Here is a 144,179-nt window from a genome sequence, read left to right as displayed (position 1 = left end):
GACTGTTAGCCAATTAAGATAATGTGTTCAGCCATGACTGATTACAGACTTCTAATGATTTCAATACTTTGATGACGAATATATTGCATTACGCATTTTAAGTTAATAGATTCTCAATCCAAGGAACTGAGAGAAAAAAATAGAGTTATGAATATCATACATGTATGAATCTCGGGGCGTTGTTTTATTTGAAGTATTGTCTGATATTTTACGTTCTATCTCTAATAGTCAATAAAAAGCTATATATGAATCACTACAAGTTACTTCAGTGTGTCTGATGGTGCATGTGTACAAGTGTAAGCCTAAGTCGTCTGTGTGGAGAGAATCCTTCAAGAGGATGTCATTAGATTTTGTGTGTGGAGTGATCGTCGAATTTTATCTTTAAAAAAAGAAAGGTTCATTATGTATTATGATCGTTTGATCTCAAAAGGAGCTGACTCCATTCTTGTCAATTTGAGATGTTTGCCTTTAATCCTGCTTTCAAACAGAAAATAAGAAAATATAGGGCACTTTCAATCATAATTTTAAGAACATTCCTCGTTACGTAACAAATGAGGTACATGTACATGTATCATTGGAAAGACCTTAGTTTGTTCTAGATGGTGCGCTCTAAAGTGCTTAAAAAGCGGTGCTGAATCCGTTTTGCAGTTAAAGTCTTCACATTATAGTACACACACACACACACGCACACACACACACACACATATATGATAATAATAGTAGTAGTAATGATAATAATGATAATAATAACGATAATAATGATAATAATAATAATAATACATGTAATAATAATAATAACAATAATATGTGTAATAATAATGCTGTGCAAATCCTATGTAGCCTATCTGTGGCCTCGGTGACTGGAGGTCTTAAATTTGTGGTGTGGGTTCCTGATACATCTGTATTCAAAATATCGATTGTTTTAGACGAAATTCATAAGTCCCAAGAAGCTCGTACAACTGTAATATCGATGTTCAAACTAGAGCTGCAAAGAGTGTCTCGATTACGAATACAGTAGGTTAAAAAGCTTTATCATCAAACGTAGCAGGAAGCATCCTTACAGGCAAGAGTTGATATTAACTTTTTCTTGGGGGATGGTGGCCCGTTTGGGGCTTTGAAATCATTAAATTTGATTACATGACATTAATAACAATATATTAATATAAAGTGCTAGTGGATCATTCCCTCGTTTATTTAAAGGTCCTTTTTACCTTCGGGAGCAGTGATTTAGAAAATGTTCAAGATATCACTTTTGATGCATATGTGTAGGTCAGTTGTATCACAAAACAATCTACCACAAAATTTTTGCAGTAAGGCCTAAGATATAAGGAGATATCACTATTTTTCTCATAAAACCATAACTGCAGATGGTTTAGTCTGGAAACATTTTTATCATAACTATTGTTCACATTTTTTTCATGTATCGATTTCGAAAAAGCAGTTATAATTCACTCTCTGCATTTGCTAAGCTTCTTTCACACCTATAACCGCTGATAATGAAGAATCGGTTTTTGGACCCAGACAGTCAACCATAATGTGCTTAATGGATATCTGTGACCTTTTTGTCTGAGGGTGTGGACAAAGGTACTGTGGTTGGGCAGTCTGTTTGCGTACTCCTATATGCCATACCCCATCATGTCCATGGTCTGCTTTTGTTGAAATTGTCACACTTCGATCGGCATTAACGACAATTTACGTAGTATAACGTACACAGTAACAGGGAGAGAGCATTGCGTGTCTTACAAAGGCAAGAGATCTGAATTTCTCCCCGTTCAATCAGATACCCCGCAAGGTTCAGTACTATATAGGGCCTCTGCTTTTTTGTATGTTTATCAATGATTTAGTTTATTTACTATTTATTTATCAAGTCTTCTTTAAAAGCAGGATAGTCCCAAGCTGAACCACAAAGGCCTGCTTTACCCGGGAGCCCTGCGTCGATATACATACATTACCATTGCCATATGCACACAATAAAAAACGAGAACAAAACAAACAAAAATATTATGGTACACTTTAAGAACAACGAGGTCGTAATAAGAGCATAAGACACATGGGAAAGAACATAAATCGAGCGGAGAAAACAGAAACCAATGATACCATGGTATCTACATGTAAATAATGCATAGCTAGTGCAAAGGGTTCGTATCAACTGAGAGATAGAGAGGATGTTGGCATACACGATTCTGAAACAATGTTTGCAATGAAGAGGCTGTTTGAATTAAGATGGGTAACGCAGTAAATGATTTGTTTGCAGCATATGAGGAGCATTTCATATAATTCAGTTCTAGGTTTGGGTATGTAATTGACAAGAAAGGAAATATCGAGTGGTATAAGTAGCAGGGCGTTTGGTCACAAGTTTGACTATGTACGGTGGGGCTAAATTGTGCAACAATTTGTACATCGGCACACAGTAATGGTATTATGAATTCTTTGTTCAATTGACCGTGCCATTTGAGAGCATGAGTAAGAGTGTGTGCTGACATGTAATAACACCAATTTAATACTAAACGAGCATACTTATTTTGAACGTTGCAATAATCTTTGTTAAAGACCCCCATACAGCACAACAGTAATCAATATGTGGAAGTATGAGAGAAAAATACAACCGATTCCTGATTTCACGTGTCAAACACGATTTGATTCTTCGTACACATGCACAATAGAACGAAAATTTTCATGACTACTTCATCAACATGAGGAGACCAGTCGAGAGAATGCTCAAAGATTACCCCAAGGTGTTTCAGTCTCGAGACAGTTTCCAAAGGCCTGCCATTCATACAAATTTGAAAAGGATGTTTCTGTTTTCCACGACGAGGTCTGAATAACATAAATTTCGGGGGGGGGGGGGGTTCTGAATTTACAATTATACAATTATCGGAAAACCATTGGAGTAGAGTGTCTGCTTGGAGTTGTTCCTGTACTTTGTAAGCATCACGTCCTGGGTAAAATATCGCCGTGCATGCGTCGTCTGCATTAAGTTTAGTCTAAGGAATATAGGAACTAGGGACGGATCAAGGAATTCCGTAAAGGGGAGGCACCATTACAAAATTAAAGGGGCGCACGAGCCCCCCTCCCCCCTCACTTTTTCTTCTCATTTCTTTTGTTTTAACAAAAAATGAAGAGGGGCACGCGCCCGGTGAGCCCCCCTCTGGATCCGCCACTGGGAACATCATCGATGAACATACAAAAGAGCAGTATTTAACCTTGTGTGACTCCTGATTGAGAAATTCTGATCACTTGCCTATAAAAGAAACGCATTGCTCTTTCCCTATCAAACGTAAGATTCAACCCACGTTTGTTCCGCTTTGTTGATGCCGAAGTACGTCAATTTCAGCAAAAGCAGATCATGGGGTATGACATCGAAGGCCTTTTTCAAGTCTAAAAAGACTGCACAAAAAAAAAAACCACAAATCTCTGTTAACCCTTCGCATGCCAGATCAATGTCCTGTCCATAGGTATGTGTGTGAAATATGAGCACATTTGACTCTTTGGCATAATAGTTCCGAAGGGTTAAACACGTTGTGCCCGAGTGACTTGCTGTAGAACCCGATTGGCCTTCCGTCAACAGATCGCCTTCATACAAGTAACTATAAAAAGTTGCGAGTGGAGTGCTTTTTCGAAAAATTGTGCTACAGCGGATAAAAATGAGGTAGGACGATAATTCCGTATATCACTCACGAACTTATTTTCAAGTACAAGTATAACGTTAGCGCTTAAATGAGCGGGGGAACAATCCCGTTTTTAACGATTGATTAAAAATATGCGCTAAGGGTGAGGATATCCGGTGAGCGTTCATTTTCAAAAGTTGTGATGATGTTTATCCAACCCAACATATTTTGTACCAGCTTTTGTAATTCTCTTTGAACAAAATCTGTACTTGTTTCATCAAAAGAAAAGGAAGATTGTTCACGGTTGACATAATCCAAACACTTTTGGCGTTGCTGACTTTTATCATTCTTGTCATTATTACTGCAACATATAATTTGCTAACATTACTGGACATAATATTGAATTCTGTTGCAATTCTATGGAAATCATCAGTATTGGTTCACCGTCAATACACACATTTGACTCATGTTCGTTATCATTTGGCAATAAATCTTTAAGCACCTTCCATCTTTCCCTCATTACCACTGTCTGATACTTCATATAATATACCCTTTTAAACATTTTATTCAAATTATTTACTTTATTTCTGTAATATTCATATTTTCCGGATCTTTGAGTGCCATTTCATTTCATAATTTCACTGTGTTTTCTTTTGTTAAAATTATGTTCCCTAGGTTATAATTATTGATCATTGCTCCCTTTTGATTTTTGACGAACTGTAACATAAGGTGCATGTTTATTGCACGTGTTTGAAAAATACTGCATGGAATTTACACCATTTCCGATCAACATCTGCATTTTGTCGCCACAATCTATTTCAGTTAATAACAGCCAAATCACTAAGAAAGGCATCTTGATAAAAAGATCGAAAAGAACGAAAAGAATGAAATGACGTGGTCTTAGGTTTCGATTGTTGTGTCTTTGACTTTATCGGGAGTGGTCACTTTATTCGAGAGATTGTACACAACAATGCAGTTCCCCTAAAGACTGCGATAAAAAAAGTCTATCAAGTCTATAAGCTGACCTAAGTGTACGTACTGTTGTTGAGAGTAACCCTTGTGGAAATTCCACCAACCCACTCAACCTTACTCTTCCAGCTTTTTTTGAGAGTGGATTTACTGTTGACATGTTACTTATAACGTCTCCCAAAAGGATGATTCTATCATCTCTCCGAGATTGAATACATACAGTCAAAACTTTCATCTAACAGATCAGAGAGTCTTCTTCTTCTTCTTCTTCTTCTTCTTCTTCTTCTTCTTCTTCTCCTCCTCCTCCTCCTCCTCCTCCTCCTTCTTCTCCTCCTTCTTCTTTTCTTCTTCTTTTTTTCTTTTTCTTCTTCTTCGTTTCCTCCATCTTTTTCTTCTTCTTGGTTTACTTTTACCAAAACAGTGTTTGTTTGCTTTCAGAAAAGTAATCTAGCATGAAGTTACAATGTAAGCTGGTACTTCACTGACAATCATATATAAGCAAGAGTGTGCATTTAATGCTTACACGGAAGAGCTCCCTTGGGTAAATTAGAGCGAAATGTTGTCATCTATTATGACTGTATCATTCTATTCAGTGGCGGATCCACCGGGCGCGCGCCCCCTCTTTATTTTTTGTTAAAACAAAAGAAATAAAAATACACGTCCCCCCCCCCCCCGATTTAATTTTGTAAAGGCGCCTCCCCTACAGAATTCCTGGATCCACCCCTGCTATTGATGTATTTTGGTCGATCGATTATGCTTTGAACTTGAACCATAATTAAACCTTGATTGTCAATGAGTGCTCTCCCAAAAGCGAAGACGTTGTTCATGGAGAGGGCTGTGCTGTGCAGAGTGCTGTTTGCAGGACTGGTGTCTGTGTGGTGATGTGAGTTCATGACTGAGTCTATGCAGGTGCAGGTGCTCGGTGCAGGTGTGCCTCTTATTACAGCATCTTGAGGGTATGGCACGGGCGGTGCATTCATTCCGTCTCATGACAGGTGGGGCTGCATTCCTAAAGGTACTCGATCACATGTTTTATTTTAATGTAATAATTTCGTTTTATAGGCCTCTGTTTGTTGTTTGTTGTCCATATTTCGCCTAGGCCAGAAAAGGGTTGACTAATGGACCGTTACATCACAGGACAGAGCAACGTCGGCGATCAATATTGTTACTTCCTTGAAATAAGCTTTCGCCAAGATCAGTGCATTAAAGCCTGCATCTTGTACAATGAGCGTCTCCTTTGAGACTCGCTACAAATTCGCGCTTGGGCGAACAACAAGCAAAGAGTCTACTGTCAATGGTGTATAGCAGAGAGATGTCTACGAACGTACCGGAGTATGCACGTATCAAATGCATATCACTTGTATACTTTCGGATTCGTATCCAGGCGGAGGAACATTAACATCAACGTTCATCCTGGGATTTAGTTCTCATGACAGTGGTAAGTTAGTATGATCTATGTCTTAAATGCACAAAAGAATTGAATTAAAGCCTATAGCGCTTCTCTATGCTTATTTTATATCCTGTTTGCCTGTCGAGAGCTCTTTTAGTGTTGGGTTCTCTTATCTCAGGATGGCTTTCCACAAATGAAGACAGGCTTATGCATAGTCATATATTTTACTGTGTTCAGAGATATATTTCTCTATGACGGCGAGAAGGGGAGTTGTTAAATCTCATCTTTTCTGACCCTGAAAGTTAGAGAAGGCGATGAATTATTTCTTCCTCTCGGTAGTATTAAAACGCTTAGCGAGGCGTCAGCCAAGATTGGAGGCCTTTTTGAAAATTGATTCACCTCATGTAATAATAATATAATGCACCACTCATGTTCAGTTTAGTAATATACCAGCGACGGACCAGCATCGAGTTGGATATTGCCACTGTGCGCCGGTCCGACGGAGTGTTTCTGAGCTCCCGGTTTCTTGAGACTATTTCCTGATTTTTACTGATATTTATCTCGGAAAACGTGTCTTCTTGACAAGAAATACCATCGTGAGCTATTTGTATCAACTTTGTCTGGATTGTGTGCTCTGATCTCAGATAGTTTGACTGATGGAATACTGATTTGTTCATTATTCGGACTCACGCACTTCATATCGCTGTTGCTTCAACGTGACGTACATTGCCGTAAGTACCACTAAACTACTACGAGTGCTACACGTCTGTGCAGTCATTGTTTGAATCCTATGTGTTTCGTCACAGTGTTTTCGAGAGAACAAGCCATGGAGCTATAATCTCGTATATAGTATACAACTCAGTTTGAGGATGCATCTAAGTCAACATTTTGGAACTTAAAAGATCAGGCACCTGTCATTATGAGAATCTGCACCAATCGCCATTTTCGATAGATCTGATGAATGAGATTCGAGTTTTATGACAGATTTGACCCTGAGATATCTCCACAATAATGATCGAACATTTACACCGTTACTGATACATGATATTGATATATTACGTTCCATCGTGATATAACTCATCAGGTCTTTGCTGACTGATTTTCCATGCACTTCATATAATACAACTTCGCCCGCCATCATGGTTGCATTGACCCAAGATAGAGTCCTAGCCATTATTGACGAGGCATTGCAGTCTTTTGTTGAAAGCGATTCCTTCCTTCAACTAATCCGCAAAGCTGTGCGTGAATCAGTGAAGGCCGAGATGTCCATCGCCACGGAGCGGATCGAAAAGAATGAAGCGAGGATATAACGGATCTGGAGAAACAAATTGAAAACCAATCATCCGAGATCGCTAAACTCACGAAAGCAGTTGAACGTGAACAAGAAGTTGTAAAGAGCCTGCAAAGGAACGCCAACGCACAAGAACAATATTCAAGACGCAATTGTCTACGTTTCTATGGCGTCGAGGAGTCCAACGGAGAGAACACTGACGATCATGTGTGTCGAATAGTGAGCGGGTTCTCAAAATTCCGATCACCAAAAACGACATAGAGAGATCGCATCGCGTCGGTTCTGTGAACAAGGCGGAGCAAAGATCTCGAAATACTCGCGCATCACGGAACACCAAAGAAAAGTCTCGTCCGACCATTGTGAAGTTTGTGTCATACCGAATGAGGAAGCTTGTCATCTCCAAGCGACGAGCGCTGAAGGGATCCAACATGGGAATTGACGAGGACCTCACAAAGCAGAATGCAGCGCTGCTACAAAAAACAAAAGCGTGTCGTAAAGTTCTCTCATCCTGGACATCGGATGGAAGAATAATCGCTCTTCTTCCTGCTACTGGAGGAAAGACAATCAAGCGGGTCATCAACTCAGAAAGTGACTTAGACTTGATATGATCGTAACTTTCCCTACAGTGCTGACGCCTATTCAACCAATGCAAGAAATGAAAATCCTATTTTTGGTCAAATCTTCATATAACTACAGTGATATCAGTGTGTATGGTTATAAAGATGCATTCTCTTTATATTGAATTGGTACATTTTCATAAGAAGTTTTGTTTTTTGTTCTGTGTTTTTTTTCTTTTCCGTTGGTAATTTCTATTTGACACGGGTAATTTGATTTTTTTCCTTATTGCACTGATTCATTTAAAAAGTTGTTTGATATTCTCATGACTCTAAGATACCCCTGTGTATCATGTTGCAAAGCAGTAAAAAACAATCAGAGGGGACTACAATGTACTTCATGTTCTGTCTGGATGCACATTACTTGTGCGGGAATAAATAAGGAACAATATGATGACATTCATTACTCATTTATCAATTGGAGATGCACAAAATGCATTTTCCAGTACTTACCTTTTCATTCGTCCTCACCTACTGAACCCACGAAGGAATGTATGGATTGGAGTGGATTAGTTGATCAAAAAACGCCGATGAAAAAATCCACAGGCAATTTTGTGAATTCTCCCAATATAGGCCTAGATGGTAATGATTATCAAGTTGAACATGAAATAGATAAGATCTTTAATCCCATCCCAACTAAATATTTTTTGACTTCTGAACTGAATAATGCCATACAAAATTGCTCAGTGACAAAAAACTTCAGCATGATTCATTTCAATGCAAGGAGCATGTGCCAAAATTTTGAAAGAATGCATACTTACCTTTCATGCATTGAATTTAAGTTTTCAGTGATAGCTATATCTGAAACGTGGATAAACTCAGCTATATATGTTCCTTTTGCACTTGACGGTTACAAATTTATTCATGTGAACCGACCAACTGGTCGTGGGGGTGGAGTTGGCCTCTTCATCCCAGAAGAGCTAAGCTTTACACATTATGAGTCTAAGGAGCAATGTGAAGGAGTTGATCAGTTATTCATTAAAATTAATTGTAAATCATTTCGAAATATCATAGTCGGAGTGATATATCGCCAACCAAAATATTCCATTTCTACATTCACTCCTTTCTTTGAAAAACTGATCAGTGAATTCAATATAAAACAAAATAAGAACCTATTTTGTATATTTGATGGGAGATTATAACATCGATTTGACTAAAAAAGACATAAGTCCATCAATACTGGAGTTTGTAAATGTAACTGCTTCTTCCGGATTTCACCCCTTGGTAGATAGACCAACTCGGGTCAGCGCAACGTCAGCCACAACTATCGACAATATATTTACAAATGATAACACCATCTCCACTCTGTCAGGCATCCTGATGACAGATATTTCTGATCACCTACCAATATTTCATATATCATTACATCCAGAGGAGAGACGTAACAGTAAGAAGCCAAAAATATTCAGGAAGATTACTAAAGAAAATCTCGCTACCCTTTGTGCTGACCTAGCAGACACTGATTGGTCAAGAGTGTATGAACAAACTGATCCCGAGGGTGCGTATAATGTGTTTTACGAAATATTCATTGATCTGTATGATGTGCATTTACCTAAGAGAGAAATCAAGAATAAGGAAAAAACAAGAAATCAGAAAACCGTGGGTTACAAGTGAACTTTTAAAACTTATCAAAAATAAAAATAAATGTTACAAGAAATATATTAAATCTTCCCTTGAATCACATTATGAAAGGTATAAGAAAATTCGTAATAAAGTTACTCTTTGCTTACGCAGAGCAAAGAAGGGTTTTTATTCGAACAAGTTTGATCTAATCAAAAACAATTCAAAAGAGACATGGAAATTCATTAATGCAATTTTAGGGAAAGAAAAGATTATTACCAAACTTTTTCGCACAATGGAACTGATATTCATGATACCGCTGATATTGCTGAACATTTTAATGAATATTTCGTTAATATTGGATCAAACATATCCACTAATAATGTGGTGCATAATAAAGATTTTTCTGTTGATATGAATAAATCTGTTTTTGATACTTTGTTTTTTAAACCAGCCACAGTAGATGAAATTTTAGATATTGAAAAGGCATTAAAGTCTGGGAAAAGCAGTGGTTTTGACGATATTGATCCAACTGTGGTTAAATATGTTTTACCTTATATTGTTGAACCTTTTTTGCCTGTATGTAATCTTTCGTTAAGTACTGGTATCGTACCATCCAAAATGAAAGTTTCAAAAGTTATTCCAGTTCTTAAAAAAAAATGACCCCAGAATATTCACAAATTACCGTCCAATATCTATTTTGCCTTGTTTTTCAAAAATATTAGAAAAAATAGCTTTTACTCGTTTTTATAATTTCCTGCTTCAGTATGATTTATTATACGATAGTCAGTATGGATTCCCGCAAAATCTGTCTACAGACATGGCAGTTATAGAAATACAAGACAGAATAATTCAAGAAATGAATGATGGTAAAGAAGTTTTGGCAATATTCATGGATCTTTCTAAAGCATTTGATTGTCTTTCTAATGAAATCTTACTTCAAAAATTGCAATATTATGGTGTTCGTGGTGTCTGTCTTAAGTGGTTTAGATCTTATTTATGTGGGCGGAAAGAATTCACTGTTTATGATTCTTTTCATTCGTCTTTTAGAAATGTCAATACGGGTGTGCCTCGGGGATCCATTCTTGGACCTTTACTGTTTTTGATTTATATAAACGATATTGCCAATTCTTGCCATAAATCTCATTTTATTTTATATGCAGACGACACCTCACTTCTTGCCTCTCATAATGATATCAATGTGTTGAATGAACTTTTAAACAAAAATCTTTATCAGGTACATAATTGGTTTAAGTGCAATATGCTCACTTTGAATATAAGTAAAACACAATGTGTACTTTTTAAACGCGGAGCTGTGCAATATAATACTGATGATATGATTTTAAAAATTGGTGATATACGTTTGAAATTTTATGAATCTGTAAATTTTTTAGGTGTTGTATTAAACAGTAAGTTGAGTTGGAGCGATCATATTGACTTTGTTTGTACAAAAATTTCTCGTTTTATTGGAATATTGAATCGACTGAAATATGATTTGCCAAGTTACATTTTGTTCGTTCTTTATAATGCTTACATTTTATCTGTTTTATCTTATTGCATTTCTATCTGGGGAAACACGTATTCTTGCCATACTCAAAGACTTTTTGTACTACAAAAGAAAGCAATTCGAATTTGTACAAAGTCAGATTATAGAGCGTCAACATCTAAACTTTTTAAATCATTACAGACTCTTAAATTGCAAGATTCGAATAAAATGCAAATATGTTCCTTTATGCAACGTTTCCATGCTAAAACTCTTTCACCTTATTTACAAAATATGTTTTCTGTGAACTCTGATGTACATAATCATTATACAAGATCGTCAAATCATTTTCATCGATGGCGTTTTTTAACCGATAAATCTAAATATTCGTTACGTCATACATGGTCCCGTTTTATGGAATACGTTAGAACTGAGCAAATTCAATACACAGTTTAATAATATGTTCAAAAGGCAGTACAAGAAGTTATTGATTAGTAAGTATTGATTGGATTATTATGTATGGATGTATTGGTCTTTCTTCTATTTGTATTATGGTGTTTAATGTTTTTCTTTTTTTTTTGTTATGATTAATTTGATTTTTTTAAAGTAATTTTCAAATGATTATAACGCGGGGTATGTGCAACATAACAAGCCTATTCTGGCTTTCTACGCGCATACCATTTTCCGGTCAACCAAACACATAATGTTAATGAGTTTCTGTTCTTTATGTACCTGTGATATCTGTTTTTCCGATGTGGTTTTTTTAATCTTTCGTCTATATCATAATCTCGCCTTGTTTTGTTGTCGTTTCCATTGTTTTTAAACTCACTTTTTGTACAATTTATCTGGTATATTATATACTGAATCGGAAATAAAGATTGAATTGAATTGAATTGAATTGAATTGAAAATCAAAAGATTGTCTCCGAACGGTCCATAATTTTATACGAGAACACAGAGCAAGGTATAGTATCCTGTTTCATACAAACAGGGGGGTGTTTCATCAAGTTAGTCAGCGCTGACAATTACAAGTTGTCAGTCTCTGACAATTACAAGTTGTCAGTCTCTGACAATATACATGTATAGCCATAGTAACAGTCAGTGACCAGAGCATCTCAGCCAATCAAAACCAAGGATTTTGCTGAAATTGTCAGAGACTGACAACTTGTCAGCGCTGACTAAATTGATGGAACACCCCCAGATATTTAGATTGTGTAGCCACGATAACGTTAATGGTCATGTGGTCCCGATGAAATGCTTTCTTCATGATACCACATAGACAACGTCCTGTCAATTGCACACGTCATTGTATAACATGTCTGTTGTTATCTTTCTATATCCGTTCAGAAGACGCTTGTGTGTTAATCGTGAGAATTGAGTAAAGATTCTATTATCACAACGACTGCGCGTTGTGTAGTAATAGTTCTGTATTAAAGCTCTGCGTAACAAATGCAGGTCCTGATTTGCCTCACCATTTTGATGGGGAAAATCTAGGAGATAACAACGTTACGAAATCTAAATCAAGCACCCAAAAGGTCCTTTGGCTCACAGTGCTTGACCTCACCGCGCAACTAGACTAGAACGCGGTGTGACATCCAAAATAAATCCAATTTATTTTATTTTTTCGGTCAGTCTTATTTCTCTCTATATCAAAATCTTTTTTCAGTCACCTATCTACTATACAATAGGCTGACTTAATTTACGCTGATCCTTGAATATGATGCCAGACTGATTGGGTTCGAGTTTATTATAAGAAACAGGTACCCATTTATACGCACCTGGGTTGAGAGGGACAAAGTGGGTAAAAACATTTTGTCCAACCACGCAAGTACTGGGCAGGAACCGAACTCCGGTCTTTCGTTAGGGAGTCGGAAATCCTATCTTTATGCCACAGAGCCCCCACTGATACTAACCACACTTGCTAACGATGCATTGAAGAACCAGGGAGGTGGAAAGAGCTTCCACCTCCCTGGAAGAACCCACTGTAAAGGGCTCATACAGACTAAGCTACATTTCAGAAGTTAACAACAGCATTACGCGGATCTTTTAGAGGTTCTTTCAAGGTCCTAATGAGGTATAGCGACATTTCTTGACAGATTACCTGCTGCTGTCTCACTCCAGTGCACCGATGAACGGCATAACAATGTCATGTATGTAGACGAGCAGTTGTTTCGGGCTTTCGAAATCATCTCTTTCAACAGCCCGTTGATCGGCGCTGTTCCATTTTGCGCCGCGCGACGTTTTTGAGAGCACCTACGAGTCAACGTAGCGTCAAATGCGTTAAGTTTAGAAGAACGTTTTACAACTTTGTTTTACTTTGGTTTTTTTTTTATGTCTCAGCCATTAAAAACCGATTTTTCATCTCCACCAATACTATACCAGCCTTTTAAATCAATTTTCTGATTTTCGTCAAACCTTCCCTGATATGTTCTTCTAAGTATTGCTGCTTTCACTCAATCCACTTTTTTCGAGATTTTTTTTTTCAATCCACTTTTACTGTTATGCTCTTTCAATATGTATATACTCAGTACACAGAGAAGACGCAAATTCTGAACAAGAGGTGACAGATACAATATTTAGCTACTTACACTGTCCGTGATTGGTGATCATTTTCTGTTTGGTTGAAAAGAAAGAAAGAAAGAAAAAAACATGTTCTATATAATGGTATTGCACCAACATTGTGCACCAATCGTTGAGTTTCAATGCAAAAAAAAAAAATGCAAAAGCTCCCTCGTGTGGAAGGGGGATACCGTCCTCCTTCCACATCCCCTCCCTTAATTTGTTCCACCGCCATACATTTTACCGACGTGAAAAAATTGAGGAACAAGAGGTGATGGATACCACAACTTAACTTTAACCATTTTTATTGTCTGATTGTAGATTTTCTTACTTTGTAATTGAAAATTATTCAAAATTTTGCAGATATTCCACCACAAGATCCGCATCAGATCATTGAATTTCAATTAAAAAAAAAACTCTCTCTCGTTGGAGGGGATGTACCCTGTCCCACCGGAAAAAAAAAATCAAACAGGCCTACCAAAACATTCCTGCATACGACCATGCTTTTAGGTTAACCTAAGTTTGGATTATCAAATAAAATGTCACGTGTAAATGAAGTCAGTTTTTGTCCTCGACATAAAGTGTAATCAGATTCTCTATCATATAACTTTAGACTTCTGTATCGGTTACATCACAGGTGTATATCATTCGTTACACGCAGACGCAAACGCTCTTTTTTTCTTCTTGTTTTTTTTTGTCTTGTTTTTCACAGACCGTATAGTCAAAATCCACAGGATCGTACGTATGACGTAACAATGAGATCGTCGCTTCGCTGGTGTTTCTCCATGATACTCGTATCGTCCATTCTGTATGCAGCCCTTAAAGTGACCGGACTGTCTGAGCTAGAGACGTCACTGACTCCTCAGAAACCTCAGAAAGGTAACTGTATGTAACATAATATTGTGTGACTCTTCAAGAACACTCCTGTGAAAGAATCGTACAGCTGTGCTAAATGAAAGTTGTGGTAGAACAGCCACTTGTGTGGATATTGTGATTTACTAGCAGGTGTTTGACGTTTGTGCGTTTCTGACTGTATATTACAGATATACATTAAATTTACGCAGTATACAAATGAGTATATGAATATAAGAACAACCCAAGTCCATGGAAGACCATTTCGAGTAAACTAAAAAAAAACCTTCATATCTTTTTTATTTGTCCAATAATATTCTATTTAACTGTGATGGGAAGGCAACATTGTATATACAAATTAGAACAGATATTATTATGACAATTAACATTTACATTAATTGTGGAGAGGCCATTTTGTGTGGTGGACTGGGGTCGTTCTTTGATTCATATGGACTTGGGTCGTTCGTTGATTCATATAGGTACATGATATTCTGCTATAGAGATGAGAGAAGGATGAGAGAGGGCGCTATTATATGAATGTAAGAATGACCCAAGTCCTTCATTCTTAAATTAATATGAGATTTAACTCATTCATTTCAGGCACTTCCGGGGGTAATTAGGATTTATCATTTATACACAAGATGAGTCCATGCATAAGCTACAATTTCCCATGTCAAACTGAATTTGGCCAAAAATTGGACTTGGGTCGTTCTTATATTCAGGTCTTCAAATATAAGCGATATTATTCACGTTTGCCAACTTTAACGCTATTGTTTTATCTATTGTTTATTTCTATCTTTAGAATTATTCACACACACATATCTTTATATATATATATATATATATATATATATATATATATATAATATGTATGTATATAAATGGTATACAGTGGTATATAAGTGTATTTATTACCCATAAAATACATATTTTGCAAGATAAAAGTTTCACTAAAACCAAGGCAAAGGTTTTTTTTGTAAAGGCAGTAATTACTGTTTGGAGATGAAACAAAAACACAGCTTTAGTGCTTCAAAAGAAGTTTAAAATGTTAGTTATGGATAGAAGCAACCAAGGTAAAAATTTCATCCAGTATAATCACTGTTAAGTATTGTTAAATAATGAAATGTGAACAATAGTTGAAAAAAAATGGTTTCTAAATTTAACCGTCTACAGTTATGGCTTATTGAGAAAATAGTCACATCTCCCTATATGTTATGCTTTATTGAAAAATTCTAATTGGTACAAATGTAGTATATAGGATGTTTTGTGATACAACTGACATACACATTATTATGAATCGGATGTGATAACTCGAACATTTATTTTTTAATAATACTGCTCTTAATGATACACAATACCTGTGTTTGCTAATAAAAGAGGTACAGATACTCAATGAAAATACTTAGAATTACTTAAATGTATGGTGCATGGCGATGTCCAAAAAAAGAGAACGTAACAAGAGTTAAAGTTTGATCATTCTTCATAATTGAAGACTGAGTGCTGATAGCAAAGTGCGTGCCTTAATTGTGCTTTCTGAAACATTTTCTTTATCAATAAATGTCAGCCTTGGATATCTATAGATGCTGTATCTTTCCGTGTCAGTGCGACCATAGAGAGTTTCTTTGACAAAAAAAAAACAACAACAAATCAAATCTGTCCATATATACACACGAAAAGCTAGGCAACACAAACTGTAGTGCATATGTTACTTTGTATGAATTTGTTATATATTGCTATAAAAAAAAATGTTAGGTTTTAATGTTAAATAATATAATTTTGTTCACGATTTAGGACCAACAGTTGATGACAATGACTACAGGTGGAATGGTCTACAGCAATCAGATTTCTTGGTAAGCAGATCCGATGATAACGATATCTTGTATCAAATCAAAGGTGGATGGTAAAAAGACTTTCATATGCACATGCACAAATATGACATAAAATAGATGTGTAATTATTCAATTTATCTTGTCTGTTAACGCAGCCTTGATGAAGGTCCACTAAAGGACCGAAAGCTCGGCCATTAAACCTGCTGAAATCCAGCTACGCTTACCACTCCTTCCTACTTCAACGTTATATATATATATATATATATATATATATATATATATAATATTATATATATAATGTCACAATAGAGGAATGCATTAAATGCCAATTGCCTTGATTTTAATTCAAAATCCGAATTTTGGGGGACCTCCCCTTCGTCAGGGATGACAGTGCTAATGAATTTTCACTGTGAAAATTCATTAGCACTGTCATCCCTGACGAAGGGGAGGCCCCCGAAAATTCGGATTTTGAATTAAAATCAAGGCAATTGGCATTTAATGCATTCCTCTATTGTGACATTATATATATAATATTATATATATATATATATATATATATAATAGTAAGAAGTGATACTTCAGTATGATTTTCATCGCAAATGAGAAATAATGCAACTGATAAAGACATTGTATTTTAAAGGTCTGATAATGCGAACAGATCTAACGGAAGGGGTTTCGAGTATAATACCTGAACAGTTGGGGTGGCGTGTACTCTTTATAAGCAAGGTATCTATCGGTGTTACGTTCTCTCCCTTATCCACATCATAGGGGGTCTTGCTCACCTGATGTTAAGAAGACTATTCAGAACACATGCTGTATATGCACACATTCTGCTCCACAGGTTCATCAAAGCTCTATGCAACATGATATAGACACAGTTTCTGCCTACTGCGGATTGTGATTACTGAATCCTATACTATAATACTCGAAGTTGTTGTTGTTGTCGCGGCCTTATGTATTTCCTGTTTTATTTCGGCGTTGCTGGTTTCTCTATCTCCTCCCGAGCCGTCGGCTCCGGGCAGTTGCGACCGGTGCCGTCGGCCGCAGGAGAGTATCCTACATCGAATGGCGCGGGTTTCGTCCCCTCTCCGCCTCCGTGTCGACGTCGAGGACGAAAAAGAAAAATTAATTAGCTATATGCATAATGCATTTTTGTGCGTGACGAAAGAGCCGAGCGTTTCAATATTCACGGAACCTGCGCTGGCCTCCTGCTTTCTCGATCTTCCATCTTTTAGCTTGCAGAGACACTGGGGGATACTAAAGATGATGGTGCAGCGAAATCTCTGACATCTTCCGGCGGACGCGCACGCACACACACAATGTACCTCGCAGAACTCTATACACACTCTACACTGTGTGTATATAGTTCTGTGATGTACCTTTGCCTCCGCCTGTTACGTGTACTGAATGTATTGACGATGGTTACACGAATCTGTGTGTGCGTGATATGGACTACAAGGGCATTTACGTACAGTTCGCCATTATTGGCGTCCCCAAATGAAAACAACGAACGTTGGTTATGTAATTGTATTTTACACAACTGCAGAATACTATATGCAGCTCAGGTACGTCATTTAGTTTGCTCGCCGTTTGCTCTCAAGTCCGGTGTCATTGTACGCAGACTGTTTAGGACGCGGCTAAATATATTTGCCGATCGTACCCTTACATATCAGATTACATGCGCAGCTGTGTCCATTCGTTTACTGCAGAGCTGCTGTAATCATACATATTCATAAGATGAGCGGACGTAGAGGAAAACCTCGCTTTGCTGACCGCCTATTTTTAAAATTGCAAGTGGAAATAGAATGTGTGGTTCTATGGTCTATCAAACCAAGTTTTGGTGACAAAAAAAAAAAGAGGGAGCAAATGAAGACGAATGCAGTGATGTATATATTCTTCTTTCTTCCATAACATGGGAAAAATATTAAAGAAAAAAAATACGAGGTCGTGAGAACCTACTCACACGGGTGCCTATTAAACCTGATGACTATGATCTCCCCCTCCCCAAATAATAACAATGATGATGATAATAATAATAATAATAATAATAATAATGATAATGATAAGGATAATAATAATAATGATATAATAATAACAATAATAGGAGCAATAATTGTAGGCCTAATATTAATTATGATAATGTACAATCTGAAGCAGATGTAGTTCTATATTAATATGATATATCAAGCCAAGTTTTGGTGATTAAAAACAAAAAGGAGGGAGCAAAATTATGAAGACGAAAATATCTTATTTTTCTCTCATAACGTGGGGAAAAGAAACATGAAAAAAAAAAACACAAAACAAACCGAAGCCTTGAGACCAGCCGTGGATTCCCGCGGGTGCCCGCGTGGATGCAAGAGCAGGGGGTAATCAAAGTCATAGTGTTAATATCTTCCCGTTTCGACGGGAACAACCTGTGGGCAGAACTTTCGGGGAATCTCATTTGCGTTTTTGGTAATTTTTCCCTGAATGTTTTTGTTTTTTGCCCTGCGGAGGTGGAAATGTGTGTGTGCGTGAGGGGGGGGGAGGGGTGAGGGGCAACAAGACAACTGTTGGACTTCAACGGGTGCAAATAACCCCTCGAAACTCAAGTTCTATAATAAAAGCAAGTAGTGGCGGGAATGATCCCTACCAATGGACCGGATCGCCTGGCATATACTACAAAAATGTATTATAAAATTTCTGGGAAGGGTGATGGTCATTTAGAAGACAGTACAATTAACGAAAGAATGAGAAGACTTTTCTTTTTATTTCTTCAATAAAAATGTGCAAAATCGTATTATGAGAAAAAAAAATTAAGCCCCTCAGACCCGTGGATTTCCACGGGTGCTGCTAGTCCTATACTATAATACTCGAAGTTGTTGTTGTTGTCGCGGCCTAATGTATTTCCTGTTTTATTCCGGCGTTGCTGGATTGTCTATCTCCTCCCGAGCCGTCGGCTCCGGGCAGCTGCGACCGGTGCCGTCGGCCGCAGGAGAGTATCCTGCATCGAATGGCGCGGGTTTCGTCCCCTCTCCGCCTCCGTGTCGACGTCGAGGACGAAAAAGAAAAATTAATTAGCTACATGCATAATGCATTTTTGTGCGTGACGAAAGAGCCGAGCGTTTTAATATTCACCAATCCTGCGCTGGACTCCTACTTTCTCGATAGTGTATCATTTATCTGGCAGAGACAGTGGGATACTAAAGATGATGGGTGCAGCGAAATCTTTGACATCTTCCGGCGGACACGCAGGCACGCACACAATGTACTCTCGGGTGGGCACGGTACGCCAGTGTGTGACCTGCGCCTGTGTGTATGTATTGACGATGGTTACATGAAACACTATCTGCTTTCGCGTGATGGACTCTCATATCGTATAATACACGGCGCGCGCGGTCATACAAGGGCATTTACGTACAGTGACGTTCGCCATTGGCATTGGCGTGCCCTAATGAAAACAACGAATGCTGTTATTTTATTGTATTTTACACAACTGCAGGATACTATACATATGCAGCTCAGGTACGTCATTTAGTTTACTCTCAAGCGGGTATCATTGTACTCAGACTGTTTAGGACGGCTAAATATCCACTTAAATTTTGTCCTTGCCGATCGTATCCTTCCATATCAGATTACACGCGCCGCTGTCCATTCATATACTGTAGGGCTGCTGTAAACATGAATATTCATAAGATGAGCGGACGTAGAGGAAACCCTCGCTTTTTTTTTTTTTTTGAATTTCCAAGTGGAAATAAAATGGGTAATTCTATGGTCCATCACACCAAGTTTTGTTGATAAAAATAAAAAAGAGGGAGCAAATGAAGACAAAAATATTCTTCTTTCTCCCATAACGAGGGAAAAGAGTTAAAGAAAAAATACGAGGCCCTGAGATGCATGGATTCCAACAGGTGCCTACTTATTAAACCCAATGACTATAATATGATCCCCCCCTCCACAAATAATAGTGGAGATTATAGTGGTAATATAATAACGATAATAATAATAATATTAATAATAATAATAATAATAATAACAATAATGATAATAATGATGATAAAATGTACCTGTGTCTAATGCAGATAAACGGGTGGTTCTATGATCTATCAAACCAAGGTTTGGTGATAAAAACTAAAAGAAGAGAGCAGTATAGTGAAGACGAAAATATTGTATTTCTCTCAGCACAATAGCAACAAAAACACAACTGGGGTAGTCCTGCTCAGCACAAGATTGAGTATGTTAGTGCAGTGAAGCAGTTTTGGACAGTTTGCGCAGGACTGTCTTCAGAAAAGCTTTTTATCAAGAGCAGAAAAATGGGGGAAAGAGATTTTTACAATTCTTAACAAATTAACATTTCTGCCTCCCTATGTTGATCATCCCTATATTATGACTCTACTCTCTCCTCTCCCCTAATGATGCCTCGCTCGGGTGACTACATTTGACTACATTTGTTTGACCAATATTGCAATTTTATGTAGCATTAAATCCTTTAGTTTTTACCTTGAAAATTATAAACTATTTTGTTCATTCCGTAGATTTTATTATAATCTCGACATACTGAATTTCGCATGTGTTTCGTCATCTTTCGTAATTAGCATGTTGCACTAAACGCTTACATTATTTCTTTGGAACCTACATCCTACAAGCATTGCTTTTTAGTAGGTTCCTCATACACATCATTGTATTACATGTCCTTATACATTTGTGAAATTATGTCTAAAATTGACTGTTGTGTTAAACATATTTTACTTCAAAATCAAATGGAATATGTAACCTGAATATGAAATGTGAAATTTGGAACATGATTAAAAAAATAATAATAATTATAACAATGTTAGTAATAATAAAAATGATAATAACAATAACAATATTACACTGTAATAATGATAATAAGAGAATAGGCCAATACAAATTAATGGGGAGGGGTGCTATAATCCATAACTAAGAGTGGGCAGAGGAGACACAAACAGGTACTGGATTGTTTTAATGTTTAAAAATGAATATCAATGATAACGAAGCTATTTGAAATAAGTAACCTTGAGAGTAACCTTGACATGACGGACAAAAAGATTCACTATCCTTGACCGATAAACTTTTTTTTTCTGAATTCCCTTGAGTCATCCTAATGTCAATGAATTATATAAAATAGCAATGAAACCGAATGACTATGATCTCCCCTCCCTGAAAATAATAATAATGGTAATAATCATAATCATAATCATAATCAATGATTATAATGATAGTAAAAACAATAAACAGTATCAATGAGATAAACAGGCGGTTCTAGATCCATCAACCCAAGTTTTGATTATGAAAACAGAAATGAGGGAGCAAATGAAGACAAAAATAATCTTTGTGTATTTCTTCTGTCATAACGTGGTTGAAGAAATATTAAAGAAAGAATACGAAGCCCTGAGACCCGTAGATTTCCACGGGTTTCTTATACTTATAAAGCCTAATGACTATATGATCACAATAATAATATAACAGTAGGAGCATAATAATGATAACAATATGATAATAATAATGATGATGTTTAGTCTGAAGTATATAAACGGATGGTTCTCTGATACATCGAACCAAGTTTTGGTGATTAAAAACAAAAAGGAGGGAGCGATTGAAGACGAAAATATTATATTTTTCTCTCATAACGTGGGAAAAGAAATAGGAATGAAAAAAAAAAAAAATGCGATGCCTTGAGACCAGCCGCGGATTCGCTCGGGTGCCTGCATGGATGCAAGAACAGGGGGTATAATTAATATCAAAGTCATACAGTGTATAGCATCTCCCCGTTCAGACGGGAAGAATCTGTGGGCAGAACTTTCGGAGAATCTCATCAAGCGTTTTTTTGGTGATTTTTCCCTGAATGTTTGTTTGTTTGTTTGTTCTGCGAGGGTGAAAATGTGTGTGAGGGGATGGTGGTCATGAGTAGAAGAGAGCACAAGTAACTGTTCTTTTTATTTCATCAATAAAAATGTGTAAAATCGTATATATGAGAGGGGAAAAAAGAGTAAAACCCCTCAGACCCGTGGATTTCCACGGGTGCTGCTAGTACAATACAAGAATACTAGTAACTACGTCCATGCCCACGTATCATTACCGTTGATAAAAGTGAGGTTTGCAACCGCAAAGTGGCATTTATTAATTTCTCCAATTATGTGAGTCTAAAGTGTAACACAACATGGTCAGCTGATCAGGATAATTATGTATGTATAGAAATGGTTATTTTACGTTACATTCTTCATTTATCTCATTCTTCTTGGAGCAGCTAAGTCTAATCTTGCTGATCCGATGAGAGTTTATTAATCAAAACACATTCCACCATTCCTTTTACTCTTTCTCTCTCTCTCTCTCTCTCTCTTTTAATGCTCTCCAAACATCACGCAGACATCGCGGCCTGCGCACCCTGACGACTTCGTTCGTCTGCGGAACGAAAAGCGACTCCGTGCAATCGACGCTTACTGCAATGACCATCCCGAGCTTCGGCGAGTGAACGTCAGCCGTACAACTCTCGATCAGCTCCTTGTCAGTGATAAACAAAAACTTGTCTACTGTTTTATCCCAAAGGTCGGCTGTACAAACTGGAAAAGTGTTATGCTCGTGTTGGACGGCGCCAACCAATCACTGAGCGATCTTCAGCTGAAGGAAATACACTACGAAGGCAAAGGAACCCATTTGCGCGATCTCACTCAGTACTCCAGAGCTGATCGAACGCGCATACTCACCACCTACCAAAAATTCATGTATGTACGGCACCCGTTTGTTCGTTTGCTATCTGCGTATAAGAACAAATTCGAAGACGTGATGAAGTACCCCGTGGATAGAGACCTCAGCAAAGTGGCAAACAAGATTATTAAGCTGTGCAGGGACAATGTGACACGTGAAGACCTTAGTGCCAAAGACAAGCATGTTAGCTGGAGAGAATTCACGTTTTTCCTCACAAGTCCAGGAGGACCGTCTTCCAACGAACATTTTAACTTCATGCATCGCCTGTGTGATCCCTGCACGGTAAAGTACGACTTCATCGGGAAGCTGGAAACAGTGGCTGAGGACGCACCGTACATGCTCCGCCAGCTTGGAGTAGAATCCAATGTGACATACCCGTCACGGGATAACTTCCATGAGACCAATAGCAGTGCAGTTTTCAACGAAGCCCTGAGGAAACTGTCTAACGATACAATATCTAAGTTGCTCCAAGTGTACGCTCATGACTTTGGAATGTTTGGATATGAAGCTCGTCTGAACTAAAATTCACAACAAAACTTAGAAATAAATCATTAACCACCTTGCCCTCCATACATCAGTCACAATCACATTCCACATGCATAACTTACGCAAAAAGTGAGCAAACATTACATTAAGAAAAAAAAAGATGAAATTTTCTCTCTATCTGCGGCTCATAGAAGCACATGCTTTCACAGAGTCTGTGGTGTACCTTTAAAAAAGTTTGCAGCTCAAGTTTGCAGCTCTACTTTGCGCATGAGCAGAAGAGGGATCATTTGGTGTACCAATCAGGCATGTCGGTTATTAAGTTCACTGAGATAAGTATCTGTGATGTAATGATTATTCATATAATTACGGCACGTCCACCAGCCTCCCAGCAACAGAGTGTCTATTAAAGCCTAGAATTCAGAAAAAAGAAATAGAGATGTGATACATTTGATGCAAGGGAATGAAATGGATGCTTGGCCGAATGTTAATTATTTGACCATTTGGTTGCCTGGTCATGCAAGTTTATTCTTTTGAACAAGAATTTCATAAAACTAGGGTAAGCTTATGCCATAAACAAGTGAAGTGCTCAACCAACTAAAAAAAAAACCGCAACAACTAGGAAAGGTCATTCTTGGAAAAAAAAAAGTTAAATGAGCTAATAACGAACTGGCTTATTGAAGCTGGAGAGGGTATAGTAACTCTGTAAGTAATCTATACTCATCACTATCCTCTCTAGACTCCTATCCAGTTTAGTTTGGGGTTGTTGAGGTGCTATCTATTTCTTCATTTTGTTGGAACATGTATCACTTTGCATGTATTCATACCATATTTTAAACTTTTATCGCACATTTTTAAAGTGTTATTTGAAATAATATACAAAGGAAATCACCAAACAATTGAAAGAATGAACCAAACATGACATCTATATGTTTTTTAAGTAAATTGTTCTATTAAACTTTCCCAATGAAGAATAAGTACATTTACACTTTTGTTATTTCCAATCAAGTGGATTTTGAATTCAATCAAAATCATCGCCGCCGTTTAATGGGCTCATGGCTCATACAGCGATTTCTAGTGTTATTAATGTAGCTTTTAGAAGGTACTTATAGACCAACTGCCCCCTAAAAAGAAGACATATTTCGCTAAATTCTAATATGACTGATACACTATTATACAGTGACCAATACTAAGGAGTGCATATTACCTGAATCGAAAAATATACAAATTATCAAATGCAGTGACCTGATTTTCTATGGATGGAGTTCAGTTGAGACGATAACACAAACAAACTAAAAACTGGATTAAACAGAGCAATATAATGACTCTTTTGAGGGCGACAACAGACTTGGAGACATATACTGTAATTGAAGAAAAATCATTATAAACAAATGTAATATAATCAAAAACATAAATGAAGAAATTGATCATTATAATACTATGGTATTCTTTGTCCAGGATAACCTCTTCAGTGTTGACCGTTGCTCTATACCAAATGGTCCTGCCATTCTTGTTACCTAGCGTTGTCAAGTTACCCATTTATACAATACTTTTGTATGTACATTACCATGTCGTGAGTAAAAGCTTCTTGTCCAGGGATGTAGGTATACTTGACTGGATTTGAACTCGGGACCTCTGACTTAAAGTTGAGAGTCTATTCCATACTATGCCACTGTGTGTGTGTGTGTGTGTGTGTGTGTGTGTGTGTGTGTGTGTGTGTGTTTGAATGTGTGTGCTCTGCGTTAGTTTTCATGAAGATGAAGGGATGCCAGTCCATCCCAGACTATCTAGACGAGATCCGTAGACTTATTAATTTTTCACTTGCTATGATCTGCCCATACCTGTATTAAAATCGGTTTGTCAGACCTATCAAAGTACTACTCTTTATTATGGATCCGCTTCCCATTTCGTTCTTTTCTCACTTTTCCCTCAAGAGAGAGAGAGGGAGGGAGAGAGAGAGAGAGGGTGAGAAATTGCCCTGTATATAGTCCAAAATTATCAAAACTGGAAACACAAAGTTGAAGAAACGTAGCATAGTTTACAGTGTTTATTAGTCATCTCGTTTATTGAGCATGCAAACTGGAGAAATCCCCTCCAACACTGGTGAAACATAGCAGGCCAACAAACAGAACAAAGTTCTTTTATATAGGCCGATGTGCTCTTTTTTTTAGACAGGCGAAAACAAAAGAGATTTGGTATAATTTCGAGAACAATGACTTGCTTGATAGCATGCAAATTTGACATTTCCATTGGTTGCTACATAAACTCCATCGTAAAATTTTTAATAATATTTGCCAATAATTTGGAACAATAACCTCCTTCCCTTCACAAAGTGGCCAGTATCATGCACTTGCAATTTAGAATGATTCTAGAACAGTATGATATGCAGGATGCAATTACTAATTTTCTTTCTCTTGCATTGTTCAGCAATTTCAGTCTGCAAGAATCTTCAGTCTATTGAAGGAGGCAGACTTAATCAGAAGAAGAAGAAGAATCTAATTTTAACAACGAACGACTGTGCTCAACATCATCCCTGCGGAGAAAGCATGTGAAAAGTCAGATTTTTTTTGTTGTTTAAGTTTGTGATTAGACATTCACTGTTGCGTTTGTTTTGTTACTCGATCAAACTGAACTTAATCATGAAATGGAGTTCTACTATTCAAGAGTTCGGAAGCTTGCAATATGATTATAAACGAAAATTATACACAAAATTGTAGTTGGTAGGTCCGAACTTTGTATGGGAAGATAAAATGTATATAAGATAACTCAAACTGACACTGCATATAATTGTCTTGTCTAAAGGCGTGATCAAGTGCACCTCGTATAAGTGAATACAATTTTTGAATGTTTAATCGCATCAAGCAGACGTAGGAGAATGTTGACGTCATACTAATAAAAATGTACATACTTATAAAAACAAGTTTTTCATTATTCTAATTAAACACATGCACAAATTCAATAGAAATTAATTTTTTTTTTCAATTTTTTCAATATTTTCATAAGACAAACAGTAGTATCACACAAGTTCACTTCGCAGAACAGTGTAAAGACAACCTTCTAGAATTATGAAATTACTTTGAATAAGTCCAGATTTTTTTCCCTTCTCCGTAGTTATCATCGTTCTCATCTTTCCAATAACCATCAAGTATGATGGCAAGAAAGATATAAGCATCATCTACAAGGTATCTACATTGCCGAGAAAGTTAACTCGAACGTAAGGATGGATTATGCAAAATGCGCGTTGACTCTCTGGATAAACTTTTAGTAATAAATCATTCCAGAATTTAATCTCACAGGTGATACGGCCCATGAGTCATACAGCCCATGAGTCATACAGCCCATGAGGTAGATGCGTAAAACAGGCCCAAGAGCTCTCTTCATACCTCTCTTTGTGTCTCTTAATTTCTCATTATCTGTTCATAGAATAAAATGTAATAACATTATGTCGCCATTTGCTTGCTGTGATACCAAGTAAGATATCAAGTAAAACATGCCCACGAGATAGACAAAACGTAAAACAGGCCTACGAGCTGGACACTAGACACATGACAGGCAAGTAACTCCCACGAGTTCGACACTATATAGGCAAATAAGGTCGCCGAGATCGACACTTGTAGGAAAACAAGGAAAAGTAGAAATTACGCGGTGCGTAATATATGTCCCCGCCGGAAGTAGCATTTAGTAGCAAAATGTACAATATAGGTAAAAAGATCAAGGTCAAAGGTCAAAGAAGTCAAAGGTCAAAATTCTGTGTAGAAGTTTTGAAGCCCTCACATAGTGCCATCACATAAAGCAAACGGAATCGAAATCGGGTTAGAAATGGCGAAGGAGTAGCAGTTTGTAGCCAATGTACAATATAGGTCAAAAATCAAGGTCAAAGGTCAAAGAAGTCAAAGGTCAAAATTCTGTGTAGAAGTTTTGAAGCTCTCACCTAGTGCCATCACATAAAGCAAATGGAATCGAAATCGGGTTAGAAATGGTGAAGGAGTAGCATTTTGTAGAAAATTGTACAATACAGGTCAAATATCAAGGTCAGAGGTCAAAGAAATCAAAGGTCAAAATTCTGTGTAGAAGTTTTGAAGCCCTCACCTAGTGCCATCACTTAAAGCAAACGGAATTGAAATCGGGTTAGAAATGGCGAAGGAGTAGCATTTTGAAGCAAAATGTACAATATAGGTCAAAGGTCAAGGTCAAAGGTCACAACTGAAATTCTGTGTAGAAGTTTCAAAGCTCCCATGTAGTGCTATCATATAAAGCAAACAATCGAAATCGGGTTAGAAATGGCGAAGGAGTAGCATTTTGAAGCAAAATGTACAATATAGGTCAAAGGTCAATGTCAAAGGTCACAACTGAAATTCTGTGTAGCAGTTTCAAAGCTCCCATGTAGTGCTATCATATAACGCAAACAGAATCAAAATTGGCTCATAAATGACAGAGAAGTAACAAACTGAACATTTTGATCACACACGGACGCACAGACGGACGGACGGACGGACGGACACACAGACACACACACGTACGGAGCCCGTTTCATAGTCCCCTGCTCGAACTCGTTCGGCGGGGACAAAAATGGTATCTACCTCGGGGGTTGTATTACAATAGCTCATGGGTCTATCTTACTTCATGTCAAGCTTAGTGTCTATCTCGGTGGCTATGACTCGTGAGTGTATAACTCGTAAGTTGCATGACTCGTGAGCGTATAACTCGTGGGTTGCATGACTCGTGAATGTATAACTCGTGGGTTGCATGACTCGTGAATGTATAACTCGTGGGCTGCATGACTCGTGGTTGTCGAGCTCGTGACGGGCATTGAATCTGCACACTTCCTTTGTCTCCAACCCTCTGTCACGTGTCGTTATTTCTGCTTCTGGCTCTCTTTCTTTGATTCCCTATCGAATTATTAATGTCTCTCTATACCTCACTTTGTAACTCTTTATCCCTCTCTCTCTCTGTTCTTAGAATAAATTGTAATAATATTATTTCGCCATTTGTTTGCTCTGTTAGATTTTACCTCTTGAATATCTTCAGTTATAAGAGAGTATTACGATATGGAAAATATTCTGTTATTTGTAGTGCTTATATGTTTTTAGACTGACTAAGTCCGCATAGTCATCGCAAAGAAGTGATCTAGGTTGCGTTTTTACAAGCATCATTAATTGAGAATCTAAATAATTGAAGATAATACAACACATTTAATTACGCGATTAATACGGATGTAATGACGTCTTTGTGTCCATGTCGTGTAATGACTTTTTAACGAAGAAATATGACAAGCGTAATGTATCAAATTTCTTGATATGCATTTTCTTGTGCATGTAGGTCTTCTAAAGACTCCATCAAAATGAAGAAAATATATTACTGCAGAGTTTTATCCCAGATGAAGCTCTCTGGCTTAAGCTACTTTAGTAGGATGCGGATGATTGGTCAATCTTGGGAATCTAAACACAAAATGGAGGGGGGTGGGTCAATGTGAAAAATCGGACAATCGATGCAAGTTATGAATTTTTAAAGTCCGATTTTCCTCAAACTTTCACTGATGTGTTCTAAATAATGTTGCTGCCTTCACTCAATCCATATTGCTCTTTGGGGTTTGTTTCCTTTAAATATTAGGCCGACAAACTGCGCGTCCGATCACTGTTCCAGAACACGAGGGAACCCTTCTGAAAACGAGGCTCTGATTGACTCCCTGAACTGTCATGCAGCCGCTACCATCCATGGCATTATTCCATTCTGTAAAACAAAACAAAAAAGAGAGTTCATTGACAAAAAAAAGGAGAGATCATTGACCCCATTGACCCCCCTCAAAACAACAACAACAATGAAAAGTAGAAATTACGCGGTGCGTAACATATGTCCCCGCCGGAAGTAGCATTTTGTAACAAAATGTGCAATATAGGTAAAAAATCAAGGTCAAAGGTCAAAGAAGTCAAAGGTCAAAATTCTGTGTAGAAGTTTTGAAGCCCTCACCTAGTGCCATCACATAAAGCAAATGGAATCGAAATTGGGTTAGAAATGGCGAAGGAGTAGCATTTTGTAGCCAATGTACAATATAGGTCAAAAATCAAGGTCAAAGGTCAACGAAGACAAAGGTCAAAATTCTGTGTAGAAGTTTTGAAGCCCTCACCTAGTGCTATCACATAAAGCAAACGGAATCGAAATCGGGTTAGAAATGGCGCAGGAGTAGCATTTTGTAGCAAAATGCACAATATAGGTCAAAAATCAAGGTCAAAGGTCAAAAAGTCAAAGGTCAAAATTCTGTGTAGAAGTTTTGAAGCCCTCACCTAGTGCCATCATATAAAGCAAACGGAATCGAAATCGGGTTAAAAATGGCGAAGGAGTAGCATTTCGTAGCAAAATGTACAATATAGGTCAAAAATCAAGGTCAAAGGTCAAAGAAGTCAAAGGTCAAAATTCTGTGTAGAAGTTTTGAAGCCCTCACCTAGTGCCATCACATAAAGCAAACGGAATCGAAATCGGGTTAGAAATGGCGAAGGAGTAGCATTTTGTAGCAAAATGTACAATATAGGTCAAAAAATCAAGGTCAAAGGTCAAAGAAGTCAAAGGTCAAAATTCTGTGTACAAGTTTTGAAGCCCTCACCTAGTGCCATCACATAAAGCAAACGGAATCGAAATCGGGTTAGAAATGGCCAAGGAGTAGCATTTTGTAGCAAAATGTACAATATAGGTCAAAGGTCAAGGTCAAAGGTCACGACTGAAATTCTGTGTAGAAGTTTCAAAGCTCCCATGTAGTGCTATCATATAAAGCAAACAGAATCAAAATTGGCTCATAAATGACAGAGAAGTAGCAAATTGAAGATTTTGATCACACACGGACGCACACACGGACACACGGACGGACACACGGACGGACGGACACACGGACGGACGGACACACGGACACACACACGTACGGAGCCCGTTTCATAGTCCCCTGCTCGAACTCGTTCGGCGGGGACAACAACTAAAACGAAAACATAGCTTACAAGGTTCAACAAATTATATGAATCAATTGCAAACTAGTGAGAAATGAATACTGACAATTTTTAAGATTCTTTTTATTGACAAACATCATCAAAGTAAGGGCATATTCGCTTTGAACCCCCCCCCCATAAAGATAAACAAACAAACAAACAAACAAAACACCCACTGGTTACAGGAGCGGGATCAAGAATTCCATATGAAAAGGGAGGCGCCTTTTTCAAAATTCTCTAAAAGGGGGCGCACGCCCCCCCTTTTTTTTTTTCGTTTGTTTGAAAACATATCTGGATCCGCCACTGGATTATTTTAGTAACGACAACCCCTACAATGCTTTCTAACACTTTGTTTTATATCATTGTCCTTTTAAAGGGGATGGCTAGTAACTGATCAGTGGGAATCAGTGGAAATGCTGGGGATACGTTCCAATCCTTGTGGGATTCATTAAAGAGTACATTGTATATATATATATATATATATATATATATATATATATATATATATATATTTATTTATATGTATCTTGTTGTGTGACAATTATTTGCTTAGAATGGTCTCATGTTTAAGTAATGTGCAGTTCAATGTTAACGGGCCGTTAACGATCACCCCGTGTACAGGCATGCTAACCTGGAAACATTGAACTGCACATTACTTGAATAGCAGACCATTCTAAAACAAATAATTTTCTCACAATAATAGATATATATTGTACTCTTAAATGTATTCCACAAGGATTGGAACATTCATCCCCAGAATTCCCACTGATTCCCGCTGATCAGTAACTAGCCATCCCCTTTAAGATATTGGTCAGAAATGTTTATCCTCAATCTTCTCAGGAAGACTTAATGTAGACATAACTTCAATACAAATTAACATTTCATTTCATTTGAATTAATTCATTTTCCATATCCAAATAATGTATTAAATTTTGCAAAATGATAATAAATGTATATGACAAAATGCAAATATGTTTGTAAACAAAAGTATATCAATAATATAAAGCACACTTGCACATACATGTACCGATGGATACACGTGTATAAAAATATGAAGAGTTTGCAAAAACCGATAAGTCCATTTTTGAAGATTTTGAAGTACGGTCTCTGTCATAAAGTACAAAATAATACCTTTTAAATGATATATTGGTCACTACATATAAAGGCACATTTTTGAAGTTATGGTCAAAAGAAGCAAATTTTTCTTTTTATTCTCTGTATTTTTCTTGACCTTTAATCGCAAATATCTCAATTTGATAAATATGGACTTATCGGTTTTTGCAAACAAACTCTTCATATGTTGATCTTTGAGTTTGGATACATGTGATGAATGCGATAGTTGATAACCTTTGGTGCGGTTTTTTTTTTATAGTTTTTCTATATATCGTGTCAAATTTGCAGGCACTGTTTAGGTAATATAGATTTTTAGAATTGTAATCTTTTCTACAACAGCCTGTACCATCTTACAAGTATTGAAAGTCAATACATTGTCGAAACTAACACCGCGCAGGCCTAACTGTTAAAAAGGTTAACCTCTACTTTAAGTGATTAATAATCAACCAATCGAAAGTTGTGAAAGACATTTGCGCTGTAGTCATACTTATGCCTGATCATTAAAGAAGTGTCCAAGAATGATCATTTTTTTTAATGTGCCACCACTTGAAGAATTTTAAAAGGAATATCAAATGGATGGTATAGTATTTATTAACTGAGGTGATGATTCAGCTTTGCGACATATTAGGAAACAACAACTCTATGAAGTGTACAAGAGCATGCAATTCTACGGGGAATTAAAAAATCCTAATGAATTTCTTGGTCGGTCATATTTTATTTGGATCGCTTTTATATATATATGAAGAGTTTGTTCGCAAAAACCGATAAGTCCATTTTTGAAGATTTTGAAGTAAGGTCTCTGTCATGAAGTAGAAAATAATACCTTTTAAATTATAAATTGGTCACTACATATAAGGTACACTTTTGAAGTTATGGTCAAAAGAAGCAAAAATTTTCTTATTATTCTCTTTATTTTTCTTGACCTTTAATCGCAAATATCTCCATTTGGCAAATATGGACTTATCGGTTTTTGCGAACAAACTCTTCATGTATTTCAGCCATTTCTAGGCCAATTTCCATCAAATAACTGTGAATTCCTCTAAAGTTCGTTTATTTTCATGAGAGGTTTCTCGTCATCTCACAAGCACACACAAACACAGACACGAAGTTGGAAACCAGAAGCTCCATCTTAACTAAAACTGCATCAACCCTTTAAGATAATATGAGATTTCACTCACACAGGATGTAGGTCCTCGATAAACGCGTAAAAAAAATCCACGCTTAAAGAAAACAATATCTATGAGAGCGGGGGTATTCAGGTCCCATGGAGCTACAGGTTTGATGTATCAGACAATTATGGATTAGCTATCCAGCCGTTTATGATCAACACAACCAAAATATCATATTTATTGCAATGGTCGCGACTGGCGTAATGCTGTGCAGCTTTTGCAACATTACACAAAGAGATATTTTCTACAGTGACTCTGAAATAGGCTACACTCTGAGAAAAATAGGCTCAACTTGCATCTGTACCACAGAGAGTACCTTCTAACTTTGCACCTTTAAGACCAGTTCGCACATTTTGATTAAGATGCAACTGTTCCCAGTGATACTGACAAGAGCGCCCACGGTGCAACAAAAGTAGCATAATTGAATCTAAATCTTTCTTAGCATCCTGCTTTATAGATTGTGGTGAAAACGGTGCGCGTCACGAGACCGACATCCACGAGTCATACAGCCTACGAGTCATACAGCCCACGAGTCATACAGCCCATGAATTCGACACTAAGCAAACAAGGCCCATGAGACCCGTGTTGTATCTGTCGAACTCGTAGGCTGTTTTTACCAGTGTCAATCTCATGGGCTTTATATGCCTGATGTCGAACTCGTGGGCTGTAGGACTCGTGGGTTGTATGACTCATGGGTGTCGGTCTTGTGGGATGACCCCGATTTAAAAAAAAAAATACATATATATATATATATATATATATATACCTCTGTCACTAACCTTGTATATCAGTGTCATTTATCATACTGAGAGGAAAACTATCACCGTCCGGAGGGTGCCTACATTGCCAGCTGCCGTCCGGCCAAGAGGTCGACATCCATTGCGACGTCGAATTGAAAGACCAGCAGCAACTGCAGTCCAGCCATATCGGTAAGTCTGTCCAACATCGCGAACGGATATCGTGTGCGAGGCCCAGGAGGTAGGACTGATTGTAAGGCAGCGGGAGAGATCGGCCCTTCTGGGACTGACAGATGAGGCGAGCTGTCTTGTAAGTCGTTTTGGCGCACCCAAGGGGAGTGACGGAATTTTGCTGGACAGTAGAAACGTCTGGAATCCAATTTCATAATATTAAATCTGAGTGTCGGACGGGGACCGCTTTAATTGCAATGAACGTTGTCAGTGCAACTGACTTATTTCATACCATTAATACGTTCTGGGTCAAGATGCTATATACATGTCAGGGTTTGCGAATACGCACCCAGCTTGCACCTGTCGTAATTTGGGTGGTGTGGAAGAAGTGTGATAAGCTTTTCTCCGTCACTTATAGCAATGACGCTGTTTTCCTGGTATCATCATCATTCTTATTATCATTAATTGCTATCAACGCATTTATTTGTCTTTACTGCATTCCTGATTCTCATTGAAATACCCTGTCCTAACTTTACCAGACAGTACACCCTGCTGGAAAGAAAGTAGTGTCCCACAGTATGTATGTTTACAATGTGTTCACAAAGTCGACTATGTGAAACGCTGGACATAAAGAATAGTATCATAATATATATATATATATGCGGGAGAATAATGTTGGCCCGGATCTCTGGTCTTTGTGTTAGGGGTTTCCTGATGTGAATTACCTCCCTTATTCATCTTGATGGGCGGTGATCTTCTCTGGCAAGAATACAGCCCCTTTTTCGTTGGATGGAATGGTTATTAATAGCAACATGATCCCCAATGACTGATTTGTGAATGATGTAAAGTTGTCAGCTAACTGTTTTCTAGATCGAGTGAAAGCTTTTAGAGATTAGATGTTTCTAACTTCATCCTTGGCTCGTCTCTTCTTATGCCAAATTGTCTACCTGTCTCCCCAATGTATTTAGCTGAACAACCATTGCATTGAATCTCATAAGGACACAACTGCAGCTATGCCGTCTACTTTCCGTTTGTCTTTTGGGTGGACCAGTAGGCTTCTGATGGTTTTATGTGGCTTGATAGGAGTGGAGACTCCAAACTCCTTGAAGACTCGTTGATTACATGAGCTTCAGTAGTTCCTCCGATGATGTAGGGAAGAACTACAAGACCCCTTGTTGCGACACGGATTGTCGCCCCTACACGGATTGTCGCCTCCTGCTCGGGGCGACAATCCGTGACGGGCGCTGGCGACACGGATTGTCGGCCCCGTCACGGATTGTCGCCTGGCGACAATCCGTGACGCTTGTGCAGTTCCCAGTTTTTGACCTCGAAGGCGACAATCCGTGTTGGCAAAAAATTTGTTGCGACACGGATTGTCGCCCCGTCACGGATTGTCGCCCCGGGCTCGGGGTGGTCTAATTATTCTTTGTGGCGTTATAGACCAACCCTACTAATAATTTCTTCACGAGAAAGTTTTGACATGTAGGGCCCTACCAAACCTATACTCCTTGAATGTATTGGTTTGGATCATGTAACACCTTCTCACTTACAAGGGCATATACATTAAAAAAAAACACAAATACATTACATAAATCTAGAATGAAATCAGTCATCAAAAAACCCGACCATCCCCTCCCCTCCCCAACCGAAACAAATCTAGGGCCTACATCTATCCTAAATATTAAATCCTACCAACATCTGTCATACCATTTATAACTATCCTTCTTCAAATCCAATCCCCAACCCACCAACCCCTGATTAAACAAAACCTAAATCATCCCACACCCACATTCACCAACCCAAATACATACATACACACACTCACACACACACACAAACACGAAGGTTCGTTATTCCGAAGTTTCGTTTTTTCCGAGGCTTCATTTATCCGAAACACACAATTCCCTATACCTAGAGGTTCCTTGATCCAAAAATGAAATTCGGAATAACGAACCTTCGGAATAATGAGCCTTCGGACGAATGAGCCTTCGGACGAATGAGCCTTCGGACGAATGAGCCTTCGGACGAATGAGCCTTCAGAATAACAAACTTTTGCAATAACGAAATGTAACCCCCTTCCCACATGCCGACGCACACCCGAACCGATACCACATTCCTTCCTGATGAAACGATTTCCCAATGTTGATAAATAAGACATAATGGACCGTATGCAGAAAAGCAGCATCCGCCCGCACGCAAGCTCCGCTCCGAATTCATATACAAATCTGCCAAACAAACTCATCAAATTCAAAGCTGCTGATAAAATCAATTTCAACGTTTATGCCAGCAACAGGACTAGGCATCCCTCCCCACGCACAGCTAAAAATCACATACGCAAAAAACTGACATAATAAACACATTCTTCCATCACACACACACACACACACACACACACACACAAACGGACACTAAATTATCATGTGCACGCGCACATACACTTCCTTGAAACCTCACCATGACTTTTTACATGGCATGTTTGCATGGATGTAGCCATGTAAGTTATGTGTTAGTATTTCCATGATTATGTCCAGAACGATATTACCCAGCAAAATGTGCTTCGAGGGCGGGCGACAATCCGTACCGCCAGCCTTCGTCACGGATTGTCGCCAGGCGACAATCCGTGACGGGGCCGACAATCCGTGCCGCCAACGCCCGTCACGGATTGTCGCCCCGAGCAGGAGGCGACAATCCGTGGAGGGGCGACAATCCGTGTCGCAACATCCCTTTTTCTACGTGAATCTGTCTTTGGGGGTTTTCTTATTTAGCTGACTTTTTTTAAAATGAATTTCTTGAAGCTCCATGGCGGATATCCACACTTTTCCAGAGCCGTGATGACTTGTTTTAGCTCTGTTTTCACATCATCTTCCCCAGACGTAAGTGACAATAGACCTAGCACGGTTGGAGCAAAGCATCATAAAACCTAGTTTATTCTCTCGCAAGTATATCACCTCACGTCCAGCATCATGCCGTCATCTACGACGCAGTCTGAAGAAGCCACCAGTTATAAGGCACAAAGTAATTTTCGTGACTGTGAAAAAGAACATATTTCTATGAAATCACAAATCAGATGAACCTCATTCAGGATATTACGCTGTGTTCACGATAATTATGTTCACATTGTGTTTCACACTGTGGGACACTGCGTTTTATCCACCAGGGTATAGCCAGTGTAACCGCTCAATGTAAATTTGTATTTTATACTCGGTGTAAATTTGTTTCTTTCTTACCATGTGACCCGGTCACCCTGCTATTCAAATGGTTCAAAAGAAGCCAAATAAAACTCCATGGCCTTAAAGGCATAATTCTCATTGTTAAAGCAACTTTTCTAAGAGTGTTTGCCAAGACCGACTGGACGCGATGACTATAGCATGTCCATATCGCCTATTTCAATGCGTCCTAGGAGTACCAAAACACGCCTGTGATATTCCATATACTGCAAGACACAAGTTATAATTGCTATGAAAGCAATCCCCTCATCTATCTCATATATCGCTTTTTTCGTCGTCTTTATTCATGAGAAAAGTCTTTTCTGCACTCGACTCTAAGTCACTGAAGACGACATTTTCACGAGAATTGTTGTTGATAACCTTGCTATTCTGACAATTCACTACATTAAGAATTATAATTAGAACAAAAATTGATAATGATAGTATATTTATTTCATTATCGAAGGCTTAATGCAGACGAGATCTATGATTTAATCATTCTGATGACCATGATTGTTATATAAAGGTTAGTTACAACGTTGTTGCCATTACTGCACTAGGTGCACGTCATTTTAAAAAAAATTCCCACGCGTCATACAACCAACGAGTCACACAATTCAAAAGTTACACAGCCCAGAAGTCATAAGGCCCACGAGACATACAGCCAACGAGTCAAACAGTCCACGAGCTCGACTCTTGGCAAATTAAGGTCCATGAGTCTGACGCTAGGTAAACAAGTGGCATCACGGGGCTTGTATGCACGCAGTGTCGGTCTCGTGCATGGGACTTGCTTGCCCACAGTTGGGCCCATAGGCCTTATTTGCCTAGCGTTGAGCCCATTACCTTTATGACTCATGAGTTATATTTTTTAATGTCGAGCTCTTTTGCCGTGTGACTTTTGAGTATCGGTCTCGTGGGATAACCCTGTTTCTTTATGGTGATAATTCATTGCTAGTCGTCCTATCACTAAGAACACATCATTGGTCCAATGTTTTTCTCACTCTGTGGCATCTTGCAGATGAATTTGAAGGTCGCACCGCAGTGTCTGTCGTTCCATTTTCCTCTGAAACTCAGCCTCACGTATACACAATCCTCACCACCTCCATTATTCGGTTGACCCTGATACCAGTTCTTGAAAGAGCCCTACAGCAAATTTACATGTCAATATTTTTTAATTCAATTAAAGCAAACTATTTTTCAACTCATGATTAACGTATTATTTTAAGTAAGAGAAAACTCATCCTCCCTTCTAAAAGACGTAAGGGAAGTTTTGTTTCATTTTAGATCCTGGTCTTTTGAATTACTCGGCAAATCCACTCTATCAATCACCGGCTATGCAGCTTCAAAAGTTGTTATACAGACCGAATTGTGATTATATTGTAATGCATAATGCATACAATGGAGCAGTTTTGTAGATGATAATCGATATGTCATCACCAATGATTACGTCAAACGATTGTTACCGAAATCATTGTCAAAATGAAAATGAAAGAAACCTGTGAAGCTGTCACTTAATTCTATCTCTCTCTCTCTCTCTCTCTCTCTCTCTCTCTATATATATATATATATATATATACATATATATATGATTACCTTAATATAAGAACAACCGAAACCATTAAATAATTTCTTAATGGTTTCGGTTTTCAGCTAGTGGAATATCATTTACACAAATTTAAATGTAACATTAATTTGACTGGTTATTTATATTTGCATGACTTCGTAAAGGGTCTCCAAAGACGATAGCCATATTTGGACTTGGATCGTTTTTATATTCAGGTATACATATATAAATATATATATATATATATATATATATATATATATATATATATATATACATACTGACATCAAAGGACTTAACCACAACATGGCGGGGCGGTGCAAGGACAGTAAATCTATTGACAGCAAATCTTGCACATATAGACGTGGCTGGTGTTGGGTAGCACCCCTTTAATCATCAAGTTTTTGGGCACCAACACAGTAAGTTTTGTTTTGAGATTGTATTTAGCAACAGTATGTTGGTTTGTTTTTTGTTATAAAATGCGCTGAATTGAGGTATATGATTTATGTTGAGTATAATAAGAAATGTATAATATATAAGGTTAGTTAAGTTTAGTATGATTTTATACCTAGGTTGATTTTGCTTGTACGTTCTTGTCATTAACTGTGTAGATCCTGAAGAAGGGCACTTCGCCCGAAAGCTTGATGATTAAAGTGGTGATACCCAACACCAGCCGCGTCTATATGTGCAAGATTTGCTGTCAATATAATAAATATAAATATGTGTGTATATGTTTGTCCGGTTGCAATTTAGTACCCATATAAGATATGTAGGACTATAAGAGGCACTATCAATAATGATGATAGTAATGATAATAATAATAACAATAATATTAATAATGATAATAATAATAATAATAATGATAATAATAATAATAATGATAACAATAATAATGAAGGTTCTATAGCCTATAAACAAATTAATGCTCCCTATGCACTTTACAATAATATATCAATTAGGGAAAACAGAAATGCATAAACATTACATCACGAATAATATATCACTACTTACAGCTTGCGTTTGGTCGCTCCAGACGAAATCTCCTTCAATTTCCAGGTCGTTATATCCGATCCAGAACTCAGCATGTGTGTAGTTGATGAGAACTGCAGAATGAGAAACAATTTTTCAAGTTCGTTTGTATCCATAGAGCTGTGAATGCAGCTCTATGTTTGTATCACATCTCTTATGCTTTGGTATAATACAAGTATGATGAAAAGAAGCCGAAGAATTTCTGTGAATGTTGCATTGTGCTAGATGTTTTATGGTGGTGTCGATAACGGATACTGAGTTTGCTGTTCACCATGTGGTAGTCCTGAAAAGGACTGTTGGAAGATCGAGGAGATAGTAGATAACTTATGGGGAAGAGGTCAAAAAGAGAATGAGTGAGAGTGGACGTATTCTTCCTTGAATGTTGAGAGTCCTGACAAGGACTGTGAACGAGAGGCGAGAGAGAGAGGGCTCGACGTTATGGAAAGCTTGATTGTCCGTCCTCAAGGAGTGAGTGGATGCTGGAAGCGCCGGGGTATAATATGCAGCTTTAGATTTTAGACGCGCGGACGTTCAAAGGAAAAAAAAAAAAAAAAAAAAACATGTTCTGAGCGTGCGCAGAAGCGCGCGTCAAGTCGATCTATTTTTAGCTTGCGTCGCCTGAGTTTTTCACTACGCGTACTGGCTATTTTTACGTCCGCACAGTTTGCAACGTAGAGATCTACTTCATGCACTGATCATAATGGGGGCGCGATTTTATTTTTTATACGTTGCGTCCCAGGGTAATCTAAAGCTACCGTTTTCTACACGACGCAGGGGAGAGGAGAACGTCCAGCGCACTCGTCGTTTCAAACGTCCGCGCGTCAAAATCTAAAGCTCCCTAATAAGTAGACGGGATGCGGACCTGGGTGTAGCCGGGGGAAGCGTTCGCGGTGTGTACGAAAGAATACTTCCACTCTCATTCACTCTCTTTCTCGCCTCTTCCTCATCACCGAAATATTAGCTCCTATCTCCTCTTCCAACAGTCCTTTTCAGGACTACCACATGGGGAACCGCAAACCCGATATCCTCTAGATGTTTTAGTTGGTCACAAATATACTCCATTTTATAGTCAAAACGCAAGTTTTTAATACTTTAAGCCCCTTTTTTCACAAGTCACATTCCTATAGGGGCTACTCAATATATCTATCCCTCCTTGACATTGCAATAGCCGAATTGGCCTATCTCTCGCGCACTACGGAAGCCACGCAAATGTTCAGTCCATATCTCTATTTCATACACCCAAACTGAAATAAAATTTAATGAAATTTCACTTGCTGATGACATAATGTCATGATGCAAATCAGTAATTGCTGTTGTAGTTGTTGCACGTAACGTAATGTTCCTATTCACACCTCAAAATTATTATTGTGGTCTGCAACATCCGGGCCGTTCGCACATGGGTACCTCACTCTCATGCGCTCATTGGAAGTCAGACATGTACATTTATACACGTTTACGTAAAGACGAGTGCATGTAATGAGCTGGACACCCACTAGCCATACATGCAGCTCACGATTTTAGTGAACAAGGCCCACGAGCTCGACCCTATAGAAATACTGTTTAGCTCGCGAGTCTATTTTCCCGTGGTGTCCGGCTCGTGGGTTGTATGGCCCGCGCATGGGAGTATGGCTCACAGACCGTGTTTTTAATGTGTGCGCGTTAAGCTCGTGGAATGAAACGGTACATTCTGCGTTCAATTATGTAGGACGTATAATGCGGGGTTGGTTTCATACTATAAAGCTGCTGGGCGGGGCAACATTCTTGAATTCACGCTCGCGATTTTAAGCAATCAAAATCGAGAACTCATCAAGTGAGGTTTATAGCTTTTTTCTTTCTTTACTCACTATTCGACAGAAATGTCTGCTCATTAGCTGAACGAACACTCGCCAGGCTGCCGGTATTCGACGTGACTTCCTTGCAGTAGTTCAACGCATCGTGCCAATTCCGATTCGTCATGGAGACTAAGAAACAAGAAAAGTTGAAGTGGGACCAGTCGGGAGGGCAGGCGTCATTAACTGAGGAGAAAGTGGTCAAAGAGAGAGAGAGAGAGAGAGAGAAAGAGAGACGGCAATGTTATGTCTACGAATGATTGCGCAGGACACTGCCTAACAATGTTTATGTATTATGTTTTTTTTTTCTATTTAAATAAAAAAAATCCGGGAATTTTGCTGACTGAGTTCTTTGAATGAAAGATTCCAGTATACAAACTCGTGAACTTGACACCGTTGCTGCCAAGATTAGTGTCAACAAGTGTCTCATTATAGGTCTAGTATATATATGGTAAATAAATGGAAATAGTAAATAATACCTTTGAAACGAAGACAATGGCCTCCTTTTAACATTATCGTTTTGTTTTTTTTTTAATTATAAACTTCTTGTTTTTTATTTTTTGGGTATTTCAATTAATTGTTCTTCTGCTTCGGATCTTCCTTTTTTTAATTATTATCATTTCGGGGGTAGAAACATCTCTATAAAGTGAACATTATGTGAAAAGAAGTGCAAGAGGTATTCCATGTTTGCTTTTGGCTTTGTTGTTAAGTGATGAAGCATGAACGGACTAACTATTAAAATGAAATTAAACAATAGCTCGCGAAAATAAGCAATTTACGAGGAGCAATACGTGGATTTGACTTACTAGCCGGCATACGACAGATGGACTTTAGTCCGACGTCGCAGAGTAGGTCATTCCACGAGAGATATTTCTTAACCAGGTAGACACAGTCCTGTGAGTTGCCATTATCAGGTTGGTCCGGGTTCCAGTTCGTAAAATCAGACTATCCATAAATTGGAAGAGAAACACACTGCATAAAATGTCAGTTATTACACTTCAGATCAATTGTGGATCAATGCGCGAAAGCCCACCGGTTGCAAAAATATTTCTACAGAAAGATAACCAACATTAAACATGAAGGTGCCGCATGAATTAACGGATGAATCACGAATTATTATAAAGCTGTACGGCACATCTGTGTAAGTGTTCAGTAATGCTGTGCTTCAGTACCATCGTCCCATTATCGATTTCTCCAGAAGACTGTTGAAGTCAAAATCTTTCAAGGATGTTCATGAAACAAGACAATAAGGCCAAAAAAAAAAAATTGTTGCATTGGCGTAACATGAGATTTTCAAATAGGGTCGGTCGGGCGGATTTTTTTTTTTTTTTTTTTTTTTTTTTGCTACCTGCATTTTACGTGTAAAACTCGTGCTCAGCTCAGTAAACAGTTACAACTGCTGCACCGAATGTGCTGTGTTCATCTATTCTACAAATCATTTATGAGGCCGATATTACTGGAATTATACCCCTTCACAGAATTTAAAGATGTTGAAATCCCTATCCTGAATGTTTTCACTTCATATTTTACTATTTTGACTTAGATAAGATAGATGCAAATTGACCCATATGTACGATCTTTTCATCGCACACGGCGATCTCTATTACAGTCCCACATATACAGATTTGTGTAAGTTCTCCACACAAGAAACCTATGGCAAAACTGTGCACAATACATCGCAGTCTGAATGCTACGTATACACTGAATAAATCTTATTAGAGTACGTGTCCGTGTTGGAAACAGATGACGTACTGATCAAGGAAGGCTTATGCGAGGCGCTAGATCTCTCCCTCGTACATCCGATATCCCCAGAGCCGTTTCCACTTCCGGGTTTGTGCGATCGCGATCGCAATCAACAAGATATTTGATATCGATAGCAAAAAAAAAAAATAAAAAAAAAAAAAACATGGGGTCGGCGGAATTTTTAGGGTCGGGCGGGTTACGCCAATGCAACAATTTTTTTTTTGGCCTAAGCTATGGACAACATAATATCTAGACCTTTCCTCCTGACAAAAGCTATACCAAAAAGAAGTAAGGACATACACGTATTTGATAACATCACACACACTGATTTGCCACTGTCGACTTTCCCTTGCACAAATTACAATTTCCGTTATAAAAGTGAAACAAGGAAAAGTAGAAATTACGCAGTGCGTAACATATGTCCCCGCCGGAAGTAGCATTTTGTAACAAAATGTGCAATATAGGTAAAAAATCAAGGTCAAAGGTCAAAGAAGTCAAAGGTCAAAATTCTGTGTAGAAGTTTTGAAGCCCTCACCTAGTGCCATCACATAAAGCAAATGGAATCGAAATTGGGTTAGAAATGGCGAAGGAGTAGCATTTTGTAGCCAATGTACAATATAGGTCAAAAATCAAGGTCAAAGGTCAAAGAAGACAAAGGTCAAAATTCTGTGTAGAAGTTTTGAAGCCCTCACCTAGTGCTATCACATAAAGCAAACGGAATCGAAATCGGGTTAGAAATGGCGAAGGAGTAGCATTCTGTAGCAAAATGCACAATATAGGTCAAAAATCAAGGTCAAAGGTCAAAGAAGTCAAAGGTCAAAATTCTGTGTAGAAGTTTTGAAGCCCTCAACTAGTGCCATCATATAAAGCAAACGGAATCGAAATCGGGTTAAAAATGGCGAAGGAGTAGCATTTCGTAGCAAAATGTACAATATAGGTCAAAAATCAAGGTCAAAGGTCAAAGAAGTCAAAGGTCAAAATTCTGTGTAGAAGTTTTGAAGCCCTCACCTAGTGCCATCACATAAAGCAAACGGAATCGAAATCGGGTTAGAAATGGCGAAGGAGTAGCATTTTGTAGCAAAATGTACAATATAGGTCAAAAAATCAAGGTCAAAGGTCAAAGAAGTCAAAGGTCAAAATTCTGTGTAGAAGTTTTGAAGCCCTCACCTAGTGCCATCACATAAAGCAAACGGAATCGAAATCGGGTTAGAAATGGCGAAGGAGTAGCATTTTGTAGCAAAATGTACAATATAGGTCAAAGGTCAAGGTCAAAGGTCACGACTGAAATTCTGTGTAGAAGTTTCAAAGCTCCCATGTAGTGCTATCATATAAAGCAAACAGAATCAAAATTGGCTTATAAATGACAGAGAAGTAGCAAATTGAAGATTTTGATCACACACGGACGCACACACGGACACACGGACACACGGACGGACAGACGGACGGACGGACACACGGACACACACACGTACGGAGCCCGTTTCATAGTCCCCTGCTCGAACTCGTTCGGCGGGGACAATAAATGAATAAAACGTAATGATTTCCTTACAAAGTAACTCACAATCCTTTGAGCCGTTTATACACAATCGAATTAACGCTTCTTGACAGTCGAGTTATGCAACGCGACGGGAAAACCGTTAGTTTGCATGTGTGGACAGACAGACTTTTGTCCCTTAATTCAGATCACATATGAATAAACCCATTCTGAGTATAGCATGAACAAAAACAATACAATATAAATATTTCCAACACAAATAACAAATTAATTTTCAATTTTGCATACTGCAATAATCTCTCTCTTCAACATCGATAACAGTAAATCATAAATCAATCGCACTGGTCAATCAACAGGACAATTGACATATACGATCATATTTCCCTTAAGTTGGATTATTGAAGTCATAATTTCACTCGTAAAATAAACATGAACTTCATTCATTATTTATTCATAAGCGAATTCACCCCCCCCCCCCCTCCCAACTGAACAAATTCGTCATCGTAGAGTTTCCACAGAGGAGAAATCATGATCGATGTCCGATTTTCAAGATCAGCTTCAGAAAGTACAACTTTCTCGTGATCTTCATAGGGAGATATTCAAATCAGCAAAAGGAAAAAAGAAAGAATGAGAAAATGTGCACATGATATATCTATAAGCGGTATGATTGGTGTACAAGGTTCAGGAATCGCTTAATCTTTGCCTTCTCTTAATTGTGTACATTATAACTGTGAAGCTATTATGTTTGTTTAATACGCATTTGGTTTGGTTTGGCTTTTTTATGCATTTTCTTTCTCCAAATACAATAACAAATGAAAACAAAGTGATACAGAGCATGCAAAAAAGGAGAGTAGAACATCCAAATCAGTATAACAAATGTCAATTTCATAACAACATCAATCTGTAATAACATATGAATCAAAGCAACACGTTAAGGCATACTGTATTTATGAACTAAGAAGAATTCAATACAGGCTGGGGACCGTCATCATAAGCAGAGCTTGACGTGGATGAGGCCCTATCTTAAATATACGAATATATTTCAACACCAATAAACCTACTCATAACACTCTTTAACATTAACGTTTATACCAAACATATTTTGCTATTAAAAAATCTCCCCTTTCATGTCATTTCTGGTGGATTGTTTTCTAGTGTGTGCCGTTCTCTTCTTTTTCTGCTGCGTCTGCCGCACCAACCTCGCAACACTGTCTGAAATCCGTGAGTCGAAGCCAGCAGATCGCCGGATTCAGAACGCTATTGAGTAACGTTATAGAGAATGGCAGACACGTAATTTAGCGTTCAATCTCCTTGCAAAGAATGGATACATCAAGACCATGTGTACGCTAAGAGGGCACAAACATAATGTAGTCGTCATGGAAATTAAAACAAAGGTAGTGAAGATTCTCTTATTGGTCGTATTTCTCAGTGAAGCATCCGCATTTGATAGATTCAGATTTCGAGACGATGACGTAATGGTTTTATAAACCACTTAGTAAATTGCCGAGATGGCGACTTGACTGACCAAGACGAGAACCGTACGCAATCATAATTTCATCAATATTAGTCAGCATACCCAAAATGAGGGAAGTGAGTCCGACAATGAGCCACGCTCTAAGAACTGTAAGGATCAGTGTTTTTGGAGTAAACCCAGCGGTCGTGACCTCGCGGGTCGATGAGAAATACAACCAGCCGATGGATGGCTAATCTCAGTGTCGTTAATATCGATATACTCGTTGAGGAAAGAACAGATATTGGATACCTACGATGAGGCGATAGATATTGTCACTGGGGTCCTGAATATATTGGCATAATCATAATCTCATACGAATGAAATAAAGGATTTACGGAAACTGATGTACTTAATTGACGTGAAAGTGACGATCATGAAAAGTAAGAAGTAAAATATCGCACTATGACTAGCTTTCTGCCGCATAATGACCTTTGTTCGAATGACATACTGGTTTTGAAAAGAGAGAACCAGCAAGAGTCAATGTTTGAACTTCTCTCATGGGGAAATTCATGTTGGTCAGGCAAATAGGAAGGATTCAAACGTGTGGTAATCGCTTCATGACTTGAAATGCTTTTTATTTCTTTTTTTGATTTCGTTCTCCAGCACTGCTTAAGAGTAATGAGAGAGAACTGACCAGGTCAAGATTTTGAAATACGCAACGAATTATCGCCCTTTGTACTTATTGCTCATGTATCCACGCCAATGGATATGAAAAAAAAATACTTTGTCTAACGTAGATTTTAGTCAACGCCTGAAAAAACACCTTTGTGACATGCCCCCAAATCAGGAGAATATAAGAAAATTGCTTTCATCATGGTTACTAATGATACAGCGCACTCCCGTAATAGAGAGCATGGTTACAACGAAATTCCGGTTACAATCAAATAAAAATCCAGGTCCCCAAATTGTCGGCTCTGTTTTTTTAATTGTGTATTTGTTCGGTTATAACAAAATTTCGATACATTGCACTCCAGTTATAACGAACACGTTTACAACGAAATAAGAATCCAAAATTATCAATTCTACTTTTTGTTATTATTCATTTGTTCAATTTTCCATATTCAAATTTCCATACAACGAAAGAAAACTGCCGGTCCCGAGGACTTCGTTATAACGGGAGTCCACTGTATAAGCGGTTGACGAGCAAATATCTGTATTCTTCATTTCACTTTAATTTGCTTTTATTTTTTGTTTGTTTGTTTCTTGTTTGCCAAGAAATCATTCTTTACTTCTACGCAATGAGATATTGTCATAGCTAGGTCTAGGCTTAAATAACAATAGTCGAAGACGAACCTGAACTTGATAAACTCTGAAAACAGCACAAGACCATCCAACTCGGCCGAGAGCTGAGAGACAATCAGATAGGGCCAAGCTGAATATGAGAATGTTTTGTTTGCTTCGTAAGCGGCGACTTGAAAGAATTGCGCGCATGGTAAAAACGTTGACGATAATCGCAAAAAAGGATATTAGCATTACAGAATAGAATGACATTTTTCCCCCAAATGGAGGCTACCACAGAACGAAATCAGAATTGTTCCAAGACGAACTTGCGTTGTCCATGTTCATCGCGACAGAGGTTTTCGTAAAAACAATAAGTAGTTCCAGGCAATGGGGTAACTGTAACGACTGCACAGCACTTCATCTTCTGGTAAGCACTGGTAAGTGATAGTATTAAATGCAAACCTATCATACACCGGCAAGTGTATAAATGATGGTTAGAAAGTAGTGCCAATCACATCAGTATTGCACACTCTACTGGCGCACTAGGCTCGCAGATTGTATGACGTCACTAAGCTGTGTTGCCAGTATAATTATTATTATCATCATTGTTATTATTATTATTGATATTATTATTATCATCATCATCATCATCATCATCGTCATCATTATGGTTATTATTAATAATATAATTAGTATTATCATTATTATCATTATTTCCAGTATGGTATAGATCTAATTGATTTAAAGAAACACACACATATTTCAAACATTTATTTCTCTCTTGCTTTTGCATATGTTTTCTGGAGGGAATGGGTACTGCATTTATATGTTGCAATTTCACTCAAATATAATATTCTGCATGTATTGTTATGGTATTGATTTAGTTTGGGGTTTAGCTTATTGTTTCTTGTTTGATACCGGGTACTCTCTTTAGATTCTTTTTTTAAAGATGCAAACTATAGTTGGAACCTAACCTAACCTACTGTTACATCTGTTTATCTATAAAAGTTTCGAAGTATAACTATATGGAATCCTTGGCCCATGTAGCAACTGTAGATTGGAGTGTCAATAGTCAGCTACAAAATGTGTGTGGTTGTGGGAGTGTTATAGGCCTGAAATATAAAAAGTGTGTGTGCTGGTATTGTTAACTTCCGCATATTCTAGAGGGAAAATTTATGCGATACACCGTTTAGTGCGGTACATGCACTGTAGTGCTCCACTGTTCAACAGTAGAAATGATGTGCGACCTAATGCTTTACAAATCACTATGTTTAGCATTCTCAGAGCAGCTACTCCAGAAAAAAAAAGAATTGAATGAAAATCTAAATGAAATTTGAAAAATAAATCATAAACAGTCAGGAAACAAACGGAAACGGGAATCAATCAATAAAGTTGAATATTAAATTGTGATTTTCTGGAGAATGTATACTTATGGTACAAAACATGTATAACATTGTACCAGTCCCCTAACGAACCCGACGTTTCAGACTAGATTGTTTGAGGGAACAATTTGAAGTGGAAGTACTATTATACGTTACTGGTCATTGTCTGCGGCAAAGAACGCAAAGTAACGGTGAAGTATATGGGCCTACTCCGTCCAGAGGTAGTGCCTACGGGTATGTGCCCGCTGGTGTTATTTCCTCCGAACCAATTCCTGGGAGTGATGCCATATAAGTGTTATTAAAGTAAGGCATCTCTTGTTGATGATGATGATTATAATTCGTGACATTTGTTACTATGCATCAGAAAATCAACAAAAAGTCGCCAGACATAGATTTTTAGTTTTAGGGCAGATTCCTACAGAGCAGACTTTAAGCTTTGAAATAAATTATGTATAACTTAAGTCAAACGGACTCTCCTATATAACACATTATAATTGTTGAGAGAAAGCACATACTCATGAAAAGTGTTGGGGCCTACCGAGAAAAGAGGCTCTGAAGTACGGGGTCTATTCATGCGTTTAATCTTTTAAACCAAGCGGTGCTATAACCGTGCAATGAATGGAACAAAACACAGGATGCAAACCATAATGGCAACAACAACAATAAAGGGATTATCAGATTAAGCTGAAATTAATCATGCTTTATAAACACATATTTATGACTAATGCAGTAACGTCATCCTTTCAATAGTTATTAGAGTAGAAAATAAGGAGTGTGTAAAGGACTTTAAAGAAATGAAAAGAGGCCTCTAAAGACATACTTAATCCCACTATTTTACCCCCCAAAATGTAGAAAAAACTTCTTAAACATAATTTGTCATGTTTTATGAACCATAAGTATATAGAATATATAAAAAAATGATAATAATTATTGCTCATTCAAAAGATATGAAAAACTTGATTGATCACGTTGACCTGTTTCACCTCGTTTGAGTCCTCATGTAAAATCAGGATGTGCGATTTTTTTTGTAGGTTTTGTGATGCACCGTCACGTAATACTTTTTTTTTTTTTATAAAGCAAGTCATGTTCTTTTGATCGTCCTTAAACAGTTAATTGAAAACACTAAGGTACGAATAAACGTTCGCTGTTTTGATTCTCTTTCATATTAGTAATCTGATATAATCGCTTTTCCTGTTTGTCATTCCAACATCTTTTCATGAGAACTAACAACCATACCATAAGTGGAATCGAATTCAAGCTTCGCAGGCTATGTAATCTTGATATGAAAAATTAATGTCAATAAAATTGCACATGATAATGAAATTGATTCCTCTGGCTAAAAGGAAATTTTGCGTATCAATAACAATCAGAGAGAAGACTCATGGCATATCATAAATAAGCCCAAAGTCTATCCATTACCTCACACAATTGCACGGGTTTCAAAGAAAAGGCAATAGTAAAGTAAAAAATTTCCAAGGACTCACTCTCATGCGCGCAGTTAACTTCCCTGTTAGAATTCATACACCGACAGACAGAAAGACAGACAGACACACGCACACACGCACACAAACCTAGACAGAAGCGCATTACATTTACAGTCGTAGTGTCATTTTTTCCCCTCGCGAAACAGAGGTCGCTTGTACTTTTTTTCAAGGAAAATGGGTCATGACATAATAACCACATTCTAAATCTTTTTGAAAAGAACAGGCAAAAAGCATTGCGCGCAGTGGCAAAGAAAAGATGTACTGACCAAGGATTATCAATCACGTTGTGCGCAGTTCGAATCCTCTGGGTGCAGTGGCTATGCCCGTTATAGGCAGGCACGTTTATATACCGTCAAACCTGTCTTAGTGACCACCTGTCTACAGGCTGGGGCCAACGGCCCTATGCAGCCGCTAACCCACCCCCCCCCCCCCCCCTCCCACCCCCTCCGAAAAAAGCCACATTAAGACCCTGTGTAAATCGGCCACCTGTCTTACGCGGCCAGCGCGCTGCCACCAATTCTAGACCTGTCTATAGCGGCCACACATCCCACATGGAGCTGCAGCCGAGCCGGTGATTCAACGTGTTTTCTGCATTGCAGCCATGCCGGTCATTATTCATGGCTAACGTTCAGTGATCGTCGACGATGCATTCAGTAATTGTAAAGCACTAGCGAAATGCTTACCGTGCTACAACTCGATCAGAATTATATAATTATGCACTGTGTAGTGCATGAAACACACGTGTGCATGTCGTATACACATTCATGTTTAAGTAGCCCTACTTGTAACTGCGACCAGCCCAAACGCAAAGCGTTCGGTATAACTGTGTACAAGGAGCGCCCTGCAGGGGTTGCCCTACTTGCAGATGTATTATGACTACAATGCGTGTACATGTCACATATACTAACTGTATACAAATGTTGGAAACCTGTCTTCCACCTTTCCCACACGCGGGAAAAATATTTGAAAAAAAAAATACCAAGAATGACCTGAACATGACCACGAGCGTCCGAGTGTGCGGACCTACTCTTACGAGTTGCATTATGAGACGAAAAACAACAACAACAGCAACAAACAAAAAAATCTCATGTCTTCGCCTACAGCTCACACAGTCACACCCGACGGTCAGAGCAAATTCTCGTGATGTTTCAAAGAATGATAATCAAGCGGGGTCGATTTCAGCATTGCCATGAGGATCCCGATGACTAACTATTATTGTGCATACCTATTTAGTATCATACCTATTGCTAGTTTGTGTGTTGCGTGTGTGCCTGTCTCTTCACACACGAATTATCGCGTTTTAAAATTCGAGCTTTTTTTTAAAGCTTTAATTGGGTAAATGTGAACGGTATAAGCTAATGAAGGACTGCGATCCTGGGATGGGGGAATGGGGAAGCATGTAATAAGAGGTATACTCACACTATTAGAGTTAGTTCCGTCGCTCCATTCGAAAACGCCCTCTTGGTTTCTGTCATTCAAACCAATCCACGCTACCTCCGTATCTCTTGCACGCATTTCTGCATAAAAAGCCAGATAATCAGATGGTAATATACAAATGATGCACAGGATAGAGTGCGTTAGTGTAGGCGTAGTGCACTCGAGGGTATTTACAATTGTGAAACATGCACGAGGCGAAGCCGAGTGCATGTTGCACTACATTGTAAATACCCGAGAGTGAGCTACGCCTACACTAACGCCACGAAATAATCCTGTGCATCATTTGTTTTATAAAATGGGTCGAAAATTCGAAAACTAACATCATTTTTCAGCGTTTTTCACGTACCTTTGTGGGTCAAGACGTCCGAAGATGTTCGTCCCAAACTTTTACGCACGTCGCACTCGCGGAAGTCCCGCACATACAGTATAAGTATAATGGGGGGTTGGGTTTCCGGACACCCGCATGAAAACTTACTTATTTTACATAGAATATGCACCCTTTACCTTAAAGACTTGATATAGACTCCTCATATAGGCCTACTAGACAACATACTCTGAAAACGGCGTGAGAATTAACCTGCTAAATCGTTGGATTTGCTCTTCAAAGTGACTCCATGTACGCGTCCGGTCCCATAACGCTTGGTCTACTGTACTGTACAAAGTGTACGTATAGTACAGTATACGTACGTACGCCACATATGTTATGCACAAGGGAAGACAAGGCCGGCCGGCCGGCAGCCCGAACTAGAAGTTGTTTACAGGATTGACAGCGCGTACGCGTATGCATGCAATTCATCAAAGGAGCCGCCGCGCGCACAGACGATCGGCAATCTACCATAGGATTACAGGCAGTGCAGTTGTACTGAAGTAAAGGAAGGAGGTGTGTCTCATTTCAGCGCTTCCTATTGGCTACATTCTTGAACCCATTTTATAACAAGAACTAACTGCCCTAACTGCCCGGCTACGAGACCCAATTACACAGTTTTTCGTTTTTTGGGTCAGATGAAAGATGCTGATGATGTCCACTTGAAACTCTCTATATCAAAGCTAGTTCACTTTTTTTTTTAATGACAAGTTATTGGGTACATTGTACAATGTTGTATTTCTTGTAATCACCGCTCTCATCCCTGACTTTGCCGATACCATTTGCCATTGCTATGACTGCCATCACAAAATGTCGTCAACATTGTATGGGTATATTTGGTTTAATAGGTTAGGTTTGGTTTTTGATTCTGTACATGTGTTTCTTTCTTCTATGAGTACAGTTAACAAATACAAGATCACTGCGCTCTGGAAATTGTGAACCCTGTCCAACGATATTACCCTGCCTACATAACTACTAGGTGTTTCAAAAAACATTTCCCACTTTTGATTCTTGATAATTCATAAACTATATATCAGATAACACTGACATTGATATGAGTGATAGCTGAATACTGTACAATTTGGTTGAAGGTGGTTTAAATATGAAAACATAAATCAGTTTCATGAAATCCATGATTAATTTCACAGTTAGGTTCCAGATTTTGCTCAATTTTCAACCCTCTGTACAAAATCTCACTTTGCACAGGGGTCAATGGGTGTGTATGGGAGTGTGTGGTTAACACCCTGACAATGGTCCTGAACAATGGCCAGGGTTTGAATGCTTCATTATTTATTCATGAGAAATTCCACTGTCACAACTAGTCTTTATTCAGCCTCTGGCAGTATCTGTGTAAAGTCAAACACCTGCCGATACTGTCTTTGAGTCGCGACAGTGCTCTGCCTACTTCTGAAAAAAGAAATTACAATGAATACCTTCTGTTCTATCGTAAACATGGTGACAGGAAGCAAAGAAAATCAATTAAGGTATACACTTGTGTATATAGAGCCTTAAACAAATCTACTGGTAAACAAATCGTCCCAATGATAAATGCTGCTGACCTCTTTACCAAGAATCGTCTCTTTTTATCGAAAGAGCGAAAATTTGTCAGACTATTAAATTAGTAGACAGTTGTATAAAAATGAGGAACTTTAGATCATTTATGCGTAATTATATCCCAAATTTAGTGATATGTGAAGCAAAATTTGAAAATGATTGCCAGCTGGAATGAAATGTGGTGTTGGCAAGCACGTGGAAACATGTGCTTACTTTTTCCATGTGCATGCATTTTACCCTTTACCGTGCATGAATTCAGACTAGCAGTGCCCAGGGCAATCAACATGAATTATTGATTAAGCATTCATGTGCCAGGGAACGCGAGACTGACGCCTAGTGAACAGGTGGTTCAGGCATGTCCATTGTTCAGGGCCATTGTCAGCACACACTCACATACACATCATTGGTTTCTGTGTAAAGTTCATTTTTGTACAGAGGGTTAAAATTTGACCAAAATCTGAAACCTTACTTCAAAATCAATCTTAGATTCAATGAAACTGATTTATGCTTTCACATTTAAATTACCTTCAACAAAATTGTACACTATTCAGCTATTACTCATATTAATGACAATTTTATCGGATGAACAGTTTCAGAATTATTAATGATCAAAAGTGGGAAATGTTTTTTGAAACACCTAGTATCACAAGGCAGGGTTGACTTCCAATAGATGGAGCCTTATCATCCATTTCCATAGAGACTATAATTAATACACTATAATTTGCACAGTTACACAATTCCTTAACTAAAGAACGGGAAAAACAAGTTGAGGCAAGTGACTTCGTTTTTTTAATTGATTTGAATAAAACGATAAAAATCTTACGATCTTACACTCGTGACTCAGTGGAGCAGTTCCAGCACGTTTATTTTGATGTTGCAATTTACAACGACGTAATACATCATAATTTACTGAAAAAAGGACAAACAAACAAGATATTTACAGAAAGGAATATACAGTGGTTCATGGCTAGAAAGTGTGCCAGCATACAAGATCTACATATTAAAAGACTACTCTCTAAGATGAGAAATACTAAGGAACTACAATTCCCTCTTCCGTTTCCCCAGCCTGTTCAGCGTGTAGGCATTCTCTTTTCTTTCTTTCTTTCTCTCCTTCCATCCCTCCATTCTCTCCATCCTGTCAAGTCGTGTCATGTTGTTGTGTTTCTCCTGTTTTGTTCCGTCCTGTCTTACATTATATTTGTGCTAAATATTTGCGATTCAGTATTTCATACGATATTTTTGAGAGGTTCACAGTAATTATACAAGCTTGCATTTTAGTGGACCTCTCAATTCTTTGTTTTTCTCAACTGAAGCATAACTTTATATTTTTGCCATCATGCATGCATATCTTTATCTGTATCATTTATCCTTTCCAAAGTCGAATGTATTAATTTGTGATTTATTCTGTGTTATGGTTTGTTGGAAGAAGAAGAATTAAAATAAATCAACTGAATAGAATTGAACTGAATTGCCGAAGCAAAGCTTGTTATTACGATTCCAGGAAAGAAATGCCAATGTGAATTCACCTCGCAATGGAGATAGGACACAACATACGAAAGAAGTTACTAGATAAAAGCTTAAATAAGCAAGGTACAGAGGGTAAAAGAAGTAAAAGAAGAGAAAAGATGAAAGAGAAGAAGGCGGAGAAGGTGGAGAAAGAGGAGGAGGAGGAGGAGAAGAAGAAAAAGAATAAGAACAAAGTAAAAAAAACCCCAAAAGGCTGACGAGTAAGTACACGAGAATATGAGAATTGCAACTTATTGTCAAATTGCCCTATACACATCGACGTAAATAAGCACTGAATTGATCAGTGTATTAGTAGTAGCCATGATAAAAAATCATGGGCGTACATACTCGAGCAGGTGGGTTCGAATCCTGCTTGAGGATGTATGCCCATGATTTTTTATCATGGCTACTACTAATACACTGATCAATTCAGTGCTTATTTACGTCGATGTAGGGCAATTTGTCAATCAGTTGCAATGAAAACATCTCTACGGAAAAATGTCATGAATATGAATACGAGTATTATCTACAATAAAGTTCATAACGAATTCAAAGTATGAGAATAAGTGTGAAAATGATATAATGGAAGCAAAACGCTGAAACTAGAGGTTAAACACACTTCAAATCGATCCGCCATGTAGAGAAGATGAGGTATGACAGGGGAGGCGCAGCCGTGGGGGCCGTGGGGGCTCGGGCCCCCCACTTTTTGTGCACCATACAAAGGAATACATAAGGTGTCATCACTTTGGGCCCCCACACTTTTTTAAACCCGGAAGTACGTAAGAGGCACTACAATGGGAGGGGAGAGAATGAGCTGAGGACCTTTTTTTTGGTTGCTTTTTTTTGTTTTTGCTTGTTAGCTGAAGTAACCCGGAAGTGGACGGGGAGAGATGAGCTGAGGACCTTTTTTTTTTTTTTTTTTTTTTTTTTTTTTTTGCTTGTTAGCTCATGAAACCCGGAGGTGGGCCCCCACACTTTTGAAAACAGTGTGCCGGCCCTGAGATAATAGGAAAGGAAACCCAAACCCAAAGAGCAATGTAGAGCAGGATTGCGTCAAAGATTAGTAGAACATATCAGTGAAAGTTTGAGGAAAATCGGACAATCGATGCAAATGTTATGAATTCTAAATGTTTTGGTGATGAAACCACTGGCTAAGGAGACTACTTGAGTTTATGACATCACATGTGGACAACAATATAAAGAAAATTCAACATGCTTTCACTTTTCTGAAAGAGCACTTCACTAACTACTTTCAGAAAGCAAGGGATTCTCAATACTACCTTTAACATATTATGCTTGTATCAAGTTGATGGAACGTGTAATTTTCATGAAAAAATGATTTTTGTGTGTGTGTGCAATTCTTTTATTTTCTTTTTACATTGTTGTCCACACATGACGTCATGAACTCTGGTAGTCTCCTTATCCATTCATTATATACAACACCAAAACTTTAAAAATTAATAACTTTTGTATCGATTGTCGGATTTCCCTCAAACTTTCACTAATGTGCTCTACTAATGTTGCTGCTTTTACTCAAGCCACATTTCTCTTGGGGTTTGGGTTTCCTTTAAAGGGATCTAGTCAGGCAACGTATAATCACTGAGTAGCGTTTGACGTCCCATCACGTCCTGACGTATAAGTGTTTAGATAAATTTTAGTCTGTATGCTTTACATGAAATCGCTGCATCATTGACTTTGAGCGATATTGTGTGTATGTATGTGTGTGTGTGTGTGTGTGTTTGTTAGTTTTGGGTTTTTTTAAGTGTGCTTGTGAAAGTTTGAGGAAAATTTCGCAACCCCGTTCAAAATGATAGATTCTTACACTTTTGGTGCAGCCATAGTTGGATTAGAAGACTACAGCATTGCATGACGTATGGACAATGATATAAAGAAATATATGAAGAGAAAGTCAACATATTTTCACTTTTCTAGGATGACGAAGCGCTTGACTTACGTGTGTCAGAAAGCAGAGGGAATAATATTAGTCTTTACCTACGTATGTCAGTAAAAAGTTAAAGGCATGTGTGTCTTTTCATAAGACAAAACTTTAGGGAGTTCTCTTTACATTTTTTTTTTCATTTCCTTTTCCGTATATGTGACGTTACGAACTGTAGTGGTCCTCTCATCCAGCGATGAAAGCACCGCAACTTCAAAAATGGCTAACTTTTCAAGGGGCTGTCCTATTTTCGTCAAACTTAAACCACCAATGCGTTCTAGTGATATTGTATGTGCATTTACTCAATGCACATGTATTGGGTTTCGTTTCCCTTTGATACCCACGACTTAAAGGACAAGTCCACCTTCATATACATGTGGATTGAGTGAACGCAGCAATATTAGTAGAACACAGTGAAAGTTTGGGGAAAATTGGACAATCCGTTCAAAAGCTATTAATTTTAAAATGTCTGCGTAGTCACCGCTGGATGAGAAGACTACTACAGTGTATGATGTCATATGCGCACAACCATATAAAGAAAATAAAAAGAGAATTTCACTTTTACTTTACTTTTTGAATAAAGTGCACATTTCTTCGACTTGTTACTGACATATGTTAAGGTTAATATTATCACCCCTGCCTTCTGAAAGAGAGAAGTCAAGTGTTCTTTTGTTATGCGAGAAAAGTGAAAATATGTTGAATTTCCTTCATTCTTTCCTTATATAGGTGTACTCATGTGACATCACAAGCTATAGTAGTCTTCTCATCCAGCCTTGAGTGACTTTTGAAGCGATTGTCCGATTTTCCTCAAACTCTCAATGATGTGCTCTACCAATATTGCTGCATTCACTCAACCCACATATCTATGAAGGTGAACTTGTCCTTTAAACACATAGTATACACTGGCATCAGTATCATGATATGGACACTACGCCGACAGGCCTTGTGGCATTATATTCATCTTAATTTGCGCACAAAATAGAGGCTTACCATTCTCGATAAATCTCTGTTCTTCGTCTGAATGGATGCTGGCTAAGTTTGAGGAGCTCCCAAATTCTCTGCATACAACTTTTGCCTTTGACCAGGGTAGTTTGATATCGAACAACTTGTAGCACGAATTGCAGAAAGGTCGCCAGCCTGGTTGGCAAGATACGTTTGACGCTGTATTTTATCAAATTAGACAAAGTTGAAACTTGTATTACTCCTCAGCTCTCTCTAAAAAAAACCCAAACAAACAAACAAACAAACAAACACCTTTTAGTAATCTGTTGCTGTTGAAGTTGAACCTTTTGTAACTGCTCAGCTCTCAAAAAATGAACAAACAAACAAACAAACAAACAAACACCTTTCAGTAATTTGTCGCAGTTTCTGTTTAACACAATGTTTATCTTTTTTAGTGCAGTTATCATATTTCATCAGAATTCATTTTAAGTTATATTCCGCCATTTAGCCACATTCCGCTTTGATTTTTGTTGAAGAATTGTAAAAAAAAAAAAAAAAACCGCTCTATAAATCGTTTACTGTACATGTATAAGTGATCTTTGGATCAGGAACACATTCTAAGGCTTATGTATTGCCAGTTATTCTCTCTCAGACTGATAAATATCTGTATTTTTGGATTGTTAACAATATACCAGTTCTGTAATGCATTCAGATCATATGCATGCTTTGTTCACAAAAGTTGCCCTTAAAAACAAAAACCAAAACCTAAAGAGCAACATTAGTAGATAACGTCAGTGAAAGTCTTGGCGTTTTAATGACTGGATAAAGAGACTACTAGAATTCATGTGTGGACAACAATATATAAAAAAAGAGAATTCGACAAAAATTCACTTTTCATGAAAATTACACATTCCATCAACTTAATACTTACCATGTTAAGGGTGGAAGTCATTTCCCCTGCTTTCTAAAAGCGGTTTATAGACAAGTGTTCTTTCATTAAGCCAGGAAAGTGAAAGCATGTTGAATTTTCTTTACATCATTTTCTTTGGATATTGTTGTCCATACATGATGTCACAAACTCAAGTAGTCTCCCTATCCAGTGGCTCCAAAACCAAAACTTTTTAAATTCATAACCTTTGCATCGATTGTTCGATTTTCCTCCAACTTTCACTTATGTGTTCTACTAATGTTTCTGCTTTTACTTAATCCATATTTCTCTTTGGGTTTTGGTTTCCTTTATTAACCTTAAAGGGGAAATTCAGTCCAAATATAGGTTAGTCTGATAAGAAGAGTAAAATATTACGAGTTCAACGGTGTACATTTGATCGAAATCGGGTGAGATATAATGAAGTTATGATATATTGAAGTTTCGCTATTCATGGGGGAAACAGTTCTTGAACCGTCAATATGAAAATTTATGCAAATGGCAAATGGAGCATGTCATTCCCTTACAACTTACCGTACAGATCATACATAACATTTTGAAATTTACTGTTTTTCATTCAAACACAATTATGCCCGAGTCTCTAATTGATCACTATTTTGAAGTTATTCAACCAGGAATAACGTCATGTTTCAGATTTCACTGACAGAAACATTACATTTTCGCCATTATTTTTTTTTGACACGATCATTGTAAAATTGTGACGGTATGACATGGTTAGTTCACTCATTTGCATATTCACACCCACTGTACAAGAACTGTTTTGGAGAAATTATCAAAACTTCAAAATTTCATACCTTCGTTATTTTTCATGCGATTTCAGTCCAATTTGTATCTTTGCACTCGTAAAATTTAACTTTTTTATCAGGCTAACTTATATTTGGACTGGATTTCCTCTTTAAAGCTCCACGATGCCGGACGAGGCAACGCCTTGTAAATTCCTGACTGAAATGCTTCTTTACTATGCGTTTTGAAAATAAACACCCATATAACTTACAGAAACGGTCTATTAATGAGAAACCAGTCCACATAGTCTTTCCCCAATGTTTGATATGCAATGAAAATACAACTACAGTTGCCAATTTTAGTGAGGAGACTACCCCCCCCCCCCCCAAATAAAAAACTAAAGAAAGTACTGTATGGAGATTATGGGTCTAATCATTATACACTCTGAATAGAACGTCTTGACTAATTCTCACTACTATCAACAGAAATGATAGAGGTTATGTTTATTGTAATAACAGTCTGTTTATGTATCCATGGAGATGTGTGTCTGTGGGTTTGTGTGTTTATGTGTATGGTTTTCGGCATATGTGTATGCGTGTCTTTTTGTCTGTAAGCTCATCGTACACGTATCATTCTGAAGTCGTTAACTCCTTTCTATTCTCAACTTTTACTCCCTTCCCATTATACCGTGATGTCCCCCCCCCCCCAACAAAAAAAAAGAAAAAAAAAGAAAAAAGAAAAAGAAAGGGAGAATACAACGGAACCCTCTGCAACGATACCTTTCAAACCAGTGAATCAATCCAAATACAATTTCAGGGTATGAAAGTTAAACTTATTACACACATCCTACAGAAAACCCCATTCGATTTGCTTTGGTGGTCAAAGACAAAAGAGGATTTTTGTAGAGCATGTCAGGAATCCCTTCCCTCCAAGTTTTGTCCATTGTGTTGACACATTAATAATATTATGCAGTTCCGAGAGCATTCAAGTGCTAAACTTGGAAGAATTAGCCCGATAACGTGCTCTACAACAATCCATACTTCTCTGTGACCGATTAACCACATTGAATGGGGCTTCCTGCAAAATAGAGCTTAGATGTTATATTTTAAGACCCTGAAATAGCATGCAGTCAGTTTAATCATATTGGAAGTTATCAATGCTAAAATCCGGTTGTAGTTTTGTTTTGTTTTTGTTTGTTTTTTTTTGGGGGGGTACATATGTATTACATGCAGCTCACGAAAATTGGTACTGTACAAAGCTGAACAGACGACTACCACAACTAATGGCAACATTGATCATAATGATAATGGTAGTTATTGGTTATTGACAGTATAGTAACGTGGTCTTCCGCTAATATTACTTCTATCATTTTCAGAATCGTGATCATAACTACAGCTGTTTTACAAAAAAAAAAAGCTTCTACATTATTACTACAACAGTTGTCATTATCATTATAACCATACATGAATTTACCTTTCTCCGTGGGACATTCTCTGCTTGGTCTTGCTAGGTGTGACAAACTTTGGTTTGTGGCGCCGCTTGAGGTTGAAGACGGCTCCGATGTGATCATCTTGCCAGCAGAAAGCCCCTCAGTCGCATCAAGTGCTGAGTGTTGATAATCATTTGAAACAGTTTTTCATATCTTCACCCATTTTCAGATTTCATCATTTTTTCGATGAGTTCTAAGCTGGATACAAACATCCTATTCACCTATTCACTCTTTGCGTCATACAACAACCTTCGATAATGATTGTTAGTGTAAGGAACTAGCCACGAGAGAAAATCATTAATGCACAAGAGAGACAAACCCAGTGTCTTTCCAAGCATCATGCATATTCAAATACATACAAAAATACGATCAAACCTATCTGCAGCGGCCATCCAAAGCTATACGAAATTGGCTGTTACAGGCAGGTATACACACAATCTTCTTGTATAAACTGATGCCTGTATACACGGTATACCAATCACTTTGTTGAGAATTAAAGATCAAGATTATTAAAGTCAGAAACTTACGGGTATCACAGCGCACCCCTGTGAACCCCGGTGGACAGTGACAGGTGTAACTAGACACAGTCTCCTCACAGTAGCCATTGATACACGGATTCCGAAAGCAATCTGAGAGGAATCAGACAATATGAAAAAGGAATTAAATCTTATTATTGGCAGTGGCGGTGGCGGTGGTTGTGGAGGTATTACTGTTGCTACATTTAACTCTTTATTGACGAAATTTATTTAATTCAATTCAATTTATTCATCTATTTAGTAATGAAAATCGTTTGGATATACAGTAAAATGTTCACAAAATGTAACAGGTACCATTTAGCGAAAGTTAGAGGCTTGTTACAGAATGTACCAATAACATCATCATAAACATGATGCAACATAATCCTTAAAATACCAAATGATAGAAATAAATGGATCACAGAGAGATTAAAACTATATTAACGACATTATGGATTTTCGGCGGCCCCATCCCCCTGCCCCCCCCCCCCCCACACACACGCACAAACTCACACTTCCCCAGCCATATGCCCATGCAATGGTGCGTCCCTTGACACGTGTCGAAACTACACGAGACGTGCCTCGAACATTTTTTTTCAGAGTAAACACGACAGGATTGCTATGGCAACGGACAGACGTGTTTCGAAATAATGAATGTGAAATCACTTAAATGTCTGTGTGGTGCGTGCCTGTGTGTTTGTTCAAAGTGTGTACATGTAGTTGTACATTTCCCTATCACTTCTACATGTATATTTCTGTTTTTGTTCTTTTTATTTCTTTATTCTTCAGGTATTAGGTGTTTATTAACCCGTTCAGTGCCATGGACTTGGGACGGTGCATACAGTGCTTTGAGGTTGTCTGTGCCAATCCCTGCCAATAGGCTCTCAAAGCACACAGAGGATAACATTCCGCATACACCATACACTCACACAAACTGAGATCAGAAAGGTATATTCACTTGATGAGTAGTATGAAAAGTGTTACGGCTCTACTACAACGAGTAACAGGAACAAACCATGATAAAATTGGCGCACTTTCTATAGTATAGCGTGGCTTAGTCTTCAGACTTTTACATGGAGGTGCTAAGTTTGAATCCTGCCAAAATTTACGTTCTTGGACGACACATTCCTTTTGTTGTTGTTGTTGTTGCTGCTGCTGTTGCTGTTGTTGTTGTTGCTGTTGCAGTTGTTGTTGTTGGGTTTTTTTTAGGAGGGGGTATTTGATTCCACTATGTTCCTTTCAACTGAGGTGCAAAATGGGTGTAAGGAAATGCTGGGGTAATAAAAATGGTTACCTAGATAAAGAGAACAATATTTGGTAATATGTTTTTATGTAACCAAGTCTTTATAGTGTGGTAGAATCTTTGCGTACCTGGGATGCTACAAATACGAAATATAGTCCGTCGTGCTAGGCTGGCGTGTCTGTCACAGTTGACTTGGCCGGTGTGTCTGCGCCGGATTTTCGGGATCGTCTGCACGTCTACACCGTCAACTGTTTCTACCAGACACCGTCGAAGCATCGGAAGTGTGTAGTTGAGACCGTAACCATCTTGGCAACTAGTTCTCCTGTGGTAAGCCGTCACTTCATATTAATTGGAATAGGGAGAGATTGCCAGTAGATCGACGACAAAGAAAATAGCGGCGAAAACACAAAGTCTCTCGGTGGTATATGGAAAGAAAAACAGCAAATAGATGGAGACTCAACTGTAGCTGCTCCTCGTAATCACCAGTTTTATTTGGAAGACGAAATATTTCTTACCAATACAGTGTCTTACATTAACTGCGACCCACCATAACGATGAAGCAATAAAAAACCGCCGACGGAGTTCTCAGGCTGCTAACAAAAGATTGTAGTTGCTTGGGCTTTTAATCGGCTTGAAACCAAGTTCGGGGATAATTTCGTGCTAAATTTAAAAGTCCATATAACTTTTTATATGTGGCAATCTTTCGGCAATTTTAGGACAGTGTGACGTCAGAATTATCCAGAAGTTTATACCCGAAGGACATATGAAGGAAACACAATGGCTACCCAAACATTTTGCCACCACTCACGAGGTGGATGCTGGAGACTGAGAAATTCATACGATGGCTCAAGATGCTCTTAAGAATTGTCTGATGTTTATGCGATCAGAACCGAATTTGAACACTTCCTTTATCGTGTGACATTTCTTTCTCACTTCCGGGACAGTGTGACGTTACAATAAAGGCGGTGTAACATGCTATTACGGACGTCGACGTTCTTGTATATATGGCGAGCGGCGTCGCGAGCGCTATTTCAAACCGCCGAGACAGCGACGAAAATTAAACACCTGTTTTTTGTGGGGGGGGGGGGGGGGGGGGGGGGAGGGGGGTTGACGGGTGACTAGGACTTGAACATGGTGTTAACACGATCCCAGGCAATGTATGGCAGATTGACGAACCGCCATTAACCAAGGTCTTAAAGAGGATATCCACCCCAAATGTAAGTTAGTCTGATAAAAAAGAGTAAAATCTAACCCGTTCAACGCTAAAAATCTAGCTGACGTCAGATGAAAAATAGAAAGTTATGACATTTTGAAGTTTTGCTAATTTCTGCAAAACAGTCTTGTACAGTGGATATGCAAATGAGTGAGCTAACCATGTCATACCCTCATAGCTTATTTTCCATTGATCGTGTACAAAAGACGCAATTCAATGTTTCTGTCATTGAAGTGTGAAACATGATGGTATTCCTGGTTGAATAACTTCAGAATAGTGATCAGTTAGATATACGAGGATTTGAGCCTCGGGTATAATTGAATGAAAAACTGGAAATTGTATGAACAAACTATATGGTAAGTTGTAAGGGAATGACATGCTCACTGGGTTTCTTTTTAACAGCCCTTGTGTTAAAAAGGTCTACAGTGCAAGACTAGTTCTCTCAATTTAACAAGAAGATAATAGCACTCTGAGACCCGAATTCACGAAGGTGGTACAATTGAAACCCTGGTTTAAACCATGGACAAAACCGTTGTTTTTTATGGGGCGCCAAGTGTCGCATGCCCTATTTCGTTACGAAATCAGTCAAATGACCATTTCGTTGACTTAATGTTAACATTTCGTTGACGTAATGTTAACATTTCGTTGACGTAATGTTAACATTTCGTAACGAAATGACCATTTCGTCGACGAAATCGACGAAATAACTGATTTCGTTACGAAATAGGCCATGCGAATCTTGGCGTCCCATAAAAAAAAATACGGTCTTTGCCCATGGTTTAAACCATGGTTTCAATTGTGCCACCTTCGTGAATTCGGGCCTGAGAGAGCAGCCCTTCGGCAAGGAGCCATGATTGAAATACCGTCGTTTTGTTGCTGGTATCTTCAACACGAACAAAGCGGCACAGTTCACTCCCGTTATAACAAACACGATTAAAACGAACTTGAAATTCTGGTTACAACGAAGCAAAAAGTTCAGACCCCAACACTGTCCACTCATTTTGTTGTTGTTGTTGTTGCTGCTGTTGTTGTTTTTCATTGTTTATAATTTAAGTTTGGTTGTAACGGAATTCCGATATAACGAAAGAAATTGCCGGTCCCGAGGACTTCTTTATAACGAAAGTCGACCCTATATAGCGGAATCCATACACTTTACATTTAGTGAAAATGGGATCACTCATTCTTCAGTTTTTATTAGATGATTAATCGTATTCTATGTCCTTTATGACCTCATGACCTTTAACCTCATGCCCCCATATTTATTGTTTGCTTACTTCATTACGAACACATCCTGCAAGTTTGGTGAAAATTTGATCATCCGTTCTCGAGTCAAAAGATTTGGGAATAAGCTTATTTTATGTTTGTTATGACCCATGATAATTTTCTTTGACCTTTGATCTCACGAACCCCAAATTTATTTTTTTCTTAATTCTTTAAGAACATACCCTGCAAGTTAGGTGGAAATTCGCTCATCCGTTCTCAAATTATCTTATGCACAAAAAAACACAAACAGATATGCAGACAAAAATACGGAACCGAAAACATAGGCCGGTCATAGGCTTTATCTACACATTATAATAATAATAGGGTTCAAAATTGAATCTCTAGGCAGGATGCAATAGAAGCACCCCTTTTCCCTCAAAATTTGAACCCCTGTCTAGATTACAATTTTGAACCCTTTAAAGAGGTGCAATAAAGGTCCCTCTATAAGGTTCAAAACTGCATTAAAGATAATACACAGAAAGAGAGGGAGAGAGATAAATAGATAGAGAGAGAGAGAGAGATAGGGAGAGGGAGGGAGAGAGAGAGAAGAGAAGTAAACTCAGAAAATAAACAAAAAACAGACTCTCTCCCGCCAAGAGTGAATATAGTCACGCTTTATTTGTTTTTCTTTGTTTCTTTTTGAAATACAAGCCATGGAAAGGGTGTTTATCAGCAACCAATATTTAAACCCATTTATACAGACAGGAAATTTTCCTACTACGTGTCAATATTGAGAGTCAACTGCGACGAGATAAGAATTATTCATCCTGTACGTGGTGATACCTAGCCCAACGTCAGGGACAAGGAAGGGAAAAGACAGATGAATAAAAAAAGCTGAGAAACAAGGACAAGCAGCTTTAAATATCAGAGGGGGAAAAAGTATTTTGAAAGTATACGTTCTTATCACAAAAAGGTGAAGCTGACAAATAGTAACTAAAGAGGATGTGAACGTGCTAACTACTCTTATCGTAGGGCGAATTTTGTCTGGTGGTTGTTTGTTTGTTTGTTTTTTGTATGTTTTATATTATTATTATTGAAATTACTCATTATTTATTGAAATTTCTGTCTGTAAGGGCAAAAACATCCTGCTTGGAGTTATATACAGACCTCCTCAATCTAATTATGATGATTTTTTGAATATTATGAACAATATTTGTCGAAACGGTGCATTCCACAACAAGGATTGCATCATCATGGGTGATTTCAATATAAATCTTTTGTCAAGCAGTAATGCTGCCTGTGATAACTTCCTTGATAACATTTTACAAGCCTCATTTCTGCCTCTTATTTCTAAACCAACAAGAATTACTGGTCATTCTGCTACTCTTATTGATAATATTTTTGCGAACTTTAAACCTTTTCCAAAATCTGGCATAGTGGTGAGCGATATATCAGACCATTTTATGATATTTTGTCTCTTTGATATTGGACCAAGGAGTCATAGTACAATTCGAAGGCATGTATTTCGTCGTAAATTCACCCCTGAAAATATCGCTCTCGTTCAAGAAAAACTTCAATCTGTGGACTGGTCAATTGTGTATGACGCAAATGAAAATATTGACCAAGCATATGATAACTTTCTTTATCTTTTGAATAATTGCCTAGATGCATGCATTCCCTTAAGGAAATGTCGTACACAGGATTACAAACGAATCCCCAAGCAACCATGGGTTTCCAAAACACTCTTACGCTCAATAAATCGCAAGAGTACTTTATATGTTAATTTTATAAAAAACCGTGACGAAACCTCTCGAATGAAATATATTTCGTTCAAAAATATTCTTACCAATACACTCAGATTAGCTAAAAGAAATACTTTGCGGACCAATTGAGTCAATTCAAATGTGATATCAAGAACACTTGGAAAGTAATAAATACCGTTTTGAATAGAGGGAGGGCTGTAAATCCCATTTCTAGAGTTCAAGTTGATAATACTATCATTGAGGACAAGTCTGAAATTGCCGAGATCTTTAACTCATACTTTTCAAAGATAGGTTCAAACTTAGCACAAACTATTACTCCAAGTGATAAATCATTTTACGAATTTCTTTCCTCACCAAACGACCACTCAATTTTTTTCAAGCCAATTGACAGGCAAGAATTAATCAAAATTGTACTTCAGCTCAAAGCAAACAAAGCCCCTGGCTATGATGACATTGGCAATGTCGTTATCAAAGACATTATACATTGTATAGCAGATCCTTTATTGTTTTTATATAACCTTTCACTACAATCTGGTCAAGTACCATCTAAAATGAAACTCGCAAAGGTGACTCCAATATTCAAGAAAGGAGACAAATTATGTATCAGTAACTATCGCCCAATATCTTTGTTAACTTCGTTATCAAAAATCTTCGAGAGAAAATTGTTCATTCAAGGACAACTACCTTCCTTGAATCTCACAACATCATATCTGACTCCCAATTTGGCTTTAGAGAAAAACATAACACAACTCATGCCATTCTAAGTTTAATAAATACCATTTCAGCTTCAATCGAAAAATCCTGTCATACTATCGGTTTGTTCTTAGATTTTTCTAAAGCATTCGATACTATAAATCACGACATTCTGTTATACAAACTTGCGCATTATGGTATTAGAGGTAAGGCTCTGGAATGGTTCGAAAGTTATCTTTCTGGAAGAAAGCAATTTGTTACCATTGATGGATATAATTCGTCTACTGTACCAATCACGTGTGGAGTTCCCCAAGGAAGCCTTCTTGGTCCACTGCTATTCTCTATTTATGTAAATGACATTCGATGTTCTTCGAGTGTTCTCTCTTTTATCATTTTTGCTGATGATTCAAACGTATTCTATACTCACAGTGATCCTAATAAGTTAGTAGAAGTTTTAAATGTAGAACTAACACATGTAACAAATTGGATAAAGGCAAATAAATTATCTTTAAATAAACAAAAAAACAATTACATGTTATTCAGTAACTCTGTTAAACAACTTCCTGACCAAGTGATATTTGATAATTCTGTTATTAAAGAAGTCAAGACTACAAAATTTCTCGGTATTACAATTGACAATAAGCTAACTTGGAATTGTCATATTGATAATATTTGTAAGATAGTTTCAAGAAATATTGGCATCATTAACCACGTTAAACGGATTCTCCCCAAGTCAGTGCTTCTTATGTTATATTCAACTCTTATTCTTCCTTACCTTAATTATGGCGTAATGGCATGGGGAAATCCAATACAAACTAAAATGGACAGGGTGCTTCTCTTGCAGAAAAGAGCGATGCGTTTGATATGCAATACCGCTTATAGATCACACACTGATGTTTTGTTTAAAGAAAACCGTATTCTTAAGATTACTGATTTATATCGTCTTCAGCTGGGTTGTTTTATGTACAATGTAGAAATTAACGCTACTCCTGCTGTATTTAAGGAAATGTTTCGAAAAAATAATGTTATACATAATTGCTCAACAAGGTATGCGAATGATTATCATCTTCCTAAAAATAGAACTAGTTTTGCTGACAGAAATTTCATGTTTACTGGTCCTAAGCTTTGGAATTCCTTTGATAGATCACTAAAACAAGCTCAGAGCTTGAATAGCTTTAGGCATAAGCTAAAAAATGTGTTTCTTGATAAGTATTAATAAACAGTTTTATGATAATAAAACGTATGTATATTTAAATTAATGTTTTCTAGAAGTACTTTCATTAAGTATACTCGGAAGGTTATCTTCTGTTTCATTCATTATTCTAATGGTACACTAATGTACACTGTAAACACTTTATACATAAACTTGTGCTTTGTAACATATACATGACTTGCTTGTATATCCATAGTACGGTTCATGGAGGACTTGGCCAGGTTGAATCATATTTTACCACATGTAACTAAACAAGATGAAAAGAAATGGTCCTTCCCTCTGCTGTGTCACAATACAGAATGACAAAATGCGATGACTTTAGCAAGATAATTATACAATTATTTCCAACAAAGCTTCTTTCATACTATAAATTTCACATTGAATGATTGTATTTCATTGCACTATAGAATTTTCCTCATGATAAACGAGCCACTTTGAAATGTATCATGCTGCAGGTTCATGCTTTGTTCTAAACAAATAAAATGAAATGTCAAAAATGCAGGAAAATATTAATTATAAATTATTGATATTGCCATCTTTTTTTCTTTCTATTATAGTTTTCTAAAGAACGGTCATGAAAATATCTATGCTGTGATATGTAGTGAAAAAAAAATGATTATGAATACAGGTTTTTTCCTACATTATTGAAACGATATACTGGTTCACAGTACCCCCTAAAAATCGAGTAAAACTGTTCACTCTTGAAGAAGTACATAACAGAAAAGAGTGAATTAAGAGTGAAATTGGAGTGAATTTTGAGTGAAAGTGTTCATTTTCACTCATTTTAGAGTGACCTCAGGGATCATTCCAAAATCTTCAAGTGATCCCTGAGGTCACTCCAAAATGAGTGAAACTGAACGTTTTCACTCAAAATTCACTTGGAGTGATCCCTGACATCACTCTAAAATGAGTAAAAATGAACATTTTCACTCAAAATTCACTCCAATTTCACTCTTAGCTCACTAGTTTTTGTTATTCACTCCTTCAAGGGTGAATATCTTCACTCGATTTTTTTTTTAGAGAGTAGATCAATTATCATCGCATATTGTTTCTCAATCTTGAACAGAAAGTTCAAGATTGCCATCGACAAAATGAGAAAGGTATAAAGCAGACTTCCACCACTAATTCTTGTTTTATCTTGATGGAAGCGTTATTAACAGAAATGAGCGTCAAATGATTATCGAGGGAGATATATATATATATATATATATATATAGAGAGAGAGAGAGAGAGAGAGACCTACGAAGAGACTCGGCAGTAGTCAAGAATTCCTTCACTGGGCACATGATCGAGACTGGTACATTTTAGTAGGATATTTTATTATTATTATTATTATTAGTAGTAGTAGTAGTATTATTATCATTATTATTATTATTATTATTATTATTATTATTATTATTATTATTGTTATCATTATCATCATCATCATCATTACTATTCTAAATTGCGTGACATAAGATAGGCACGTGTTCTGCCGGTTCAATGATCAATATAATTTCACTTACCCGTCGCGAAACATGTAGCTATGACAACCAGGAAGCTTACGTGCAGGCCGTGTAACATCTGTGAAATACAAAGGAAGTGCTAATACGTGAGAATGATAGAGTGATGTCGGGTTTGGCTTAGGTATACGATTTATTTACACCGCTAGAAGACTGAGGCCATGCAGATGTAGCAAGCCTCCGACATCTGTGACATGATTCAAAAGGTTTGATAAAAAAGACTCTGAATTACTTCAAGTAAAACGTATCTTTACTGCAGGCTAACTTAAAAAGACTCACCCACAGACAGACAGACAGACAGTCAAACACACACACACATACATACACAAACTCAAACAAAGAAAATGGCATGGGTTTCAGGAAACCTCGACATAAGATAAAACTCTCCTTATCGGCATCTTCATAGAATTATAACAAAGTTATGTTAAAATGAAAACGAGAGATTAATATAGGCCTAGTACAGGGGTTAAGTATGCAATGAAAGAGTCTTATCACTTGTGTTGCCCGCACAAATGTATTTGTAAGATCGCGTTTGCTGATCTATGATGATCTTTTATTTCGACATGTTTGTTAAATAATAGATCAGCATCAGCATTACAAATACGTTGCACAGAGGGAGACTATAGTGATAAAAATCTTTAATTGCAATCTTATGTTTCTTTTTTTTTTTTGTTCAGATAATCTTACAATAATTAGATTTCAAAGAGACATTTCTCTCTGACTTTATTCGTTTTAAAGAGAAATCTATGATGTGTGAAGGTCAATTAGAAACGAATGGTGAAATGCCATATCAACTTATTTTATTTACTATTGCTATAAAGTATGAACAATTTCACTGTTTTGTGGAACGATTTTGATTCTATGTTATTGATAATGTAAATTCTATTAAATCAAATCTACGCCTAATTACGATGGAATTTCTAAACCGGTCTGTTTATTTGATTTTACATGAACGTCAGGACAACAGAGTGAGTTCTTAATGATTGTCTCTCTAAGTAGTTTACACTTTGTATAGAAATCAAGAAAATTGCAATGAGCTCTGATGAGAACGAACATCATAGAGATACAATGACTGCATACAGACTGATAAGTTAAGGTTAAGGAGTACACATTTTAAGTGCCTTAAATAAAAAGAATTAATGGTTGGAGTCTAAGCTTGTTCGTCATGTCGTTCATGTTGACGTGAGATGTTACTTTTCCAATGTAAACACTACTGGAAAGAACGCAGTGTCTCACAGTGTGTTCAAATAGTCGACTACGTGAAAACGCTCGAATTCAGCAGTGTGAATGCGGTGTGGCTTTCACGAAGTGTTCACATGCTTTGTTTCACACTGTGAATTGATGACTCACGTTGCGTTCACACTATTTAAGCATTCAAATTTAACAGTGTGAAGAGATTTCACACTGTATTCACACTGTGTCCACACTGTGTTTTATATTGTGGAATCATGTTCTTTCCAGCAGGGTAGACCCTCTCCTTTCATTTTTTGTTGTTGTTGACAAATGTCTTCTATGATCAACAGAGAATCCTTTCAGATTCGAAGTCGATAAAGGTAGAGAAGTCATATTAGTGCAAAAATCATGAACATTTTTGTTTTGATATAATTATCTTCTGTAAAACGCAGACCTCACAATACAAGGAATGTGAAATGAATAGATAAGGTTTACTTTGCAGATTATCTTATATAAATACTAGACGCCATGTAATATCTTTAACTTGCCGTCATTCTGCTGGTGCGGACTTATTTGCAATCTTAAACTTTTAAATTTACTCTCATCTTATTTTTACCTCACTTTTCTCTCTTTTTCCTTCTCTCTTTCCTTAATGGCACGTGAAGAAAAACTCTAAAGAGAAATTCGACACCAATGAAACTTAACGTTGATTAAAATAGTCGATTAATTTAAAAATTCAACAGAATCGTGCAAAGAATGATGAAAATCTTAATTTGACAGCTTTAGAAATATGAAATTTTAAACATCCTTTTTCAGAAATACATCGAGTAGGTCACGATCACATTTGCTCCATTTAACCCTTTCAAACCATTGAGTCAGAAAAGTGCACAGGTTTCACACACAATCCTACGGACAGGTAATTAATGTAGCGGACAGGTAATTAATGTAGCACGCAGGGGGTAAAGAATGTATAATAGGGATGTTATTACCTCACGGACCATCTTGTAGCTGGAGTATTTGTCAAACTCTTGTGACTATCACATCAAAAATTCATTTTGCAACTTTCTAGAAGAGAACTTAGAAGTCTGTTACAGAAAAGGAAAAATTTCGTCATGTTTTTGAAGAATAGTTTTCTTGTGAGGCAGTAGCATCATCTAATTTTCATATCATAAGACTGATATCACTACTTCTAAAAAACAAGTAAAGTTTAAAAATTCCTTTTGAAATCCTCTAAAAAGATATATACTTCCTATTTCAGGCTGTTTTAATTGAAAATTTCACTGGTTTGTTCGTTTTTGTTTTTGATTTGTTTCTTTGTTACTATATTTGTACTCCATCAACGTCTATTGCAAATGGCTAGAGATTTTCATATTCTAGATCATGTGCAACAGAATGCACGTTGAACTACATCACTATAGTCGTGGGTAAACTACACTCAATGTTCTTCTTGATTCAGGAAAGGCTAATAAAAGTCAAAGGAAAAAAAAGAACATCCTTCGCCTCCAAAAAGTTAGTAGTTACTACTCCCTAATGATGATGTTTGAAAAGGAAATTTAAATGTTATTAATTGCTAAATTTTTAACCAAATATGATTTTTGTTGTACATTTTACGAACAAATTTTTGATTTTAAGACGATGTTATCACATCATCAAAATCTAACCTTCACTCTAGATCGTGGCGATTACCTTGATTACCGTTGGTTCCTAAAGCTGTTGGAAACTATAGAAGTTATCATTAACTATATGTTTTGTCCAAACAGAAGATTGAAATAGGTAGTGTTAACTTCAGTTTAAAGCGACCTTCCCCTTAGGAAAATGCATATGATGGTTAAAAAGGTCGACGTGCCTCTAGATAATTGTTGTATTTGTCGCCTACAGTGGTTCCATGGCTATTTTTGGTGCAGAGGGTGACTTTATTTCCACGTTCTAAGTCATGCATACAATTTATCTCACACTTTTCTCTCCGCCGGGTGATGGTCGTTTTCCCGAAGTTAGTTAATACGAAATAAGGTTGATTAATCCGTAAGAAATAAAGTGCATCATAACGAACTTCAAAAATCCCAATCTTATTTCGTTTTCGGAGTAACGAATTTTTAGAATAACGAACCATTTTTCCCCTCAAATTAGGGTAAACAAACCTTCAGAGTGAAATATTTTATGTCATTTTCAGATAAACTAACCTCCGGAATAACGAGCCTTCAGGATAATGAACCGTTAACATTAACAATGATATTCTAAAGGCAATAACTCAATGTCTATCTACAAGAACAGTATTACTATCAAAGTCAAAATGTACAGACAAATTATTTTAAGAAACTACAAGCTCTCGTCCAATCACGACTGTAGTTTGATTTGCCTTTGAAAAGCAAAATGTGATAAAAAGGTTCTACCAATCAAGGCGTTAACACCTCCGTGTCTGTATGACAAATACTATTGTTGTAGTTCAGAGGTGGTGGGATGTAATTTTTTTTTCCAAAACTTTTGATTGCAGCTCTATTGATAGTTTGAAGTCTTTGTAAGCAATATATTCTGAATAAGTATTTTCTAAATTGAAACAATGTCTTTTGACTGTGGCGTTCCAGTATCATCTAGGTTCTATAGTTACTCTCTTCGCAAAGACATTCGAAAGAGCTGACATCTTAAAGGTCATTTCCACCAAACACCAGGTACAGACCTAACTGGAACTGGATAAACTACCTCGCAAAAGCGGCAAAGCGACAATCATAGCATAATCAAAGCAACATTTAAACATGGAAACAGACATAGGATGATGATGATGATGATGATGATGATGATAATGGTGTGATAGTGGTGATTATGATGATGATGGCGCTGGTGGTGGTATTGATGATGATGGTGATGATGATTATGGTGGTGAAGATGATTATGACAATGATGATGGTGGTGGTGGAGGTGGTGATGATGATGAGAATGATGGTGATGATGATGATGATGGTGGTGATAATGATGATGATGATTACACCTATCCCACAGCAAAACTCACCCTGACAGATTTCTTCGGGATGAGCGCCTTGAAAAGAATGAGACGATCACACAAATCTTCCTAGGAGTTGGTCAGAATAGTTGACGTCTCAGATGTACGATTAAGTAGACAGACGTTTAGCGTATAGCTGATGAAATATTGCCACCTACCTATAACGCGCCAACGTAAATCTTCTTTGATATCTATTCTAAAATTGTTTACAGCCAGCTTTAAGTAACAAGTGTGATTAATCGAAGCGATGATGAAAATAGATCTGCCGCCGGTCTGAGACAGCTCGCGGGGCTACCGCCGTGACTGCTGGTCGATCCACTACGTCACACTTGGGTTCAACCACTCGATGCTGTCTCTCGTCCCGTGTGTGTCGTTATCTTGGTGGACTTTTTAACGGGGAGCGGCGAAACGCGGCTCTTCAGTGAGTGCACCAATCCGCTTTCCACGTGACCGTAAGCAAAGCAAAACAAAACAAAAATCATGGAGAAAACAAAACAAAAATCATGGAGAAAAAAAAAACCAACAGAATAGGCAGATCGGCTGGAATTACTCTCCCGTGTCATGGTGGAATAACAGCGATGTGTATTGTATGCTTTAAAGTTTGCATAAAAGTGAAGGGTTTGATCGCAAATGGAGTCGTATCCATTTTTGTTTGATTGAGATCAAATAGTTGAATACAAAGCAAATAAGGAATGTATTGGATATTTGATAATAACTTAGAGTATAATGTATTCCTTGCTTTGTAACAAGTCAGGTATCATTGGAAGATTTAATTTTGTTCTATATCTGATGATGAATTCACTTTAAAATGTTTAGATATGGCGCATAAACGGTTTTGGGATCAAACTCTTGATATTTGTCATTATTTTGATTACATATTCGATGACAATTGATTTCTCCACATTCTGTATATAGATACGTTAAATTTTGTTTCGATACCATAACCAGGGTTCAACAGCTGTGGATTGTTTCTGTCGCTTCATGAGCTGAAATGAGCTGAAAAAGAATTTCATTATACATATCAGACACAAACGCTCTATTCCTTTTCCAACTCTGTGGCCATCCAAGTCATACCATGTACGCCTAATCATGACAAAAATAAAAAACAGTTGTGGCCAAATCCTGTTAGATTTTGGGATCGATGTTTTAATTTCAGCATTAAAAGCAAGCAACAGAAGCTCAGGAAACAGCAAGACGTAGCAGGGTGGAATGTGTATGGATTCTAAAGCGCTTTTAATGTCCAATCAATTAACTCCCTCATTACTACTATGTGCAAAGACAATTAATACATGTATAACGTTAGGCTTTGTATCAACGATGTACAATCAAAATGTGCAAATAACGTATACAATATTTATATTGAATTATATTCATTCTGTGTAATATGTATACTGATTACAGATAGCGGGTATATATATAGTATATATATATATATATATATATATATATATATATTACGTAACATGTTTATGCATGTATACATTTATTATACTGTAGAAGCGGCACTATACATCAAGAAAAACTTGATATGCTTGAATTGAAGGCAGATAGGCATGCACATGATATCAATCATATTATAGCATCAGCTCAATACGTAAATTCCCTGGTTGATTTTACAACATTATAACAATACATATGTATGCATTTGCAATAATAATAGAGTATGATATCACAACGTTATCATAACTTTATCACCATGTTGGGTCTGTTACATATTATTCGATAATGTGGAACTCATCGATTATGTGTTATAAAATGGGTCAAGAATGTAGCCAATTGGAAGCGCTGAAATGTGTCACGTGTGCCTGCATTAATTTCTCACTAACATGCACGGCCTGACGTCACAATGTTGACACTAGCAATGCGCACTCAATCAGTTGTTACAAGTGCGTCGCGCGCTACTATACGCGCTGTCAATCCTGTAAACAACTTCTAGTTCGGGCTGCCGGCCGGCCTTTCTTGTGTGCATAACATGTGTGGCGTACGTATACTCTTATACCTACAGTACTTATATGTGCGGGATTTCCGAGTGCGACGTGCGTAAATGTTTGGGATGAACATCGACGAGTGCTACTGTACATGTAGCTGACTGGTATTGACCCACAAAGGTACGTGAAAAATGCTGTTAGTTTTCGACCCTTTTATAAAACAAATGATGCACAGGATTATTTCGTGGCGTTAGTGGAGATGCGCTACATCTCCACTAACGCACTCTATCCTGTGCATCATTTGTATATTAATGCACGCGGTGAAGAAACAATAGATAATAATGCCACAGTTGATTCGACAAAAGTGTAATGAAATCGAATAATTGTAAATGCGACAAACAAGTTGGTAGGCAAGACAGGAAAAAAAAAACTGTATTGGCACGAACCAGATTAAGCACTTAAGTATGTGATTTCTTATAAACAAACAGGCCAGTAGCAAACTGCCTACAAAAGCTATAGCAGGAATGATATTATTGGCTCAATAATAACTACCTCGAAATTGCCATGCGATTTAATGGTACATTTGTAAGATATTGTCAGCATAAGCGTGGAACAGTACTAATCACTATTAACTCGATAACGATAGTCTCATATTCTTTCACTGGATATGGTTTACTATATTACATAAAGTTGTTGATTTTAATAATGTTATTGTTATTTGTTTCATTATGGTGTACTGACGATATCACAGAAATAACAATCAAATACACAATGCAGTGAAAAATCACTTTGAGAAAGACGAAACTTTCTATACTAGTAGTCATGATCTTATTACGAATGGTAAATCCTATACAGCTCGCGAATACTAAAAAATGAGGATTCAGGATTATATGTTGCTGTGGAATGGTGGATGAATAGTCTCGTATGACCCCCCGTAGGCCGTGCATTCGCGGAGGTTTGCGCTCTCCGAGTGCTTCTACCTCTTGAAGTAAACCATCTATATAGTGCCACACCGACTCAGCTTCACTAAATTCTTTAATAAACAGATGTTGTTGTTGAAAAAAAAAATCAATGTTTAGACTTACTCATGTTCCTCATCGTTCAAAGATTACGGCTAAAACGGAAATTTACAAAGTAAATAATTATAGGTACATGTATTTATAGGTACAACCCGTTGAGGACGAGTCCCGAGTATACTCGGGCAGGTGTCTATGGGAAATGCGTGTTGTAGCAAAATCAAACCGTCCTCAACGGGTTAATACTGATTTCATCAATGTTATAGATTGAAATAGACGATACCACAGCTGTACTGCTGAATCACGACCTAAAGCTTACCAGCGGCTGCTTTGAAGCACCATAGGTTAATAAATTCTTCATTTTTTCATGACATGATGCATTAATATATACAGTTCAAGCACAATGTATCCTTACAAACTGACAAAGAATAAAAAGTAGCAATGTGCATGCGTCAGACAACAGCCGTTGTCAAAGCAAAAGCTAGACACACAGCGCTTTCCGATATCACGAGCAGGAGATCATGACTATTGTATAAACAAGACAAAAACAAAAATAGTTAGCGCAGCTGGATTTTGATGTTGAAGTCATCGGGGACGAGACCGATTCCAGCCTGCCCGTCCAGGCTCACATCACGACTATCGTCTGCCGGACGGACGGTAAAACGCTGGAGGATGTTGGTCAAGAACAGGAACAGTTCCATCTTGGCCAAAAGCTGGCCCATGCAGATCCGATTTCCTGTGAAGGCAAATAGGGCATAATGATAGGGAAGTGGTTGGGGGTTGTATTAAAGTTACATTTATATGCGAGAGTAATATGTAAAATATAAGCTATATTATGTAGGTCACTTGATTTAATAAGTTATATCTTCTCATTTCTTTTTTTATTTTGAGAGCTTCTTATTCTAAATGTTTTATAACTTGTCTCCTACGTCACCTATCGTTTACTATTATGCCATGTGTGTAGGCATGTGCGTATGGATATTACAGAAATGAATAATAATAGTTATGAAGGGATAATAACAATAATAGATAATAATTACACAAATGAATAATGATGATATGAAACAACAATGATAATGATAATAATAATAATCATCATCATCATCATCATCATCATCATTATCGTCGTCGTCATCATGATCATCCTAAGCTAAGAATATCATTCGGAGTGCGTCGCTCACCGATGCCGAACGGAATGAAGGCATCTGGCTTTCGTACGGTCTTTCCATCTTCGCTGAGGAATCGGGAAGGACGGAAGTCTTCCGGCTTATCCCAATACTTCGGGCTCATCATCAGCTCCCACAGGTTCATTATCACAGCTGAGAGAAAATCCAAAATTAAGATCTGACAAATGTATATTATTATCTTAGGATAAAATGAACCCATTAGTCTTGGTAGGCAGCTTATTCAGAGCAGATAAACCTCTAACCCGAACCTCTAGTACTAATACCAGAAGCGAATGCATTGTGAATCGTTGTTCATGGAATTCATGAATTGGAATTAACGGAAATGAAGTTCGTGAAATTAAATTTCATGAAAAGGGAATTCATAATGTCTGTAATGACGCTCATTATTGTTCATTCTTTACAAAAAGTAGACATACCTTAACTTACTTTGAAATATTTAAAGCAAATATCGTCCTACACGCTTTCTGGAGGAGGTAGAACAATTGCTCGTTAGATACCAGTTCCATAGAAACTTGGTAGATTGGTACTCTGATGATGTTTGTACCTGTCCCTTTCGGGATACGGTATCCCTTGATGGTGGCCTCCTTGTTGGTTCTTCTCGGCACCCCAAGGGGAGCCACGTTTCGAAATCGCTGAATCTCCATAATCGTAGCCATCGTCACAGGCATGGCATCTTGATCCGACATCGACGGAGATCGATGATCACCAACAACGCGGTCAATCTCATCTTGGACCTATTGTTCAAAGAAAAAGTTTCGATAAACAGAATTCATCTGCATGCTGTATGGGTAGTGTTGGTTCTTGTGATCATTCCAGTAACGTAATTATTGGATATTGTTTTAAAGCCATTCCAATAGTTTGAACATTCCTGCATCAAAGACAATGTATCATTTTCTCATGTCAAATTTCTTATTCATTTATGTTTCTTTAAACTGTTCTCACACCGTTCCGATCTTATATTCATTAACAGACACAGTTAAGTTAACATGGCGCTGATATGTCTTGAGAAAAGATAAGTGCGATTTTTTTTTTTACATAAAACTCTCCTTCCAAAGCATTAAAATTAATGTCAACACGGCCAAAAAACACAAAATGAAAAGATTTATATGCTTCCGCATTTGCGGAAATCATATCTGTACGCTGTAAACGCACCTGTTTCATTGTGTCGGGAAATTTCGTCAGGAAAAGAAGGGCCCAAAGAAGAGCGGCACTCGTTGTGGTCGAGCCCGCAGCAAATAGGTCAAAGATGGCTCGCCAAGCCAGGTCGTCTTCGAACACGATCTCCTCGCCGCACTTCTGCTGCCGACGAATCTCCAAGATGAAGAGATCGATGAGGTCGCGCACATCGTGCTCATCAAGAGTCTGGCGATGTTCTCCCATGATGCGCTTTACCGTGTCCGTAATGAACTCGACAACGTAGCGGAAGTCGGAGTACAGGGGAGAATGGAAGAGAAAAGGTATGGCATTTCCGGGGGAGAAAAACGAAATGGTAGACACAGCTTGGTGGACTTTCGTTACGAAGTTTTCGAACAATGGATCGTCGTATTCAAACCTGAGGAAGGAAAAGGTAATGCGAGATACATGCATGCACATTCACAGTTGAGAGTTTGGATTAATACTCCCATTAGCACAACCAAGTGTGTGAAAAGTCTTTACGCTTGCTTGTTTTTGTCTTCGGTCATTTCTACCTTTTATTCATAATTCTTTGTGCTCCTAGCAATAAGATTATTATGATAAAAAGTGTTATGCCATGGACCATTGAGGCTACTGTATCATCTTATTGTTTACCTCAAAATCCTTTCTTTAAAGTTTCGGTTTTTAATATGTGAGCGGCTAGCTTTAATATCATCCACACGAGCCATTTGTCGCCTTTGTCTTAATGCTGTTCGCTAGTCGTCAATGTCCACTTAGAAAACACTGGTCTGCTATAAATCGTTATACATCAATGGTACATGCTGTTCACGTCATACAAATGTAAAATGCATGATACGAATCAGGGCACAAAGGTAAATTTGCACGTACAAAATTACATGATCATATTAGAGGTCACAGAGAGTATTCAAAGTGTGGAGCCGAACGCTATTATGGGTTCATGTATTTTATTGTGATATGTTTCGCCTATTCTTTTTTTCAGAAAAAAGTTTGTATGTGAGGAAGGGGGAGCTGGGAGCCGCAGCTTCCCCCCCCCCCCCCCACACACACACACTGGTTCCACGCCCCTTTCACACGGGAATTAAAAGAAATATGTCATCTCGGCATATAAACCTATTTTTGTAAGGAGATAGCTAGTAACCATTAGTACGTTTTATGAAAGCAAGACCTTGATGCCAGGTCTCCTTCCCTTGACCTTGTGTACATCTTGATTCTTATCCCAATCTCTTCTCCCCTATCTTTACTTTCCTTGTCCAAGACCCACCTCGACCCGAAGCTCATGCTACAGATGACGTTCGTCACTGCTTTGGTGACGAGCTCTTTGGGGTCAAAGGTCACCGACTTGTTGTTTTCGAAGCTTTCGCACAATATTCTGGCCTCGTCTGTAATTCGTCGCTCCATGCTGCTTTTACCCATTCCCAGGTTTCTCATTGCACTCAGCCCGAAGCGACGGCGTGCTCTCCACTCAGGCCCGTTGTCAAAGGTAAAGGTCCCTGAGAAAAACATAAAACGACCGATTTTTGACCCGCATTTTAAGAATTTAAAAAACCGCCTCGATATAGAATAATGATATTAATCACTATAAAAGATACAGACTCTTTGTGTGTGTCGGTATCAGCCAAGGAATGCACTGTAATCTAGCTCGAGGATAATTCTTCTTGAGACGTTACCATACATCCAGTGTTCAAAAATGAGTTTTGAAAACATTGCCCCTTAACACAAGAAAAAACACTATGTAGAGGTACACCTTCCACCCCACCCCCCCCCCCCCCCCCACACACACACACCTACACATCACAAACTAACAAAGATTCCGTGGTATACCTTTAGAACCAATGGCGTAACGCAGGAGGGGTGGTAGCGCGCGATCTGCGAACGCTTCTCCCTGTACGAGAAAGGCTTCATTCACCGCCTCCACGTCGCATACCACTACCACTGGTATCGGTCCGACACGGAATGAGAACACCCCGCCGTACTTCGCCGCCAATCGACTAAACACCCCACGCATGTCAGTCCGGAGCAATGCTAAGTTTCCTAAGACGGGTAAACCTGGCGGCCCGGGTGGTAGGGGAGAAAGGTGTTCCTCGCCCTGCCAAAAGCTTCGAAGCAATCCAATGAACCATTTGGCAAGAACTGCAACGATCACGAAGAAAATGACATCCTGCACAATGAACGACGCCATTTTCATACAAGTTATCACTCTGCGTGCCTCACAAGTCTACACGTCGTGTAGTAGTACGACTAATATCAAAACATTCAAGTTCTAGGTCAGGACCTCCCAGGGCAGTGCAGGGGTCAACACCTTTTAACGACAGCCCATGAATACAACTGGATCAGGTTGCGGGGAATTTACTTCGTTCCTTTATTCGCGAGTTAGCCTATTCGTATCTTGCGCAGTGCGTGACATCAAGCTTCCATATCGCTGTTTCTTTTTATCCCCAACACTGCAACAGCAAAGACCGAATAGTGTATTATCCAAACAATACCCTATCAGAGTCATTTTCAAGAAGATGATAATTAAAACGCATCGAATCGGTGAACTGATCGATTCTACTACTGTGACTATATAAAAGCATCATATTTATTCAGCTTGCGTATTGATAGCTCGTGGTTATCTGGATGCGTGCGTGTGTGTACTGGTGCGTCTTACCTCTTGAATCTGATCGGGTGTACTTTGAAATCCATGGCGTGTATCGTACCAGACTATTTACAGGTGAATGACAGGTTAATGATATGGTGATGCGCATAGGGAGTTTGGAATAACAATAATAAAATAAAGTTAGCGACATGGGTGTCATACACACTGTAATACCAGAATCGAATAGGGTTTTGAGTCGGTATTAAATTCATTGTAATTGTTTGCTTGTGTGTGTGGGGGTTTGTTTGTTTTTAGTTTTGTTTTGTTTTATAAATCAAGGAAGCGACACAAAATGTAATGTTGAAAAGCAAATGGCCAAGTGATTGTCTAAATACAACCAGGTGATGAGTATAACTTGTCATATCCTACGGCATATTCATCACTACTGTGCATACAGGGACTCGAACTATAGACCTCGAACTTGAGAGTCTAATGGTGAGTCACATCATCAAACTCTCAAGGAGCACGGAGCAAAATGTGCAATTTGTAAACTGCAAAGTTGAATCTTCACCTCCAGTAAGAATAAAGAAAAGGAGGTCGTTACAATCTATTGACGCTTAATTCTTGAAAAGTGTTCCTCGACAGATATCAACATACACACACACTCAAACACAAACACGCGCGCGTATACACACACATACACACACACACACCTACATACGATCATTCTCTCTTGCGCCTCCTACATCGAAATAACGGCTGCCTGCGCAGAAAGACTCCTGAAACTAATAATATAGAAATTGTAAATATCTCTACAAATTTTGATGATTTCTTTCACATTCCTTCCCGTTTCCGGCGGAAAGATGATAATATAAATCATGGTCAAAGGGTACATACATACTTCCTGTATAATGCAATAGCGTAGAATTCATGGGTTAGTTCATGTTATAACAATACGTGCACACATCGATACATGTATGTGAATAATCATGACATTACAAATCTGATTGGATTTTGCCTGGGTGCTTGCATCGGGATGCACGTAATTGTTATAGTCGTTTTGTTTTAGACGAGGTATCACTACAATGGACATAGCTACAAAAGGCAAAGGTGAGTTTGGAAATTAAGTATTCATTTATTTATTTATCTATGATCTATGTATTCATTCCGGTTTATCAAAAAACAGGGTAGCCTTTTGAGAGCTCTGTATTCTAACAAAACGAAGGTAAAAAAATCAAAACATAAATAATACAAAACAGTGAGTTAAAAAATGCAAAAACTTTACTGTAACTAAATGAAAGAAAACATATTTTGTATATACATAAATGATTCAAGACGTAAAAGCAAAACCAAAAAACAGCAACATAGAAACAAGGAAATCGATACATATAACAGAACCAGCACCAAATCATTATGTATAAGAACATCTCGACTAGTCTTGCTAGTGAAAAACGTCAGAATGAAATATAATGCACTCATTACATATAAATACATTAAGATGTAAGGCATTGCTAATTGCATATTCGTAGTGCGTTCTTTTAACCCCCAAAACAACATATTTTAAGTAAGAAGGAGGATTAAAAACTATTCAACAATACAAAAAGACGACACATGATCACTTATGATTACTATGTAATGATATCATGCAGCATAATCACTACAATTCTACAATGATAGGATTTTACATCGAATTTTGCCTTTTCGTTAAATCTTTGCAGTGATGTTTAAGTTCGAACAAGAGTCGGTAACTTGTAAATAGTTGGAGCTATGGAATCATACAGCACACAGTCCATTGGAAAAGCAAATTGTACACAACACATTTTAGGTAAGAAGAAGGATGATTAAAAACTATTCAATAATATAATGACGGCACATGATCACTTATGATTACTATGTAATTATATCATGCAGCATATAGTACATCACTAAAATTCTACAATGATAGGTTTTTACATCGAATTTTGCCTTCTCATTATCTTTGCAGTGATACTTTAGTTCGAACAAGAGTCAGTAACTTGTAAATAGTTGGAGCTATGGAACCACAGAGCACACAGTCCATCGAAAAAGCAAATTGAACACACTATTGCAAAGATGGTTAATATGGGTTGCTCAATTTGAAAGTAGCCCTTCCATGAAAGCATCCTCTTTGTTCGGAATATTGATTAATCATTTGTACTTGGCGTCTTTTTTTTTTGCATGATTTTTGAAGCTAGACTTGTCACGAGCAGCAACATGAATAGTTTTACAGATTTTGGCAATAGCCACCCATGAAAGTGGTTATGAGGTGATAAAAACCTATATTATAATTTTATGCCATTTTAGGTTTTTATCACATAATTACCATTTGGCTATTGCCAAAATATTTCTTCCAAAAACAAGTGAAACCTGCGAACAAAAGTGCCTCATTACAAAAAGTGCGTGTTTCTTTTTTTTCATGCCCAAGTAAACGAGGAACTTTATGCAAAGAAACAAGCGAACGAAATAGTCAAATCTAATTAAATCGTAGTAGCAAGGTTTGAATTAAATAACAGAAAGAGCTAATTACCTTGTGAAGAAATATGTTCTGGTATTATCATCTTTGTAACAAGTATTTTGCATTTCATGAGCTCTTTGTAAAGTTCATAAAAAGGGTTGTACTTGCAATTGTTATCAAGTCAAGTAGGATTAATAGCTTTATAGATCAACTCGATTCAGTTCAATCATACTTTGTTTTCGTCCAACAAAAGGTAATGCCTGTAATTCAAAGTATACATTTGGACGAATTGTATATTGCTTTAACAATATGACGAAGATATACAACTCATAACGTCTTATGTATGCACGAATGCAAGTATAAAGTCATAAGAAAAACAATACACTATACATAGAAAGGATGACAAAAAAAGGTAACTAGGGATCCTATATGGCAGTGGAAAAGAGTGAGTTTATCAAAAACGAAATTTATTAGAGGTGAATCACTTGATAAACAATCTGCAAAAATAAATGTCTTTTATATCCAAAATTTACCTATAATGGACAGCTAACACCTTTGTTAACTGATGTATGTAAATATGCAGGCAAAAGCAAGCAAACTAATTAGATTAGCATAAATGTTTTGGTTGTTCTTTTTATCTACATGTAATGAAAATATAATCTATAGGCTCATTAGTATTACATCTACTTCCCAGGATTAAGGAAATTCTAATAGGCATATTTATGTGGTAACTACAATCGTTATGCAAATAAAATTACGTTTTTCTAAGCAAAATCAGGGCTTCAGGGTTTTCACGCATTTGTGCTGTGTGTCAGTGTGCTTGAGCGTGTGTGTCTTGTGCTGTGTTGTTGGCTGTCCTGATGTGACCTGTACAATAAATGTAGCTGTTTCGATGTGAAGAAATTATTCTTGTGACTAAACAACTTGACAATACGCAAAAAGAGCCTACGATCAACACCGACATATCAAGGGGTTTGATACATACGCAGTGTCAGTCTCGTGGGCCATTTTTGTCTTCATGTCTAGTGTTGGACTCATGTACGGCGAACGTTATTTCAATGTGGTACGAGTAGGGCGTATGACTCGAGTGTCGGGTTTTTTTTTTTTTTTGGATGACCCCGTTGAATATTATATCAATGAAAGATCATTTCTTATTCTTTTCTTTTGAAGTTCATTCGTGTGTATAGATAATCTTTCAGGTTTATTTTAGGTGTGTTTTTTGCTGTTGTTGTTGTTCTTGTCGTTGTTGTTGCCGGCAAGACGTGGTAACAGATCAACATCTATTTTGCGATTGTGTAAAGCCGTAAGCATGAGGATAGCATGTTACGGACCATACCACGGACTAGCGCTGCTTGAAACTGAGCTTGAAATCAAGGGGGGCCAGGGCAAATCCTGCCCGCCCTTCCAGGCTCACGTCAAGGCTTTCGTCCGCTAGCTCCAAGTTGAAGCGCTGGAGGATGTTTGTCAAGAAGAGGAAGAGTTCCATCTTAGCCAACAGCTGCCCCAAGCAGATCCGACTCCCTGTTAAGAAGAAGATAGGAAAATGCCGTTCTTGATAAAATCAGTACGCTGTAGATTAGTACATGTATATCCTTATTCTTGATATTATATTCTTAACGCAGGACATAACATATTGGTGTTGTTTCGAAAGTTCGGAAGGAAGTTTCGGTAAAGGGTGATGAAAGTGTCCGTCTGGATGCAGAGCAATGACCCCACACTCAACAGGGGCTCAGATATAGTCGATCAAAGGCGAGTTTCCTCACTTTTTGTGGTTGGTATAGTGGGGCATATACATCATGTATTGACGCAACGGAAAAAGAAATGTAAGGTGCGGTCAGACTGGCAAAATATCTAGAAGTTAATGATCGCCAAATCTTTGCGATCTTTTGTCGTGCAGTCACACTCTGGCAGCAAAATTTTTATCAAGAAGTTTTGGTCATTGGTACGCGCGCGCAAGAAAGAAGACAATTTGGCGGGGGTGAGGGAAATATACCTAGTTGGAGTGAAAAGTTTCGCGAGAAGTTTCGCGGGATGTTTCGCGAAAGGTTTTCGGTCGCACTGGCAAAACTTCGAGATTTTTAGAAGATCGCGAACTTAATATTCTTGATCTTAAGCCAGTCTGACTGCGCCAATAGATGTCACTCACCGATACCAAAAGGTATGAAGGCTTCTGGTTCCAGTACGGTCTTTCCATCTTCGCTGAGGAATCGAGAAGGACGGAACTCTTCCGGTTGGTCCCAGTACTTCGGGCTCATCATCAGCTCCCACAGGTCCATTATCACAGCTGAGGGATGGTGAAAACATACAATAAAAAGCAAACACTGCAAAAAGTAGAGTGTTGAATACCAAACACCGAGCTGGTTTTGAATTTCCGGTGCTTGCAACCTCATTTTGTGGTGTTACATGAACACACACGGGTGTCACTTTAATATAGTTCCCGTTCTTCTTGCTGATTTTGAACTTGAACAAGACAAACTTCCCGATAATGTATCTAATATTTGAGAAAAAATGTGAACACATTTAAACCACAGTATACACCAGAGGGTGTGTATTCTTATTCACATTGGGTGGGTGTTCTATCACTGAAATTAATATCAGCCATGTCACATTCACACTATGTAGTGTCACTGTTAAATAATTACCAGCTACATGTCGTATAGTGTCAAATTAACACCACGATCGAAGTGCCAGGTGAACACTTTTCAACGCCATCACAAGATACGTTCTACACCTGTGGGTTTTGTCCTGTATTAACTCGCGGGTTTGTCTCAGACTTAACATCAGTGGTGTTAAACCTAATACGAATCTTTTTTCCAGTGAAGTATTGCCATCATGGCTGGTTTAGTTGAATTCCTTCGATCTGGTGTATAGGTAATTCATCTTGACTGAGGAGAACTCTACTTTCAAGAACATCTGCTATTACCTTTCATATATATACAGACATGTACAGAATTTTCTTCAGTTAATTTGCTCTTTTTCATTGTCTTGGTCCCTGTACACTTAAGGTACTCCATACATCGTTATTGCATCCGGGCATTTAGGATTAAGAGGTGAATCTAGTTTGGTATATATGTACAAAGTAAAAATCATGACATTGGTTATGTTTGTGTCTCACTCTTTCCAAAACAAAGGGCCTGTTGTGTAGGCCCTATTCTGTAAGAACTTTGACCTGGCGATTTCCATTATAATGTAATGAATGGGCTGTTCCATTGTTAACTTCCAATTATTCATGGCACATTATTCCTAGGCAAGGCAATTAATCCTCACTTTCTTTATGTTTTGAGTGTAATGATGCTTTTATTTCCTTCAACACTCCGTTTGTCTTTTGTATTGTCTTCTGTATTTGTCTTTTGTATTTGTCTTCTATTGTCTTCTGTTAGAAGACCTAAAATAGCCAGAAATCTCTTACCAAAATATTCCAGAGAGCAATTTTCTCAAAGAGTCGCTGACAGCAATAGCTATGTTTTTAACGTAGTCCCATATTATAAACAAAAAGTGTTCGTTACAATGTACAATGTGGACTATAGACTGATTCTCTGTGCACCTGTTGCCGTATACCTGTTCCTTTCGGGATGCGGTATCCCTTGATGGTGGCCTCCTTGTTGGTTCTTCTCGGCACCCCAAGGGGAGCCACGTGTCGAAATCGCTGAATCTCCATAATCGTGGCCATCGTCACAGGCATAGCGTCTTGATCCGACATCGACGGAGATCGATGATCACCGACAACACGGTCAATCTCATCTTGGACCTCATGGTTGTCAATCCAACAACAACAACAACAACAACAAAAGAGTGCGGTGACATTTTCTGTTACAGTGTAGGTAACCTACAGATATTATCATGTCACTAATGTTACGTATTCCGCTTTGATTTATAAGGAAAAAAAATCAAATAACGCTTTCTCTCTCTCTCTCTCTCTCTCTCTGTCTCTGTCTCTCCCTCTTGTACATAGGCTACATTTTATGACAGGTAGAGAGATGGATATGGTGCTAAATGAAATGAAATGAATATAGAAAATGAGATTAAGTTTCAAAGAGCGGAATAAGCAGAGCTGAAGGGCAAGGAGGGAGCAGAGAGAGAGAGAGTAACAAAGCTCGGATGAAACATATTGAAATCTAAATGGCGGGAGAGAGAGAGAGAGAGAGAAGAGAGAGTGAGATAGTAAGAGAGATAAGATAGTAAAACAACAACCTAACATTATATTTGAGATAGACATAAATGTTTCGGAATCATTTCAAAAATGTTACTTTCTATGTACGCAAATTGACCTTTTATGGTGTTGAATAGGTAATTATGAAGTTTGTATATTGCTGCATCGCGTAAACTACATTCAGATGCTATTTTGTCATATTTCTATGACACACTAGGACATGAGCTTGTTATAACTATATTTTCCTTGTATTTTGTGTCTCAGCTCATTCCATGTGACAGCCCAGGAGATCCATGTGATAGCGTTTATTGACATGATGTTGTACACATGTGATTATCATCATTATGGATACGATATATACATACATAATCATGACACGTATTACGCACCTGTTTCATTGTGTCGGGAAATTTTGCAAGTAAAAGGAAGGCCCAGAGAAGAGTGGCGCTCGTGCCTGTGCCGGCTGCAATCAGATCAAAAATGCCCCGCCACGCCCTGTCCTTATCGAAAACGATCTCCTCGCCGCACTTCTGCTGTCGATGAATCTCCAAGATGTAGAGATCGATGATGTCGCGGACATCGTGCTCGTCGAGCGTCTTACGATGTTCGCCGACGATGCGCTGCACCGTGTCCTTCATGAAGTCGATGAGATAGCGGAAGTCGGAATACAGGGGTGAGTAGAAGAGAAAGGGCAGCGCGTTGCCGAGGGAGAAGAACGAGATTGACGATACAGTCTTGTGGACGTTGGCTACGAAGCTTTGAAATACCGGGTCGTCGTAATCGAACCTGATAGATGGGGGAAAAAGCAAGCTACGAGAATTCGCATTTATTCTAAACGCCAGCCAGCGAACTCAGGTTTGAGGAAGGAATGGTAATTAACCTTTCTGTTAAACTTCACACTTACTATGATAGTTCTCAGGAAATTAGTGACGACTTCCAACCTTCTTGAAAGGGATGCAGGCTGAGATGGAGTTATGTATGAATTATTGTTGTGTCCTGTTATACCAATTCCCTGGTTATACCAGGTAAATCATGTGCTTGATTAGTTGCTTGATAAGTTTTTCCAAAAACATTTCTTTCTTAATGTATAAACACATTACATGCTGAGCTGGTATTGTAAATGGGCAGACTTCTATGAATAAAGTGAACGTGGAATATTTTAAAGCGAGACTGAAATTATAAAGGGAAGGAGAGGGTGACTATAGGGTTAGAGAGGTTTCAGGGGAAGTGCTTCCGGTTGGGTCAGGGAGACAATGCTCCTTAACACCATCCCTCCCCCTTCCCTCCGATCTCTGCTCGAAATGAGTTTTGTGATTATTTCTTTGTGTGTGTGTGTGTGTGTGTGTGTGTGTGTGTGTGTGTTTGGGGGGAGGGGGCGGGGTAACGTTGTCTTCTACCAAAAGCGCCTGGGTCTATACGCCTTTATTCGTCTTCAAAGTCCTTAAAAGACCCACCTTTCTCCGAAGCTGATGCTACAGATGACGTTCGCTACTGCGTTGGTGGTGAGACCAATGGGGTTAAAGGTCCCCAACCGGTTGTTTTTTAGGCTTTCGCACAATATTCTGGCCTCGTCAGTAATTCGTCGCTCCATGCTGCTTTTGCCCATTCCCAGGTTTCTCATTGCACTCAGCCCGAAGCGACGGCGTGCTTTCCAGACAGGTCCGTTGTCAAAGGCAAAACTCCCTGTGAATAACATCGACTTAACGTCTTTCAAGCAGTTGTAGTGTATTCATTTTTGAGGATGTGAAGAACACAAATTAAACTTCTTTCATATCAACCTTTGAAAAAAAAAATACACCAACAGGCTGCAATCCCCCCAGGAAATAATACAGTGTCCAACAGTGTGGAAAACACATTGTGAACACAATGTGAAAATAATATGAAAACTGTAAACACGGTGTGAAATCTTTTCACACTTTTTTGTGTATATCCTGCATGTAATGTAGATGGAAATGTGTGTTGTATCCAAGCGGGTATATCGTACACAGTGATTGTAATTGAATGAATAAAGTAAAAACTCCCTAAAAACGAAAAATAAATGCACGTGACAAAGTGACCGGCTGTGACTTTTTAATTTGATTGCGAAAATGTCAAATTCCTCCGTATATTAAAGAAACTGTTTACCTAGTAATACTTTTGATCGCTCAAAAACAACATTGCGTGCTGTAACAGGAATTGTCCTAAATATTCTTTTTGATCACACGAAAACAAAAGTAGCGAAATCGCGAAATTAATTGTTGTTTGAGTTAAATTGTATGACCAATGGACACGAAACGAATGGTATCTTTTTTAATTTGAATCCCCACTTCAACGAATTTGCTTGGTAAAAGGTTGAAACTGATCATGGAATTCTGTCTTTCAATAAAACTTGTAGTAATTTCATTGTAAGTACCCGATGAACTGAAAGTTGCTAAAGTTACACTAAGGATGATTATTATGTAAAAAGAATCATTTTTGCTTTATCATCAAATTTCGTAAATATTTCGGAGAAGCTCATGCACAAAATTTGTGCAATTTTAAAGTTTAAAAGCTATATACATAATCAGATTCCACTCTGATATTTATTTTTTTGTATAACCTTCTAAACTTGTTCCATCTTGTGATATGTCTTTATCTTGTTTCCTTCTCTTTTCCACTCTCATTCTCTCATATAAGAAGGTGTGCGTGTGAATTTGTGTGTACGTGTGTGTGCTTTGGCCACATATCTGTATGATTTCTTAAGTTTACTCAGAATTGGTAGGCCCTACAATTTAATAATTGTGTTAAAAGGGCCAGATCATAAGCAGATTTGGTTCTAATGGTGTCCTGACTTATGTCCCGTTAAATTTTGTATAGTCGTTTTCATTTTACTAATGCGAATTTTGAAGTTCAAATAAACGTAACGCAACAATTTGTGATATATAAATTTATATATATATATATATATATATATATATATATATATATATATATATATAGTGTGATGATGCTGATATTCCTACCGCACGCCTCTGTCATCTTAAGTGAAATTATAGTTGAGACAATGTAGATAACAGAAGATGTCGCATGAAACCGGCAAAGTTGTGAAGCTTTCGACCGTGGTCTTCCTCAGCTTTAATGTCTGTTTGTGAAACGAAATATATATTTTTGAGCATAACAAATCTGAAGTCATTAACACAATATATTGAACATAAATTGAGCATGGGTTAATAGTTACATGACATACTTGGCAATATTTTTTGGCACTTTGCAACACATTCAACAATGTATAACTGTAAATGAGTGTATAGTGAGTAGATATAGCATACAAACATATCATACAATAAAAATTATCAAACATATATCATAAATAAACTAAATAATGTAATTACCTGCTAAGCACACAAACCTTCCCCCAATATCACATGATCACTCACATCCCGCCACAAGACAGCCACAAGACATCCAGGCAACGCAAACGTCTGCTTAGCAGGTAATTACATTATTTATGATATATGTTTGATAATTTTTATTGTATGATATGTTTGTATGCTATATCTACTCACTATACACTCATTTGCAGTTATACATTGTTGAATGTGTTGCAAAGTGCCAAAAAATATTGCCAAGTATGTCATGTAACTATTAACCCATGCTCAATTTATATTCAATATATTGTGTTAATGACTTCAGATTTGTTATGCTAAAAAATATATATTTCGTTTCACAAACAGACATTAAAGCTGAGGAAGACCACGGTCGAAAGTTTCACAACTCTGCCGGTGTCATGCGACATCTTCTGTTATCTACATTGTCTCAACTATATATATATATATATATATATATATATATATATATATATATATATATATATATCGTGTGTGTGTGCGTGCGTGCGTGTGTGCGTATGTATCTGGTAAAAAGTAACAAAAGGATAACGTACAAAAAGTGCTCTTAAAACGAATGTGTGCAGAATGATTCTTCGGGTGTCCGTATGCTTGAGAAATGCTGGATAACGATTTATTCAATATACTCCAATTCAAATGAAATTATATTTCCAATAACACATCTTTGCTGACGTACAACCTCAATGGTAAGGAGGCTTTTCCTAACTTTGTTTAAAAAAACAATTTCTTTGCAAAGAATATAATTATTTTGAACAGGTTTGTTTAGTTTGATTCTTACCGCAGTCAGCGCGATACAGGCCCATTGTATTGTTTCTGTACAATGTCTCAATCACAGGCCACTGTAGCACAAATGATCATTTCCTGATCTATTCTACAGACCTCCATTCCTTCCATGTTCTACTGCCATACATGTTCTGTGATGTATTTGTTTAGTTCACCTAATGACCTGTATTGTCACCTCAGGCCATATCCATGATGCTGCTATAATCCTTTCTCTGCCAATGAGTCAAAAATATGCACAAATTTCACACACAACCCTGTAGTATGTGACGACCGTGCACCACAAAACAAACACAAAGTTGCACCCCTTGATTTTACGTAAAAACTCGAAACAGGCAAAATGGGTTAAGTAAGGCAATCTTGATTTTTTTCATATTTTCCGAAAGAGCTATCCTTCTCCTACATTATCCTTTAGTTTGAGATCATAACACGAATGGGAAAGTGTGTTTCAGCGGTTTTTCTACAACCCCTTTTGCGGGGAGAGTATCACACGGATAGAGGCCCCTTTTCATTCTTAAAATCCTTTGTACACTCTCCACTTTGAAGTCTAATAACTTTCGAAACTATAACGCTGCTGCTTTGTAAGTTCGCATCAATCATTGACAGAATGTGTTGATAGAACATGCCCAATTTCAGCTTAATCTGATAATTCCTTCATTGTTGTTGCTCCCGTTGATATCCTGTGTTTTGTCCCTTTCACCGCACAGCTAGTGTGGCCTCGTGCAAGATTAAGCGCTTGAATAGACCCTGTACTTCAGAGTCTCTTTTCTCAGTTCACACTTTTCCCGAGTGTACTTTTTTTTCCCCAAGATTTAGGTAAGTTAGGGGGCTCTTTTGAATTGAGTTATACATCATTTTAAAGCTTTGGGTCTGCTCTTTTATACTCTGCCCTCAACTGGCGACTTTTTGTTGGTTTTGTGATGCAGGGCTGCATAATGAGAAGAGACTAATTTGGTACTCAGATGGTTAAAGGAGAGCCCCAGATGATTTTCATACTTTTACATATAATTTTTTTTACTATAAATTGTTACACTGGGTGCATAGTTTCAGAATTTGCAGTAATTGGGATGAGGAATAGGAGTGTTTTCCAAATTTATAACAAATCACAATGAACAAAGATGATAACATGGCAGCCTCACAACAAAAATGCACAAGTAGGGGCTCAGTCGCAAAAAAAAAAGAAGGCATGCATAAATTCTACACAGGTGAACTTGTTAAGCACATGGTATTGTCATGAAATTACATTACTACATTTCTGAAATAGGTGAGGCTCCTATATTATCATCTTCGTTCAGTCTAATTTGCTTTGGGTTTTTGGAAGTATAATGGTTTCTCTTCTCGAGGACCACAATAAATTCCACAAATCTATACATGGAGCTGTTGATTTATGTACTAAAGGATGTGAAATTTTGAAAATCGTCTGATATGCCAATTTCTTGATGTGAGCCCTGTTGTAAATATTCATGTTACTATTTCAATAAGTATTGTCATAATGAATATTAAGTTTGCGGTGAAATGGGAACTATGTTAGGCTTATCTTATTAAATCATTATCTAGATAATGATTTAAAAGAATCTGTAAAGTTAATTACATTTAAGTATAAACTTAAAAATATTTGTTTTCTATCATACCAGTTAATTCTGTTTAATGAAAAAGCCCGTCATGTTTCATTTGTCCTTGAGATTTTGTAGTGTGTCCACAGACCGTTTCCATCCCTCTCCTTTTCCTTCTCTATTCTTCCCTGCTCCTCTTTCCTTGTTCTTCGTTGTCCAGTATCTGTCTGAGTGCATTTCCTCAATATCTGTTATTTCTGTGTTTTGTATTATTGTTGTTGTTGTTGTCGTCATATTTTTTTTTTTTTGTGGCCGATTGCATATCTTCCTTTCCGTTCAATTTTCCTGGCATACCTGGCCCCATAGTGTCTGTGCCACAAATGTGATATGTTATATAGTTTATATGTTTGCATTCTAAAATCCTACTAAGTATTGTTCAGCATTCAGTATCAGCATCATATATCTATTAGTAAATGTACAATAGTATATAGAAGAATTGAAAATGAATGTTTTATTGATTTGATTGGTGCTCTTGTTGTTTTGTTCCAGTGTTCCACGTCTTACAAGCTTGGCTTTTTGAGTAGAACACTGTTTTTTCTTTTCTTTTCTTTTCTTTTTGATGATGGAAATAAATAAACTATTGAATTGAAATTAAATTGATCTTAACTACCATTTTATTACCTATTACCTAAGTATTGCCTTCGAAATTTCCAATCACACCAGACATGTCAGAGAGATGATTGTCACGGTTCCGATAATGTCTATTTTAGACAACCCTCTCCCCATATTAAACATGGAAAATTTGCTTGTTGTCTTTCATACCTTTAGTCCCAATAGCGTAATGCAGAAGGGGCGGCATCAGACGATCTTCGAACGCGTCTCCCTGTACTAGAAAAGCTTCATTCACCGCCTCCACGTCGCATACTACTACCACTGGGATCGGTCCGACACGGAGAGAGAACACCCCACCGTACTCCGCCGCCAGCCGACTGAACACGACACGCATGTCGGTCCGGACCAGCGCTAAGTTTCCCAAGAAGGGTAAACCTGGCGGACCGGGCGGAAGGTAAGAAAGCTGTTTCTTGCCCTGCCAAAAGCTTCGAAACAGTCCAATGAGCCATTTGCTCAGAACTACAACGATGACAAAGAGAATGATATGCGGAATATCATTTGACGTCATGGTTCCATGCATAATATCAAAACAATCGAACAATATAAGCCAAAGCTTTTCACTTGTCCACGGGTCACAATCTTTTGAATAGAGCGTGAAAATTGATTAGATATATTGCTCCGTGTATGGCGTAGAACTTATCCAGCTTTTGTTTATCTTTGTGGAGACGGAATGGAATGTCATACAAACGATTCCTCATTACCGTCAATATCAAGTATAGGGTAGATGATATTCAATACAAAGCATTTCGGTGAACTGACGTTACGACTGTTTCATATGCAGCACGTAAATTTCAATCAATGTTGAAGACGCAGCCTAGTGTGTCTCCGTATCGTATCAGATCACTAGGAGTTTAATGGCAGAACAGTAATTAAGTGAAAAGTTGAGAGATTTGAATGACAATAACTAAAAGCAAAAAGTTACAGCATTGAAAAATCAAAATGAAATCGGAGTTTCCAGTCCAGATTTTCAATTCATTTCTTTTAAATATCAAAGAAAATAAACATGTGAAAAAAAAATAAAAGCAAAAGCCAGGAGACTGTCTGAATGACGAAACAATGGAAATATTATATCCGACAGCACAACAACTGCCTTCATGTGACGCGAACCATGAACGTCAATATTGAGAGTGTGTGACCTTAACCACTGAGCCACCACACCTGTTAATCGAGTATCAGTTCAGTGGTGGATCGAGCTGGAAGCAAGGTAACCTACACTGCCAAATTGCCAGCTTTATAAAAAAAAAAGAAGATAAATCTCCGAGGTTTCTGCAATGTTCTTCCTCGACAGATATCAAGACATACGGACGCGCGCGGGCACACACACACACACACACAGACACACACGCACACACACACGCACACACACGAAGACAACAAAACACACACGGACACTCTTTTTTGAGAATCTTTATTTGATATCCATATTAGTTTGCATAACAAAATATTCATCCTTTTTGTATGCTCACAATATGCAATCAGCAATAATGAATTATTAATCGAAACAAAAAGTAATCAGTTGGGTGATCCGAAGTTCATACCATACAATGTGGACCTCAAGTCATATAAACATATAATCACCACCCCCTTACCAACCTCAACCCTAACCCCCATTCAGCCAGAGGTTTGCCTTAGACCCCGTTAACAGTGCGGGGCTGGACCGAGCCGCGGCCGAGCCGGGACCGAGCCGCGGCCGAGCCGAGGCCGAGCCGAGGCCGAGCCCAGCCTCAATTGCGGTGCCGAACCGCGTAATTTTGTCCGTTTACACTGCCGGGCTCGGCCTAGTGGCTCGGCCGCGCTTTTGATTCAAACCTTTCAATATTTTGTCGTAGTGGCGCTCTGCTTGTAAACAAACGCAATTTGGTATTGTCTGGTTTTCAGACCCTTTGCCAACTGAATTCCGTGGCAAAGGCCTTTGCCGAAGGAAAAAAACATTCTTTGCAGGATAAAACCACCTTTAACTATACTAGTTTTCGACGTTGAGGGGGTTAATATCCTGAATAGTGAAATAGTACAGGCAGAGGGTTTGAAAGCCAGACTAAACTTGGCCGCGCATTTGGCCCAGTTTGCGTTTACACTGAGAAAAGGCCGGGCTCGGCCGCGGCTCGGCCGCGGCCGAGACCACCTCCACAGCGTTGCCAAATGCGATTTCGGCCTCGCATTTGGCCTTTTGCGCGTTTACTCCGAAATGAAGGTAGGCTCGGCCCGCGGCCGCGGCCGAGCCTCGCACTGTACACGGGGTCTTAGTCGACCTAGCAACAGCTACTGTATGCACGGTGAATTCCACCATTATACCGTGAAGTGATGAAAATTAATGAAATCACAAGTCACTGCAACCATAAGCATCAGTTATAAGCAACAAATAAAAATGCATAAATTACAACCATTTGAAACAATTTTATCAGTGAAGTCTTGCATCTCCGAGGGTTTCTGAGATGTCCATGATTGCAGCCAAAAAACTCAAATTAAATATTAGAATTTCCTCATCAGTTAATTTAGTACCAAAGAGAAGACAATGATTTGATGGTTAGCCTACTTCGAGGGTGATGACCCTACTGGAAAGAACACAGTGTCCCATAGTGTGAGAAACACAGTGTGAAGTCTCTCCCCACTGTTACATTCGAGCGTTCTAACAGTGTGCACACAATGTGAGTCATCAATTCACAAAGTGAAATAAAGCATTTCTATATGTGAACACTCTCTGAAAACCACATCACCGTCTGCAATAATCTTCACGCTTTTAAATTAGAGCATTTCACAAAGAAGACTATGTGAACACACTGTGAACACACTGTGGGACACTGTGTTCTTTCCAGAAGGGAGATACCAGTCTTGTTGACTCAATTCTTGTCTCCGTGAGGGTTTAAGGATATTCAAGATGACCACAAAATAGCTACCAAAAAACGGAAATCCCCGCGACCAAACTCTAAATGCACCCATTTGCTCAATGTTCATGAGCATCATGAATTACATGAATATAATTTCTTGAAAAACTTGAGCTATGTGAGAGGTACAAGGCTTAATCATCCGGAATCATGGATAATAAAAATGGGAGCTGAAATAAAACAGCATGAACTAAAGGGGATTGATTTAGGCGGCTTAACGATTCGTTTGAATCCACTTGCTAAATAATCTCCGCATGAAAGTATATTTGCACAAAATACTGATATATTAAGCAGGAATAGCTCTCTCTGGTTAGAGGTAGGTCTACGGAGTGCAAAATCTCAAATAAATTTCCACACCTTGAAATACTCTAATTCAAATCAACAAATAAGTGGTTATATCGGCAGTCATTTTCACCAAATCCGAATTCGAATATAAAAACAATCTCATTATATTATAGATCTGTTGCCCAGTCGTCAGTACTTGGTTTTTTAAATGAAAATCTTTTTCCCCCACGTGTCACAGGATCTAGACGATAAAAGCTCACTTCACATCTTAATAGCCATCTTGAGGGTTCTTATATTTCAAGCAATATTTTTGTCTTTTTGGCATGTAATAATCATTAATCATATTATCTCTGAGTTCGTACGTGTCAGACTTTCATCTCACAGATATATGTATCATAATCAATCTTTTGAATACGCGTGACAATGTACTACGAGATAAACACATGTAATTGGATATCTCAGTAAAGATCATCAATGTGGCTACTTCAGATATAATTTTTGATGATTTGACATGTTCCCGCCGCCGCACCTGAAAATAATACAAATTCGAATCATTAGTTTTGACATCGTGCTCACTCCCCTGTATTACTTAAGACATTATTTTTTCTATACTTTATCATAAGGAGACATTTGTTGCTCAATTCTTCACCACTTATAAGGAAACATAATCGAAAATTAGGATTTAACGTTTTCGCAGCCATCTCAAAAGATCTAGTTATGAAAAGGCTTATCAAATACACACTGAGTTCCTCTTATTATATGCTTTTTCGAATTTCATAAAGCGGTTTGTAAGTATCTCATGGAGATAGAAGCTGAATTCTCACCCAAACCAATACCCATCCCATTGAGAAAGTATTTGAAAATTTCGTTTTTTAGGCCATTTTTGGCCATCTTGAATGTCCCAAGCTCCCAAAGAAGAAATCGTTAGCATCAACTCCACATTGAGTCATCACCCTCAAATAGGGTAAAACATCATCATTTTTTTTTCAGTTATTCGTTGTTATATGAGGTAATACACTGTAGGGCATACATGAGAATTTGATATTTTGACTGCCATTTTGGCGGTCATCTTAAATATCTCCCATTCCTAAAGGATGCAATAGTTTATCCAGATTTGGATTCACTGCCCTCGAAAAAGTTTAAGTCATCAAAACACAATGGGGCGAAATGGTGGATGATATAACTAGGTCCTCATATGCTCAAAGTCTGACTTTAGCAGACAATTTCCTGCGGAAAGATGTTATGAACTAGGGTCAGAGGGATATCCTCTCTCACCTTCACAATTGCGGGAGCAAAATGTATATGGTATGTTGGTCATACGTACACACATTGAGACATGTTTATCGTGTGCATAAACACTTGTGTATGGATCTGTATCGGTGAGTGCAGTTGGATGTATGTTATAGTATTAGCAGACCTTGTACGTAGGAGTGTTACTGGCCAAAAAACGCCAGGAATAAGTTCGGGAGTTAAGCATATATCCCAGGGCCCATTGAAATCGGCAATTTTTACACTATAAACATACATTGTTGAATGTGAACACATCTGTTTTATAAACATATCTCTGTCTTGAATATCCGTCGGTTACGTTGGTTACCCTTTAATATCTCACAATATCTTGGACCAGCAAGCGTTACGAAAATTTCGTTTGCACGTGACGAGCTCAACACCCACGAGTCACAGAGCCCACGAGTGTCAGTTTAAGAGCTAAACACTAAGTGGACAAGGCCCACGAGCTCGACATTAAGAAATTAGGCACACGAGCTTTACGGTCTACTAGTTAGACACAGGCAAATAAGGCTCACGATCTAGACACAAGTAAAATAGGGCCCACGAGCTCGACACTATACAAAAAAGGTCCCCGACCACTACGTGTATCACTTTGCCTAAAGTGCCGAGCTAATGGGCCTTAGTTTCCACTATATAGTGTTGAATCCATGGGCCTTATTTGCCCACTCTAGCTGGTGGGCTTGTTTCATTAGTCTCTGGCTCTGGGCTGTATGACTCGTGCACTTTTTTGAATGGCTAGCTCGTGGGCCGTGTGACTCACGGGTGTCTAGCTCCTGGGAAGGCCACAAACTTTCTATCACGTGATATTATCGCTATATTATCAGCTTTGTAATAAGTATTTTGTGTTTCAGATTTATGTTCTAAATAAGAACCTCATCAGGCAAGGAGTCTCCTGGTCGTCTAGCCAAATAATATAAATCACACAAGGAACAACACAAAACACATTAACATTTTTGTTTTTGCAATGCTTTTTATTTACGGATAGCGAATAAAATACTAGTAATAAGCTCAGTATTGGCAAAGTTTTGTAGCAACATAGAAATCAAAAGATAACTGTAAAAGGCATAATGGTATGAAACCATAACAAGGATGCAAACATGCTTTTCTACGTAGAATGAACTTTTATACCATGTATACGGTGTGTACAAGTTGTATGAGTTTTGTGTTGTGTGTGTATATGCGTCTTATACTGTTCAATGTACATAATTATGACGCCTGCATATATAATGTATTATCTAATATATATATATATATATATATATATATATATATATATATATATGTTGCGAATTCACGTATTGGCTCCAATGTAACGAAGAATAAACCGGTAATGCAATATTTCGCCAATATATAAGAAAGAATGAGTTTATTGAGCAACTCATATTCAATTTATGTTTTGGCATTGACATTCCGCGTCGAGACTCCTGAAGAAGGTGGATGGAAGCCACCGAAAATTTGAGTTGCTCAATGAACTCATTTCTTTCTTATATATTGGCGAAATATTGCATTACCGGTTATTCTTCGTTATGTGTGTGTGTGTGGGGGGGTATGTGTGTGTGTGTGTGTATGTGTGTGTGTGTGTGTGTGTGTGTGTGTGTGTGCAGACATGTGTCTGTGATAGTTTCCACTCTTATCTTGATAATTATCATGCCACTTTGTTGGCAATCAAAGCTGGGTTTCTTACCTCAGGGACGACTGTAGAACAATATAGGCTGTGACTGGTATAATTCCATTGACTATAATAATATGACCACACAATCTGGAAACTTTACTTTATTTGTTTGCTTCTCGGCAATGTAACTCCCTCCCATCTTTTCTCCGTGAAATTGACAAACTGTATCACTTGAAAGCCTCACTCAAAACTCACATTTTTCACCAGGCATTCAATTGCTAATTCTCTTGGAGGAGTCGAGTCTGCGCCTTTGAATGTTTCTATGACTGATCAATGGCGCTATATACAAATGCTGTGGATCATCATCATCATGTTAGGATATTGTATTTTCACATCTTTCTGTATTTCTGCATGTTGATATTGCGCGTGATCTATTTTCATGGGAAAATGAGGAGACAAGCGCCATGTTGTCTGATATAGTGAGTACATTTTGTCCTCGTCCAATATGCCTATCCCTTAAGAACCCGCCTTCCCTCCCTCTCTCTCACCTTCCCCTGTCCACCTCTCTCTCTCTCTCTCTCTCTCTCTCTCTCTGCAGTCTGTATTGTTTTAAATAAGACCGGCAGGGGTTCAACTCAAACAGAAAATTTATAGTATTAAAGTAGTCAGCATATGTAAATTCGAGTCATTCACCCTATCGCATATGGTAAACATTTCGTCGCTACTGGTCGGGTTCGTAAACACTAGCCGGATGCTGCGTTGAAGATCATGAACACGCAGAGGTCAAGTGGGGTCACACTTCCGGTGTCTGCTTTTGCACTTCCGGTATTAAACGCGGAGTTTCTGTGCAACACGAACGACAGAGCCAATGGGGTAATCACATTTCATGTTTCCCCCTTTTATCATCTGATCATGACTGAAAACATTGTCACCTCACGCTGGAAATACATTTTCGGAGCTATAACGTCATATTTCTTTTCCCCAACGCGTAACAATTGCTGAGAAAATCTACAAAACTACAGCAATTTCGAGATAGAGATAGTGTTCCATGTTTTGTTTGTTTTTATCTACGATCAGATAAAGCCTACTCTGTCAACACCAGCGTTGTCGACACATAATAGTAGAGTATTAAGTAAATAGCGCCGCCACCGTTTGAGATTTTACAGTCATATCCGATAGGTTGAATTTTATAAAATTCTGAAAACATGACCAGAAATTGAGGACCAGACGTGGACTAACGCTGCTTGAGCTTAAGCTTGTAATCAACGGGGACCAGAGCGATTCCAGCCCGCCCGTCCAGGCTCACGTCAAGGCTTTCGTCCGCTAGCTCCAAGGTGAAGCGCTGGAGGATGTTTGTCAAGAAGAGGAAGAGTTCCATCTTAGCCAACAGCTGTCCCAAGCAGATCCGACTTCCTGTTAAAGCGGGGATGGAAAATAGGATTATTTTTCCTAGCATTTACTAAACTAGTGTCTCGACTTCTTGCTATTGAGACACTGATTGCGACTAATTGCAATGTCCATCATTTACATTTAAAACCTTTTGTGAGACAAGCATTTTTCTGACTACTTTGCCCTTAACTTACCATAACATAACCCTACAAGCGAAACGACTTGTCTGTTTCCCACACCCTTTGACAACAGTTTTAGACATAGCCCTCCGCGGCGCCACAGGACCATTCAACTTGCGGATTATAAATCGAGCACAATTTTTTGATCATACTGATGAATTGTTTGTTTCAAGTACTTGTAAATTGTTAAAAATTTCTGATTTGTATTTATATCATGTTGGAATTTTCATGTATAAGTTGAATACTGGTGACCTTCCTAGTATATTTTCCTCAATGTTTGTGAAAAACAGTGATATTCATACTTACCCTACAAGACACAGTGAATCCTATCATTTTTCTCCTGTTCGTACAGTTTTAGCCCTTAAGACAATAATTACATCTACCGGCCCTTCTTTCTGGAATGAGTTAGATTCGGTTCGGTTGCACTCAAGTTCTTTAAGCTCCTTTAAGAAAAATCTCAAAGCCAATTTTCTAAAATCCTATGTGTAATTATTTCGCCGTAATCGCTTAATTTTTTTTATTTTTTTTTTGCATATACTTAAATGATGCCTCGCTCGGATGACCTCACCAGTTTGATTAACTTGCTACTTTTTTAAGCATTTATACCATAAGTTAATCATAAAACATTATATACTATACTTTGTACATCCCGTAAACATTGTAATATTCTCGATATTTTGAATTTTGCATGGTAGGTCACCTCTGACTTTGATATACTGTGCTAGAACCCTATGTTATATTTTTGGAACCAACATCCTACAAGCTTTGCTTTTTAGTGGGTTCCTCATATTACACGTTAATTATATGTCCTTATATATTTGTGTATTATTGGTTCAAACTGACTATTGTGTGAAAAACATTTCTGCTTCAAATCAAATGGAATATAAAACTTGTACGAAATGTGGAATATGGAACGTGAATAATAATAATTTTAAAAAAAAACTCAACCTGCTAGTTCTTTCGTCGCTAGGGGGCGTTAATATTCAAATTAATACAGGGAGATCGTCTGGAAGCCAGACTAGAAAGTATTGATGTTCTTCCTTTCTCTGTTTCCCCAGCTCTCGCTTTCTTCCGTCTGTCTATTTGACCCCTCCCCCTACGTGTTTGTATACCACAGGCTCTGGTGCAAGTAACATGCCTATCATTTGTCTGCATTATGTGGATGCTTAGACACACGTTAGTAAAGGAGCGAGAGAGTTACAGATATCAACATGTGTCTTGACCATGATACCAAGTATTATTCTGTACACAGTGTTCCCATTTATAGGACATAAGACTGAGTGTGTCGCTTACCGATGCCAAACGGAATGAAGGCATCTGGCTTTCGTACGGTCTTTCCATCTTCGCTGAGGAATCGAGAAGGACGGAACTCTTCCGGCTTGTCCCAGTACTTCGGGCTCATCATCAGCTCCCACAGGTTCATCATCACAGCTGAGGGGAATCCAAAATAAAAGATAAGATGATGATTCCTTCGCTTTAATACGCAGTTCATCGGAGCTGAAGAGAAATCTCATTTCTAGAATTTGGACGTTTCTCAGATTCAACTTTTTTCCTTTTTTCCACCAGGATTGTACAAGGTAATATGTGAAATTGGAAATTTAATCGTATGATACATAGGAAGCAACGAATAACAACATGTTCATGTCTATGTTCAGTACAAGAAAAAACATAACGATTATATTTCTATGCAAACATGTTTATACATTCTGCAAAAAGAAAGAAGGTTCCAACTCAAAAGACTATGCTTGTACTGTGTGGGTGCCTCAGAGGGAAGGGGGAAGAGGAGGTGAAGAGCGTACAACTACAATTGTACAAAGAGTGCGGAAAATGAGAAAAGAGGGAACAAAACGAAGGAAAGAAAAGGGAAGTGGGATTACATTTAAAGGAAAGGAGTGCATTGACGGAAGTACATTTGGATCTGTGTAGAGTACAGTGTAAAAACCATATGACGCAGATCATGTTTGTGTTGCGTTCTTTCCAAAGCAAGAAAACCTGCGGTGTACTGTGTAAGAATTTTGACCAAGCGATTCCCATGATTACTGATTAATGGGCCTGTCAATTGTTAAAGCCATTAGCCATGACATTGTTATCCCAAGGCAAGATATCAAATCCTCACTTTCTTGGTGTTAAGATTATTATGATACTATGATCATATCCAATACTCTACTGGTCCTTTGCCTTGTCGGCACTGCTCTGTCTGAAGCAATGGCACTGACATCAATAGAGCATTGTCGAATAATGTTCATTTTAACACCTGAGTGAAGAGAAACATCGTGGGTAGAGCAGTCACCATGGCCAAAGATGAACGTGAGCTACCGATATTCACTTCTATAAAGGAGCCATTTAATCAAACATTTTTAGAGGATAGTTACCTCACAAAGCCGTCGACATAATTCACAAGAGAGTTGCTGATGGTGTTTGAGAGTTGAAGAAGCCCTTACTGATTAAACAAACGGTACAATCGTTACCATGGTTGCAGATAACAACGTAAATTGATGCTCGGTACTGTTGCCGTATACCTGTTCCTTTCGGGATGCGGTATCCCTTGATGGTGGCCTCCTTGTTGGTTCTTCTCGGCACCCCAAGGGGAGCCACGTGTCGAAATCGCTGAATCTCCATAATCGTAGCCATCGTCACAGGCATGGCGTCTTGATCCGACATCGACGGAGATCGATGATCACCGACGACGCGGTCAACCTCATCTTGGACCTAGTTGTTGTCAAGGCAAAAAAAAAAATGTATGGTTGATGCGGTGACTAGTTCTACTATAACCGTCATGCAATTATCGTTCAGTCTTCTGTTTTTACCTCAAAAGAAAAACGGTGACGCTCTCTTCTCTCTAGGAATACATAAAATAAAGAGACGAGAAAGAGTAGAGGAACCGAGTTAAAGAAAGAGCAAGACAGTACGAGGGAGATAAAGAGTAAGATAGAGGGGGGGCAGGATGGGGCAACAAGTCTATGTTTGAGCAGGTAGGAAAGCATAAAATGGCCGTGAAGAGAAAAAAAGTTGAAACGGAGGGGGAGGGAGAAAGGCAACAGAGAAATATGAGAATATTGTAAGGAAACCGTAATAATGTAAGGTTTGAAACCAACTACTACATTGTTGTTTTATTTGTTCATGTACGCTACTTTGATTTTTCGTGGTGATAATTTATAATCACATACATTGTAGATAGGCCTAATGTATATGTCCCATTAGTTTAACAAGTCACCTGTTTCATTGCGTCGGGGAATTTCACCAAGAAGAGAAAGGCCCAGAGAAGAGTGGCACTCGTCGTGCCTGTTCCGGCTGCAAACAGGTCAAAGATACCTCGCCACACCCTGTCGTCATCGAACACGATCTCCTCCCCGCACTTCTGCTGCCGACGAATCTCCAAGATGTAGAGATCGATGATGTCGCGGACATCGTGCTCGTCCAGCGTCTTACGATGTTCACCGACGATGCGCTGGACCATACTTCTCATGAAGTCGACGAGGTAGCGGAAGTCGGAATACAGGGGCGAGTAGAAGAGAAAGGGCAGTGCGTTGCCGAGGGAGAAAAATGAGATTGAAGACACAGCTTGATGGACTTTTACTACAAAACCTTGGAACACCGGGTCGTCGTAGTCGAACCTGAGAGATCGGAAAGTAAAGCGAGTCAGGAGAGTCTGTAGTTAAACAAAAGAGATATCCGAAAACTGCGCATTACCAGGGTTGCTGCGAAATCTCTGCTAAAGAGTTAAATGTATTGTTTTGACCCTATCATATCACGCATATCACTCATCCCCGACTGAACGATTTGTTTTCTTGTGTTCCAGTCATGGAAAATATTGTTTGTGATGTCGCTGAAGTGCGGAAATTATTACAGAATATTGATGTCAGTAAATCCCAAGGACCAGACGGCTTGCCAGCAAAAATATTGAAAGAAGGGTCTGAACAATTAGCCAGTTCCTTATGTAAATTATTCAATGAATCTTTGTCCTCGGGAAAGCTGCCCGTTGACTGGCGAAGAGCTAACATTTGCCCTATATTTAAGAAAGGTGAGAAAAACGACCCAAATAATTATCGTCCAATTTCTATGACTTCTATTGTGTGCAAATTACTTGAAAAGATTGTATGTCGTCGACTTGTTAATCACCTGTCAGTGAACAATATATTGTGTGACGGTCAGCACGGTTTCCGTGAAAAGCGCTCATGTGAGACACAATTGATCGAAGCTATTCACGATTGGTCAAGTGCGATGGACTCAGGCTCCCAAGTGGATATCGTCTTTTTAGATTTCGCCAAGGCGTTTGATAGTGTTCCGCACAGTCTTTTAGAAATTAAATTACAAAGGTACGGTGTAGTAAACTCCAATTTGAAATGGATCATGAATTTTCTAGAACATAGAGAGCAGAGGGTTGTGCTCAACGGGGAATGTGCCGACTGGGTTGATGTTAAGTCTGGTGTCCCGCAGGGAACCATCCTTGGTCCGATTTTGTTTTTATGTTTCATAAATGATATTACTAATGATATATCTTCCAATATTCGTCTTTATGCAGACGATTGCATTTTGTATAGGTGTATTAATTCACTTGAAGACTGTGACGATTTACAAGGAGATCTTGATGCTTTGGGTAAATGGTCTAAGACATGGCATCTTGACTTTAATGTTAATAAATGTAAGATTATGAAAATGTCACGGAAAAGAACAAAATATGATTATGATTATGTTTTATGTGAAAAGAAATTAAGTATAACTCATTCAGAAAAATATCTAGGAATAATTATCAATAAAACACTCAACTGGAACGATCATTGTAATGAAACGTATGTTAAATGTAATAAAATTATTGGTGTCATAAAAAGGAATTTTTTACATTGTCCCTCACATGTTTTAATCAGTTTATATAATTCTCTTATACGTCCATGTTTAGAATATTGTGCTGCTGCATGGGATCCATACAGATTATCTCACATTAACATACATGAGCGTGTTCAGAAGAGGTTTGTTAGATTATTGTTTCGTGACTGGGAAACAGGTTATGATACGTTGTTGCAAAAGATACATTTCTCGAAATTAATTACAAGACGTAAGTATTTCAGACTTATAATGTTTTACAAAATGATAAATGATATAGTGAATACTGGACAACAAAGAATTACACGAGAGAACAGATTTGGTAGAAATGATCATAATAAGAAAGTATATATCCCGTTTGCAAGAACTGATTATTTAAAATGTTCTTTTTATCTCAAGACTTCACAAGAATGGAATTCATTGCCAAGTAACATTGTAGCCAGTACATCTCTTTCTCGCTTTAAATATTTATTAAGACAGTTTTTATGTATGTGAATTCATTCTACAATGTATCATGTATATCATATAAGTCTCATTTGATGAATTTTAACCTTACTTTGTCCGGTGCAATATTAATGTGCATATACTATGATATAGACTTTTTTTTTTTTTATGTATTCGTCCATGTTTTAATATTCCGCTAGTATACCCTGCAATATGGTTTGTTGTCTTAGATGATTATTCCTCTCTTGCGATATCACTTATTTACATTTTATCCTGGTTACCCATTTTTTGTGCAATATATTGCTGTTCAGAAGGCCAGAGTTTGATTTCATTGTCATTTTACAATAACTGTATTATATTTGTACCTATATGTATTTAGATTTTTGTATTTCAATGTTCCAGTCATAATTTTTAATTTGTTTAATTTTGTGATGATGTACTCCAGGGGTGCAGACATGCATGGGTATTCGTACCTTTTTTTGCACCCCTAGACATGTTGTTTTTGATTTGTCTGAATAAATACAATACAATACAATACAATACGCATATCACGCACTTGATGAATAAATAAAGGGAGAGGGACGGTGTTATATAATAGGTTTACACGATCGTGATATAAGGTCAAGGGGTAATGCTCTCCCTTCCCAACCCCTCCCTCTCCCCTCTCTTCTTCTTCAAGTTGAAGATTTCAGGCGGGTGTGCACACATTCAATGGTGGACCTACTCCAATGATCTTTTTTTTTTCGAAGTTCTCGGACAAGACCCACCTCGATCCGAAGCTGATGCTACAGATGACGTTCGCCACTGCGTTGGTGATGAGACCTTTGGGGTTAAAGGTCTGGTTGTTTTCGAACCTTTCGCACAATATTCTGGCCTCTTCTGTAATTCGTCGCTCCATGCTGCTTTTGCCCATTCCCAGGTTTCTCATTGCACTCAGCCCGAAGCGACGGCGCGCTTTCCAAACAGGTCCGTTGTCGAAGGCAAAACTCCCTGTGAAGAACATTGAGCTCCATTAATCATTCATCCATTCATTTAAGTAATTATTAATTCTAATTAATTCATCATTCATTCATTCATTCATCCATCCATTCATTCATTCGTGGCAACCTCTGTATCTTCACAGCTTTGCTCCCCCAGAAGAATGCACGAGTAAAAAGAAATCAAAATTGCGTCAGCCTGAACCGGCAAGCGAGGGATATATTGTACATGTCAAAGTTGAGATACAGCAATTTTTATCAAATATATTTTGTTTGATACATTTTCGTTAGTAGATTTGGACCCCTGTTAAGTTATCCTGTAATAACACGTTAACTGACAGGGTTTTTCTCATTCATGCCTACAAAAAAAGCCATTCAAAATAGAGATTAAAGTCACGACGACACGCTTAGACCATAAACGACCCCCCTCCCTCCTTACTAAAGAAGGCTAATAACATACATCTTATTCGTATGTACCTTTTGAACCAATGGCGTAACGCAAAAGGGGCGGCATCAGGCGATCTTCGAACGAGTCTCCCTGTACGAGAAAGGCTTCATTCACCGCCTCCACGTCGCATACCACTACCACTGGGATCGGTCCGACACGGAATGAGAACACCCCGCCGTATTCCAGCGCCAGTCGACTGAACACCCCACGCATGTCGGTTTGGACCATCGCTAAGTTTCCCAAGACGGGTAAACCTGGCGGCCCGGGTGGTAGGGAAGAAAAGAGCTCCTTGCTCTGCCAAAAGTTTCGAAGCAATCCAACGAGCCATTTGGTCAGAACTCCAACGATCGCGAAGAAAATGATATCCTGAGCATTTGGGGAAGCCATATTGTAAACACTCTCCTGCCTTTCGTGAGCCCCACAAGTCTAGCGACTTCGAATGAAGTGAAAACGTTCAGAAACGAGGTCATGTAAAGCTTCAGCTTCAGGGGTCAACACCTTTTGTCGGCAGACCGTGAACAGACCTGCGTCCAATTTGCCCCATTGTATTCCGATCGTTCCGCTGAACGCTCCAACCCTTACACAGTAGGCTTACGTGACGTGGAACTTTCCTGCTGTCATCTTTTTCTCATAAACGAGTAGAAAAAAAAATAGCAACAACTGCACCACCCAAACAAACCCTTATCACCGCCAATGTCAACTGATAATGAAAACCCAATGATCTGGGGATTTGATACTGAGCTGTGTTTACAATATTATTCATCTAGCTTCTTTTTTTTAATTCGTCCTTCTCGTGTATTTGTCATTGGTATCCATACAATACTCAAGTCGTGTGTACTTTGACCTCTACTTGTAAGTTGGAAGCTCAACCTTGCGTGTGAAGGGAGTGATAATCAAATAAGGAGGTATGTAACAGAACAGGTTGCACGCAACATTGTGTATTTTACAATTTTGAAGCTGCATATGAGGACTGGGGTTAAAATCTTTCCAATTCATTGATGGAGCATGCATAATTGAATGCAGCAGCAAACAAGCAAGCAAGCAACAATGGGACCGATAGGGCTGGACATTAAAGGAATGGTATAGGTTTGGTTGAGATGCATAGGGGAGTCAGGTTTTAACTTTATTTTTTGCGAAATAATTAGAAACCACTAAATGAAAAAACGTTTTTTTGAGGACAATCGTTTTGAAATGGCTGAATATAAAAAAATGAATAAATAAATAAAACAAAGCGGTCCCACGTCCTTTTATTATGACTACTTTGGTTTTGGAAATCTCAGCTATTTCCAAATCGATTGTCATAAAAGTAATGATACTGGTTAAATCCCTCTTAGTAATATGTATGTTTATCAATGTTTCATAAAAGTGGTTTGTAATCATCTCACGAAAAGTTAAAATCTGACTCCCCATCTCGCCCCAAACTATCATACCATCCCTTTAAGGGTCCCCTCGGTAGCGTGCTTCAGGAAAGATCGTGTCCTATCCAGGGTACAGTTTCCTGCCATTGGCCATGGGACTTGAACTATAGCGACCTCAAGATCGGGAATCAGCTATTGAGAGAAATCCTGGTGGCATAACAACATGTCACACATTCTGACAACAAACAAATCACCACCACCATGATAACAGACTTAAAGTAACAAGAAAACTGTATTCTTCCTTCGCTTAACACAGCATCGTCCCAGACTCGATCCAGCCTCTTCTCTCCTACCTGGGCCCAACAGGCCACACAAATGCATATTAATGAAACGGGGCATTAACAACGATGAGTCGCAGTGTCTCCACCAAGAGGAGATGTGAGGGAGGGAAATCAAATAACTTTACTATGAATTTCAAGAACGAAACAAGCAAAAAAATGCAAAAATAAAAATCATTTTCTGCATATTAAAGGACAAGTTCACCTTCATAAACATAAGGATTGAGAGAATGCAACAATATTAGTAGAAAACATCAGTGAAAGTTTGAGGAAAATTGGACAATCGATGCAAAAGTTATGAATTTTTAAAATCTTTGTGTTGGAACCGCTGGATGAGGAGACTACTACAGCTTGTGAGTCATATGCGTACAACAGTATAAAGAAAATGTAAAAGAAAATTCAACATATTTTCACTTTTTTCGCATAATAAAAGAGCACTTGACTTGCCTCTTTCTAAAGGCAGGGGGAATAATATTACCCGTAACATATATCGGTAATGAGTCAGGGGAATGTGTATTTTTTTCAAAAGATGAAATTTTGTGAAATTCTCTTTATATTTTCCTTATATTGTTGTACGCATGTGACTCACAAGTTATTCATACACTGCAGTAGTCTTCTCATCCAGCGGTTACTGCACAAAAACTTCAAAAATTCATAACCTTTGAACGGATTGTCTGATTTTCCTCAAACTTTCAATGTTGTGTTCTACTAATATTGCTACATTCTCTCAATCCTTATGTTTATGAAGGTGAACTTGTCCTTTAAGCAGAAGATTACTCTCATTTTTTTGCATTTCTTTTTTTTTATTGTTTTGTTTTATTTTGAAATTGATAGTATTGTTATATAATTTACCTCCCTCACTACGGCTCTGTATGGGTCCATATTATGGTCATTATAGACAGGTTTTAAGATTCAACTTGGGAGACAAAATGCATTGTAGATGACCGCTTGAGGCGTCAGACAAGCAAAAGGCTATATAGCACAAGCAATTGCCAGTTTTCATGCATACGGCCCAATGCTCGGGTAGATGTTTGCCAGCTAGACAGTCTAGCTGAATTAAAGAAGTGTCTCGGATGAATCATAAAACTGTTCTCTCCGTGATTTCATTTCATTTCATTTCGAAAGTCCAGTCGATCAGAATGTGATATAAGGTCATCAAAAATGACAACTAAGATGAAAGGCAACTAAATTACTTATTTTCATTACTGATGAACACGTCTCATTCGATAACACGATATATATGTTTTTTTATTTATTTTCTTTATTTGTTTACATAATTTGATGGGCTTACTTTATTTAACATCAGCTATGTCAAACACGTTTGACATAGCACTGCTGCCACCTACTTCTAAATCATTTGAATTTTGCATAATCATAAACGTCTTAATGATGAAAATCTGATTTTGTTTTGTTTTCTACCATTATATCGTTCTACCTTAAAAGTATACTGGCTAATTTTAGTTATTAAAACGAAAACAAAATCCTAGAGAAATCAAAGAAGTTCACACACAATGAAATTCTAGAACAAGAAAACATTTGTTTTTCTATTTGTCATCATGTCTCACGGCAATGAAGAAACACACACACACAGACACACACACACACACACACACACACACACACACACACACACACACAGAGACACACATATATTAGTTAAATAATACAATCAAAAGCAAAATCATATACGGGATTCATAATGTCTGGCATTTACATTACATCTGTTCGCTTTGTCTTAAATCTATATCAAGAGCATAGTACACCACCACAAATGTGACTTCTTTATCCAATTGTTTTGTAAACAGGCATCACTGGTTTGATAAAATACAATCTATAATGACGGTACTGAATCTGTGTACTACAAGGTATTACAAAAGCAAAGCGTGCACACTATAACGCACATCGAGCATTCTTTTAATTTTTCTCGTAATAAGTATCACACTTATGGGAGTCGTTCTTCAGATTTTCAATGTTTAATTTTCTTCGCGGAAAAATAAGTAGTTGAGAATAATTCCCCTGTAGACTTTGATGGTAACGCACAGAGGATTAAACTGCTTTTTAAGAGTTCTACCTTCGTATGGATACAGTAGCGAGGTTTACATCTGCGACGCGAACGCTTCGTTAAGACGACGCCGCAGCCTCCAGGGTTGAAAAATTGAAACAGCTCTCTTGTGCATGTGCAGAACATAAATGCCCCCCATTAGCGTCATCTTAGCGTTCGCGTCGCAAATATAAAGCTCGCTAATATTTCTGCGAGGACGCTACAATCATTTTGACTTCAGAATCATTACGGCATTGGGTACATCCAAAAACATACAATAATCATGGTCTCTTGAGTAATTCAGAACGTATTCAACTTTGTATAAAGTATTTTGTAAGTATACATACAAATGAAGCTTTACTGAGATAATACTTTATACTTATCATTGCAACAACAACAATAAAATTTAAAAACACTACCAAAAAATAAATCATCGCATATTTTACTAAACTGTCACATTCAACCATATGTAATCACAGAACAGGAAATAGTAATAGCAGCCCTATCTTTTCTCTTTATGCAGTTAGGTCATTTTTTTCCAGTCGCACGTCACTGCGATTATGGCATATAGTGTTGAATCCATGGGCCTTATTTGCCCACTCTAGCTGGTAGGCTTGTTTCATTAGTCTCTGGCTCTGGGCTGTGTGACTCGTGCACTTTTTTGAATGGCTAGCTCGTGGGCCGTGTGACTCACGGGTGTCTAGCTCCTGGGAAGGCCACAAACTTTCTATCACGTGATATTATCGCTATATTATCAGCTTTGTAAAAGTATTTTGTGTTTCAGATTTATGTTCTAAATTAATAAGAACCTCATCAGGCAAGGAGTCTCCTGGTTGTCTAGCCAAATAATATAAATCACACAAGGAACAACACAAAACAGATTAACATTTTTGTTTTTGCAATGCTTTTTATTTACAGATAGTGAACAAAATACTAGTAATAAGCTCAGTATTGGCAACGTTTTGTAGCAACATGGAAATCAAAAGATAACTGTAAAAGGCATGACGGTATGAAGCCATAACAAGGAAACATGCAAACATGCTTTTCTACGTAGAATGAACTTTTATACCATGTATACGGTGTGTACGAGGTGTATGAGTTTTGTGTTGTGTGTGTATATGCGTCTTGTACTGTTCAATATACATAATTATGACGCCTGCATATATAATGTATTATCTAATATATATATATATATATATATATATATATATATATATATATATATTTGCGAATTCACGTATTGGCTCCAATGTAACGAAAAATAAACCGGTAATGCAATATTTCGCCAATATATAAGAAAGAATGAGTTTATTGAGCAACTCATGTTCAATTTATGTTTTGGCATTAACATTCCGCGTCGAGACTCCTGAAGATGGTGGATGGAAGCCACCCAAAATTTGAGTTGCTCAATAAACTCATTCTTTCTTATATATTGGCGAAATATTGCATTACCGGTTATTCTTCGTTATATGTATATATATATATATATATATATATATATATATATATATATATGAGTGTGTGTGGGGGGGGGTATGTGTGTGTGTGTGTGTGTGTGTGTGTGTGTGTGTGTGCAGACATGTGTCTGTGATAGTTTCCACTCTTATCTTGATAATTATCACACCACGTTGTTGGCAATCAAAGCTGGGTTTCTTACCTCAGGGACGACTGTAAAACAGTATAGGCTGTGACTGGTATAATTCCATCGACCTCAATAATATGACCACACAATCTGATTTGATTTGATTTGATTTGATTTATTTATTCTCTGTATGCCATTTTTTTTTCAAATACATCAATTTTCTGCAATTTCATTAACAAAGTACAAAATACCGGTAGTATACTTTATACAATTTTCATCATTTTCATCAATTATGCAATACATCTGTAGTATAATTACATGAGTAACATGTTAATAATTTGCATACAGAACGATTGCCAATAATAAGCACAACGCTTGACTGTTTGGCAACCGATAACAAATAACATTATAGTGAAGAAAAACAAGAGGGTCCAACATGATGCTCGTGGAATACGGGTTAGGGAGAGGGAGAGAGAGAGAGAGAGAGAGAGAGAGAGAGAGAAGAAGAAAGGAAGGGGAGGAGATGATAAAAACCTCCGGATACTAGTCTATCGCCAGATCAACTCGACATACCTCTATACCTAGACACATACATACATGCACATACTGTATTTATACTAATAAATTACAGTGATGTATTCACATAATAAGTGTTGCTTTTGTCTTGTAAAAGTTACATTGAATGAGAAAGAGAGAAAAAGAGAGGAAGACAAAAAGCAATCATCTACATACACAGCATAAATTTCTACGTGCCCTTTCAGGGCATGACGTTATAGTGAACCATGATTCGCCCGACATAACATGAATTATGAACAACAGAGAAGGAATGAATCCCAGTGGATCAGAGGAGGACAGTATACTGCAGGTGCATCCGCACGTGCAGAGACTCGGAGAGAAACAAACATAATAGATACAACAATGAACAGAGAATGAGTCATCAAGTGTTTCTACAGAAGGTATCACCGGTACTGTGAAATCAACATTTTCTTTACTGCTTTTTTAAATGAATGAATAGACTTAATGTTACGTAATTCAAGTGGAAGTCTATTCCAGATATCTGGGCCAGTATGTCTTACTGATTTGTGTGCTAGGAGTGTTTTAGGGTTACTCAAGTGTACATCCATTGCTTGCCTTGTAGGATAAGAATGGATTTCTGAGTTCAGCTGGAACATATCAATAAATGAAGAGGGTAATAAGTCAGTATTAAAGCGGAACATCAAAAGTGCATTTTGTAAAGTGTGGATGTCGTTCACCTTTAAGATCTTGAAGCAGAAGAAAAGGGGATCCGTGTGATCATTATAACCAGCATTTGCACATATACGAATAACTTTCTTTTGCAATTTTAATATAGTATTGTTAGCAGACACCGAGTTTGCCCATATCATATTACAATAAGAAATGTATGGTAGGATGAGTGCATTATAAAGCATAATCAAGATATCAAAAGATAAACAATGTCTGAGTTTACATAATATTCCAACATTACGAGCAATAGGAGGTGAAATATATTTCACATGATCATTCCAAGTAAGAGTTTCATTAAATACAATTCCAAGAAATTTAGTGGATGTTGTCCTCTCAAGAGGAATGCCATCTATTTTTAGAATACATTCAGTGTCACTACAAATCACTTTCCTTGGATGTTTGAAGTGCATATAATTTGTTTTCTTTAGATTCAAAGATAAGATATTACTTTTGAACCACTGAGACAATTTTGGTAATTCATTATTTAAAGATCTAATAAGACATTGAAAATCTGAATTTGAGAGAAATACATTGGTATCATCAGCAAAAATAACGTACTGTAATAAACTTGATGCATTAGGTAAATCATTAACATATAACAAAAACAATAATGGCCCAAGAATGGACCCTTGTGGTACACCGCATTTGATCAACAATGTATCCGAATTACAGAAATCAAAACATGTGAATTGCTTTCGATCATTTAAATAACTAGCGATCAGTTTCAGAGCAGTTCCTCTTATACCATAAAAATGTAGCTTTGATAGCAAAATAGAATGGTCAAGAGTATCAAATGCCTTGCTTAAGTCCATAAAGACACCAATAACATGCTTTCGGTCAGCTAAGGCATTTGATACTCGATCATACAATTGTGCAAGCGCCAGGTCAGTTGAATGTGATTTTCTGAACCCATACTGATCAGGATTCAAAATATTGTATTTGGTTAGAAAACTGTCCAATCTATTATCTGGAAACTTTACTTTATTTGTTTGCTCCTCGCCTATGTAACTCCCTCCCATCTTTTCTCCGTGAAATTGACAAACTGTATCACTTGAAAGCCTCACTCAAAACTAACATTTTTCACCAGGCATTCAATTGCTAATTCTCTTGGAGGAGTCTGCGCCTTTGAATGTTTGTATGACAGATCAATGGCCCTATGTACAAATGCTGTGGATCATCATCATCATGTTAGGATATTGTATTTCCACATCTTTCTGTATTTCTGCATGTTGATATTTCACGTGATCTATTTTCATGGGAAAATGAGTAGACAAGCGCCATGTCTGATATAGTGAGTGCATTATATATACTTGGTCCTCGTCAAATATGCCTAAGATCCCCTTCCCTTCCTCTCTCTCACCTCTCCCTGTCCACCTATCTCTCTCTCTCTCTCTCTCTCTCTGCAGTCTGGCATGTTGTAAATAAGACCGGCAGGGGTTCAACTCAAACAGAAAATTTATAGTATTAAAGTAGTCAGCATATGTAAATTCGAGTCATTCACCCTATCGCATATGGTAAACATTTCGTCGCTACTGGTCGGGTTCGTAAATACTAGCCGGATGCTGCGTTGAAGCATGGACCTGTTTGTTGTAGGTCCATGATTGAAGATAATGAACACGCAGAGGTCAAGTGGGGTCACACTTCCGGTGTCTGCTTTTGAACTTCCGGTATTAAACGCAGAGTTTCTGTGCAGCACGAACGACAGAGCAAATGGGGTAATCACATATCATGTTTCCCCCTTTTATCATCTGATCATGACTGAAAACATTGTCACCTCACGCTGGAAATACATTTTTGGAGCTATAACTTCATATTTGAAGGGGTCGGTGCATTATAGTGCTAACCCACACAATGTTCATTTTGAGATATCCGCTTTCGAAAGTTTGAAAAAATCCATAAATCAGGTTAATGACTCGACAAGGCCAATTTTTTCGTATATGAGCCTTTACATACTCAAGATTGAATAGTGTCTTGGGGAAATTTACTACACTGATATTTTGGTAGATTCAAGAGGATTTTTCAAGTCACATTTTGAATTTGTGGCTTAGCACTTTAATGCAGCCAAATCCGTCGTGTATACAAATACTCTTTATTTTTTGAAAACTCACAAAATATCAATATCTCTTCGCTAAAAATAGAAAATTAATGTAATATTTGAGTTCCCCTTCTTCGTGACGTGAAATGAAAATAAGATATACTTGTTTTTAACTGTCTGTATTGTATAATCTGTGTGAATTGTGAAGACAAACTTTGCATATATTTCAGACGCACACACGCGCACAGAATCACTCATATACGCATAAAGACATCTTGAAATGTGGATATTAAACAATTTCAACAATTCAAGTTTTAAAAGACTAAGCATTCAGTGTCATACAAAATAATAATATGATTTGTTGGGAGGGGGGAGGGGTTATATCTCATTGAGGTTTTTACATCTTCCGTGTGCCTAAAAGCAGGGAAAGAGTCCCTTCTTCAGCATTATGCATATAACGCATTTTAGATTTAGAGTATCTAGATCAGAGAAAATAAAGTAAAATGGTACATATCAACATTATTCCAGGGATTATCATGTCTTTTGTTAAAGGGAATAAAATACCATAAAGTAGACATTAAGGCCTTGTTTTAATAGCTAGATTGGTTTTCTTGTTTAGGGTATCAAAATCACCAATAGTATTCTAAAATCCTTGTTTGTATGACAACGAATTTACCAAAAAAATAGTGTTGCATGAGAATTATGACTGTACATGCCTCAATAAATCCTCTTCCATGTTCGTTGGTAAATGCAGGCTGTGTGAAATTATGCAGGAAGGTTCTTATCACATAATGAATGACTAACTCTTAATGGCCAAAAATCCATGTTAAAATTGGGAAAAAATATCTTTGGAAGTTTGAACACTTATAGATTTCGTATATTCGGACAGACCATACATGCTGAAATACAATGTGCCGAATAAGACGAAAATAGGCTACGTATTATACCAAGTTGGTGTGTTTATGCACATACATTTTACCCCATATGCGTTTTCAGACTACATTTGGATCATGAAGATCATAGGAACAAGATAAAAATGTTCTCATGTCAAAGGTGTTACGGTGACAAAAACATACACGAAAAAGTGAAAAATCTATATGCTTTCAATAGTTTTATCAATCACACATCTCCAAATTAATTTGAAGGAAACTTTCTTTTTTGTAAATTAATCTTGAAAACAACCCTGTGAAAAAAAAATAACTCTGAAATTTGTAACAGAATACAGCAAATACATTTTCTTTCCAACATGGAGACTTCTTCATAAAAATGCATGATAAATACCGAGTTTAAAGGGTAAATGCAGTATTGGAAAAAAAAAGGAGCTATTGACTCACAATTAAATTACAACACTATACTATCAGCGTTGATGCTTTAAATTCTACTTTGATTGCTTTCAACGTTTATTGATTTAAATTGAGAAACCATATAGAGGTATCAACAACGTGGAACTGTGAATTTTATACGACAGCGTTAGATTTGAAAAATAATGTTTGCAGTTGTATCATAAATGTAACATCCTTTCAAAGGATGTTAAACCTGTATGTATCGTGTCTCGGTTATGTAAGAAACTACAGGGAAGCACAGCTGTATTGACAGCGGCAGGATTTTGTTTGAAAATTTGAGGTAAATTAATCGATATTAAGAATGCATTTTGTTTTCATCCATTTTCTGTCTATGCCCTAAATATGGCTGTGAAAGCATAGCAAAATTGCATTTTATTCAAAAGAAGTAACAAATTAATCAATGACAATTTCAAATGTTGTTTCACTAGTGATCTAACTCTGTAAGAATTACTAACAGATAAGGCACATGTCCAAACATCCAGCTATCCGCATATTTTTTTTAATACCCATATGAACGTTTTCAGATCACACTTGCATCGGGAAAAAAATCATGAAGTTAGAGACAATACAAACACACACATAACAAATAAAGATTTATATTTTGAATATATTCCATCAGTTATTTAACTACTGAATTATTTTGAGGAAGCTTTCCTTGTGAAGCGAAATGTCAGCATGAATAAAGTGCTAACCCACTAATGAAACTTTAAGGTGCTGGGACAGACCATGAATGTTGATTAATTTTCTTATAGGTCACAATGAACAATGCTAAAATACTCCTAAAACCAGTGATTGTGTCATGGTATTTTCCTGATAAGTACAACAAAAACAAAAACTGGCGAAAAATGTCATGATCAGTAGAATTAGCATGAAAATAGTGCTAACCCCAGCAGTACAAAAATTAACAAAAAATACTCATTAAATGCTTTAAATTTCATTAATGTTTATCTCATCTCCGTTTTCATAACTGGCAGAAGAGTACAAGTTATGTTATGAATCAGAATCACTCATTTTTGTAGATGAAGAAGTTTCCTCACTGTTCGGATTTAGATATTTTTATGACACCCTTCTGTCTGCTACCATGGAGGTCGCCATCTTGAAAAGTGTAGCTTAGCATTATATTCCTGCCTATAAGATGTGATTAATTTTCGGGGCAAAAAGATGCCTGCATTAAAAACCCATTTATTGCTTAAATTTCAAGATGACATTTTTAGGGATTATAGAGCAGTGGTTCAGGATGGTGTAAATGCATGTAACTCATTTTTCACGAAAGTGTGGGTTAACACTATAATGCACCGACCCCTTCATTTCTTTTCCCCAACGCGTAACAATTGCTGAGAAAATCTACAGAACTACAGCAGTTTCGAGATAGAGATAGTGTTCAATGTTTTGTTTTGTTTTTTATCTACGATCAGATAAAGCCTACTCTGCCAACACCAGCGTTGTCGACACATAGTAGAGAATTGAGTGTATGAATATAAGAACGACCCAAGTCCATTAGAGAAAATTTAGGAAAATGGAAATTGATAAAAAATTCCCTACTCCCTTAAGTGTTTTCGGTTATTGGGGTGTTATTTATTCAAATTTGAATATAAAACAGTCACTTGAATGATTATCTGTATTTGCATGACTACGTAAAAGGCTTTCAAACACGATAGCCAAATTTGGACTTGGGTCGTTCTTATATTCAGGTACTCAATTAAGTAAATAGCGCCGCTACCGTTTGAGATTTTACAGTCATATTCGATAGGTTCAATGTTATAAAATTCTGAAAACATGACCACAAATTGAGGACCAAACGTGGACTAACGCTGCTTGAGCTTAAGCTTGTAATCACCGGGGACCAGAGCGATTCCAGCCCGCCCGTCCAGGCTCACGTCAAGGCTTTCGTCCGCTAGCTCCAAGGTGAAGCGCTGGAGGATGTTTGTCAAGAAGAGGAAGAGTTCCATCTTAGCCAACAGCTGCCCCAAGCAGATCCGACTTCCTGTTAAAGCGGAGATGGAAAATAGGATTATTATTCCTAGCATTTACTATACTTGTGTCTCGACTTCTTGCTATTGAGTCATTGATTGCGACTAATTGCAATGTCCATCATTTACATTTAAAACCTTTTGGGAGACAAACATTTTTCTGACTACTTTGCCCATAACTTACCATAACATAACCCTACAGGCGAAACTACTTGTCTGATTCCCACACTCTGACAACAGTTTTAGACATAGCCCTCCGCGGCGCCACAGGACCATTCAACTCAACCTGCTAGTTCTTTCGTCGCTAGGGGGCGTTATTATTCAAAATACAGGGAGAGCGTCTGGAAGCCAGACTAGAAAGTATTGATGTTCTTCCTTTCTCTATTTCTCCGTCTCTCGCTTTCTTCCGTCTGTCTATTTGCCCCCCCCCCCCCCCTACGTGTTTGTATACCACAGGCTCTGGTGCAAGTAACATGCCTATCATTTGTCTGCATTATGTGGATGCTTAGACACACGTTAGTAAAGGAGCGAGAGAGTTACAGATATCAACATGTGTCTTGACCATGATACCAAGTATCATTCTGTACATAGTGTTCCCATTTATAGGACATAAGACTGAGTGTGTCGCTCACCGATGCCAAACGGAATGAAGGCATCTGGCTTTCGTACGGTCTTTCCATCTTCGCTGAGGAATCGAGAAGGACGGAACTCTTCCGGTTGGTCCCAGTACTTCGGACTCATCATCAGCTCCCACAGGTTCATCATCACAGCTAAGGGGGAAATCCAAAATAAAAGATAAGATGATGACTCCTTAGCTTTAATACGCAATTCATCAGGGATGAAGAGAAATCTCATTTCTAGAATTAGTACATTTCTCACATACATTCTTTTTTTCCGACGAGATTATGCAAAGTAATGTGTGAAATTGGACATTTTATCGAAAGATACACAGAAAGCAACGAATAACGTTATGTTCATGTCTATGATCAGTACAAGAAAAAACAAACCATTGTAATTCTATACAAACTTTATTTATACATTAAATGAAAGAAAGATATCATTCAGAGGGTTGAAGGTTCAGGTGTGAGTTTCTTCAATTTGTCTCCATCTACAAATGAAATTTGTTAAGATCGCAACTGCTGATCTGTAAATTAACAAACATGTCGAAAAAAAAAAGAACCAGTGGGACTCGAACCTGTCATCTACTGCTTTCCGGGCAGCGACACTACCACCAGGCTGTCCCTGGTTGCCGGCAGTGAGACAACAATCATGGAACACTTTAATTGTAGAGGGAGACAAATTGAAGAAACTCGCACCTGATGAGATTATTCATACATTTTGCGAAAAAAGGGAGATTTCAACACAAAAGACTATGCATGTACTATGTGGATGCCTCAGAGAAAATGGGAATGAAAGGGTGACGAGCTTACGACTACAAAGAGTGCGGGAAATGAGTAAAGAAGAACAAAAAAGGAAAGAAAAAAGAAGTGGGAGTACATCTAAAGGAAAGAAGAGCATCGAAGGAAGTACAGTTGAATCTTTGTATAGTACAATGTAAAAACCACATGACGCAAATTATGCTTGTGTTGCGTTCTTTCCAAAACAAGAAGGCCTGCTATATATTCTGTAAGAACTTTGGCCCAGCGATTCCCATGATAAATGATAAATGGGCCTGTCCATTGTTAAAGCCATTAGCCATGACATTGTTATCCCAAGGCGATATCAAATCCTCACTTTCTTGATGTTAAGATTATAATGATATTATGATCAAGCTCAATATTCTGGTCCTTTACCTTGTCGGCACTGCTCTGTCAAAAGCAATGGCACTGACATCAATAGAGCATTGTATAATGTTCATTTTAACACCTGAATCAAGAGAAACATCGTCGGTAGAGCAGTCACCTTGGCCAATGACGTGATCTACCGATATTCAGTTCTATTAAGTAGCCATTTAATCAAATATCTTTAGAGGATAGTTACCTCACAAAGCCGTCGACATAATTCACAAGAGAGTTGCTGATGGTGATTGAGTGTTGAAGAAGCCCTTACTAATTAAACAAACAGTACAATCGTTACCATGGTTACAGAGAGCAACGTAAATTGATGATCGGTACTGTTGCTGTCTACCTGTTCCTTTCGGGATGCGGTATCCCTTGATGGTCGCCTCCTTGTTGGTTCTTCTCGGCACCCCAAGGGGAGCCACGTGTCGAAATCGCTGAATCTCCATAATCGTGGCCATCGTCACAGGCATGGCGTCTTGATCCGACATCGAAGGAGATCGATGATCACCAACGACGCGGTCAACCTCATCTTGGACCTAGCGGTTGACAAGGCAACGAAAAGTATGACTGATGCGGTGACTAGTTCTACTATAAACGTTATGCAATTATGGTTCAGTCTTCTGCTTTTAACTTAAAAGAAAAGACGATGACACTCATCTCTAGGAATATAGAAAATAAAGAGACGTGAAAGAGTAAAGGAAGCCGAGTTAAAGAAAGAGTAAGAAAGAAGGAGGGAGATAGATTGTGAGAGAGAGAGGAGGCAGGATGGAAAACAGAAAAATAGATGTAAAGAGAAAGAAGTTGAGATGGAGGGAGAGGGAGAAAGGGAGCAGAAGAATGAGAAAATGGTATAAGGAAACTGAGATAGAAATGTATGGTTTGGAATCAACTAGTTGTACTACATTTTTTTTTAATTTGTTCATGTACGCTTTTTTGATCTTTCACAGTGCTTATTGATCACCTAGACGCATAATATGTACCTGTGAGTCCCACTAGTTTACCAACTCACCTCTTTCATTACGTCGGGGAATTTCGCCAAGAAGAGTAAGGCCCATAGAAGAGTGGCACTCGTGGTGCCTGTTCCGGCTGCAAACAGGTCAAAGATACCTCGCCACACCCTGTCGTCATCGAACACGATCTCTTCGCCGCACTTCTGTTGCCGACGAATCTCCAAGATGTAGAGATCGATGATGTCGCGGATATCGTGCTCGTCCAGCGTCTTTCGATGTTCACCGACGATGCGCTGCACCATACTACGCATGAAGTCGACGAGGTAGCGGAAGTCGGAATACAGGGGTGAGTCGAAGAGAAAGGGCAGTGCGTTGCCGAGGGAGAAGAACGAGATTGACGATACAGCCTGGTGGATTTTCACCACGAAGCCTTGGAACACCGGGTCGTCGTAGTCGAACCTGAGAGATTGGAAAGTAAAGCGAGTTAAAAGAGTCTGCTATCAAACACCAACTGAACAAAAGAGGTATACGAAAACTGGGCATTACCAAGGTTGCTACGAAATCTCTGCCAAAGAGTAAAATTTACTCTTTAGACCCTATCATATCACGCATATCACGCACTTGATAAATAGATAAAGGGGAGAGGGTGTTATAGGTTGATACGATCGTGATACAAGGTCAAGGGGTAATGCTCTCCTTACCCAACTCCTCCCCCTCCCCTCCCTTCTTCTCTAAGTTGAAGTTTTCAGGCGGATGTACACACATCCAAAGGTGGACCTACTCCTACAATCCTTTTTCATCCGAAGTCCCCGGACAAGACCCACCTCGATCCGAAGCTGATGCTGCAGATGACGTTTGCCACTGCGTTGGTAATGAGACCTTTGGGGTTAAAGGTCATCGACTGGTTGTTCTCGAACCTCTCACACAATATTCTGGCCTCTTCTGTGATTCGTCGCTCCATGCTGCTTTTGCCCATTCCCAGGTTTCTCATTGCACTCAGCCCGAAGCGACGGCGCGCTTTCCAGACAGGTCCGTTGTCGAAGGCAAAACTCCCTGTGAAGAACATTAATTTAATTATGCATTCATTAATTCATTTATGCATTCATTCATTCATGCATACATTCACTCATTTATTTATTTATTTGTTTATTTATTTATTAATTTATTTATTTATTTATTCTGAATTCATTCATTCATTCATCATTCATTCATTCGTGGCAACCTCTGTACCGCTACAACTTTGCTCCCCCCCAGAAGAATCCACATGGTAAAAAAAAAGAAGAAGAAGAAGAAGAAGAAGAAGAAAAAATAGAATGCGTCAGCCTGAACCGACAATCGAGAGATACGTTTATGTCAAAGTTGAGATTCAGGAATTTGTGTCAAATATAATTTGTAACAGACGCAACAGAGGAAATATAACCAGAAATCAATATAATCTATTAGTGGAAAAATTAGCAAAGAAAATGGGATTCCATCGGAATATCATACAAATAGTTTTGTGTGTGTGTGTGTGTGTGTGCGTGTAATAAATTTTCGTTAGTAGATTTGGACCCTGTTAAGCAACCCAGTTTTTCCCCTCTATGCCTACGAAATAGTCAATCGAAACAGAAATCACCCACCCCCCCCCCCCCCATCCTTCCTCAAGAAGACCAATAACATAAATCTTTTTAGTGTATACCTTTCGAACCAATAGCGTAACGCAAAAGGGGCGGCATCAGGCGATCTTCGAACGAGTCTCCCTGTACGAGAAAGGCTTCATTCACCGCCTCCACGTCGCATACCACTACCACTGGTATCGGTCCGACACGGAATGAGAACATCCCGCCGTATTCCACCGCCAGTCGACTGAACACCCCACGCATGTCTGTTTTGACCAGCGCTAAATTTCCCAAGACGGGTAAACCTGGTGGCCCGGGTGGAAGGGAAGAAAAGAGTTTCTTGCTCTGCCAAAAGCTTCGAAGCAATCCGAAGAGCCATTTGGTCAGAACTACGACGATCGCGAAGAGAATGATATCCTGAGCATTTGGGGAAGCCATGTTTTAAACACACTCCTGCCTTTCGTGAGCCCCACAAGTCTTACTACTTCGAATAAAGTTAAAACGTGTAGAAACGAGGTCAAATAATGCTCCCGCTTCAGTGGAAAACACCTTTTGTCGGCAGACCGTGAACAGACCTGCGTCCAATAGCCCCGTTGTATTCTGATTGTTCCGCTGAACACTCCAACCCTTACACAGTAGGCTTACGTGACGTGGAACTCTCCTGCTGTCATGTTATTTTTTTTCTCATAAAGGAGTAGAAAAAAAGCAACAACTGCGCCACCCAAACAAACCCTTATCACCGCCAATGTCAACTGATAATGAAAACCCAATGATCTGGGGATTTGATACTGAGCTGTGTTTACAATATTATTCATCTAGCTTCTTTTTTTTAATTCGTCCTTCTCGTGTATTTGTCATTGGTATCCATACAATACTCAAGTCTTGTGTACTTTGACCTCTACTTGTAAGTTGGAAGCTCAACCTTGCGTGTGAAGGGAGTGATAATCAAATAAGGAGGTATATAGGTAATAATAGAAAAGGTTGCACGCAACATTGTGTATTTTACAATTTACTTGAAGCTGCACATGGGGACTGGGATTAAAATCTTTCCAATTTATTGATGGAGCATGCATAATTGAATGCAGCAGCAAACAAGCAAGCAAGCAACAATGGGACCTATAGGTCTGGACATTAAAGGAATGGTATAGGTTTGGTTGAGATGGGGAGTCAGGTTTTAACTTTTTTTTCGAAATAATTAGAAACCACTACATGAAATATAAATGATTACACATTTCTAAGAGGAATTTAAACATTATTTGAGAACAATCGTCTTTGAAATGGCTGAATATAAAAAAAAATGAATATAATAAAGCGGTAGTAATGAAAAGCTTGGTCCCACGTCCTTTTATTAGTACTATTATTATTACGACTACTTTGGTTTTGGAAATCTCAGCTATTTCCAAATCGATTGTCATCAAATACAGTTTCAATTCCTTTTAGTATATGTATGTGCATTAATGTTTCATGTAAGTGGTTTCTAATCATCTCACGACGAGTTAACATCTGACTCCCCATCTCGCCCCAAACTATCATACCATCCCTTTAAGGGTCCCCTCGGTAGCGTGCTTCAGGAAAGATCGTGTCCTATCCAGGGTACAGTTTCCTGCCATTGGCCATGGGACTTGAACTATATCGACCTCAAGATTGGGTATCAGCTGTTACGAAGAGGAGAGAAATCCTGGTGGCACAACAACACGTCACAAATTCTGACAACAAACAAATCACCACAACCATGACATCAGACTTAAAGTAACAAGAAAACTGTATTCTTCATTCGCTTCACACAGTATCGTCCCAGACTCGATCCAGCCTCTTCTCTTCTACGTGGGCCGAACAGGCCACACCCACTTTGCATAAATGCATATTCATGACAAGGGGCATGCAACCCATAAGCTGCACTGGCTCCACCAAGAGGAGAAGTGGAGAGGGAAATTAAACAACATTACTATGAATTTCAAGAACGAAACAAGCAAAAAAATATATATATAAGAATCATTTTCTGCAAATTAAGCAGAAAATTAATCTCATTTTTATGTATTTCTTTTTTTGTTTGTTTTGTTTTTGAAATTGATAGTAATGTTGTTTGATTTCCCTCCCTCACTTCGGCTCCGTATGGGTCTATGGTCACTGTAGACAGGTTTTAAGATTTAACGTGGGAGACAAAATACAAAGGCTAGCACAAGCAACTGCCAGTTTTTATGCATACGGCCCAATCCTCGGGTAAATACTTGAACTAAAGAAGTGTTTCGGATGAATCAGAAAACTTAACTCTTCTCTCCGTGATTTCGCAAGTCCAGTCTATCTGAAAGTGATATTAGGTCATCAAAAAAGACAACTAAGATGAAAGGCAACTAAATTACTTATTTTCATTATTGATGAATACGTCTCATTCGATAACACGATATATATACATATATATATATTGTTTCTTTCTTTATTATTTCATTTACATAATTTGGTGGGCTTACTTTATTAGACACCAGCTATGTCAAACGCGTTTGACAAGGCTTGACATAGCACCATGGGCGTAAATCCGGGGGGGGGGGGGGGTATAATCCCCCCCCCCCCCCACACACACACACACACACACACTTTTGAAGGAGGGGGGATGGCCTGTACAAATATCCCCCCTGAAATTTTCCCAAGAAAAAGATGTAGGAAAAAAAAACACAAAAAGAAATGTGGTGATATTGATTTCAGCATGATGGATTATTGCATAGCCTATAATCTAGGCGGAGAATGCAGTTATTGTCTTTAAACGTATGATGCAGCGAGATAATTGTGACCCTGCACCTCAAAACAAACAAAAAGTCGCCAGACATGTATTTTAAGTTAAGACTATATTCTGAAAGAGCAGACTTTAAGCTTTAAAATGATGTATAACTCAAATCAAATGGACTGTCCTAACCTATCTAAATATTGGAAAGAAAGCACAAACTCAGGAAAAGTGTGAACTGAGAAAAGAGGCTCTGAAGTAGTGTCTAATTCAAGCGCTTAATCTTTACCAAACCGTGCTGGCTGTGCGATGAATGGGACAAAAAATAGGAAGTAAACCACCAGAGAAACAAAAATGAAGGGATTACCAGATTAAACTGAAATTAAGCTTGCCTCATTAAGACATTTTGTCCATAATTGATGCCAACTTTCAAAGCAATAGCACTATCCTTTCAAAAGTTATTAGAGTTGAAAGTGAAGAGTGTGGACAAGGTTTTTAAGAAATGAAAAAGGGATTCTAAAGACACACCTAATCACACTATTCTACCAATTATGTTCGAGATAAACTGCTAAAAAACACAATTTCCTGCCCGTTTTATGATACCAAATTTTGCATAATGTAAAAGAAGACCCACTCTTTAAGAAAATATGAAAAAGTCAAGTTCGGCTACGTTGACCCATTTCACTTATTTTCAGTCCTCGCGCAAAATCAGTGTGTGCGACTTTATGTTCGTTTTGAGGTGCACGGTCACAATTGTCTTTGCCAAGCGATACATTTGATGAGGCAAGACTACGAACAGTGGACGCATCTACCGCGTCCGCTAAAGGCGCCACGATCGGTGGCAGTTTTTTTTTTTTTTTTCGTGTAAGAAGACTGCCACCCATTGAAAAAAAAAAAACAACGACAAACAACTGGATCATAGGCGGTGTATTCGCGCGCATCCACAGTTCGCAGTCTCGTCGCATCAGACCAGCTGCATCCCCACCAAGGTTATAGGCTACAGACTGTATGCATGAGCCATGACGTTCGCACGCCCGCCTCGTGACGAGAGCATACCGCTGAACAGTGCTAGCAGCGCTCGCGTATTTCTCTCGCACGCCAATGCATGTAGAGCAATAGCGACCGTAATGCATGCTTCGGATGTTGAACTACTATAGTAGCCACACCAAACACCAACCAGCTGCATGCAACCAGGGAGGTGCTCTTCCCACCTCCTTGATGCAACACAGTCTGTAGGGCCATGGACGTAGGCGTGAACGAGTGCACCATGCCGAGCGCGATACGACTCACGTCGAGCTCCGCATGAGTTACCCAAAGATCTAGATAACAAACGAGTTCGTTAACAGCCTTGTACGAGTTTCAGTCGTAGGAATTGCAACACATTTACCTTCTCCATATTGGCAGTGATTTTGCTCAGTTAATATAATTCGTTTGCCTCCAGAAAAAACAGAAGGAACGGGTGTCGATTCTCATATTTTGCCATATGCAAGTACCTCCTTTAATCTAATGAACATTGCTTTAGATTAAAATGGTCCAGACCTATTAACCAGATTTCTTTTTGTTTTCATGGGAGATGTGCAAAATACACAAGAAAGTTCACCTGTTAACAAACATACATCAATAGATTAATAAGACAAGTTTATTCGCAGCCAATTTTATTGATATGCAACATTCATCTCACGAACAGAAAAATGGATTCTTTAATCCCTAATTAAACAATCCCACAGAAAAGGCAAGACATTCTCACAGTTTGCGAGAATAGTACGAAAAGATTTTCACTTTTTTTTTCCAGTGAATAGGACCTACTTGGAATTGAGTACTGAAACGGATATTGTACCTTACCAAATCATTTTCACACGTTGGTAAGAATGTATAAAACCTGAAGTGTGCCGTGATCCAGAATGAATTTTACAACTGTATTTATGAGCCTGTTATGTTGTTGGAAAATAACGTTGCTTATCATGTCATTGTGCTTAGTAGGGGCCAGATATGAAGCCATTAACTTGACAAAGATGGAAAAAAAGGTGAGCAAAATAAATAGAACTATCTCTACGAAAAGGAAGGGCTGAACTCATTTTGATTTCTGCAAATATGAATGGTGTTTAATTGGTAATAAAATATACAAAAGAAAATTGTCGGCATCATGCCCAATTATGTTTGAACTTTCAAAGGCTACATGTACAGTATGTTAACATCTGATAGACCTGGGCTTCAGAAGTGCTCTGATATGTAGGCCTATGTTGCGAGATTTATAGTTAGTAAACGTTGGGTTGTCTTCAATTAAAGTACGGTTTGCTTAATCAATTTCTGTGAGGTAACTGAAGTTAAAAGGTAAAATTTCCTTCAATACGAGATGAACTTTCAAGTTTTCAATCTCCGCCTATATACGGTCCTTATTCTGCCAAGTACCATTATATCCCCCCCCCCCTCCGAAAAAAAAAGCGCAAGCGCGCGAAACCGAGCGCTTTAAAAGTTCAATCGTGTGCAATGGATGAAGTTGGGGGAGACAAATCATTTTGTCCCCAAAGCAATTCCCGAGATGAGGACAAATCTCGAACTTTCTTTATGGAAAATTGGACAACTACCGCCAGAATTATGCACCGGATCGCTGAATTGCAATAATAAATATGCAAAAGCTACTGGGTCCCTTTCGATAGACTTTGTACACTTTTGAGATTGACGTTTTATTTCCTTATATTTATCAAAGAATGTGCAGCAGATCTTTCCCTTACAAAAGCTCCGTCATATGCAGAGGCGTCGGTGGAGGGGGAGGGGGATGGTTCCCCCATAAAAGTATTGGGGACAAACAGATCATTTTGCTCCTCCTCGTAACTCCCGATATGTGGAAATGTTCTTACTTTTTTTGATAGAAGACTGTCTAAATATTTCACCCAAAGATGGCTGAATTTCAATTCTGAAAATACAAAATCTCCCTCGCGTAAGAGGGGGATAGGCCTAACCCCTCCCATACCCTCCCCGTTCAATCATTTCTACTTAATACACTTTAGATTGACAGATTTCAAAATGTTTCATCCAAAGTGTGCACCAGGTCTAAAGAAATGCAAATGTTCCTTGGGTGGGAGGAGATATGTAGATACATGTACTTTCAATTAACACAGGATTCCCCCCCCCCCCCTAAAAAAAATAGTATACACTTCTGGGATTGAAATTTCAACAGATTACATCATAAATGTGTCTACGAGATATTTGTTGCTGCCAGTAATTGCCAGCAGTTGCGCCCGATGCGCCCCATCCATTAATTTCCAAAGCGAAAAAAGTACAGCTACAAACGGCAGTTTTTGGACTGTAAAATGTCAAAATTTTCAAGCTCGCTCGCTTTGCTCGCTCGCATTGAATCGTCATGCCATTCTCCTGATGTTGCTGCCGGGTAATTACCAGCAGTTGCGCCCGGTGCGCCCCCCCCCCCTTATTTTTCAAAGCGAAAAAATACAGCTACAAACGGCAGTTTTGGGACTGTAAGATGTCAAAATTTTCAAGCTCGCTCGCATCAGGGAGGTGGGAAGAGAAACACCTCCCTGCTCGCATTTAATCGTTATGTCATTCTCCTGATGTTGCTGCCTGTAATTGCCAGCAGTTGCGCCCGGTGCGCCGCACCCCCTTATTTTTCAAAGCGAAAAAGATATAGCTACAAACGGCAGTTTTTGGACTGTGAAATTTTCAAGCTCGCTCGCATTTATTCGTTATGTCATTCTCCTGATGTTGCTGCCAGTAATTGTCAGCAGTTGCGTCCGGTGCGCCCCCACCCCCCCCCCCCCCTCTTAATTTCCTAAGCGAAAAAATATAGCTACCAACTGTCGTTTTGGGACTGTACAATGTCAAAATTTTCAAGCTCGCTTGCTTCGCTCGCTCGCATTTAATCGCTATGCTATTCTCCTGATGTTGCTGCCGGGTATTTGCCAGCAGTTGCGCCCGGTGTCCCCCCCCCCCCTTAATTTTCAAAGCGAAAAATGTAGCTACAAACGGCAGTTTTGGGACTGTAAAATGTCAAAATTTTCAAGCTCGCTCGCTTCGCTCGCTCGCATTTAATCGTTATGTCATTCTCCTGATGTTGCTGCCAGTATTAAATTGCCAGTAAATGCGCCCGGTGCGCCCCCTTAATTTCGAAAGCGAAAAAAAAATATATAGCTACAAACGGCCGCTTTTGGACTGTACAATGTCAAAATTCATGATCGCGTTCATGATCTTCAGTGTCAGAATTAACACAAGAAGTTTCTCTAAATGATACCATTTTATAGGCAAAATTGTTCAATGATAATCTACATAAAATTGATATACCTTAAACATGTTGGACAGTTTCAAGTCGATAGAACACGCAAAAAAAAGAATCAAATTGCACCATTTACAACATCAATGTGCAAAAAGTTTTCCTCCCACACCCTCCCCCCTCGCTCGCATCTCTCCCTCGCATCTAACCGCTCCCCCTTGTTATGAGATCAAATCCTGTTATGGCTACACCGGTGATAGGCCCCACTATTTAGTAGGCCTTCACAGTGATGTCGCACAGGCCAGGGAGGTGACGTGCACAGGCGGAGCAAGAGCTGAAATACCACGATGTAGTCATTCAATTATCTATGAATATTTCTTTTTCTTACTTGTTTTTTTATAGGAAGAAATCGCAAATTTCATCAAAAGTGTGCACCAGATCGCTGAATTTGAGGTCTGAAAATGCCAAATTTTCCTCGTGTGGGAGGGGCATACCCCCTCCCACACCCTCCCCCAGGCCGCTCCGCTCCCTCGCACAGATATTCAAACTCAAAGTCCCTCCCCTACCCCCATCATTCAAACGGAACGATGCCCCTGTGATGATTGCTTCACTGACTTAAATCAAGAAAATTGAAGAATACAATTAATAGCTACAGAAAAATATCTACTACGTTATTCAAGAAATGGATATCCTTATTAGCATTTTATTGAATTTATTTGGGCATTATTCCGGGCTGCGCTACGTTTTTGAAAGGGATTGGGGGGGGGGGGTGCAAAATCGCCTGTCAGTCAAGAAGAAAGAATATCAAAAGACAAGAGAAACAACAACAAAAAAGTCTTCATGCTTTTAAGGTCTGATTTTCCGCCGAAAGTCGGCTGACAAGAAAAAACAAACAAGCAAAAACAAGAACAAAAATTCGTCATAATTTTGCTGCCACTTCCCTCCCACTTTGCATGGAAAAGAGTGGGACATTTGATCCCTGTAAAGTGTGTGTGTGTGGAGGGGGGGGGGGGGGGGCAAGGTCCCCCCCCCCCCCCCCCCGGGCTGCGCCGGTCCGGTTATGGGCTTTTAATCGTGGTGTGGGTGACTATCGCCAATCACCCCCCCCCCCCCCCCCCCCCCTCCCACTCCTCAGTACGGATTTACGCCGTTCCATAGCACTGCTGCCACCTACTTCTAAACCATTTCAGTTTTGCGTAATCATAAACGTCTTGAATGATAAAAATCTGATTTTGTTTTGTTTTCTACCATCGTATCGTTCTACCTTAAAATTATACTGGTTAATTTCAGTTATCAAAACGAAAACAAAATCCTAGAGAAATCAAAGAAGTTCACACACAATGAGATTCCATAACACGAAAACATTTGTTTTTCTATTTGTCATCATGTCTCACGGCAATGAAGAAACACACATACACACACACACACACACACGCACACACGCACACACACGCAGAGAGACACAGAGACACACATACGCGTGTATGTTAGTTCAATATATACACTCAAAAGCAAAATCACATATGGGATTCATAATGTCTGGCATTTACATTACATCTGTTCGCTTTGTCCTAAATCTATATCAAGAGCATAGTACACCACCACAAATGTGACTTCTTTATCCAATTGTTTTGTAAACAGGCATCACGCGTTTAATAAAATACAATCTACACTGTATAATGACGGTACTGAATCTGTGTACTACAAGGTATTACAAAAGCAAAGCGTGCACACTATAACGCACATCGAGCATTCTTTTCATTTTTCTCGTAATAAGTATCACACTTATGGGAGTCGTTCTTCAGATTTTCAATGTTTAATAATTTCTTCGCGGAAAAATAAGCAGTTGAGAATAATTCCCCTGTAGACTTTGATGGTAACGCACAGAGGATTAAACTGCTTTTTAAGAGTTCTACCTTCGTATGGATACAGTAGCGAGGTTTACATCTGCGACGCAAACGCTTTGTTAAGACGACGCCGCAGCCTCCAGGGTTGAAAAATTGAAACAGCTCTCTAGTGCATGTGCAGAACATAAATGCTCCCCCCCCCCCCCCCCCCCATTAGCGTCATCTTAGCGTTCGCGTCGCAAATATAAAGCTCGCTAATATTTCTGCGAGGACGCTACAATCATTTTGACTTCAGAATCATTACGTCACAAGAGTTAGTGCATTGGGTACATCCAAAAACATACAATAATTATGGTCTCTTGAGTAATTCAGAACGTATTCAACTTTAAAAGTATTTTGTAAGTATACATACAAGTGAAGCTTTACTGAGATAATAATAATAATAATAATAATCTTATCATTGCAACAACAACAACAACAACAAAATTTAAAAACACTACCAAAAAATAAATCATCGCATATTTTACTAAACTGTCACATTCAACCATATGTGATCACAGAACAGGAAATAGTAATAGCAGCCCTATCTTTTCTCTTTATGCAGTTATGTCATTTTTCCCCGTCGCACGTCACTGCGATTATGGCAAAAAAAAAAAAAGGGGGGGGGCAATCAATCAATTTTACTGATTACCGTACTCGGTAAAATAAGGCTTTAAATGTCTTTAAAAGATACAGTGCTTACGTTCCATCCCATCTTGATTTTTAATAGCCAGCTAACTTTCAATTTAAAGGATAAGTTATTTGAAATAATAGTAAAAAAAACAACAACACGGAATTATAAAATCATCGAAAGTTGCAAGAATATTGATTTGAAACGGACCTGGAGGTAATCACCGCACTCTTTGAAGTGAAATTTCACTCAATCTTCAATATGACTAGTGCTCCACAAAAGAACTAATGGCAATCCTTACTTCCCCACTTAGCTTTGATACAAAAGTATTTCATATATGCTAGTTGTTGTGTTTCTTTCAGAGCCCTACGCGATGCATGCAGTGCTAAAAAAGGTACAAAATACCCAAGACTGGGAACAACATATCATACACGACATGCATTAAAAAACAATGAATAGGCTCGCACCTTGCAGCCAAATGTCTCAGCGGAATCCTGTACCTTGCAACGAATCCTCCCTGTGGGAGGCTGGAGCATTCAACCACAAAATTTCGACAGCATATCCTCAAGCACTCCTAACTATTCTGGCTTATGCCGCTGAATATTTTATTCTCCTTTCTCGGCTAGTAATTTTGAATACTAAAACAACAACAGTCATTGGTAACTCAATTCAAGCTGGACTAGCTCACACGTTCTACAACTTTGAGTGACACTAGGTTAAGTTATCAGACATCTGGAAGCACGGTTCGATTAGATGTTCTTGACATGAAATTTCCCTTCCATGTGGAATGAAAAATCAACAACACACGTGAGACACTCATTATCTTTCGTGTGTTGTCGGCGAGGTCACGTGTCTACCAAGGTGATCCCACTCGATGGCAGTTTCTCAGAACCCGAGTCTTATTATACTAAGTACCAACTAAAGTATGTACATGTAACCTGAACAACAGGCACAAAAATTAGGGAATACACTACTGTATTCCTCCTCCTATTACAAAACGTATTTTGCACTACATAATTACGTGTGCTTTTTTTTGTTTTTTTTTACATAATGTACATGATTATAAAAACTCTTCCATTGCATCAAATCATCATTCAGACTTCTTCTCCTTTTTTCCATTGACATATTTCCAAATAGCTGAGGTGTCACAAATGGCGAGCGTGGTAGCGACGACTGGTTAGGGCGCCCTCCATGAAGTGTCGGCAGTGGTGCCACCTCAGTTGATGTTTGGAGATCGATCGAATGTAGGGGTAGAGTAGGGGCTTGATGCTGAAAAAAAGTCTTTTTTGAAAAAAACTATTTCAGAACGTTGGTATGTTTGACATTCGAAAATATACTTAACAGAAAATGCATTCACTTTTGAGGATAACATTTTGCAAATAGTACGATGCTGTATTCGAATTAGTCATAAGGCAAATCTGACATCGCGCACGGCATCGTAGACGGTCACTTTGTGACATATAAAATGATTGTGACATCACGAACCATGGTTCGTACAATTATTGTGGAAACCCTCCACGTGAACCACGCAACGTCTCGAGTTTTTAGATAAAACTACGGGCCTTGTCGCTTTCAATAGTGCTATGAAGTTCGGAGATGCGTCCCACAGAGAATATTGTTATACTGCAGTCACATCTGCCCATATAGTGCTAACAAGAATCTTTCGAGGCGAAGTATATACGTGTACTATAGAATCTATAGAGTTGTACATGTCTTTTTAGCAAAATCAAATGCGCGAGTATATAATATCGCGGCGTGCACTTCAAATACAACACATTGAGTAGCTTCAGATTAACCCACCATAAGTGGACCAAGAAAGAATATTCTATCGGTGTATCAAAAAAGAAAGGCGGATGTTTCGCTGGATAATCTCTCAACGTGTGATAAATTCACTCTTGTTTCTTCAGGGTGGAATCAAGAAATAAACACATTTCAGTCCTCAAGAGAGAGGTTGAACAAATCGGCGAAGACTTCTTACCGCAACAGGATCTCAAAGACTTCTTCAGGGTTGCATGTAAATTGATTGTTTTGTGAATTGTTCTTTTTTTTATTAGTATGAAAATATAAAACCTCGTGATTCAAAGGGTAACACTGTTTTCTTCTTGACTTCATAGTACATGTAGTGAAAAGAATAGCGATGACTCATAGTTTAACTAATAGCTGTGCAGAGATTGCTTTAAGCTACCTGTATTGTCAGGCATTAGTGTGTTGCAATAGAGTTGTATCTCGAAAAAGAAAGAAAGACAGACAGAAAGGAAAAAAAAACTATCAGGGTAAGTAAAAAGTGTTAAACCTGGATTAACTACATGACACTGCACCAGCTGTCATCTTTTCGTTTTGGGGTTTCTGATTGTGGCGGTGGCCTGTTGTCTGGCTCGGACTCCTCGGACCCCCCGGACTTCTCGGTCTCCTCGACAATAATCTCCTGCTCTTTAACTTCAAGGTTGTAGGCATTCTGATCGCAAGATTCTAAAGTCGTCCACAGAAACTGCAGCAACTTGATGTCCTTATCGACGTTCTCCTTATGATTTTCCTCTGTGTAATTTTCTACGAAGAATATATTTTTGTAGGGGACGAAGCGTTTCAAAGTATCAACTATAATAGTCGCCTTCCCACGTTCTTTGCATTCATCCTCGTGGGTTATGACGATCAGCGGAGGCGACACTGTGTGCAATTGAGATAGACATTCAGAGTGGAGATAATAAGGGACTGCTAAACTGACTATACATCAAAAGGGTGTGGATATGAATCTTTATAAATCAATGAATAAGTAAATGAATGAATGAATGAATAAATAAATAAATAAATAAATAAATAAATGAATAAACAAATAAATAAATAAATGAATAATAGAATATGTATGTGACCGTGCATCACAAAACGAAGAAAAAGAAGCACACACTGATTTTGTGTGAGAACTGAAATTAGGTGAAATGCGTCAGCCTAGCAGATCTTGACTTTTGCATATTTTCTGAAAGAGCAAGTTTTCTTCTACATCATGCTAAAATTTGGGATCATAAAACCGGCAGGAAGGGGTATTTTTGTAACAGTTTATTTCGAACATTTGTTTGGTAGAGTGGTGTGATTAGATGAGGTTTTAGAATCCCTTTTTAACCTTGTACACACTCTTCACTTTCAACTCTAATAACTTTAGAAAGGATTATGCTACTGCGTTGAAAGTTGGCATTAATTGCGAACAGTATGTGTTTATAAGGCATGCTCAATTTCAGTTTAATCTGACAGTCCTTTCATTGTTGTTACTCCTATGGTTTACATCCTGTTTGTTTTTTGGCGCATTTAGCAAATATGTCGCAAATATTTAGATGGGTTAGGAGAGTCTTTGTGACCCTGCATCACAAAACAAACTAAAAGTCGCCAGACATGGATTTTTAGGTAATGACAGATTCTGAACGAGCAGACTCGAAGTTTTAAAATGATGTATAGCTCAATTGAAATGAACTCTCCTACCCTATCTAAATATTGGAAAGAAAGCACACACTCTGGAAAAGTGTGAATTGAGAAAAGAGGCTCTGAAGTACAGGACCTATCTGTCTATTCAAGCGCTTAATCTTTACCAAACCGGTGTAGCTGTGCAATGAACTGGACAAAAAACAGGATGTAAACCACTGGGGCAACAACAGGGAAAGGATTATCAGATTAGGTTGAATTGAGCATGCTCTATCAACTCATTCTGTCCATGATTAATGCTAACTTTCAAGCCAGTAGCCTTATCCCTTCAAAAGTTATCAAACTTGAAAGTGAAGAGTGTGCAAAGGGTTATCAAGAAATGAAAAGGGACCTCTAAGCCATACCTGATCTCACTACTCTACAAAAAAAAGAGTTGTAAAAAAACTGCTCAAAATGCACTTTCCCATTCATTTTATGATCCCAAACTTAAGAATAATGTAGAAGAAGTGTAGTTATTTCAGAAAATATGAAAAACTCAATATTGACTTGGTTGACCCATTTCACCTTTTTGAGTCCTCAGGTAAAATCATGGTTTGCGACTTTTTGTTCGTTCTGTGATGCACGGTCACATTTAATTTGAGTTATTCATCATTTCAAAGCTTAAAGTGTGCTCTTTCAGAATATGCTCTTAACTAATATATCATGTCTGGCGACTTTGTGTTTGTTTTGTGATGCAGGGTCACATATGTACATTTGTATATATACATACATATATAGGGCCTACATATAATATGCATATTAAATGAATGGCAGATTAAGAGAAAAACAGGAGAAAAAAGGGTGAAAATGGATGTGACATTATCATAAAGGATAACTATCCATTGCTTCTGAGTCGCAGAAGTATTCAATTCAATTCATTCGTATGTAATTCCATCCAACAAAATGGAGTGTCTTTGATGCAAGGTATGCATTTGACAAATAATGGAGAGTTTGGGAATACATCCCTTTAATCATACCTATCTTCAGCTGTTTGGACATGATTCCCTATGCAAAAGTTACAGATGATCAAACAATTCAATTCAATTCAATTCATTTTTTGTGTTTAATTTTTTGTTTCATTACAATTTTGGGATATTCATATATAAATTATCCAAAAATTATCTTGCTGATATCTTTTTGCATATGTTCAAAAGAAATTATTCTATTCATAATTATCCCATCCGCCAACGTGACGCTTATCACCTTCCACGTACCCGAACCATTTTTGCGAAAAAAAGCAATGATGTATACAGGGCCGAAATACTGGAACGATCTTCCCATTGAACTCGCAGGTTGTTTGTCATTGTCGACCTTCAAATACGAATTAAGACAGAATTAATTGAATAATTACATTGCGTAAGTCCACTGAAATTTCCTTCTATCTTGTTAATGTGCCTTTTGCTGATTAAATCTATTTCTCATTTCAAGTTTGGCATATTCATAACCCAATCACTAAAATTTAATACTACATAAAAATACATATCACATATTTATATTTTCCCCTGAACCCTGTAAAGTCCTACCTCTCAAAAAAAGAAAAAAAAAACAGAAAAGGAAATAAAATTTCCAAATCATCGGATTCTTTTTATCGTAGTCCAGCAATGACATCATTTTCCTGTAACATTTTAAATAATAAATACAATTATGTGCCTAACCATATTAAAAGGTACGTCAAAAGTTTGTCAGAAACGGGTGAGTGACAACATAAAGCAAACTTACCATGAATTAACATCACTTCTTGGAAGAATTTATTGATGAATTTGTAAAAGTCATCTTCCTCGCTGCCTATTTGCCTGCAAATTAGAATAAAGTTGATCATCAAGAATTATTAAAACACCCCAAACAATGAGGAAGAAGCAGAATGCTGTGCAAGTATTAAAGGTATAAACTATTGGCTTCGAAGATTTCTTCACTTAACCAATGAAGTTACACAGGCAAAATTTAAGGCCGTGTCATACCTTTCCGGGCAAGCTACACGGGCTTGTGGCGAACAAGAATGTTTGCAATTTTCTCACTTGTTTCTTACCTACTAGACGCGTGCTACTTAACTTCTACTTGCGTGCATTCCGCGTTACCTGCGTGATAGCATTGAAACCGATCCGTTTTCTGTTACGAGCGACTTATGGGTACTGAGAAGTACCTGCGCGGGAGTTGCCTGCGAGGTGCTGCTGGTAAGGGTCTCCTACTGGTGTTCTGCGTGTACGTCTGCGAGCGAATCCCCACGACTCACTCGGAACAAGTTTTGAGCATGCTCAAGGCCTTGTCATACCGTATCTGGGGAAGTTTTGCGGTTTGACTTGCGGGGAAACAAATTTGGTACCCGGAGCTCTCCGCAGTTGGTCCGCACCTGACAGTACCTAGCGTGTATCTTGCCTGTAGTTGCCCGAAGGTGCTCACGCAAGCAAGTCCGATTTAACCGCAACAAGTTTTGAGCATGACCAAAACTTTTTCCGGGTGAGCCGCGGGGATGCCCGGAGAGGTCCACGCAGAACTCCAGTAGGAGGCCCTTAGCGGTAGCACTTCGCAAGCAACTCCCGCGCAGGTACTTGGCAGTCCCCGTATGCAGCCAAGGTAATGACATTTCGTGGCCATTCCTTCAGAGGAATTCCTTCACTGAGTTATCAGCCCCCACGCGACTGGTTCAAAGGTCACACAGTATACCCGCAAGTAGAATTTAAGTAGAACGCGTCCAGCACGTAAGACACGTGCACTGACTAGGCCAAATCCTTGTTCGCCCTCAGAAATTTCCGGTATGCTGGAAAATCCCTAGACGCAACAAGCCGGCGTAGCTTGCCAGGAAAGGTGTGACAGGGCCTAAACATGGTTGCGGGTAAAAAGATTTGCGTGCACACCTTTGGGTGACTACGGGTGAGATACGTGCTAGGTACTGCCATGTGCGGCTCATTCCGGAGACCTCCGGGTAGTAAAAATTGTTCTTTGCAAGTCGCACGCAAGGCTTGCCCGGAAAGGTGTGACACGGCCTTTGTAATTGCCATATACTGTATAATCAGTAAAATCACTAAATCAGTAAAAAAAAAAAAAATAGTAAAATAATGTCATAGACAATCATTCCGAATGCGCAAACGATCAACACCTTTTTTTTCCTGAATGAGATTTTTAATGCAATTTCAAACAAATGAATGTTTATGTCTCTAGCATTTTCATCCTCAACGGATATGCACCCTTTTCCTGCAATAAAAGTGACAGGAAAATATCAATGTTTTCAATGATGTATATATAATGTGTGTGTGTTTGGCTGTGTGCTGGTGTATGTGAAGAGCACACTAATGCCTTTGTTCATTCATGTTTTAAGCATTCAGTAACTTTTAAGATATCTAGATAGACGTTAGCCATGTGCAAATGAAATCCACGTTTTTCTTTTTGAAAAGGCCTAAATCCAAACACTTTTCTTGCAAAAAGGTCTTCATCCGTATTGATCTGCTTAAGCGAAGCCATCGGCTTTACTCACCAAATTAGAAATCAACACACGACCAGCTCAGCGAGATAATCTGCATGATGATGCGTTTTGAAATCATTAAATCATTCATGTTAAAGATGATGATGAGGATAATGATGATATCTGATGATGATTGTTACGGTATTGAAGAATAAAGGTGGTGATGGTTGAAAAGGGAAGATAAACCCTTTAATAAGCATGCACATGTTCAATACATTGTGCTTTGTGGAGATAGCGAATGTATGTCAGGCAACCCGGTGTTCTGATTATACGACAGGGTGATGTAAAGTAACTGGCTATAAGCGACCTCATCATGGCATAGAATGGCTACTGAAGCAGCTGCTCGAGTTGGTTTGTAGCAGTCAAGTGAATAATTTCAGCAGGTGGACTGAAGAAGGGAAGGATAGTTGATAAGAGAGGTGGTACTTGTGTTCATGATGAACCATTTCAAAATGTGTATACACACGTAGCTACTTATGAACGGGGAAATGTTCAAAAGGTTGTCTATTTTCTTGTTCCAATGTTCATTGAGGTTAGGCGTGTGTTTGGAAATACAATGTATTTGAGTTGAGCCACTTGGAGTGGGTGCAGCAAGAACGAAACTCATACTGCGATATGTTGACGCCAGCTGCAAAGAAATCGAGTGAAGTAGCACGCTGCTTAGAGAGTTATCATATGGATGGAAGCTCCAGGTAGAGACTGGTTCCGCCAATTACTTATTTCAGAATTCAGGATAAGAGTGTTCTGAGAGTAGTAGTGCACCAGAAATGCAGGTTGTTGTTGTTGTTGTTGTTCATTTTCCATCTGTGAAGATGGCTGGATAGCCCATATTCAGCTACACTAAGCTGGTCTTCCATGGGGTCCAGTTGGATGTGCGGTCTGTTTGTATCATGCGGTTGATATAATCATGTCGGTAATTGGGTTGAAAAAAAAAGGGTCTTTGTTCATAGCGTGTTTTTTTTTCTGAGTTGGCGAAATTTAGATAGTGTTTAGCCATGATAAACAGGGGACGTAGAGTGATGAAATGGCTATACAGAAATATATATACATGACCAGTCAGAAATGAATAAATCTCAAAAAATGTGTGTGTTGGGTGAATCTCTAGTGGGAGTAAATCATCGGCCAAAGTACTATGCTCTAGCGCAGTGTTCAGGTGTACCTAAAACAGACACGAACTAGAAATGTCGATATGGCGACTGGTATGCCTCCGCCATGATGCATGGTACTCCTGATAGATTTATAGTACATGTGGACAATGTGTGACGACAGTTTCACATAATTGGTAAAATATTAAAATAACATGTTTGTCACAAATGTATTGAATGTTCACCTTCCTTGACCTGCATAGGTTTAAGTGGATGAATGGGAGAGTATGTATTTGAGGATTTGAGGGCTTTTACTTGACTTTGACCCTTTCATAAGTTTATGCATTCAGTAATTTTCAAGTTATGGAGAAAAATTGCAGTTTCTGTATTGAATAGTAAATTGTTACCATTTTCATATGGCCCTTGACCCTTGACCTTTGACCCTAAAACCCTAGAATTCATATAAGAGAGTCACTGTCAGGTAAAACACGCATAAAGATGTACTAAGTTTCAAGACAACTGAAGACACTTCCAGATATCGAGGAAGAGGTGGTGTTCAGCACTTTCACTTGATCTTTGACCTTTTGAACTTTGACCTTCTTGGCAAAAAGACTTCCCAGGGATCTCTATTGGGTAATACATGTATGCACCAAATTAAAAAAAATCCTGCAGTTATTGCATAAATGTGAAGGAAATAGTCAAATTTGGAAGAGTTGATCTTGACATTTGACCCCTGACCTTTGACCTAATGACCCCCAAATTCCCTAGATAATCACTGCCAGTCAGTCCATGCATATACACTACGTTCCATGAAGATACCTTAGACCATTTCCAAGATATGGAGAAAAAAAATTAACATTTTCACTTGACCTTTGACCTCATGACTGAAACTCTCACGAGGAATCTGAATTGGCTGGCATATATATACAGC

General features: G+C 38.2%; 5 protein-coding genes across 5 annotated transcripts; 1 reads left to right on the top strand and 4 right to left on the bottom strand.

The window, feature by feature from the left end:
• Positions 1–7,638: 7,638 nt before the first annotated feature.
• Positions 7,639–23,381, top strand: LOC139716015 (carbohydrate sulfotransferase 11-like). Its single transcript, XM_071627573.1, has 4 exons — positions 7,639–7,846; positions 14,290–14,352; positions 16,117–16,175; positions 22,521–23,381. The coding sequence occupies exons 1-4, from the start codon at positions 7,639–7,641 to the stop codon at positions 23,379–23,381; spliced, it is 1,191 nt and encodes a 396-aa protein (XP_071483674.1).
• A 54,499-nt stretch (positions 23,382–77,880) lies between these two features.
• Positions 77,881–81,844, bottom strand: LOC139715999 (cytochrome P450 2U1-like). Its single transcript, XM_071627556.1, has 6 exons — positions 81,487–81,844; positions 80,927–81,155; positions 79,663–80,062; positions 79,055–79,244; positions 78,505–78,642; positions 77,881–78,059 (listed from the first exon to the last, which is right to left on the bottom strand). Exons 1-6 carry the CDS (start codon positions 81,842–81,844, stop codon positions 77,881–77,883), a joined length of 1,494 nt encoding a protein of 497 aa, XP_071483657.1.
• Positions 81,845–86,055: 4,211 nt separating this feature from the next.
• On the bottom strand, positions 86,056–95,741 carry LOC139715997 (cytochrome P450 2U1-like). Its single transcript, XM_071627555.1, has 6 exons — positions 95,384–95,741; positions 90,318–90,546; positions 89,253–89,649; positions 88,272–88,461; positions 86,860–86,997; positions 86,056–86,234 (listed from the first exon to the last, which is right to left on the bottom strand). Exons 1-6 carry the CDS (start codon positions 95,739–95,741, stop codon positions 86,056–86,058), a joined length of 1,491 nt encoding a protein of 496 aa, XP_071483656.1.
• Positions 95,742–101,269: 5,528 nt separating this feature from the next.
• Positions 101,270–110,094, bottom strand: LOC139716083 (cytochrome P450 2U1-like). Its single transcript, XM_071627636.1, has 6 exons — positions 109,590–110,094; positions 108,903–109,125; positions 106,085–106,484; positions 105,390–105,579; positions 104,164–104,301; positions 101,270–102,715 (listed from the first exon to the last, which is right to left on the bottom strand). The coding sequence occupies exons 1-6, from the start codon at positions 109,945–109,947 to the stop codon at positions 102,537–102,539; spliced, it is 1,488 nt and encodes a 495-aa protein (XP_071483737.1). The 5' UTR covers positions 109,948–110,094; the 3' UTR covers positions 101,270–102,536.
• A 10,720-nt stretch (positions 110,095–120,814) lies between these two features.
• Positions 120,815–126,078, bottom strand: LOC139716069 (cytochrome P450 2U1-like). Its single transcript, XM_071627621.1, has 6 exons — positions 125,882–126,078; positions 125,028–125,256; positions 124,263–124,662; positions 123,600–123,789; positions 122,105–122,242; positions 120,815–121,486 (listed from the first exon to the last, which is right to left on the bottom strand). Exons 1-6 carry the CDS (start codon positions 126,063–126,065, stop codon positions 121,308–121,310), a joined length of 1,320 nt encoding a protein of 439 aa, XP_071483722.1. The 5' UTR covers positions 126,066–126,078; the 3' UTR covers positions 120,815–121,307.
• Between the last annotated feature and the right edge of the window lie 18,101 nt (positions 126,079–144,179).

Source organism: Diadema antillarum, unplaced genomic scaffold, assembly GCF_040938485.1.
Source record: "Diadema antillarum isolate AM-2024a unplaced genomic scaffold, OU_Dant_1.0 scf00000060, whole genome shotgun sequence".
NCBI classification, from domain to species: domain Eukaryota; kingdom Metazoa; phylum Echinodermata; class Echinoidea; order Diadematoida; family Diadematidae; genus Diadema; species Diadema antillarum.
This window is presented reverse-complemented; position numbering and strand designations above follow the sequence as displayed.

Coding starts and splice junctions, on each gene's coding strand:
- LOC139715999 (XM_071627556.1), bottom strand. CDS start 81,844: ATGGCGTCGTTCATTGTGCAGGATGTCATTTTCTTCGTGATCGTTGCA. Junction 81,156..81,486: donor TTACGCCATTGGTTCTAAAG/GTATACCACGGA, acceptor TGTTTTTCTCAG/GGACCTTTACCTTTGACAAC. Junction 80,063..80,926: donor AGCATGAGCTTCGGGTCGAG/GTGGGTCTTGGA, acceptor TTCCTTCCTCAG/GTTTGAATACGACGATCCAT.
- LOC139716015 (XM_071627573.1), top strand. CDS start 7,639: ATGAGGAAGCTTGTCATCTCCAAGCGACGAGCGCTGAAGGGATCCAAC. Junction 14,353..16,116: donor TCCTCAGAAACCTCAGAAAG/GTAACTGTATGT, acceptor TTCACGATTTAG/GACCAACAGTTGATGACAAT. Junction 16,176..22,520: donor TACAGCAATCAGATTTCTTG/GTAAGCAGATCC, acceptor AACATCACGCAG/ACATCGCGGCCTGCGCACCC.
- LOC139716069 (XM_071627621.1), bottom strand. CDS start 126,065: ATGCGTGGGGTGTTCAGTCGACTGGCGGTGGAATACGGCGGGATGTTC. Junction 124,663..125,027: donor AGCATCAGCTTCGGATCGAG/GTGGGTCTTGTC, acceptor CCAATCTCTCAG/GTTCGACTACGACGACCCGG. Junction 121,487..122,104: donor CTTCATTCCGTTTGGCATCG/GTGAGCGACACA, acceptor CCGCTTTAACAG/GAAGTCGGATCTGCTTGGGG.
- LOC139716083 (XM_071627636.1), bottom strand. CDS start 109,947: ATGGCTTCCCCAAATGCTCAGGATATCATTTTCTTCGCGATCGTTGGA. Junction 105,580..106,084: donor TCCCCGACGCAATGAAACAG/GTGACTTGTTAA, acceptor GACAACAACTAG/GTCCAAGATGAGGTTGACCG. Junction 102,716..104,163: donor CTTCATTCCGTTTGGCATCG/GTAAGCGACACA, acceptor CCGCTTTAACAG/GAAGTCGGATCTGCTTGGGA.
- LOC139715997 (XM_071627555.1), bottom strand. CDS start 95,741: ATGACGTCAAATGATATTCCGCATATCATTCTCTTTGTCATCGTTGTA. Junction 88,462..89,252: donor TTCCCGACACAATGAAACAG/GTGCGTAATACG, acceptor GACAACCATGAG/GTCCAAGATGAGATTGACCG. Junction 86,235..86,859: donor CTTCATACCTTTTGGTATCG/GTGAGTGACATC, acceptor TCTTCTTAACAG/GGAGTCGGATCTGCTTGGGG.